This window comes from Dipteris shenzhenensis, chromosome 24 (assembly GCF_047967505.1).
Source record: "Dipteris shenzhenensis isolate YYH24624 ecotype China chromosome 24, Dip_SZ_1.0, whole genome shotgun sequence".
NCBI lineage: Eukaryota > Viridiplantae > Streptophyta > Polypodiopsida > Gleicheniales > Dipteridaceae > Dipteris > Dipteris shenzhenensis.
In genome coordinates, this window is record NC_141619.1 from 29,041,166 (window position 1) to 29,185,344 (window position 144,179).

General features: G+C 43.5%; 1 protein-coding gene across 1 annotated transcript; it reads right to left on the reverse strand.

Annotated features, from left to right (window-relative positions):
- Positions 1-4,290: 4,290 nt before the first annotated feature.
- On the reverse strand, positions 4,291-98,506 carry LOC147886459 (ABC transporter B family member 23, mitochondrial-like). The gene is made up of 18 exons (XM_087395650.1): positions 98,202-98,506; positions 68,428-68,517; positions 44,402-44,530; positions 42,780-42,981; positions 36,111-36,271; positions 35,739-35,810; positions 35,475-35,540; positions 31,320-31,493; positions 31,088-31,158; positions 16,315-16,420; positions 16,029-16,193; positions 15,777-15,818; positions 15,595-15,684; positions 15,387-15,455; positions 14,461-14,511; positions 11,765-11,821; positions 11,563-11,661; positions 4,291-4,574 (listed from the first exon to the last, which is right to left on the reverse strand). Exons 1-18 carry the CDS (start codon positions 98,463-98,465, stop codon positions 4,449-4,451), a joined length of 2,034 nt encoding a protein of 677 aa, XP_087251776.1. The 5' UTR covers positions 98,466-98,506; the 3' UTR covers positions 4,291-4,448.
- Between the last annotated feature and the right edge of the window lie 45,673 nt (positions 98,507-144,179).

Below are 144,179 nucleotides of genomic sequence, written 5' to 3' on the forward strand. Positions count from 1 at the left end.
TCAACAGTCCCACATCATACTCTACTAGGGGCTACCTCCTACAAAACGATTCAATCTTTCAGGTGGTCATCTATCTACAGAGAATCAAAGATTTCTGCACCACGACGTTCAAACGGCACCGATTGCCACGACTAGCCTTGACCTCATCTATTGCACTAGAGGCAATGAGGGATCAAAGGAGTTGGTATGCTTGGACATGCAAATGGTTTGCAAGCTTGGGATTATAGGCTTGGGACTCCATATGGACATGCTGTCGTCACTGTTTTAGTGTAGCCTTGAGGCTCCATCCACTCTGCTCACAATAAACCAGGTCATCAAAAAGGGGTTATTACAGCTCCACATTTACAAGACATAGCTAGCACCTCATGAGCTTTCAGTAAAACTCAACTTTTACAACATGCCAATCTTACAAGAGGGGTTTACCGAGCCACTGGGCTACACTTAGATCCATATCTCACATGCACTAAGGATCTCTAATACATAGTTCAGAGTACCTTCACAAGCTAGGAATTGAGACAAGATGGGCAAAGGGCCATTCCACGCAAGACATATCTACACTTTATGTAATACGCGGGAGACTAAGAATGAGGAGCACCTTATTTAACATGCATGAGACTCATACAAAGGAGCACTTTGCATTCAAATGCCTTGCATACTATGAGACACGTGGTGACACCATTGTCAATTTAGAAGCAGTTTTGCCCCACTCAGTTTTCTTGGCACTTCCTGGTCAGAGATGCATGGTTATTTTTCTCCTCGAGACCCAATGGCATAAAATATCAGCTCATGTGAGCGTAGTTGAGAGCACAAGAGGGACCAGCAAAGCCCAACCAGAGGACAATCATTGCTGACTTTTTCCTCTGGTGACATGAGCCAAGGGCAACAACTACGACTCGACATGCTCAAACCTCGACTGGACTCTCCCTCCCGAGAAAAGAACTATTAATGCTTGAAAAAATCAACCATACAAATCAACAACCCGGAAGGCGCTGATCATTGGGAAAAGAAGAAACAACTTGCTTCAATTAAAAAACACACTGTTTCTAGACCCAGCTCACTGCCTAGGGAATCTCTGGGGGACGAGCATTTTCTGAGCGAAATCTTCCGAGCGTCCGAGCGAAGGAAAAAAAAAGCTTCCAACTATGCATAAATATGGCAAAAATCGATCAGAAGAAAACATAGTTTCACTTAGAAATATGCAAAGTATTATAGCAATGCCTATTTTATACAAAAATCTTTAGGTGAATCTGTAGGAATGGTGAGAGCATAATGGGATGGCTTTTGAAGAAACCCACATGTAGAGTAGACTTCTCTATGAAAATTCCCTTATGATCCTTCTTACAACTTTTACTTAATAGGAGGTGACATTGAAAACCCTCTCTCAACCTATCTTCATGAAAGAGTTTCTTCAAAGAAAACTCATTGAAGCAAGCCATCCAGGTAGTTTCGCCAGCGAAACCCCTTTGAAGCAAGTCTCCCAAGGTAGTTTCGCTGGCGAAACTACCTTGGACAACACTTATAAAAGTGACATAACTTTCATATCCAATGTCCAAATATAGTCATTCAGCCACTCAAATTGATCGGAACACCCTATTTGAGCACATCTATGGAGTTATATTTTGGAAAATCTTTCATATATAGTATTAAATATTACATGTATTTTATGAGAGTGATATATAAGCCTAAGTTAATACTTATTTATAGTAATTTAAACTTCTTTAGAAACATGTCCATAAATATGCTATAAAAACACTAAAAAGATATTGCCATATGATATAAATGTGTTAATAAGTAATTATATATGCATAGTATTATTACATTGAGAGTGATTATGAGGAATGTTTCTTAAAGGAATCAACACTTTTTTAAGGTAATAACAGGGGTACAAAGGGATGTCTCTAAATAAGAAAATTATGTTGTGTAAAAATGAATGAGTGACTAGTCTGTATATTTTTATGATAAAGGGATCTAGTTCTAGTGAAAATAAAAGTGTAAAAATCATGTTTCCTAAAGAAAAACATTTTTAAAAATCTCTCGAAAAACACGCTCGGATAAACCTGCTCATAGGTTTTTGCTCGTAAAATTGACGCATCCGGAATCTCTGGAATAGCGACTAACAACCAAGGTGGAGGTCTATACATCTAGTGAATCCCTCGCTCAATAAAAACAGTATGTAAATCAAGCCTTGTAGAAACACTCTTGCCTTTCAACGGTCACCCTAGATCTTGCAGTCCCGTGCTCCCAAATGGCATGTAGGGTGTGGATGATATCCTACCAGATGCTTACTAGGGTGACTGTCTAGGGAAATTGCCTCAAGTGGACTCTCACATGAGGACTGTAGATATCTCTTCTCCGCTATTTGATGTGGGAAGATAGACCAATGGAGTGTGATAAGACTTGTCAGATGATGAGCTACCTCTCGAAGATTATAGAGGAGGACAAAAGAAACCGACAAACCGATCATGATGAGGCCTAGAAACATTCCATCACTAATTCTTCCTCGACAACCCTCACTAGATCCAGAGCCACTGACCACCGCGACGAGGCCGAGGACGAGCTTATCTTATCTATCCTCAGCCGACCAGTGGAGTTGGTCCCACGAACAACATACACAGGTCGCCTCTTTGTCCTTAGCTTTCGGTTTCTCTCGTGCAAAACAACACAATGTATTTATTGCTCGTCTTGGAGACCAGCCTGGGCATGGATTCCCATTTTTACTGCCCCCACCCCTTGGCTTTCACTATTTCTGTTTTTTCCAATCTCATTGACCCTTCGGTCTTTCGTAGACGTTAAAAAACTCTTTCTTTCTTTCTTGAAAGCATGTCCCAACACTCATGATATGTTGAGGGAGGCTTGTTCCCCCATCTTATTGTTCTACATTCAAGAGGAACAATGAATAGATTAGTGCCGAGGAAAACTGTTATAGGCTTTGTGGAGAATGCAGTAGGCGATGTCTAAATGTGCATTGAGGAGAAGAGTGTCATGGGACATACAAGAAGTTATCCCACATATGATGGCTGGTGGAGAGGCCTTGGGGGAATGGCCATGTATTTCAAAAGGACAGAGAATGTAATTTGTTGGAGCCTTCTATTCATATTTTCTTTCCTTCTTTAATTGTTTCATGCTTAGACATGGGATAGTAATGCTCCCTTGGTCCTATGGTTATTAGATTTTTCTCCAAGAAAGTGGCAATAAATTTCTTAGAGAAAAACTTTGTGAGCACAGAAGGGAAGGAGCATTTATGTGAAAGATGTACAACGTTGTCCAAGTAGACATCCCAAATCAAATTAGATCCCTTCCTCTTTAACCATGTGTCTATTGCGTTTGCAAAGTATCTCATCTGGTTCCTTTTCTACCATCACTCCAATATTGCACTTCAAAAGTCGTGAGGCAAAAGTAAAACCTGCTGTGCGTAATCATTTGAAATGTTTCTGACCCTCTCAAAAGATATCTTAGCATGGTGCTTTTGTTGTCTTCTCCCTTTACTTACCTGCTTGCTATTTTCTCCTAATTACATCTGCATAGATGCAGGTGTTGCCACATTGCAGTGCCGCTGAAGCCTAACCACTCGCCAGACTTTCTTTTGAGTTTCTCAGCATTTGTCTATGGAGGTGCCTCTTCCCATGGACGAGCATTCTCTGTCAGCCAATGCCATTGGTTGCATCAAAGAGAATATGTGCTGCTTGCTGCAGCAGCTTCAGATCTGACTGTAACCAACCATGAACCACCCACAACGTAAGACCAAAATGCTAATGTGTTGCCCATGTCCTACAGTTCTTGTCACTATCTCTCTGCTCAACCTGCTGCCAAAAAGCAATTGACATATGGGAAATAACATTAGTCAGCCCTCCCAACTGGAAAAGGGGAGGCCGATAGGTACTTTCCCAAGTGGAAAGTGCCACCTCATGCCCTTACTCCCATTCATCTATACTTCAGGCTTTCCTGGCTGTGATGAGGCTTTTTTTCTTGCCAGCCTAGAGTAGAAAGTTGCTCTTCAATCAAGGCTATCACATTTTCAGTGTTCATGCTAATCCATGTGCATACTTTTTCCCTCTTATCTTTGCTTGCAGGTTCCTCCTGGTCTATATTTTGCTGTTATGCACTATTATATTCTGAACATAGAATGCAATGTTATGAGACATTACTTCAGCTTGCAAGGCGCTTCCTTAGCACCATCAGAAAGCTCTCAAGAAAGAAAGAAACAAAGGCGAGAGCAAATATGCAAGTAGTAATGCTATAATGATTTAATTAAAAGTCTACAACAATTGCATCTAACTATGTAACAGCCTCTCAGGCTCAGCCTACAAAGAATTGATTGAGTTGATAGTCTACAAAATACTAAATGAATGTTGTAGAATGTCCCTTCTCCACATGGGGATATTCATTTTGGTTTTTCAAAAAAATGAAGCTCTTGTAAGAAATCTACAATTAGACCTGCAGGGCTGCTCTCACAATTGTGCTACTGGCTGATCCCTCTGCGATTCTTGTAAGGACCACATCTTTGCATATATGCCTTTATTCTTTAGAAGATCTTGGTGCGTTCCTTCCTCTACTATCAACCCAGCATCCATAACCTGCAAACATCATGCCATTCACATCTTAACACAAGTAGAACCTCTTCACCTTACTAACTTCCTGTTATGCATAACAGGATACCCTCTCCATCTTCCAAAACAATAAAGTAGGAGGCTGGTATGTACTGGTCAGCTCCATGCTTATAAATCATCTAAACAACACAGGCACTTACATTCAAGAACCACAAATGAAACAAGACCTGTGTACTTTCAAAAAATAAATCCATGTTAAAGTGGGTACAAGATTAAAAGAAGATCTGATTGTAGCATTGATAGATACAAGGCAAGGTTGGTTGCCAAGGGCTATTCTCGGCAGAAGAGACATGTTGTTTCATTGGCTGCTCATTTTGGTTGGAAAGTACATTGGTTGGATATAAAAACGGCCTTTCTCAATGGCGACTTGCACGTAGAACTGTATGCGAGTCAGCCTGTTGGTTTTCAGATGCATGGTCTGGAACATGAAGTATGTAGACTCCTTTATGGGCTGAAACAAGCCCAACAGGCTTGGTATGAGGAAATTCATACAGTTTTGACCAATCAAATAGTCCAACTAAGAGTAACCATTATATCAAGAAAGACAAAAGGGTATGCTGAGTATCATCCTATATGTGGATGACAAGCTTCTCATGGGCACAAATGAAGAGAAAATTGCAGAATTCAAGGACCTTGAAGCTTCATTGAGATGTTTGATCTGGGTTTGTTACACTATTCGGGTATTCGATTCAAGTAATCAAATGAAGGCATTGTGCTCAAACAGTCAAAATACATTCAAGGACAAAGGTTCAATTTTCAGGACTGCAAGCCTATTTCAACTCCTATGGAGCCAGGTTTGAGGCCATCCATGCATGATGCAGGTTAACCTTTTGATGCTGTTGTATATAGTCAGGCTGTAGGATGCCTTATTTATCTCCGCAATACCCATCTAGATATTCAGTTCAGTGTGTCCCAATTGAGCAAGTATATACACACCAAAAGACAACATTGGTGTGCTGTAAAGTGTGTTTTCAGATATTTGCAGGGTACTCAATCTCTTGGTCAGCTCGCCAGCGAAAAGAATGGAAGGGTTTGTGTGTGTGGGGGGCGGGGGGAGGGATTTTGTTTTGCTGGGGACAGGTTGACTCTGACTTTGCATGCTTTCAGTAATACAGATTGGGCTGACTTGCATGGTTTTGTCATGTTAACACCTCTCATGCACTTCATTCTTGCAATCTCATTTCAGCTGAGCTGCAATTTTTTTGAGCTCTCTCCTTCTCCAAACTCTCACAACTCATCCTATGAAAACACAAAACACACAGTAATTTCGATCTCCACTCACAAGGTTGAAACCCATAAACTCCATCAAGCATAGGAGGGACTAGCTACCATGAGATCCTGACCACTGTCATCAGCGCCCAATGGGTGTAGACCATAGTATAAACATGTTCTCTCACACATACATATCCACGCACCAATAAATATTTGAGCATCCATTTATACAAAGGTCTTCATTTTGATTTTCTATCAACACCCTAAAGGTGAAGGACAAACTCAGTTGTGACAAAGGGTAGCACTAAAGGAGAAGGCTAATAAAAAAGCAGTCCACATTCTCTTCATTCAAGCTGCAACTGCTTGTGAAGACTATTCCTTCTCCAAGGGCTTCAAAAATAACCCTTCAGAAAGCAATCTTTCGATGTTACATGAAAATTCAAAGTGTTTGTTGTCCATTTATGTACATGACATCATTTCTTTGGTAATAAAACTAAAAAAATTGACAAAGTGACTTGGCCGACCAGGTTGACCTATTCAGTCCCCCCTACAAACCAGCCCTTGATTGGACTTACAAAAGGTTCATATCTAGCCCAAGAGTAGTTGTTATCCATTAGCCTATGATGCTCCAAAGTGGCCAAATTGGGCCCTCATGTACACTTCCACTCCCACCACTTTCCTACGTGTCATCTGTTGCCCCTCATATGAGGGCTCACAGGCGGGTCCATCATCTCCAACATAGAGGTAGGATCAAGAAATGCTACCACAAACTTTCCATATATGGACAAAGAATATCATTCATCATTTGCTATGATTAAAATTTCATAGTGCAGTATAAGTGGTCAAAATTTCAAAATTGAGAACATCCTCTAATTTAATCCAGATTTGATCATAGCTAGGTTGCAAATTGACCTTAATAAGATCATACCGGTACATACCCACTTTTTCTTTCTTACAAAAATAAGTACCTCTCATGAAGATTTGTGGGAATATGAATAAGCCCATCTTGGGATAGTCTTGGAGTTGTCTAGCTGACTTGGCTTCACTCTGTTTATGAACTTATAATGCTGCTTGAAGATGGGCCGAATCCTTAGCAATAATCCATTCTTATGGTCTAGAGCCCTACAATAGGATAGCCATGAGGTAACTGATAGAAATCCATCAGCATACTTTAATCCTTTTTATAAGTTATTCTTCATAACCAATGGTGAATTTTTATTAGAGAAAGATACTTCAAAATTTGTGAAATCTTGTAATCGTATGAATCCAAAGGTCTATGCTCGGATCCTTACATCTGGTATTGTCTCTTCAATAGTGACAAATATACAGGGCAATTTTCATAATCACCATACAAAAAGATGTACAAGAACTCCTTTCTTGCTACAAATGAAACCTTAACAAGCAAATAGACAAAGCACACTTTAGAAGTTTTGGCTACTACTCCTCGCTCCTCCTTCCTGCACACACCGGCCGCGAGAACCGTCACTTTCTCAAAAGACGAGCTGCAGCAGTTGCAAAAGGACTTGGAGCATGAATGTTCCACGACTCTCTTCGCACACATCCATGGCTCCCACCCCTCCACGTCACAAGCTAGAGAATGGATGCTTGTGGCGCTTCCTCAGGAGCTCGCCCCCCACCTTAAGGATGTTCGTTTGTTGGGACGAGGTTTCTTTGAGGTGTGCCTATATTCCCCGGATGTCACGAGAGACCTGCTACAGGCCGGGTTTCTATTTCTAGGCTACAAGAGGATTTTTTTGTTTCCCTTTCAACTGGGTTTTGACCCAGTTGAAGAGGACAAGCAAGGATCAGGTTCCCTGGTCTCCCCTCAGTTTATCACCAGCTTCTTTCAGTTATTGGCAAGAGGTTTGGTGTGGTAGCAGAGATCCCCCCTCTTCCTGGCGAACCCTCTTCGACTGCTGAGGCGGTCAAAATGGATGGGGTACCCAGGGTTAGGGTCAGTGTCCAAGACCCTAATATTTCAGATGACCACATCATGCTACAGCGACCCGATGGGTCTTTCTTCTGCCAGATATTTGAGGTTGCAGGTTGGCAGGACCAGTGCAGGATTTGCAGATCCTCGGGGCACTTCGCTAGAGATTGCCCAAAGAAGAAAAAGAGGCCCAGAAAGCAACCAGCTCGTACTAGCTTATGGCAGAGAGCAGGAGTAGGACCTACTGCTCCACAAGCACCGCCTCAGACACGGGCTCCCCCCCCTCCTAGGGCTACTCGAGTCCCTCCTACACCCCGCATCACCTCTGGCCCATGGTGGGTTCCGGTTGCTGTTAGGCCCTCTACTTCAAATCACACTTCCACCGCTTCGGAGGCGACCCCCTTGGAGCCTTGGGAGGATACTAGTGTTCAGGAGCCTTGTTCCACTCCACCCCAGGATCAGGATGTACCTTCCTCAGCAGCCCAGGTTGTTGGTACCTCGTCCGCAGCACTTCTTGATCAAGACCTAGTACAGGTGCCTCCTTCTATGGATAGAGGGAAAGGGGTCTTATATTCTCTCCCTGCTTCGGTAGGAATCCTTCATACCCCCTCTCCAGGATTGGCTCAGCAGAACTCCTTTTCCGCTCTGGAGGACCTCTCTGACCTCCCAGATGATGATTTTGTACCTTCCACTTTCGGAGAGCCAATTATCGGCATCCCTTTTGAGAGATCTTTCTCTCTCTCACCTGTGGACTTTCCTCCCCTTGAACCTCCTGTGTATGGCAGGAGGTCAGCTCTGGTGGAGGGTTCTTTTTCCGCCACCAGGTCGGGTAAGGTATTCCAACCCGCTTCCTCCCGCCGATCAGGATAGCTAGTTGGAATATACAGGGATTGGGCGGCATTCCTCATCGCCGTCGCAGACAGTTGATCAGGAATCAGCTCCATCCAGGAGTTTCAGGTGGTTCCCTATACATTCTTTTTCTTCAGGAACACAAAATGGATGTCAGAGATTGCTCCAAGTCATGTAAGCTAGTTTCAAGCCGGACTTTTTGGCTTCCTGCCTTGGAAACCAGAGGAGGTACATGCATATCGATTTCAGATTCTATTCTCCCTCTGATCATTGGACACGGTACCATAACCCTGTCCAAGGCCCAGTGGGTTTTACTTCCGACAAATTTTTGGTAGTTTTGTTCATTTCAGAGCCCCATATGAGAGGACGGTCTCACAGTATCAGGATCCTCGATGCCTTATACACGGATGAGACTCTCACAGAGGCAGTCTTGGAGATCTGGGTTTCTCACATGCAGGGGGGGTGGCCGGTCCTTCACATGTGGCCACAGCACTTGCCAGTATCAGTGACTTTTATCACTCTGGTGCTAGTGCTCGGCGAGGTGAGGTACTCAGGCGGGAGATTGGTATCCGTCGGCAGTTGGCAGCCTTATAGAGAGAAGATCAAAGATGACCATCAGATGCTTGGATACAGGAGCGCCTTGCTGCGGCAAGGGCTCACTTGCAGACATTGCTTGATTAGAGAGCAGAGTATGCCTTCCATGCACAGAGTCCTTTTGGATACAGATGGGAGGGAGAGTCAATAAACACTTTTTCTCTACACTTGGTCCCAGACATAGTAGAAAGAGTGTCAGGCAGCTTATTGACTCTGATGGCGTTTTGCAGTCTCATCCGGAGACCGCCATGCACTTAGCGACAGCTTTCTATGCCTGCCTTCTTTCTGCAGATCCTGACACACAGGCCAGAGATGTGGCTAGAGATGAAATTTGACAGAGTTTACCTGTGTTGGTCACACCAGAGATGATATGCTCACTTGATGCATGCTTTACCAACACAAAGTTCAAGATTGCTCTCTCCGCCCTTACTAAGGGCAAATGCCCTGGTTCCGATGGTCTTACTCCTTTTTTTACAGCCTTTTGGGATATGATAGGTGATCATATTACTTCAGCCTTGCAGGGCATTTGGGACTTAAGTGAGATGCCTGACTCACTGACCGAGGGACTCATTCACCTTATCCCGAAAGGTGGCAACAAGAATTTTGTATTCCATTGGAGACCCATCACTCTTTTAGGCACTCTATACAAAATCCTTGCCAAAGGCGATCAGCATCCGATTGCAGCCCCTTCTTCCAGGCCTAGGAGGATAGTACGAGTGAAGGTAATGCAGAGCAGTAGAACTACTCCTCTCTTTAGCATATGCATGAGAATGTCTCTTGATAGTATACTTGATGAGCATGGCAGACCACTGGGCACTTCCCATTATATGCAGTGGTCTAGATGGGAGAGAGGCCTTGCCTACACAGTAGGCACTTGAAAGGCATTTATCAGGCTACTTTTGAGGATCAGAGGCTACAGTCCATGAGTCACTTCAGAGGGGCAGCACGCAGGATTCAGCAGATAGATGCAGCCATCCCGATGGATTGGACAGTTGAGATGCCTATTACTTCCACCACTTGGATGGGAGCTTTTTCGAGGACAGTAGTTTCTCTACAGGTGATCGCTCTTCGAGGTCTCGGGGAAGATGCTCTGGTCTTTGACGTTGGGGATGGAGGTATACTCTCTAGATCCACAGATGATATTCTTCTAGAGGTTGCCTTTTAGCCTGTCAGGATTGCTGGTTTTGTGGACCATGGAGCGGGCTTGCAGTGGTACTTAGACCCCGACCCTCTGCTCTTGGCTCTATTGGCCGTGGGATCCTGGAGGTTGTGGTTATATGGAGGTGCACCTATCAGGTGCTTGCAGTGGGACCCAGGAGAGTGGGAGTGGATAGATCATAGGCACCGAGAGAGGGGGATTCCCTTCTTTCGTTTCACGATTGGTAATGCCAGGAGATTTCAGCTGAGCAGTAGAGGTTGGATTCCCTCCAGAGACCCCATTGGGATAGCTTCTTCATCACCGCAGATTTGCGTATGAATTTCTAGAGGAGGCTCTAGAAATCCCTCAGAAATAGAAAGATCACTCTTTTCTTTTGGCTTTCTATTCATGGAGGGATTGTAGTGAACCTGTGGAGATCACGATTTGGGGCTGATCCCACTTGCCCTCGATGTCATTTTGCAGAGGAGTCAGTGCGACATTGCCTTTGGGACTGCAATCAAGCGAGGACTATTTGGAAAGGAGTTGCTCAGATACTCAGCATTTTTCATACTTCCCCTTTCTTCATGACTTGGGGCTTGGTCGCATGGTTATTCCTTACTGGGCCCCAAGTGTTTTATGAGGGTGAACCTTCTTCTTAGGCACTCTCGATCCGCAGACAGGTGATAGAGCCCTGCTCTCTTCAGGATGTACCACATATTCCTTTCAGAGCTTCACATGTTTCAGTTGACACCTCTTGGGAGATTTTGGCTAGCATTTCCTCTTGGCACATTTGGAGAGCCAGATGCACAGAGGCCTTGGATGACACCCAGATACACCCATCATAGGTGTTCACGGGTATTTGGAGTGACATGGTTCACACTTTGATAGCCATATGGTCTAGCATGCAGGGCCCTTCACGGGCAGCCTCTTCTAGGAGGATTGTATTTCTTCGAGTTTGGAGGGGTTCTCCCTTTTTCTCGGAGGTTGCTATAGGATTGAGATGGCACTATCAGCCCCAATCCTTTCTTTTTGGCTCTTGAGCTCTTCATGCATTGCATGATGTATCCCGTATTCCCGTATGGATAATACTTTATAGAAGTCTCTTTTTTGCCCTAAAAAAAAAAGCTGTACTAAAAAGGCATCCCTGGAGGTTAGCAACTCAATTTATTTTTAATTGAGTAGAAGGTAATTTCAGAACACACTATAACGACAAAAAATAATATGTGCCATACCAGAATTCTGTCACAGTGCATTATTGTGGACAATCGATGGGCAACAAACACACAAGTTCGGCCTGCAGCTAACTCTTTCAGCGATTTCAGAATCCCTGCCTGTACATTGCAACCGATTGAAGGGAAAAGTTTCGACTGCAACCATCCAATCAGAAAAAAAGATATCATACAGATGAAATGAATGATTTATTTCATTGTTTACCTCTGTGCTTGAGTCGAGTGCACTTGTGGCCTCATCGCATATCAGCAATCTTGGAGCCTGGAAACGAAAAACCTTAGAGCGTGAAATTGGAAATAGACAAGCCATTGCTGTGACAAATTTCTTTAAATCATCACTTAGGGCACTGCTGGACACCAAAACCCCATAATGGAACAACAAGATAAACTGTAGTTAATGCAGGTAATTCAATTAGAAGTGTTCATACTGCATTACTGGATCCACTTTTTGTTGGGTTATTTTGCATTTGTTCTTGTGTGGCGGAGTTTCATAACCATATATTTGTTTTTGAATTCCCTCTTTGAAAACCTAGGACTTTATAGCTTGGGAGGACATTCATTTACATCTTTCTATATGTGTCCATTATGACAAAGATACAAAGATATAGAAGATAGGTACACACTTTTTTTTGTGTGAAAGAAACTTCCATTAAGAAGAATGTACATTCATACCTGACCCAAGGTGGGACAGCTACTAATCAGAACTATAAACCATACAAAAGACCAACAAACCATGTACATTCATAGGTGTTTAAAGTGGAACAGCTCAAAAGTAGAAACAATAATAAAAGACTTCCAGCTCGGCCAGAGTAAGATCTCCAAGGGAATGAGCATCCTGAAGAGACCGAAACAAAGAAGCTCAAAAATAGGGAAAGACATCCACCAAAGAGTGCTCATACAGTCGAATGTTACGAGCACAACACAAGGACCAAAGCAACCAAAAGCGACACCAGGGGAAGAAGTGATCAAAGTCTGGGATAGGAGTATGTCTGCCAAAGAGCCAAAACGACTTGCCAACAAGATACTGGGTAAATGAGCTTGAAATCTGTCATCAATCTGAAAAGAAAAGTACGACGCACCGGACAAGAAGGTAGGTACACACACACACACCTTTTTTTAGTGAAAATTTTGTAGCTTTATATTACAGAATCAATATCCCAAAACAGGATGTGGAAAAATACATCACGAGAAGATCTTAGTATAAGACAGATACACATCATGATCTATGTACTTAGTTTGTAAGCAATCATAGAAAGAGTGCTGCAAAGAGTGCCTAAAGAAAGAAAAAAGCGAAAAAGTAGGATCACCAAAGACTCTATGATTTCTATCCTTCCCTAGAGTCTAGAGTGCCCAGTAGCAAACCCAAACAAAAAATAGATCAAAATCTTGTCTAGGTGGGTGTATCCCAAAAACCCAGAAGAACTTTCCAAAGGTAGCATTTGGAAAGTTCTTTTGGATTTGTAGCATTTGGAAGCAAGCTCACAAACACTGCCCAAGGAAGCTTTAAAAATCAGTCATTTTCAGCCTTTGTCTTTGGAAGAAAGCACATCTTTATATCAGGCTAGACATTGCTTACAAAGCAATGATCACAGAAAAGTTACTAAATGGGAGACAAGAGCATGACAGAGGGCTTTCTTTGACAAAGGTTGCTACACACACACACACACACTTTTTTGGTGAAAATTTTGATGTTTTTATATTACAAGATAGCTTCCCCTGAATGGGGAGCTCAAGAGTACATCAGCTGAAAATTTCAGTATATGACTAGTATACATTGTAGTCTATGTAACGAGTTTGCAAGCAATCAAAGAGAGATTGCTGCAAAGATCATCTGGAAAAAAAAAAAAGTAAGAAAAATAGGATCACCAAAGACTCTATGGTTTCTATCTTTCCAGAGAGTCCAGAGTGCCCAGTAGCAAACGTAGGAAAAGAACAACTGAAATTCCGGCCGGCGAGGATAAATCCCGGAAAGCCAGAAAAACTTACCGAAGGTAGCATGCGGAAATCTCAATCGCAACCGCTGCCGAAGAAGGCCGAAGAAGTCACGGGTGTCGAGGCAATGCCAAAGAATATGAGACACAGACTCCCTCGGAGCCAAACAACGACGACAAATAGCAAGAGCAATATGCGGGCGTACACACACTTTTTTTTTTTGGTGAAAACACACACAAGTAGAGAAGAGAGAGACTTGGCATTCAGTAGGAAATCCAAGACTGTAACACAAAATGGCAAAGGTAGTTTGGTGACTTTCACACAAGTTAAAAATGGTCTCAAGAAGTGAATGCATGTGTATTGTGCACTCATATGGAGAAGCAATTACAAATCTCCTTTGCAAGGACCTTCCCAGCAACTACAATCTTCCATCAATAGTGGGGGGTGTCTTTAAAAGCCTCTAGCTCTAGCGAGCATACCAAAAAGCTCATGAGTTGTCCTTATCAGCAGAAAGTGGAACATACATGATCCCTCACTCATTGTGCATGCCCTCGTATCCCAAGAATAGGCCACCCATAGCAACAAACATCATCTCAATTCAGTGCATACCATGGCCATTTCTCCAAGAAACCCCCATGCAAGATATCCAAGCATCGTAAGACATACGCACATGGTTGTGAAGGAAACATGGGGGGAGAGAGAGAGAGAGAGAGAGAGAGAGAGAGAGAGAGAGGGGGGGGGGAGGGGGGGGGCGGGGGCTAGGGTGAGAGGAAATGATACTCAAATGAAGACATCATGAAAGGCTTTCATTCATTCATCAAGTATCATCAAGTATGAAGTGACAAGTGAAGTACAAGCCTTTATAGACTAGGCACACTTGCCCCAAAATGCTCTATATGTGGTAACCAGAAAATAATCCTTCAATCGGATATCTGCAATGATTAACTTTATACAGGGATGACTACTCACTTTGAGGAATGCTCTCGCTATGGCTACCCTTTGCTTCTCCCCTCCGCTAAGCTGTACACATGCTTTAAATTGTTAACAAAAAATGACTTGAAATTATACAGATAAATGTTTAACTGATAACATACACTGATCCTCTTTACAATGAACTGCATAGGCAATCACAAGGTCAGTTCAACATTAGTAAGAAGATTCACCCAAATCCAAAATATATCCTGGCACATCATGAAGAAACCTCTTTTGAAATTAAGAGATATGCATGGTATGGAGGCATGAGAGTCGCCCAGATAGAAAAACTGACATACAATGTGATGGGAGAGAGTTGCATGAAGGAAACAAAAGTTCAGGAAGATATATTGAGCAAAAGCAAGACATGAATGAAAGAAAAAATCATTTCGTACTAACATTGAAAAAATGGAATCTAATGGATTACCTTCACACATGAATCAAAGAAATAATCAGTTTCTTACTAACATTGAAAAAATGAGAATGAAGTTTAATGGACTATTTTCACACATTTAGAAATCAAAGACTCAATAGCAGCAGAAGAAAATGAATCGTGATAAATTACTGCCAAAGTTTAGGAAATAATTACTAATTAAGAGCACTCTGAATCAAGTCACCTGTGAATATAAGGCCTAGTAGAACATATCCTGTACTCAATTCACAGCCTTTGTAACCAGCAAGACAGATAGATGGGGAATTCCAATGCATCGGGTTTTCAGGTTGTGACATTTTCTTTAGTTTATTTGATTATGGCATAAAATGGCATCAAAAACCACCTCATTGTTGTTAAGGAAAAGATTCCAACAGGGATGCCATGTTTCCAGTAGTTTCAGTCAATGTACGTCTGTTGTTTTAAAGAAGTGAATAATAGCTTACAAAAGAAGTTCTACATATTACAAGGGCTAAAAACGATATTGGGATACCTTTAGTCCTCGCTCACCCACTTTTGTATTATAACCTTCCGGCATACGCATCACTGCATCATGTAGCCGCTGCAATTGTGGACCCAAAAACTCTCATTTTTGACAAGAAGCAGTTCACATCTTTTGAACATTCAACAAGCATTTCCAATACATTGCCCATTCTAAGTAAATCTTGTCTCTACTTCAAATGAGAGATGCTATAACTTACAGCTTGCTTAGCAGCCAACACTACTTGTGCTTCTGTTGCAGTTGGTCGGCTATAGGCTATATTATGAAAAATAGTATCGTTGAAAAGCACCTAAAGGTTTGCCAGCATTTTAGTAAGCTTGCAGTGAGAGAAGTCCGAAATAAAAACCAAACTTTTGCACATCCTAGAGGTTATAAACTTACAGTGTCTTGTGGCACAACAGCCACAACCCTTCGTAAGGAAGCCTGACAAGCATGCATTGCCGCAGTTGGAATATATAGCATGGAGATCCATGTACAAATCCAAAATCATGCCTTGTCAGTTCTACTTTGCCTTCTATCACTGTATTTATTAATATAACAATGGCTGTTATAACTGAAATGTTAGTCACGTGAGTAACCTATTTTGGATGAAAATTTGCACCAAGCATCAAACTTTGAGCTAATATCAATAACCTGAGTCAATGAGCGCAATTCTTGATCATCCATGAACAAAGCACCAGAATCTGGATCATAGAGCCGCAACAAAAGCTTAACAATTGTAGACTTTCCAGACCCAGAAGGTCCTACAATTGCTATACTTTGTCCTGGATCTGCAGCCAGAGATACCCCATTCAACACCTGCACAAAGAAATGTAGAACAAAACACTGGTCATAAAAACTGAACTTCCCCATTTCGATAGAAACAAAATCAACATAAAGCTTTCGGGAAGAGGGAAAGAAGGGGATTGGGGGGGCTCACTTTTCGCGAAGACTGGTAGCGATAATGAAGATTGTGTGCCCGTAATTTAACTCCTGGTCCATCATCCAACAATTCCACGTGGCCATCTTTTAAGCGAGGCTTTGTCCTGTCAAGGAAATTTAAAAGGGATTCAGAAAACACAGTAGACCAAGATCCACATTCACATCTTTAATACATTCTCCCTGCCAGCAGCAATGCATGTAAACTGGAGAAGCTATTGTGAAATCTCAAGTCCCTCTCATGGTAGAGGATAATATCCCAACAAAGGCAAACCAGGGGCAATGTGTGTAAGCAAGGGAAGGCTTAGGGATTTGTAGAATCGTGCCCTCTCCTGAACAAATGCAAGATGATGGGATCCAATTCCCAAGGAAGAAAAACATTAATCGCATAGGAAGAGAGGATCTCCTTAATGCTGGTAGAGGATGGGAGGGTGAGGGACTTGTCTTAGTTCTTAATACCAGCAACTCTATGAGGTATGACAGTAATGGTTTAAAATACCAAATACACAACAATGATCCGTCATCCTTTATTAATGTGAAATTCATATGCACAAGGTTCGAGGCCCAATTCTAACAATAGATAATCTTTCACTTTCAAAATTTTGTTCCTGCTATATTGTTGTAATGCATGGTCAGAGAAAGCAAGACGGATGTGGATGAAACCAGGCAATAGATTGAGGCAAACATGAACAGATCTTGTTGATGTTGATAGATGCAAGTACAACCTCATTTCATAGGCTGAGAGGCCTTCTCCTCTCTCACACTAACACCTCCTACAGGAGGCTACACAGAATCGTATGAAATCTAATCTAAGACACGTTCAGCTTGGACAAGTGGTCGACTTGCACAAGTGGGACAAGGACTGTTTACACTGAAAAAAGTGTAGGGATACTCACTCTAGGACTCTAGGAATCTCACACATAGGCTTCGATATGCACCGTGAGTCAATGATCTCCTCCGTAGACGGGGTAGCTTCTAATCGGTTGGTTGCATTATCTCTTTGAGCTTTTACAGCAATGTGCTGCTGAAGTAATGATGCATTGCGATTTCCTTGAGTCGGTAGCTCATGTTCTACAACTGCATCATCAATTGATGCTATGTTTTCTTCCCAACTAAAGATAAGAACAAGGAGAAAAGATGTGGTGGCACAAGTTACAACAAAGTTATGGCCTTCTAAGAGAGGCAGGACTCAAGCCATTCGAGGAAGATATGAGTTGTAAATGTATCTCCACGGCAGTGCACACAGGACAAGTAGAGAATTTTGCTCTCATCAATAGCTTGAGGACAAATGCACATCTCAAGGAGCATAGCTATACTGTCCGAGCGGCGTCATCTTCCAAGCAGGCCAACATTGAAGTACGTCAACACACACTTTTTTTTTGTGAAACCAGTAACTATAAAATTAACATGAAATCAATGTACATGACATTAGACTCCAAAGGAGAGCCTAATGAAAGAACTCAAAAACAGTGAGAAAACACTTCAAAGCTAGTAGCATCCAAGTCCTTCGCAGCATAACTATCATATAAAGATTGCTTGAGGGACATTCTGAAGAAAGCATATGCCTGAGGAAACTGTTGTCCCATCCTAAAATGCAATCTCTGTGTCCAAATAGTCCATAGTACCCAAAAGCGAGCCCAGTGAAAGAAAAGGAGGAATGGAGACATCTAAGATGAGAAGCATCCAAACATCCAGAAGAGTTTCCCGAATCTGATAGAGGGAAAACGGAGCCGTAGCAAATGAGAGACATGAGTGATCAATATTCGAGAGTGTGGGCAAGACCATAACAAATGGGGAACTGTCTCACGGTGATGAGAGCAATGGGAGCAGAAAGAGGAAGCAATACGACGTGTTTCCAATTTCACCCCAATGGAAAAAGCTCCCACTATACATCTCCAAAGGAAAAGCCTCTGTTTCAATGGCAATTTAGCTTTCCAAAATTTCCTGAGTTTTGATTGCCACCAAGATAAAGGCCTATCCAAATTCCAAAGAGTGTTGGCATGCTTATCAATCCATGGCAGTCGAAGAAGAAATCTGTAGACCATCGAGGATGTCAAATTATGCATTGAAAGTGAACAGGTAGCAGGAGACAAGGAAATCAGATTCCAGTCCAGTAATCTTTCCTGTACAAACAACGGAGGAACAAGAACAAATGGCTGCAACATAGTTGTAAGTATTCTCCAAATGGGCCTATGATGCAAACCCAAGGGGAATGTCCTCCAAGCTTGTGGAAATGAAAGCACATAATCATGTTGATCCACCACATCTCCGACAAATCTTACGTCAACACACACACATCTGAATGCGTATGTTATAATGTGTGTGTGTGCACGCATACATATACATATATACATGGATGTACACACACACACACACACACACCACACACTCTTTTTTTGTGAAATCCATTTATCATTATATTACAAAAAGTAGTCCCAAAGAAAGGAACATCCAATTACTAAAATTAAGAAGTTATATGACAATAAGGCAGGATAGTCAAGTTCCCGCACCTGATTGCCGGAGAGAATCCCGGAAGTAGTGATATATAACAAGGGGGGGATCACCAAAGACCCGATGATTGCTATCCTTCCATAGGGTCCAGAGTGCCCAGTAGCAAGCCCAGTAAAAGAATAAATCATATCCCTGCCTCCGAGGATGAAAGCCAAACAGCCAAAAAAGCTTGTTGAAGCAAGTACTCGGAAAACGAGCTTGAAGCCTTAGCTACGAGAGCAGTAAGAAGTCCCCACTCTCAATCCTAAGCGAGTTGCCTACAAGAGTAACCCTACCTTTCCAGAAGAGAATATGCTTCCAATCAAAAAGCATTCGTGAAACATAAGGGCAACCCTTTACTTTGCCATTAATGTGACCCAAAAGAAAGTCCCAATGTGTAAGGTTGCCAATGACCACAAGCTGTAGAAGAAGTATGATGCATCCTATAAATCCATGGTTGCTGATCCTGCATAAAATGCATCATCATTTTCCCCTTGTGAGCAAGAATATGCATGAATACTGAGAATATTCAGTCCCCCATGCATTCTAGGCAAGCAAAGGTGATCAACTGATATAAGCCTGGTGGTAGCGAGACCTCCAAAACAGCTCCAAAATATGAGACACAAAATAATATATTTCTCGCTTGCCAAACATCATCAAAGGCAAATAGAACCAGTTTTAAAAAGTAAGCCTAAAAAGCTTGGTTTTTTGTAAAAGTAGCTTTTAGAAAGCAGGCCCTAGCTTTTTGCTAGGCTTAGTCTATAAAAGAAAGGCCCTAGGCCTCCCAGATTCATCAAGAGTTGTACTCAACTTCATGCTCTTTTCAGAGCCTTCGGGGTGGTCCAGCCCTTATTGTGTTGAGCGTGCTACGTCTCCTTCTCTTCCTTTGTTCTATTGCGAAGAATCTTTGAGATAAGTGCTGCAATTCTGATTTTCAGATTTTAGTTTGTGTTCTCCAATTTCTATCGCGAAGTTCTTGTGAAATATTGCAAAAATATTGCGTGGAAGTAGCAATCTCTGTTCTCTCTCTCCCTCCCTCAGTTTGTTTTGATTCCCAAAAGAAATTTGCTTCTGCTCATCGTCAAGTGAAGCTATTAGATGCTGTTTTTCCGTGTTATCTATGAAATTCGAAATCTATCTTGGTGATTATCTGCTGCAAATCAAAGATCCAAGCTATGTTTCTACCAGCGGTAATTCGGTTTTAGGATTTCAAAGCTGAATACGGATTTATTTTAGGGTTTTTGGTTCAGTTTCAGTGGTATCAGGGGATAGAATTTTCACTTTCCTTGGTGGACACGGTCCAAGGCTAGCACGCAGCAGTGAATCAAGGTGAAGCGCACCTGTTTTTGTATCAGTTTGAGTGTTGGAGGCTGAGGCGCACCAATTGTGACCTGATTCTTGCTTGAGAAGGTGAAGTGCTCCTGTTTGTGAACTAATACACATCTAGGAAGATGGGACGCTCTTGTTTGTGAACTAATACACATCCAAGAAGCTGGAGGCTAGGAGTTGAGGCGCATCTTTCAGGAGGCACAAATCCGTATTGGCCAAATGTCTCTTCTCTCTCTATCGCCCTTTCTCTTGGGCTGTTTTCTTCTCTTCTCTGTGATCTATCAAGTGGGAAAGCGTTCATCCTATCGTCATCCTTGGTGACGTGCTTTCAATCTCTTGCTCATAATTCTCACAACCAAAAGCACTTGCTTTTCACGAAAAGCATCTACTTCTCCCAAAAAAGTAGCCACTTTTCACAAAAGGCAACCGCTTTTTGTGCACACCCGGCCAAAGTGGCGTTTTAAATTTTTTTTGTAAAAGCGACGAAAAGCAGTTAAAAGCAGCAGTTGCTATTTCCCTTTTCTCATCATAGACGTGGCCACTCAGCCCTCACAAGCACCTAAGCAAGATTGTGAGATAAAGGGGAGAAGGTCCCAGGATGAGGATTCCTCTCGAGAACTATTGGCTGAATTGGCAAAAGCAAGAAAGAACCGCTTCTTAGTGAAAGCTTGTCATTGGACAAAGTGCTTTCAAAGGTGTTATGGGAAATCTAAAGCTAAGTATTTCTTTCACGATTATGAAGTTTGATTTATCTTTATTTAAAGATCTAACCCTTGTATCTTACAAGGAAAGAAATGTCTTGTTTCCTATGTGGTCCTAAAGTATTCCTTGATGGGACAAGCTACTTATTCCAAGTTATATTTTAGTTTTCGAGGATTCCAAGTTATTGTACATGAGTGATATAGTCTCTATAATGGAACCAGTTTTCTGTTACCTATGTGGTCAAGGTTGTGGACTATATTGTTTGACTCATCAAAACTTTGTATACATAGTACCAAGACTCAAAGTTATTATACTGAGTTTATGGGTTTGAGCAGCTTATGCCAAATAGGAGAAAGAGTCAGAGACTCTTTTATGAATTGAAGAGTTAGACCCATGACAGATTCAAGATCAGAGCCTATTTGAGGGTAGTATGTTCAAAGTTGGCAAGTTGATAGTCATGCAACTAATTTTATGATCTTCAATCAGGGAATTGAGTTATGATAACTAGTCATGATAATCAGTTATGTTCTTATGGAGGATGAGATGATCAAGTATCCGATACTTTATGGCGGGATTCCATGTGGTCATTATTGACCAAGAATTTCAATTTCAAGTTATATTATCTCAGTTCCAAGGAGTTTTAGTTATGATACTCAGTTTCATTATTTTCTTGTTATGGAGCATGACATGCTCAAGTATCAGCCCTCAATATGGCAGCATATTATGGTCATTATTGACCCAGTATTTTCTTCAAGATTCTATTATTCAATAGTTTCCATTGGGATTTGTTTTATACAAGAACTAGTATGGTTTCTCATGGATTATTATGGCCAAAGTGACACAGTTTTACAGTTCATCTGTCAGTTATATGTCCTTTTGGAAAGTTTAAGAACCCTCCAAGTTTATGTATGACCAGCACAGTAAGTGTTTGGTAGGAAGATATTTTATGTATAAGGTTATTCTATTGCAATAAAGACCTTGGGGGGGGTCCAGCCCTTATTGTGTTGCGCGAGCTGCATCTACGAAGAATCTTTGAGATAAGTGCTGCAATTCTGATTTCAGATTTCACTTTGTGTTCTCTAGTTTCTATCCCGAAGTTCTTGTGAAATATTGAAAAATATTGCATGGAAGTAGCCATCTCTATTCTCTCTCCCCCTCTCTCAGTTTGTTTTGATTCCCAAAAGAAATCTGCTTCTGCTCATCGTCAAGTAAAGCTATTCGATGCTGTTTTTCCGTGTTATCTATGAAATTCAAAAATCTATCTCAGTGATTATTTGCTGCGAATTGAAGATCCAAGCTGTGTTTGTACCAGCAGTGATCCCTTTTTAGGGTTTCAAAGCTGAATACAGATTTGTCTAAGGGTTTTTGGTCCGGTTTCAGTAACCTAACATGACGTACCAATTGAGTTGGCAAAACAATGTGCCCCGGCCATAAAATGGCACCCAATCTTTCACATGGAGAGGGAGAAGCTTAGATTTCTGAAAATTTACTTGCAGACCAGTTGCAGTTCCATATAAAGATAGGGCATGCATGAGACATGAAAGATCCGTGACTGTTGTTTAGACTATAAAGGCATTCGTTGGTTTGCTCTACCGTGCCATCAATGTAAGCTCCAACCTAGGCACTGGCAAAAAAGAATGAAGCATCTGAGAAAGAGAGTGCCAAAGGGTCGATAATGCATCCCCAAGCCATATTGTCTGGCCTTCAAAAGGAAAAGGCAATAAAGTACAATCATCATGAAGTACATCACCAACAACAATGATGCCTTTAGACGAGACAAAATATGAGTGCCTAGGTTCCCGCAAAGCAAGAGGTTGATCAAACACCTTTGACAGTGCAGGTTCTCCGCAGGCAAGGAATTGCCATCCAGAGAGTCACGACCATTCCATTTGATATGAGAAAGAATCTCCTTCCAGGCCAATCGCATTTTAGAAACAAAAGGACAGCCTTTAACCGTAACCCAGAATGAAGTCCCTAAGAGAGTGCAAAAAGAACCCATGAGTGGGAAGAAATGCACAAAAAGCAGTTCCCACAAGGCCTAAAAGCATGGACAAGCGGGGCACCTCTTAAAAGGAGGGCCCACGAGATAAAAAAGGCACCAAAAGCACCAGATTTAAAAAGAAAGCCTAAAAAGCTTGGTTTTTTCATAAAAGTAGCTTTTAGAAAGCAGGCCCTAGCTTTTTGCTAGGCCTAGTCTATAAAAGAAAAGCCCTAGGCCTCCCAAATTCATTCAAGAGTTGTACTCAACTTCATGCTCTTTTCATAGCCAGTTGTACAAAGTATTATTCTATTGCAATAAAGACCTTCAGGGGGGTCCAGCCCTTACTGTGTTGCGCGAGCTGCGTCTACGAAGAATCTCTGAGATAAGCGCTGCAATTCTGATTTCAGATTTCACTTTGTGTTCTCCAGTTTCTATCACGAAGTTCTTGTGAAATATTGCAAAAATATTGCGTGGAAGTAGCCATCTCTATTCTTTCTCTCCCTCTCTCAGTTTGTTTTGATTCCCAAAAGAAATCTGAATCTGCGCATCGTCAAGTAAAGCTATTAGATGCTGTTTTTCCGTGTTATCTATGAAATTCGAAAATCTATCTCAGTGATTATTTGCTGCGAATCGAAGATCCAAGCTGTGTTTGTACCAGCAGTGATTCCTTTTTAGGGTTTCAAAGCTGAATACAGATTTGTTTGAGGGTTTTTGGTCCGGTTTCAGTAACCTAAGATGACGTACCAGCTGAGTTGGCAAAACAATGTGCCCCGGCCATAAAATGGCACCCAATCTTTCACATGGGGAGGGAGAAGCTTAGATTTCTGAAAATTTACTTGCAGACCAGTTGCAGTTCCATATAAAGATAGGGCATGCATGAGACATGAAAGATCCGTGACTCTTGTTTAGACTATAAAGGCATTCATTGGTTTGCTCTACTGTGCCATCAACGTAAGCTCCAACCTAGGCACTGGCAAAAAAGAATGAAGCATCTGAGAAAGAGAGTGCCAAAGGGTCGAGAATGCATCCCCAAGCCATATTGTCTGGCCGCCAAAAGGAAAAGGCAATAAAGTACAATCATCATGAAGTACATCACCAACAACAATGATGCCTTTAGACGAGACAAAATACGAGTGCCTAGGTTCCCGCAAAGCAAGAGGTTGATCAAACACCTTTGACAGTGCAGGTTCTCCGCAGGCAAGGAATTGCCATCCAGAGAGTCACGACCATTCCATTTGATATGAGAAAGGATCTCCTTCCAAGCCAATCGCATTTTAGAAACAAAAGGACAGCCTTTAACCATAACCCAGAATGAAGTCCCTAAGAGAGTGCAAAAAGAACCCAAGAGTGGGAAGAAATGCACAAAAAGTAGTTCCCACAAGGCCTAAAAGCATGGACAAGCGGGGCACCTCTTTAAAAGGAGGGCCCACGAGATAAAAGCTTGGTTTTTTTGTAAAAGTAGCTTTTAGAAAGCAGGCCCTAGCTTTTTGCTAGGCCTAGTCTATAAAAGAAAGGCCCTAGGCCTCCCAAATTCATTCAATAGTTGTACTCAGCTTCATGCTCTTTTCAGAGCTAGTTGTACAAAGTATTATTTTATTGCAATAAAGACCTTCGGGGGGGTCTGGCCCTTATTGTGTTGCGCGTGCTGCATCTACGAAGAATCTCTGAGATAAGTGCTGCAATTCTGATTTCAGATTTCACTTTGTGTTCTCCAGTTTCTATCGCAAAGTTCTTGTGAAATATTGCAAAAATATTGCGTGGAAGTAGAAATCTCTATTCTTTCTCTCCCTCTCTCAGTTTGTTTTGATTCCCAAAAGAAATCTGCTTCATCTCATCGTCAAGTGAAGCTATTAGATGCTGTTTTTCCGTGTTATCTATGGAATTCGAAAATCTATCTCAGTGATTATTTGCTGTGAATCGAAGATCCAAGCTGTGTTTGTACCAGCACTGATTCCTTTTTAGGGTTTCAAAGCTGAATACAGATTTGTTTGAGGGTTTTTGGTCCGGTTTCAGTAACCTAAGATGACGTACCAGCTGAGTTGGCAAAACAATGTGCCCCCGCCATAAAATGGCACCCAATCTTTCACATGGAGAGGGAGAAGCTTAGATTTCTGAAAATTTACTTGCATACCAGTTGCAGTTCCATATATAGACAGGGCATGCATGAGACATGAAAGATACATGACTGTTGTTTAGACTATAAAGGCATTCATTGGTTTGCTCTACCATGCCATCAACGTAAGCTCCAACCTAGGCACTCGCAAAAAAGAATGAAGCATCTGAGAAAGAGAGTGCCAGAGGGTTGATAATGCATCCCCAAGCCATATTGTCTGGCCGCCAAAAGGAAAAGGCAATAAAGTACAATCATCATGAAGTACATCACCAACAACAATGATGCCTTTTAGACGAGACAAAATACGAGTGCCTAGGTTCCCGCAAAGCAAGAGGTTGATCAAACACCTTTGACAGTGCAGGTTCTCCGCAGGCAAGGAATTGCCATCCAGAGAGTCACGACCATTCCATTTGATATGAGAAAGAATCTCCTTCCAGGCCAATCGCATTTTAGAAACAAAAGGACAGCCTTTAACTGTAACCCAGAATGAAGTCCCATGGAGTGGGATGCCAATGCCCAAAAGCAGGAGTATTCAACTGCAAAAGTAAATGAGACATCATGGCACCCAAGGCTGATCACCCTGTAAAAAATGCAGCATCATTTTTCCCTTTTGAGCCAAGATATGGATATGAATATTCAATATGTTCAAGCCACCATGCATCTTTGGGAAACATAGATTTTCTACATGGAGAGTAATCTGATACTCTTACGGCCATGCTTTCAGCACCAGAAAATCTCCATAATAGTGGACATGAAAGACGAAATGTCTTTTTAATCAAACATGATCAAAGGCAAGAAAAACTGAATATAAGCCACCAAAATTGATTTCACAATTCAAAGCCAAACATGAAGAGGCCAAGTGGCTGATTTCCAATATTCTAGTTTCTTTCGAAGCTTTGCAAGTACCCGATCTGTTTGCTGACAGCAAGTGATGTTCCATCCCAAAAGTATCCAAGATGTTGAACAAGCTGATGGGCCAAGATAACTTCTCCCGCCCACAATAATCTATGCCAATCCTTAGCATGCGTTGGTAGAAGCTTAGACTTTTGAAAATTCACCTACAAACCAGCAGCTATTCCATACAAGGATAAAGCCATCATGAGTTGCGAAAGATCAGATTATGTGTTCATGGGAGTGAAGAACGAATCATCAGCATAAGCTTTCGCAATCATGGGCTTTCTTCCATGTATCTGTAGACCATGCAAGACATTTGTAGCCACAAGATGATCAATATAACAGAGCATCGGGTGAGTAGCTATGGCATATAGCAAAATGCACTAAGAGGGTATCCCTGTCTCACTGATTTATATAAAGTCCATTCATAAGAAACATCTCCTGATAAGATGCATGCGCCTTTACTATCACTCTATAACCAATAGATAACATGCTGCATTCGATGTCCAAAGCCCAATGAGTACATAGTCTGCGAGATAATTCCCACTGCATGGTATCAAATGCTTTAGCAATGTCCACTTGCAGCAAGAGTACATCTTGCTGGGTGTATTTTGCATATTCTATCCCAACATAAGCATTTGCAATATTACCATTGATGTGTTTGCGAGAAACAAAGCCATATTGGGTAGGATGTACATCATCATGCAAGAAATCTTTTAATCTATCAACCACCATTTTGGCAATCATTTTATAGATGACTGGCATGCGTGTAATAGGCCTCCAATCAGCAAAGGATTCACAAAGATGCTTCTTGGGAATCAGTCTAACTAGCCCTTTCTTCCAAGCATGTGGTGTTTGCTGGTTTTGCCAGGCAGTATTAATCATTTGCAACAAAACATGCTTAAGGGCATCCCAGTAGGCTAGAAAGAACTCTACTATAAGGCCATCCCAGCCCAGGGATTTCCATTTACCAGATGACTTCAAAGCATCAAGAAGCTCCTATTCTATAAAAGGTATCTCAAGTTGAAGAGCCTGATCAGGAACAATAATGGGAGAACATGCTCTAGTAGCTAGCTCCGTGCCAACAAAACCTCTTGCAAAGAGGACTCCAGACTCCCAAACTGTCGTGAAAAATGATCAGCACGTGCTTGAGCAAGTTGTGCCCATTCGTCCAATGGCTCTTGGCTCAGTACCTTGTACCAACTGATACGATGAGAAGTGTAAGGCTTTCTGCCAGCAACACTCAAATCATCTTCCGAGTGAGGCAGAGATGAAGAAGCAAGCTTTCATTTGCCGAAACAAGGAGTTAATAAACATTCTATTTAGTAGTAACGTTTGGAGGAAGTTTCTTGACGAGCCCCATCCCCTCTCACAGACACCAAAATCTGGACCACCTATCTTGTTCGACCTCTACATAGATGAGCTTGAGACTTTCATTGGGACACTAGGGGAGACCATTTGCTCTCTCGCTCGCAGATCCTCTTATACCCAGATGATGTGGTCTTGCTCTCATTCATAGCAAAGGGCCTCCAAGGACACTTGGATGCATTGCACACCTTCTGGGAGTCATACGACATGAAGGCCAACCTTGGTAAGACCAAGGTCATGATCTTCAACCCATCTCGAGCAGCCATGCAAAGACAGCAGTTCACTCTAGATGGGTTACTAGTGGAGGTGGTTGCATCATGTACATACTTGGGGATTCTAATCTCTGGCCCGATTTTCATGACGCGACCGGCAATGCAGGCCTGACTGAGCAAGAAGTATGCCGTGCTTACTCAACTCGAGCGGCAGTGCTCATTTCCAGCCTCTTCTCTTTGATTCCTTGGTCCGCCCAACAAACATGTATGGCAACCCTTGTTGGGGCCTGATTTATCAGAGGTATATTGGGCTCGGGTGGAGCGGCTCCAAGTTCTCTTGCTGGCATGAATGACTCGCAGCAAGCCATTGGCCCCACATCAGATAATTCTCGCTGAGTTCGGTGCATCTCCTCTATAGCTTGATGCAGCGTTCCACGTCATCACATACCTTTATCGAGTCAAGGACTAAGACTCTTGCGCTTCAGGATGGCATAATTTACGATGGCTGGCCTGTCTTCATCCCATGGCCCTAGCACCATAGGGTGATTGAAGATGTTGTCTAAGCATACATGGAGGTTGGTTGAGGGTTTGGGACTCATGGATAGATTACCCCCTTTCAGTATAGCATTGAGACTATCTCTGTTCCACTTACATATCACGAGCTCAACCAGGTTATCCGAGAGAAGCTTTTATAGAGCTATACGCATTCAAAATCTTGCATGATTTATCAGAGGCAGATTGGGGAGCCGCTCTAGGTTCTCTAGTTGGCATGGATGATCCGCAGCAAGCCATCGGCCCCACATCAAATAGTTCTGGCTAAGTTCGATGCATCTCCTCTATAGCTTGATGCAGTATTCCAGGTCATCACATACCTTTATACTCAGTCAAGGACTAGGGCTCTTGCACTTCACGATGGTGTAGATTACCATGGCTGGCTCTATCTTCATCCATGACCTTAGCAGCTAAGGGTGATCAGAGATGTTGGCACGAGCATGTTTGAGGGTCTGGGGCTCCACATGGATAGATTACCCCCCCTTTAGTATAGCATTGAGGCTCTCTTACACATCACGAGGTCAACCATCTGAGAGGATCTTTTACAACTACATCTCATTGGCACCCAACGAGCTTTGAGTGAAGCTTAGCTTTTATATGGACCATTGCTTACAGATTTCAAAGGAGGGCTTCATCGATCCACCAAGGTATACCCAAATCCACCTCCCCCGTTCATTTAGAATATCAATCCGGCTTTTGTGTCTCATTGCACCGACTCTGTATTGAGAGTGGATGGGCTAAGCGAAAACCTAGAGAACTACATCTGCACTTTATGTGATCTACTAGAGATTGAGTTTGAGGAGCATTTCACTTTTAGGTGCCCTGTGGTCTATGAGATCTGAGGTCGTTATCACTCTCTCATCAGGGATAGTTTTGGACCCCTCTCCATCTTCCTGTCTTACCCATATCAGCTTTCATTCATGAGGCCGTTAGACACAAAGAGCATTTCCTGAGGATACATGGGCAAGGTCAGGGTACATAGCCAAACTCTAACTAGAGCATGACACGGACCTGCATATCTCGGGTGGTTGACGGGGCCGTGATCCAGAGTTAGCAACACGAGAGACTCGACAACGGGTTGATACATATATCATACTTGGGATCTCCCTTCCATCTTCACCAGACCAAGGACGCGACCAACGGGGGTGACTATGGCACTTGTCCAACACAGAGCCACCCCTAGGAAACCACAATGGACCACACACACAAACCGCCATCAGTGCCTATCACGAGTTTCATGCCTCAAAGAGTTGCATTCATCATTGGGCTCTCCTTGAGCTCACCCCACCGCTAGTCTCCAAAGGATGAGCATAGTGATGCCACATCACAGCTTCCACCCTAGCCACGGGATCATATATTTCTCACGTATTAGATTTGATATGTTTTCTAGGGACAGACACTTGTGCTAGGTTTAAGACAATCCTCAGCCTGGTTGATGTCATTCCAGCTTTCCAACGCAAAGGACAAACTTAGGGCTTTGTGTTCCAACCGCTTATCCATTAGTGATGACATGTTACTAACTGTACAACAATTACTCCTCTTGATGTCCTTAGTGTGTATTTGCCTTATGTTTGCTCAGTCTGCATGCATTAAAGCTCTTGTTTTGACATTACTCGTGTGATGTATAAAGCATTATTATATTGAGTGTAAATGAGATGAGAAAAAGAAGAATTCACATCACCACCCTCTCTTATATCCGTTGGACCACCCCCTTCTACGCCTTTCAGCCTATCATTTCTCTAGCTAATCAAACAGACCTAGGAGGCCTGGATACTAGGTGCCAAAGAACACCTTTACAACAACTTGCCATGAAGTCATTTGCTTGCCAACGTATTTTTCTTCAGCCTGGCTTAATCAGTCTAGCCAGCCACAGTAGATGGTCAGTTTTGAAGTTCCTCTTATGGCATCGATTATTTTAATTCCAATGTCTTGGAGGCCATGTCTTGCCACGATAAGTCACTTGGACACTTGCCTCTTGCATGGCTTTGACGGGGTTTTTGACGCTTCAAGCAATGCCTTATACAACATTCTTTTGTGCTTTCAATGAAGGGCCGCCATTGAGAATGTTTTTGCCAAAAAGCCCATGAGAACTAGCCAGGCAGTGACGTTAATTGAGCCAAGGGAATTTCAATTTCCATAGCATCATCACTCACAGATAACCACAAAGAAGAAGATTGATGTTCCCTTTTGGTTCACTCAATATAGGTCCATGCCACTAAGCAATAAATGCATGCATCATTGTTGTTTCAATAGTTTACTAAGGGAGCAAGTGCAAGGTTTGCAGAAGCAAACAACTACTGAGCACCTCGATTTCCTGGTCTTTATTATAGCACTTGTGTTCTTGTGTTACAAACCAACCAAGACACCCCCACCCAAACTGATATTGTGTGTCATATGGCAGATAACTGTCTCCTTTACTTTTTGGAAAGATAAGATAGGCACACATCATCAATGTACATGTTCTGCCTGTGGAGGACACTCTTGCAGCATTATGCATGGACCTTATTTATAATTATAGAAATATCAAGGATTGCAGCTTTGGCTTCGCTAGAATCATACAATATTGATGCCATAGCCTTCCTAAGCACTTGGAGATTCGAATATCACAGAACAAAATTCTCCACCCGTGTGCATTTTTTGTGTGTTACCTTAGTCTTTGTAGATTAAACTGATTTGCTGAGGATTATATGTCGCATTCTGGGCGTTCGTACTGCTTTTACCAGAATAAACACTTTACTTGTTAGTACTTTTTGACTCAAGAAACAGAAATCAAGGTATGATGTTCGTGTGCTATTTTGGAATGGCAATTAGCTGGATCAAAATTTTCACCTGCTTGATAAGAAGGATCCTATAAGAACGAAACGTGATTATAAAAATTCCAGGCTAAGACTAAGACATTCAAGACTGAATTAATACACGTATAATGCAGTGAGACCACCAAGTACAAAACAACTGCCTTATGCAATAAGCCCTACCAATACAAGCAAAATGAAGCCTAGAATATCAAAATAATTCTTCCAGGCTAGACATTAGCAATTAAAGGCCTGTTAAAATAGAAGGATTTCATATTCAGTTTTGTTGTAGAAATAGCTTAAGAATGATTAAAGAAAGCTTTGTGTTGTGGCTTACTCACATCAGGATATTGAATAAAGAGTCAAGGTCGACCAAAGATTGCCTTAAATCTCGATAGAGGAATCCAAGAAACTGCAAACCCAGAAGTAACATTTCTAAGCTAAGAGACATTTAAGCAGTTTCTAACTTCAAAAACTTCTATCATCCGGTTTATATTTATTCATTTTCCAAGTTAAAAATACATGTGTCCCAAAAACTTCCCCACAAATCATGATGTCAACACTTAAAGCAACCTGCAGAGGTCCTGAAATTTGAAGAATAAGTCCATTAGCAAGGACCAAATCACCGATGGTCATGGTGCCTTGCATAACAGATAGACCAGACAAAGCCATGACGACTGCAATTCCCACCGCCAAAATTGCGGCTTGACCACCATTCAACAGTGCTGACAATCGTTCTGCATCCAGCTGAAGATTCAAAATTAGATATTATTAGCACAAGCAAAGCTGCATACACTCACACCTCCAAAAAACAAGCCAGCACTCAAACCTAGATCTTTCAGATATGTTCTGGGAAAGCATGCCTTCTTTTTACCAGGTACCTCATCCATACAATAAAGAAGAATGTATGCATGATTGCCTGATTTGTACTACAGATACATTAGCATAACAAGATACAATATATAGTACATGGGTCAGAATGAGCCTTAATTTTTTATGACAGGAGTTCAAGAGTGCCATAAGATGACACATGACATTTGGTAGCCATATGCATAAAAGGATCCTCATCGATGCCGCAGTACCAAAAGTGATGCACAACAAAGAGTGCCTGAAAGATGGGTCCATATCATTATATGAATCTAGAACAGTCGATGTGGAGTCCACCTCACGCCATCCTATGTAATAAAGGAAGTCCCACTCCCTGAGGACCTTCTACTCATATTATAACAGCCTCTATAGAAACCGCCAATCTTCATTCTTACTAGCTGCATAGGGTGTCAAAGATCTCCAACCAAAACAGTGATATCATCTCTCTACCCTTGCCGCAATGATACCAATAACACATTTATGTTCCACACCTCTACCTCGACACATTAAAATCACAATAAACCCTCTATTAAACAATTGTTGGATCGTGGTGTTCTGAGCTGGATAATGCTGTAGCAGCAGGAAAGATGCAAATGCATCTGTTGTCTCCTGCATGCAGATTCGTCATATCTGTTGCAGCCACCTTACAGGCCAACATCTAACTCAGCATTGATCTCTATAAATTTCCTCGCCTAGTAGCAGTGCTTGAACTTTTTCTGGTGACAAATTTCGATGGAAGCTGGGAACGAGGTGCTGTGTGACATTTCACTGTCCACAACCTAGTACATAGTTGATGTCTAAGATGACTCCAATGTCTATGCCCCAGTACATGGTCTCTCTTGATCATGCATCTATGATAATGTCCCTAGCGTGTATCTCTAGCAAGCAACATAACACAAAGATGAATTTACCACCTCAAAGCATTCAGAAAGTTTCAACAGCTAAACTTCAAAGAAATCCATTAACAACAGATCCTCCTTAGCAGCTCCCCTAATACTTTCTTTCTTGAACGGTTTATTAAACAGATCGAAACTGTTAATCTCGACAAGAGAGCGTCCTATTTAAAAGTGGCCAGATGCTTCACGTTGATGATAAGCTTGTTGAGTCTACTCTTGGCATTCTTAGACAAGGCTAGCAAGTTGGTTCTTTGAAAGCCAATGGAAAAGTCACGTATTATCCAAGAGCAGAGACGTCACAGGATGATTCTAAGCTTTGCTAGCCTGTTTTTAATGGCTTTGTTAAATGATTAGAATTCAATTGCATTCCTTACATTCTTCTTCTCCTTATGCTTCCACGAAGGCAGAGCCTAACTGAGGAGACAGCCTAGTACATTCTTTTTCTCATCCTATGCATTCTACTCCCCATAACATGATTGTTACAAACAACCCTTTATGAATCCTAGATTCTGTTAATGCAAAGCCTTGTTATCGAATACTAGAAGCGACCAACTAGCTAGTTGTGGTTATGGTTGTGCTTTCGTTAAAATGATTGCATTGTTTTTTTGGTGTAATTGCCAAACTAATTGGAGTCGTGATAAAATTTGTAAGAAATATGCTTCAATGCTGGTGTACGTGTAAGAATAGAAGCTAGCAGTGGTTCTTATTTGGACCAGCCAACTAGTCTACGACAAACAAATAAATCATTTGAATGCAAAGTTTTGTCGACACATACTGTTAGGGGACCAAGAAATATGTTTCCATGCTATATCTATTTAAGAGTCGAAGCCAGTACATATTATCAGGACAAGAAAACTTGTCTAGAAGAGGCACAATAGTGGAATATTTGGTTTGAATTATGTAAAATGTCACTTACAATCTTTACATTCTTCTTTGCCTCCTGCCTCAAAGCACCTGCTAGTAATAATTTCAATGAGAAGATAGTGTAATGTCTGTTGTGAATATGTCAAAAAGCTGTCAAATATCGATTACATTATTTATATTGTTCCTCTACATTGTGTTATAATGTAGTGTTGTGAATGTTACAACATCTATGATTGCAGACTCAATTCTTGTTAACAAACACTATTAGAAGACTAAGAAACGTGATTCACTGCCATGTCCATGTAAAATTAGAAGCAACCACCTAGCCCGTAGTGGTATTAGGATCAATTAGTTGGTCTAGAACAAGTACAGAACTGAAACGTGATAGACCAACAATCTTGTTATATTTAACTACACATAGCTGGCTGACTGATGGAAATAAGAACCAACTAGCTTGTTGCATGTAGAAAGAATGCTGAGTGATTGAAATATTTCAACCAGCGAGCTGGTATTGGAACAAGTGAAAACCATGACAAAATAGCTAGCTTAAACATTAGAGATTTTGAGTTCAAAATAAGAACCACTTGACTGGCTCAGAAAGCAAAAAACATGGCACACTAGCTAAGTTGGTGCACAAAGAAAGACTAGTGAAAATAATCGTAAGTCGGAGAATAATCAAAGTTTGATGAAAAATAAGAACCCGCTTGCTTGTTGCATGAAGAATATTCTAAAAGAACTGGTTACAACTCGCGAGCTGGTGCTCAAAAAGATGAGAAAAATATGATAGGTCACCTAACTTGCTGCATCTGAACGTGAGATGTATACAGCTCATTGTTTCTAAGCGTAGACAAAGAACACCAACATGATACACTAGCTAGTTTGGTGCAAAAAGGAGGCCGGATCTTCCAAGCAATGGAAATACTAACCAGCTAGCTGCAGTTAGACATGAGGGGAGAGGAATAGCATGACAAGTCCATGTGGCTTGTAGCTATTTGCAAGACATAGTGGCTATCTAGTTAGGTTGCAACTTGCTGCATTTATCTATTTATCTTGGTCACATCACCATCGAGCTTTCAGAGCTCATGAAGCAGACAAGATAAATTCAACCCATCGGTCAAAAACTAGGGCCCATTAGCTACATCGTCCCTACTATCCGATCGTCTGAAGCCTGCAAGGTAGAATCAGTTTGAGGGTTGAAAATCCATGCTTTTGATGTTAATTAAAGTTGGTGCAGATTTCGACAGGGTCAGACCGCCAAAAACAGACATTAGGTGAGATCTCGACATTGATGTTCTGATGCTGAAAACCTACCAATGCCTGCCACAGATCCTCCGAAATGGTTCCATGGTTGGCTACACACAAGATCATTTCAGCTTGACAGTGGCTCCTTTCATAATTGTGGCTTTGCACACATAATATCGAGAAATTGGTACTTGTATGCAAAAATAATGAAAGGAGTCCTAAGGATCCTTAAAAAAGGGAACTTATCTCAAAATGCACAAGCTATCTCAAGATAACAGGACCAGGAATCCTTCAACCCAAATTTCTAAAATGAAAAAGCTTCCAACCTTTTACTCCCCATGTAATATTAATTATCAAGTGGGGTGGGATTGAATGAACAACATAGGTAATCTAGTGCCCAAAAAGAGGCATCTATTTTTGTTCCTAGTATTCAAAAGTCTGCACTTTTCTCGTCTTTTCTCCCTTAACAAGGACAAGGTTTCTGAAATGGCTACCCATGCTTAAAGATACATTATATCGTATAGATATCCCAATGGCATTCTTGATATGACTAAGATAGAATTGTCTACATAGCAAATTAGCATAATCAGGCAATGTTTTGAAAACATGAGATTTGCAAAAGCCATGAACTTGATTTTAAAAAGCAAGCTGTGGGTGATGTAAAATATACCTAATAGATGAGTCTATTAAATATGAAATTATCAAACAAAATCCACAAGAAGTGTGAAAGCAACATTCCAATTCAATTCTTTTGCACATACATACATACATTGCTTTTGTACCAAACAAAGTTTTAAAGCAAGAATTTATTCTAACAGTTGTAAAACTGCACAGATCAGGATGGAAACAAGAGAGATACCATGGCAGTTTGATGCCTTTTCAATAACGAATTGTACTGCTGGACTTCCAGCTTTTGGTTATTGGACTGCAGCCCAAATATTCAAAATGATCAGAGGCACAATGGAAAATATGTAAACCAGGATTATCATAGGTTGCTGGATGTAGACCACAATTGAATGTGAAGTAAGTTACGTGCCATCTCAGTACACAAAATCAATACAGAAACTATAAATTATATTTGAGTGAGGTTTTCATAATTCCATTCTTTCAAAACACTGGGTACCTGAACAACCATCTCGTAATTGAGCAGTGCATCAACAACCTTCCCTGTCACAAGTTCTTCAACTTTGTTTGCCTGAGAAATCGTTGCCAAAAATTCATCACTTTCATGTTGCAAAAGAGGACATTTCAAGTTATGACTCCTAAAAAAAGCAACTGTATGCTTTGTGTAACTATCCATACAATTTGCTATTGAGAACAACAGAGTTCTGGCTGCAGCAACTTCTCCACTTATTTTATCTACGACACGGATTGTGATCCATCCTAAAAACATCATAGATATGTTCGATATCATTTCTAGACACAAATCTGCACCAAAGCATTTATGGTGCCTAGAAAAGTTGTTAAATAGTACACATAGAGAAGAACTACCAACCTCTTTGCGGCTTGAAGCAGCAGCTCTGGTGATGTTAATTGTCCACCAAACATATACGCTGAATGTCAAGAGTACAATAGCTGCAACCGTTACACCAACTTGCTGTGCCAAGAGTACACAGACTAAGCCGAGCTCAATAGCAGTGGGGATGAATGTGAAAACTGAAAATGCCATAAATGCACATGATTATGAACAAAATCTGCAGTATTTCAAAATGTCTATTGCGTCATATATGATAGAGTAATCCATAGCCATAAAATTCATGCTTCAACAATCAGAAAAAATGCAGATGTGAAGTACTATAGACTCATTTTGTCCATGCTAATGTGACTCACTAACGAATAGCACGGTGTGTTCATCAAGGTTACATCAACACGCGCACCACACTACCAAGCTGGCAAGAAATGCACTTCAAAGAAAACATTCACAAGAAGCACTCAGTAGATGCACACCAGCTTGGAAATCAGTTAATTCTACATGACAAATCATTTTATATAGTTGCAACAATCCAAAAGAAATCGTTAAGTAAACGCATGCTAGTCACCATAATACTATATAGGCTAGAGGTCTTTACAGTACTACTCTAGAACACACTAAAAGTCACTCAAATTGACTCCATTTCCTAACACCCCCCCATGGAGGAAAGGTGAGGGACTACTGGAATGGAACCAAGAACAAAACATGACGGTCATAAAAAACTGTGCATGCTGGTCTAGAACTAGACATGGCTCCCACACAATCTCAGAGGCAAGTGAGCATGGCTCAGAGGCTAGTGAGCATAACATAGAAATCTCATCTAGCATGGCTCAAAGGCTCATCATCCATGGATGTATGATCAACTCAGAGGTCTAGGAGGCCAATGCACCAACAAATAGACCTATCAAAGCCAAAACATATGGCTCCCACAGTACATCCCCTCCTGGCTCCAAAGACTAATGAGGAACATGGAGCCACACACCAAAAATAGACAAGAAATACATCATTTTAGGAGGACTCTCCGAGGCAGAGTACCTTTATTGACTCAACACACATGATTTATTGCATTCATTTTTGGGAAACACCCCTAGGGTAGAGTACCCAAATATATCATGCTTAGAAAGCAAAATCATGATCTCCATCATCCTCTAGATACTAGAGATAGACAGTAAGAGCATGATCATGTGTCGGCTGGTCATCTTCGTCTGCATCATCACTAGTGGCGGATGCCACCCAACTAACATGATCCTTCGATTGTTATTGAGCAAGCTTATGGCAGCACCTGTCCTCCATATGACCGAGCTTGTTGCAATAAGTGCACTTGAATGGCTTCAATGCCTTTCCTCGTGCTGGTGAAGTCGACGGCCTAGGTCTCCATTTGCTGGTGGAGGCAAGAGCCTATGTAGTATCCGATGAGTAGGATGGAGATTCTTTGTTGCGGCGATCCTTTTCAAGCAGAAGAGACACCATATCTTCGAATGTAGTCAATGCAATGCGAAGTACTTCAAGGGCATTCTCAAAGCGAGAAATCCCTTCCATACTTGTCATGAGGACATCCATTTTGTCCTCGTCATCCAGGCAACACTTCAAGTTAGAGAGTTGTTGAACTAAAGATTGAATTTTTGCTATATGTGCACTCAAGGTATCAGACTCTTCCATTTTCAACTTATAAAATTGCATTTTCAGAAAAACCTTGGAGTTGGTGATCTTGTTACCAAATATATTCTCGAGGCGCGTCCAAATCTCCTTAGCCTTGGACTTGAAGTCGATGTGATGAATCAATGAATCATCTAGGCAAAGCTTGATGATTGCGATGGCCCTCGAATTGTGTTGCTTCCAAATCTTGCGTGTTTGAGGCTCCGTTAATGCCTCAAGTGGTTCATCATCTTCAATGGCATCCCAAACATTCTTCTTCATGAGAAGGAGTTACACTTTTGTTTGCCATGTGGGGAATCCGTCCCCCTTGAATCTGTCCACAAGGAGAGAGTTGGTGGAAATCGAACCCATAAAGTTGGCAGCTAGGAGAGAGAAGAGGGATGGATAGAATGTTAGAAGAGGAAGAGCAAATGTAGGAGAGGAAGAGTAGATGGCAGGCACAAATGGGCAGAGGAAGAGATGGCGGGCACAATGGAGCTGTAGGTGGCGGACAGAACAGCATCGGGCAGAGAAGAGGAGCGGGCAGATCAGAAGCGGGTGTACGGGCAGTCAACAGTCCTGTTGTATGGCACAATAGTCCGTACTATTGTACGGCTGGTACGGGCTGTTTGGACAGCCTTGTTGTATGGTGCAGCAGCAGCATGGGCAAATCCTGAAGCTTGGGCGGAATGGCGAGCTGAGAGGGCTGAAGCACGAGTTGAAGCATGAGCTGAAGCTGAAGTGAAGCACCAGCACGATCTCTTGTTGAAAGCTCTCGAATCATGAGGCTCAAGGTGGAAGAGAGAGGTTGAGCTCAAGATGGAATTGGAGAAGACATTCCTCCAAGGGGAATGAGGGAGAGAGGCTTCAATGTCCTTAGTCTCTTACCTCAACCTCTTGGAAGATAGTCTAGCTCTGATATCATATGAAGATGCAAGACATGGAATGGAATAAAATGGAAAATGAAAGCAAGACTAAACAACCATAATGGAAAAGAAAGAAAGAAATGTATAACCAAAGTAAAGTACTTACATCATCAAGAAAGGCTTGAGGCTTGAGTGATTTGACATGAGAAAGTACAATGCCTTTATAGGATAGGCACACACACTCTAAGTGTCAAATGCATATGGGATAAGTCCCATAGTGACACGTGGCACTCTATGATATAAAGTAGTATAGTACTACTCTAGAATACACTAAAAGTCACTCAAATTGACTCCATTTCCTATGCGCGCGCATGTGTGTGTGTGTAACAAGGAGATAATACATCTAGTTGTACTCATATGTTGGCCTCTAAAAGACATCATCGGTCTCAATTATTGCTTCAGCTCAGTTTGAGCTGATCTTTGGAAGGAATTGCAGCCATGTTTGCCAAGCTACATACTAGGTTATCCTTAAATCAACTTTGCTATGTATAATCAATTCTGCTTGGGAAAATCAACACATGCCGGATTCTTGGAAAAATCCTTGGCCGATTGGAGGCCTATCACTCTCATGCATGTTATTTACAAGATCATCACTAAAATGGTGGTTGATCATATCAAAGGGTATTTGTATAATGTCCTTCATCCCGCACAATATGGGTTTGTTCCTCGCAGGCATATCATAGATAATATTGCAAATGCTTATGTTGGAATAGAATATGCCAAATACACAGAGAATGATGTTCTATTACTGCGGGTTGACATTGCTAAGGCATTTGACACAATCCAATGGGATTTTATATCGCAGATTATGCATGTATTGGGTTTTGGCCAAAAATTGCAGCATGTTATTTATTGGCTCTACAATGACATTAAAGCTGCCTGCATACTATCTGGGGATATTTCTGAAGCATGGACTGTTCGTTGTTCGGTTCGTCACGGCTGTCCACTTAGTGCACTTCTATATGGCATTGCCATGCATCCCATGCTTCAAGACATGGATCATCTAGTGGCGACAGACATGCTACATGGGTTAGAGATTCCCGGAAGCAACACTATGATTACTCAGGCGTATGCTGATGATTCATTTTTTACTCCTTGGAATACTGAGCGGGATCTATCCTCACTGATGCATGCTCTATCTTTATATGGTATGGCCGCTGGTCATCATGCCAATTTCAGAAATCAAAGTTGTTGCCTTTGCATTCCAAAGACTGGCATTCCCTTTTACAACCGAGGGAAATTGTCCAACCCACTCAGCTGGTTCGCCATCTTGGCTACCCTTTAGGTTGGATGATTACACATCGCCAATAGCCTGACTGAATACTTGCAAAGCTGAAGAAAAAGCTTGAATACTCGAAGTTAGCAACTCGGCCATTGCATGTCAGACTACACATTGTTCAATCTATGTTGATGGCATATATTCAGTTCTATTTGCTTTTGATTATGTTCAGCAAGGGAGATCTTACATCTTTCATGTCTAAAGTTATGGAAACCTTCTGACGCTCCAAACGTGGCAAAAAATTTTTGAGATTGCTTTCGGTGCAGCATCTCTGTTCGCCAAAGATGCATGGGGGTCTGAATATTCTTAACATTCATGTGCACATTCTTGCTCAAAAAGAGAAAATGATGCTGCAATTCATGCAGGGTTCTCACAGCCATGGGCTGCAATGATGCGCCATTTGCTTTTACACCTCACCACCCTTGCCTTTGAATACTGGCAGCCCACTCACTCGGATACTTTTTTATCTTACCAATGACCCAGACACATTCAACCAAATGATGGAAAGGAATTTTCATCGACATCGATAATTTGTGGATGCTTTCTTTGATGATATCCTAATATTCAGTTCTAATCTAGCTGGGAATTAGCACCATCTAGAGATTTTTCTTCAAACTCTGAGGGAACATAAATTGTATATGAATGGAAACAAGAGTGAGCTTTTCAAGTCAGAGATTAAATATTTCGGTCATATCATCACTCAAGGTAAGTACAGATGAATCTCGTAAGGTAAAGGGTATCCAAGAATAGCCTAAACTTTAAGGATGTGCATCATGTACAATCTTTTCTTGGATCATGCTGTTATTATCGATGCTGCATCACGCATCTTGCTTGAATTGTCTCTTCGCTACATGACCTCACCAAGAAGATGATCAAGTTTCAATGGATGTGGAAAGAATAGAGAGCTTTTGCTAACTTAAAGAAGCCATGATAAAAAGGCCAATCCAATAGATGCCAAATCTCCCAAAGTCATTTGTAGTTGATGCCAGCTATCAAAGTGTTGGAGCTGTGGCTACTCAGGAAGGCCATCCCATCACCTATAAAGATGTATACTAAAGGAGCCTGAGCTTAAATATGATATATATGAAAAAGAAATGATAGTAGTAGTGTGAGCTCTTAAGATCTAGAGCCATTACCTAATAGGGAATAAGCTTGTTGTCAAAAATGATCATCAAACCTTAAGCCCTAAAGTATTTTCTAACCCAGAATAAAATCTGGGAAAAACATATAAACTGGAATCATTTCCTAGCCATGATCCATTTTCAGAGTACTCCATGGAAGAATAATATTGTTGCAGATGCCTTATCCAGAAGATCACAAATGCATCAAATACTTGTGGTTCACATGATGACCTCACTGCTATGAAGGAAAGTTACTCTATTTGTGATGGATATCTACTAATGGATAACCGTTTACGCCACTATGCCTATTCGATCTGGAGTATCAAGGAAAGTCAGGAGCCTCCATATTTTGGGCAACTCTTGCTGCCCTTGAACAACATTTCTTATGGCCCACACTTTGCCAAGAATTCATCGCTTTGTAGAAGAATGCATGATATGTCACAAAGTTACTTTATACTAGACAAGCCTGCAGGACTTCAATCAGTTCCGCATCCATCTTCTCCTTGAGAATCCATTGCTATAAATTTCATTTCAAAGATTCCTTGAACTCCACATGGCAATGAGCAAATATGCATGGCTCTGTTTGCATATCTTCTGTTCATTTCCGACTTGCTCTTAATATTGCAATACAAAATGAGAGAGAGAGAGAGAGAGAGATAGAGAGGGAGCGATAGAAATCCATTATTTTACTCCTTACAGATTCTTTACATCATCTTAAACATATGCCCATTGCTTCTGCCTTTTCCCTTCCGTCACACCTGTGACCTCTCCTAGGCTGCCATTCAGCTTTGACAATTGTTGCATTATCTATCCAAGGGAGTAAAGTCATGAATGGAACTTTATGCTTTGTCCACTAGACTATATACTTCAAATATTTGATACATTCATGAGCTTGGTAATATCAATATGACATTTTATAAAGACTGCAAGAGAGCTTTATAGACTCTTAGACAGGAATTTACAATGATATGGTAATTGAATTCATCACTCAAATACCCATGCATGGCGCTTACTTGAGAAAAATGTGGTTTGACAGATCTTGTAGACATGGTGTATGCAGATGGTTGGGTGCTTACGTATGAAGCAGTGAACCACTATCTTTGAGGTTCTAATGACAGAAGAGGCTCCTCACAAGGCGTTTGTTGTAGTGAACAGTCATTCTGTGCATGAGGCAGGGACACTACAACTGCTTTCTGCAGACTAGAAGCTAAAAAACTCTATGCGATCTTGATCTCCACGAATCAATCGGATAACAACACAACAGCCCAAGTTGGTCATTCTTCTATTTAAATTTTATGAGTAATTTTTGCTCTTCCTGCAGCAGAAAGGATAGTGTGCGCTGCAGGAAGGATAGTGTGCAAGAGAAGACTTCACCATCTTTTATGCAGTTAATTTTGCTTTGTCTATACTGCTCTATGCAACTCAACAGAAACGCCATCTCAGCAAGACAACATGGCTGTTTCTTGTCTCCTGTTAACCTGATTCTTAATATTATCAGTATCAGGGCCTCTCTAAAAGATGGAAAGGACTGCCGTTTCATGACATGGGATCTTATAAAACCTGTGACGATGGGCTAGTACATTTTTGCCAGTAGCTTGTGCATCCAAAGGTGTAAAAGATAGCTTTAATGTCCAAGAACGATAAGGAAATAATAATGAGATAAAGCAGTGGTGTGTTTTCAAGGAAATGCCAAGACATAGAATTATAATAAGAATCAAAGATTCAGACGTACCCACAGCTCGGAAAATGTGAACAACCGAACGCTGTGCACGATCCATTATACGTGAAAGCACACCAGTGCGCCGTTCAAGATGAAATGCAAGGTCAAGGCCAAGAATATGCTCAAGAAGATGTACTGCCACCCGCCTGCCAGTAGCATGACCCAAAGGTGCAAAGACTACATATCTCAACTCATTCAAGCCTGCACTGATTGCCTGCCAGCAAGGGACACATGATGTTATTAACTTGCCTAACAGATCCATCTGCAAAAAATTCAAGTTATTGACCATGGCCCAAATACCACCTTATAAAGCCTCTATATTGCAACAGCACAAGAAAAGCAATAAAATCCAGAGCAGGATACTATAGTATTCCCTCCTTTTTCTGTCCAATTGACACTGTGAGCTCCCAGATGAACTGGCATAATTTAATGCAAATCTCTCATAAATTTGAATGGGCCCTTGTGAAACTTTGTACATGGAATGTAAGCGTCAGATTATAAAAACCCCAAAAAATTGCTTTGAGTAGCCCGAACGCACAAGAAATATAGATATCTATTTTCTGATATTATGTTTCAAAATAAAAACATGGGGAACCTGCTGGTTAGAGACCCAAACAAAAAACCTCATTAGGAATAAGGGTCGACAACTGTGGGTGACAGCACTTAGCAAAATACAACAAGGGCCACTGAGGGGGAGAATAGATAGATTTTATGCCATACTCCGTGACAAGAAACTTATATCAAAATCCCACATCATAAAAAAACATCTACCGCAGGGTTGCTGTGAACTATCAAGGCTGCATAGTGTATAAGGTCGCAAACCCTCAGTTTGTGATGCCATTTAATAGTTGTTGTGATCAATATTCTCCTTGCACCCAAATTTGGTAATTGGGAGGACTTTATACTTCTTCTAACCGGTGGCAAATGGAGGCTTCCCCATCGGCTTATGGCTGGAGCAGATGAGGGGGATGGATCTTGTCATTGCTATACAACAAGGGGGGTCAAGAGATGATCTCTCACACCTTATGGACCTACCCATCAGCATAGAGGATTTGGTGGGTTGAGTCATATCTGACTTTTTCACTTGAGGGGTTGTAACCTGGCTCACAGACGGGTAACACACTGCACATCAAAATGGTATCCCCTCCTTATTTGGTGGGTGGGAAGACAATCGCACACCATGAGATACACAAGGCCATCCATTGTCTAGGTAGTGCCCATTCAGCTATTTGTAGGATAGTGTCTGGGAGACTGTTGCCAGCATCACGGCCTGGAACATATGGGTAGCATGTTGTAGCCTAGTGATCTCATCAAGATCTGGCTGGACATCATTGATACTTTGCAAGCGATATGGGAGCACGGTACAAAGGGTTCCAGGAAAACCATTGAGTGTCGTGAGCAGTTTGCAAGGCCTGGCTTGCAGATATCTTTTACGATTTTACAATCGAGGAATTTGTTTGGTGTATAGCCCACCATGCTGGTTGTTGGAACCTGCTCCTGAGATACCTGGTTGCTGGAACCTGCTCTTTCTTTGCATATATGAGAATATTCTTTTCTCTTTTGTGGGCAGCGGGGGAAAGGGGGGGGACAAAACTAAAGAAAACAAGATACAACTTTCAGACGATATAACATACTTTGCTGAGAGCCGAAAGAACAAGTGCTCCAATTATCAAGTTTCGTGATGGTTCTTGCAAATAGTTTGGTATAGCTTGCAACCTGTCCATTGCCCATTTCAACAAAAGCGGTCCTCCAAGTCCAGCTGCCTGCACATTCCAGAATCAATTGATCACAAACTACATGAGCTATATTTTGAATAGCACCTTGAGCACAATTTCATGAAGATCAATTTTCCGCTGAAAGCTAAAGAAGGAAAATTAAAGCAAACTATGAACGGATCCATTGTTAGCAAGGCATAATCTGCTTTCACATCTTCACACACTCTGTCAAAATGAAGACTTGTAAGAGCCTAAGAATTTAGGACCCACAATATTAATCCACGACTCACAAGAGGAATGACTTAAGATCTAGCAAAACTCCATGGAATGCAAATTATAGTGGTTAAGTCAGAAAACAACAGAAAGACCCTGCTTGTTGCACTAATGCAATCTTGCCCTTGCTTCATCACTTTTTTTAGCTAAAAAGGACAGAGGTACCAGGGGGGCACCACTCCTCCCCAATGGCTATGCAGTTGACACTTGGCTCTTTTGACATTATGATTTCTTGCCACAGTGAATTGGGTCCCAAAGACATCCTGGCAGATTTTGGCACTCCGCAGCTTGTTTGGTGTGGTAATTTGATCCCTTTAATCCATGCCATAGCGAACCTCTCCTTGCACTCTGACAACTCCTCTTGCTTTGCTGCAGCTCGTTGCTTTTTGCTGGCTGCCACTGCAAGTCCTTTGGATGTGGCCACTGCCATCCTTTCTCTTTGTTTCTTGCAGGTTTCTCATGGTTCCATCTTACAAATACTCAATCCATAGCATTTTTGGCTCTCATTCATGGTTCATGGTTTGGCTTGAGAAGTGGCAGCCTGTAAAGAACAGAAGACCTGGAACGTGAGAAGGGGGATAGAGTGGCAGAAAGGAAGGTACGGAGAGTGAGGAAGAGGGGGAGGGGGAGGGGAAAGAGAAGAGAGAGAGAGAGAGAGAGAGAGAGAGAGAGAGAGAGAGGATATGATATGTTATGATTATATTAAAGTTCTCTTGAGACCCTCCACTATGTATAAATGATGTAGTCTTACTCTCCTCTTTTGCAGAGGGTCTCCATTGACATTTGAACGCACTCCAAACTTCTTATGAGACACATGATTTGAAGGTCAACCTTGCAAAACCAAGGTTATTGTCTAAAACGCATCCCAAAGCAGCACACTAAGACCTTTGATGGGCACAATTCTCCTATGTATAGATGATGTGGTCTTCCTTTCCTCTTTTGTAGAGGGTGTCCAACGACATTTGCATGCACTCGTGAGACACATGATTTGAATGTCAACCTGGGAAAACAAAGGTTAAGATCTTTAACCCATCCCAAAAAGCAACACACTGAGAGTAGTTCACCTTTGATGGGCAACCAATGGAGATTGTCACCGAAGCACAAATCTTGGACATGATATGCCAAATCAATAGGCCCCCAAGATGACTTTTATCCATCAATTTGTATTAGCAGCGGGAGCGGCTACACAATTAACCTAAGCTTTTGGGCTGAATTTGAAGATCCCTCTCGAAGGTTCTCAGGCTCGTTCTCTCCCTCTATATATGCGTTGTCTCTCTGCCTCTTAGCACTACGTCTCTCTCTCTCTCTCTCTCACTCTCTCTGCCATGCTCACTCTCATCCCGCCATGCTCGTCGCTCTCTCCCCGCCATGCAGCTGTTGCTGCCTCTGCTGCTCCCCGCCATGCTCCCCTCCACGCTAGCTAGCTGCTCACACCCGCCACCTTTGCTCTCCGCCTCCACCCGCCTTGCTCTCTGCCTCCACCCGCCTTGCTCGTCGCCTCCACCCGTCTGGTTCGCTGCTCCCTGCCCACCCTCGCACCACCCTTGCTGCATGCGCCTCCACCCCTTGCTGTTGCGGGAGCCTCTGCCTCTCCAGCCCACCCTTGCAGCGTGTGCCTCCACCCCTTGCTGTCACGGGAGCCTTGACTGCCTCTCCAAGCGGTCAAGGGCATCACGGAAGCCCTCCAGCCATCGCAGGGGCCTCTCAGCCCCACCTCCCTATGTGACGCCTGCTGCCGGGGTAGCGGGGACACCTGTGTGAGCCCCGAGGCCCCCAAGCAGCCCCACAGCTGCTGCTCAGTTGCGCCACCAACGCCATCAGGAGCCACTTGGCCCCTAGCAGCTGTGCGCTGCTTGTGAGGCAGCCTCAAGCTGCTAGTCTTCGAGGCTGACCTTGGTGGCCAGCCCCTCAAGACCTCAAGGCCCCCCTCCTCAACTCGCACAATCTGCACAAAATCTGTACCTACAAAAAAACACACTCCAAGAAGATTATAGGATAAAGAAATGCTGCCAATATGGGGACAAAAGAGAGCTCACCCGATCAGAAAACAAGAGGGGAGAAAGACCGGAAGTATAGCCACATTTGGACGAAGGCCGAGAAGATAGAAGACTAGAGTGTCAAGGCTTGCATATCAACACTCATGGAAGTCTGCAAGATACAAGACATTGAAATTGAATGCCTACGCAAGAAGCTGAGAGAGACCAGAGGAGACGAGCTCTCAAACCTCCGAGCCCAAATGCAAGATGAAATGACAAAATGGCAAGAGGAGATGCAAACCAAATGGACATGTGAAAAAAGTAAATGTCAGGACATGAATTGTGCTCTAGGTGAAAAAACCAGTCATTTGGCCTCTCAAATTGAGATATTAGAAGCCCAGGTGGCTGCCCTTAAAGATGAGAATGACAAACCGAAGGCAAGTGCACACTGGGAGGAAGGGGAGTTTCAGCCACCGTTAAGCGAGCACCATTAAAGAACAAATGCACCAACTCAAAAATGCAAAGGGGGTGTCAGAGGAAGGATGCAAGATCATTGATGTGCTGAAATAAAAAAATGAACAGCTGAAAAAGGAAATGGCAGCTTTGCAAACAACAGTACAAGGGAAACATGCTGAGTTCATACAACAAATCACGAAGGGGAAGGCATATATGCTTGCATGGAAAGATGCTCTAAAGAAAGACACAACACCAAAGAAAAGGGAGCTCATCTCTGAAACACTTGAAGAAGAAAAATGACGGGGAAGCAAGACTTTGAATGTGCTGGTCAGAGGTCTACTTGTAGGTGATAGCTCCATGTCAGATGCCAAAACCCTCTTTGACAAGATGGAAATCAACCTCACTTGTGAATCAGTTTGGAGAGTGGGTAAAGCAGATGCACCCATGAGGCCCTTCGTTGTAAAATTACGGACAGCTATAGATAGATCCACCCTCATGAGTACACGGGAAACACTAAAGGGGACCAAGATCTATCTAGACGAAGACCTCACACTCCTACAGCACGAGTATAGAAGGGAAGGAATGGTGCGGGTGATGGCTACAAGCCAAGAGGGAAGTTTACAGAGATGGCAAGGTGATCATTCGAGAGAAGGCAGAAAGAGAAGTACGAGGTGCAGGAGAAGGGGATAGCACATGACGGTGTCTGAACAATGGGACGAGTATGCAGCAAAACACTAGGGAGCCGGGTTATATAGAGCCTCCACATGTACTTGGAGCTCTGGTTCTTAGGAGTTGACTACTATTTTTTCCTACTATATTTTGTACTAGCTTTTTGCACATTTGCATTTTAGCATTTTAGCACTTAGTACTCAGCAAGGGCCTTAGTGAGCCCTTTGCTTCAGCCCACAGTGGTTTGTATGGGTTCCAGATCCAATGCCTTGAGAGAAAAGTTTCCAGAGCCAGTGGTGATAGGAGTGATTTTGAGACCAAGGAGCTAAGAGAAAAGTTAAAAGAACTTGAAAAGGAGCTAGAGGAAAAGACATCTGAAGAGACTCTAGTGATTGTGCAGGTCAAAATTCTCTCTCTCTCTCTCTCCGCTCCATCGCTCAGCCTCTCATTGCTCTTGCCCCCCCCGCTGCCCTCGACGCCCCCCCCGCTGCCCTCTCGCCGCTGCCCCTCGACGCCCCCCCCGCTGCCCTTCTCGCCGCCCTCGACGCCCCCCCCTCGCTGCCCCTCGACGCCCCCCCCGCTGCCCCTCTCGCGGCCCTCGACGCCCCCCCCGCTGCCCCTCTCGCCCCCCCCGCTGCCCTCGACGCCCCCCCCGCTGCCCCTCTCGCTGCCCTCGATGCCCCCCCCGCTGCCCTCTTGCTGCCCCTCGACGCCCCCCCCGCTGCTCCTCTCGCAGCCCTCGACGCCCCCCGCTGCCCCTCTCGCCCCCCCTGCCCTCGACGCCCCCCCTGCTGCCCCTGTCGCTGCCCCTCGACGCCCCCTTTGCCCCTCTCGCTGCCCCTCGACGCCCCCCCCCGCTGCCCCTCTGGCTGCCCCCTCGTCGCTCCGCCTCCCCCTCCCTCGTCGCTCGCCCCCTCCCTCGTCGCTCAGTCCCCCCCCCTCTCGTGTAGCTCTACTCTGCCCCCCTCCCGTAGCTCCACTCTGCCCCCCTCCTCCCGTAGCTCCACTCTACTCCCCCCCCTCCCACAGCCTTTGCACCACCCCCCCCTCCCGTAGCCTCTGCCCCACACCCTCCCGCAGCCTTCCCGTGGTCTGAGGGCCCTTGTCTGCTGCAAGCCTTGGCTTGCCACTGGCCTTGCGCAGGCCTGCGCACCCCTACAACAATGCTGCACAAGATCTGCCTCCCCTAGAAATCGTACACTTGAACAAGTCCTACAATGGCCCACAAACCCAAACAGTCTCCGAAGCCAATCGTGGGAGAGATCACAAAGCGCATCTCCAGGAGTGGATTAGCAATTGACAGCCAACCAGCCCTGAAAACATCGGGTGCAATGGACACCAATGCAGTTCTTTCTCCCGTAGCCATCATCTCTACTCCAATCACTGCCCCCCCCCACCACTGTACCACTCAGCCTGCCCCCCACAAGAGAGGGTCACAGTCCCTCACCCCCCACACAGCTTCCTTCTGTCTCCACCACTCTTATGTCCCCCCTTCCCCTCACCCAGCAGCCTTTCTCCACTCCTCTGCCATATACAGCTAGCCTATCGCCCACGCCTCCACAGCTATATGCCATGTCCCAGTTCGCACCCCCCCGGGTCCCACTTGAGACGATAGATTACATCTTTGCGGAGCTACATCGACTACGGGATCACACCGTAGCACAAGACTAGCTTATTCAGAGCATGCGCCAGGAGATCACTCACCTCCGTCAGGAGGTTGTCTCTCTCACTGCTACAGTCACAGCGGCCCCGCGCATTACACCAGAGGTAGAGGAGCGGATCGCTACTATCCAGACTGCTATTGCGGAGACTACCAGATGGGTGGACGTTGCGAGACGGGCACCCAAAGCAGCAGTCTCAGCCACCATCGCCGAGCAGGAACAGAGGGCCAGTAAGGCTCTCAACATCCGAGTACGGGGTACCCCCGCGCAGATTCACTCACCCCCTTAGCAGACGCGACTGCTTTTGTGACCTCTACCCTCGGCCTCGTCAAGCATGGGATCGAGCATGCATGGCGCACAGGACGGGATCCCACGCGCCCACAGCCACTCATCATCCGATTCAAGGATACTTAGGCTCGACTTGCAGCACTCAGGCAGCGTGCTACACTACGGGACCACCCTACTATCTTCATGGATGAGGATCTCACACCTATGCAGGTGGAAGAGCGGCGCACCCTGCTTCAGCAGCGAGATGTAGCCCGTCAGGAGGGGAAGTGGGCTGTCGTCCGAGATGGCCGCCTGTTAGTTGGCCCCCGCCGCCGAGCCCCACCAGGTACTCCAGACATGGTAGCAGACTCCCCCCCCACATAGGGAGACATTGTCTATGAGACTCAGACTCAGCACATAGTACCCTTGGCATGCACCGTATGGAACTGTAATGGTACCCTCTGGTCTGACCCTGGGAACTTCTCAGAGTCATACACTGGACGCGACATCGCTTTCTATACAGAGACACATGAGAGCCCCGAGCGCCCTCTCCCCTTGGTCAGTGGCTATACCTGGGAGTCAGTATTCCGTGAGGAGACCAGATATACTGGGGGGGTCCGAGGGTCAGGCGGAGTTGCAGTACTCCTTCGCTCAGCGCTCACGAGCTTGACATCCGTGGTTAGACGGGATGCCCATGCCCGTTACCTATGGCTCCGATTCCGACGCCTCTCCACACGCGACCTCTTTATTGCAGTCTGCTATTTTCCTCCTGAGACGTCACATTTCGCACGGATACTTCGCGAGGACACGGGGGTATCCCCCTATCTAGATCTCTACTTAGACATTGTGGGGTTCTCCAGACGTGGAGAGGTCCTCCTAGTTGGGGATTTCAACGCAAGGGCAGGTGCACGTCAGACATCACTCCTGGATTTCCACTCGGATCCGGTCCTATTACCTGAGATGGACACAGAGGACTCGGGCTTCCCTCGCTCCTCGGCTGACAGTCGCGCTCCCGTTACTGGGTATGGGCAGGCTCTTTTGGACCTTGGACATATACATGATCTGGTCATCTACAATGGACTAGATCGGTGGCCTGCCTCCTCTGGTTTCACATGTTTCCCACATGGCGGAGGAGCCAGTGTCGTCGACTATATTCTGGGATCTCCTACTTTAGCCCCACAGATCACTGACTTCCGCACTGCACCCTTACCCCCAGGAGCCAATCACACTTACCTTTTCTTTCATATACTTGCGTCCCGAGCCCCTCCCAGCCACACCCCGCACTATACTACCTATCATGATATACACTTCGATCATAACCTCTCACCTGATTACTCAGCCCACCTAGCCTCCCTCCTCAGACACATAGGCACCATACCCTCTCTAAATCACCGAGCCACCCTTATCACCCACTCCCTTCACAATGCAGCCCGCCACATCTTTCCTTCCACTGCCCGGTCCACCCGCCCTCCACCCGCTGGCTCTACCCCTTCCAACAGATGGTATGATGACGAGTGCAAAGCATTACGCCGCACACTCCGACTCACAACCCAGCGAAACGCTAAGGCCAACCCACGTCTGACCAGGGATTATCGTCGACTAGTCCGTCGCAAGAAGCTAGCCTTCCTGCGCCAGAATGAGGATACGCTATTGAACATTCTGTTTAGTAGCAACTCCAAGGATTTCTGGAGGAAATTCCTAGAACGCCGATCCCCCTCCCCCCTCACAGACACTTCCCTCTGGCACACCTACGCACGCACACTCTATGATATCCCTAATCAGCCCCCCCCCCCGCGACCTCTCAGCCACCCCCCGCCCCGTTTCTTGTATCCTCTTCACAACCCAGGGAGTCACCCACGCAGCACATAAGCTTCATAACGGTCGAGCTAAGGATCATGAGGGCCTATGCACAGAGTTTGTTGCCTACGGCATCAAAACTCTAGCCCCCATCCTGGCAACGCTGTTCAATGAAGCTGTCTGTCACGGGTTCCCCAGAGCCTGGACCCTGAACACTATCACACCCATCCACAAAGCAGGAGATCCCATGGATCCAGGGAATTACAGGACCATCATGGTTGGACATGTTATGTCCAAGATCTATGCATCAGTGTTAGATGGCGAGGTCAGTGCTCGCGCAGAGATACAGGGGCTCAGGGCATCCGGACAGGCCGGCTTCAGGATGGATCACTCAACTTACGATCACATTTTTACACTTAGAGGGATCATTGAGGAGGCCAGACACAAGAGACAGAGAGTATATTGTTGCTTTGTGGATTTTCGCAAGGCATTCGACACCGTTCCCCGCGCCCGACTCATCAGACCTCTGCAGGAGTTAGGCTACGACTCGGCGATTATCTGGGCAGTAGTAGCTCTCTATGAGCGGGTGACGGGGCAGGTCAGGATTGGCACCAGCTGGACCCCAGAGATCACGAGCACTATCGGAGTCAAACAAGGATGTCCCTTGTCACCGACTCTATTTGGCCTCTACATCGACGAGCTCGAGACCACCATCAGGACACTCGGAGGTGCACGCTGCTCTCTTGCGGGGACTGCCATCCAGATTCTCCTATACGCAGACGATGTAGTACTACTATCCTCTTCTGCTACTGGTCTTCAGCGACACTTGGATGGACTTCAGGCCTTTTGTGATACACATGACTTGAAGGTCAACCTTGGGAAAACCAAGGTGATGATCTTCAACACTTCCAGACCCGCTATGCACCGAGAGCAGTTCCTCTTCGCCGGCGACCCTATTGAGATAGTTGACTCCTACACATACTTGGGCGTTGTCTTCTCAGGCCCGATCTTCACGATGCGCCCGGCCATGCAGGCCAGGATCAGCCGGGGATACGCCGCTCTTGCCAGGCTGGAGCGACAGTGCTACCACTCCCACTTCCAGGACCCGCGGACCAAGTCTCTCCTTTTTGATTCTTTGGTCCGCCCAGCAGGCATGTATGGTAGCCCTTGGTGGGGAGTCGACCTTTCAAACACAGAGTGGGCTCGAGTTGAGCGCCTGCAGATACTGATGTTTGCTCGGATGATCCGTAGCAAACCATCGGTACCACACCAGATCATTCTAGCAGAGTTCGACGCCTCACCCCTACAGCTTGATGCGGCTTTTCAGGCTATCACCTACCTCCACAGAGTCAGGGATTTTGGCTCCTCCGCTGACGGTCGCCTCCGCCTACCTTGGTTAGCCCTATCCTCCTCTATGGCCTTATCCGTTGATGGGGACCAGCGATGCTGGTATAGTCGTCTTTCCAGTTGGTTCACCCGACTGGTGGGCCTCGACTTAGACCGGTTGCCTCCTTTTCAGTACAGCCTCGACGCTCCACCATCTCCTCTCTCCCCCACTGACCAGGAGGTCAACCGGCTCATTCGGGCGGATCTGCTCCAGCTCCACACCTGGCGGACATGGTTTCTTCACTCCGAGCTTCCTGTGAAGCTCGACTTCTACTGCCGACACTGCCTCCAGATCTCACAGGAGGGCTTCATCACACCTCCGGGTTACACACAACTTCATCTACCACATGCGCTCCGGATCTCCCTCGGTCAGTTTAGGGTCTCATCACACCGATTACGGATCGAGAGTGGACGCGCAGAGGGTATCCCATGAGAGGACCGCCTTTGCCCACTTTGCGACTTACAGGAGATCGAGTCGGAGGAGCATTTTGCTTTCAGATGTCCTATCTATTATGCCATTCAAGGCCGATACCACTGCCTCTTCCGCAACGGATTCGGCTCCCTCTCACACATGCTACAATTCTTGGATCAGCGATGCCTTGCCGCTTTCTTACATGAGATGACCCGCCACCGAGATACTTCTCTCCGAGCACGGCGACACGAGCAGCACACACAGCGTGAGGATATCCAACGGCCTATCACTGACTTCTTTCAGCCACATGATACCTCTTCTCAGTCTAGCTGACGACGCGGACGTGAGCGAGAGCCAGAGTCACGACAGTTGCGTCAGCGGACAGATTCACACATCCAGGTCCATGACATCTCGTCTCTGCTCTCGGCCCGCCCCACTCGGGTTACGGTTGCCCTCATCCACAGGGCCACCCGCCGCCCTCGACGACCGAGCTCGACTAGGCCGCGTGACGTCAGAGGCCAATCATCTATCGCAGGGTTTTTTCCGACTTCCCATTTGATGGCCCCTCTATGATTGGTCTCTGACGATCACCACCTGTACATGTATACTGTATCTCCCCCCTCTGCCCCACTTTTTTGTGCCCCCCCCCTTCTTCTTCTTTGTATCATCCGGAGGTAGACACATATTTTTTGTATCAGGACTAGACACATAGTCCTTCATAACCTCTTTTTTTTTGTAGAAACGGTTGGTTGGCCCGTTTTGAGACCACCACCGTTATGCTCATTGTATCAGTTATCTTTAGTCTCATAGACTCTCCCGAAGACTTTAATAAACTTTCTTTCTTTCTTTCTCTCTCTATCTCTCTCTCTCTCTCTCTCTCTCTCTCTCTCTCCCCCCCCCTGCCGCCTCCCTCTCTCCCCTTCCTGACTCGCAGCCGCATCATCTACTCTATCTTCCTCACCCACCTCTTCAGCCAATTAATTAAGCAATTTAACTTAGGTTAATCAGCGCGTTGACTAATTGAATTCAGCAGCCGCCTCATCTGACCCTCTTCCCTCCTCACCCAATTCCTTCTATTATGTGGGAATTTTGTTCACAAAATTAACTGCCAATTGCAGTTGATTCGAGCTCGATTGGTGTAGTCTTGCGATAGATATAAGATTGTGAAGTCGATGTCCCCAATAGGCTCTATATCTTACAGGGGTCATGGAATCCCCTGTCTTATGGATTGAAACGATGGTGTTAAGGGAAACATAGCTCATGCTCAAAGTGTGAATATCCAAGTAGATGGTGTGTGTGTGCGAGGTGCCATGTCTAAAGTATGGTATATGAGAGAATGAGAGAGAGAGAGAGAGAGAGAAAGAAAGAAAGAAAGAAAGTGTATTATTGTCCACTAAAGGCCAAAATCAGCCCATGGGACATCAAGAACTCTGCATACAAGATAGCACAAAATCAACGTGCCACAAAGAAGAGGCATCGTCGAATATCATCTAAGTGCTACGCAATACAATGCAAGTGAAAGTACATAATGTCAAATCTGAGCCTAAATACAAAGTAAACTAGATGCAAGGAAACCGCCCCTGGGTGCAAAATGGGGGGATGAGTACAATATGCCAATGCAAAGATACAAGTCCAGGTGTCACGGAGTCTGAGAACCAAAATAATACTGGAAATCCTGTCCATCGACTCTGCCTCCTACTATGAGAGTACAAATCTGAGAAAAGGTGAGGTGAGCGGCTGGTGGGGCGAGATCTCCATGAGTAAGTCTCCTCCGAAAAGCTGCCATCATCCTGGATCGTCTGGAGATGAAGCCACGAGTACGTCCCCTATGTAACAAGATCCTGTGGCGTCTACAAACCATCTCATATGTACATCCACACGGTGGAGGCATGTGTCTTGTGTGAGCTCTGACCTCCTCGTGCTCCTCCTAGTCTCTGTCCTCTGGTATAGCGTGTGCCTGAGCTCTATCAGGCTGGGCTCTATCACGCTCCGGTTTGTGCTGATGGTCTCTGAGGTAGTCTCGTCGAAGCATAGTGGCCTCCCTGACATAAAGAGCTAGGCAATGCTGATCCTCGTAGTCCATCACTCGTGAGAGAGGTCCAAAACCATCCGTGAAGAGACAGTGGAATCTAACCTCTGAGCTCATAATATAGCGGGCATCTGCAAATGAAGTGCTCCTCTGATTCCACCTCTCCCATGGTGCAACAAGGGCAGATCCTAGTCTCTCGGCCTGGTCGCCGTCCATCCTCCATGCGTCGCATCCTACCAGCCTCTATCTTGAGCTGATGCGAAGAGACTCTAAGCTGGCCAAGGGCAATCCTCAGTGAGTGGGACATGTGGATACCTGTATAGCCTGGTGGAATGACAAATCCATCCTCTGAGATCCGAAGGAAGTGGTCACGATATGTGGCCATCTTCGTCGGAAGTTGCGTGGGATAAATCCAAGTGCGATACGTATGAAGCTGCAGCAAGTCTGCTCTCGTGACCTGACTAAGCTCGTGGCGAGTCAACTCGAGATGAGGGGCATCTATGCTGTATCGGAAGGGAGGCAGTCTATCCATGTCTAGTCCAAGAGATGTGAGCCACCTAGTGAGTCTGAAGTACCAGCAGTATCGGGCCCCAGATCGTGCCAACTCCATAGAAGATGCAAGTGCTAACCATGGCAACCGAGCTCTACCTGCTGCTGAGTCTCCAAACTCCCTAACCCTGTGCAAATACATGACCGACTGAAACGCTGCATCCAATGCAAGGGGAGTAGCTCCAAACTCTGCTAGCATGATCTCGTGCGGAACTGTAGCCTTGGCCCTAATGAGCTGAGAGAACATGATGATCTGTAACCTCTCTACTCGTCTCCAATCTGCAGCGCCGAGGTCTCCTACCCAGAAAGGAGCTGCATACATCGCAGCTGGTCTCACCAATGTATCAAAAAGCAAGGATTTCGTATCGGGATGCTGAAAGTGTATTAACATCTTCGGGAGGCCTGGCGGGTCTATGAGTCAAAGTACAATCAAGAAGTTAACCATATAAGCCACTGTGGGCTGAAGCAAAGGGCTTGTTAAGGCCCTTGCTGAATCTCCAAAACTCAAACACTCAAAGCTAGTGCTTCAAATATATATCAAGACGCCACGGTGGCTCTCCGGTGAGCTCCAAAGATGTCTCATTGTGTCTATCAAGGGGTCTCTCGTGGTGGCAAAGGACATCGTCTCGGGCTGGACCTCTATCGTGTGTGCTCTCGTCAAACTCTGCACCATGTGTGGTCTCTCTGTCTCTGGCTCCACTGGTCCATGCTGTCACTTCCCATTGATCGATGCTGCCCTCATGTCGGCTTTCTCCTCCTCCTCTACTCCATTATGTCCCAAGGCACTTAAATGCATAGAAGTTAGTGATGTGTTGCTGTGCACAATCTATCTCCTGTGGCACTGTCGCCTCCTACTATTTGATTTGCTACAATAGAGCGTCTATGTCATCTCATCTCCATCAAATAGAGGCCAACACAAACCTGTTTATAGAAGTCAATCAACCGATAGAGAGGCCCAAAACCTTACTCTTGCTGAAAGAGACAATGGTACCATCATCGAATCTCATAGTAGAGGGGGCCATGTGCATAGAAAGTGCTTCTCCGTCTCCATGTGCATAGCTTGAAGATCCATTGCTCTCTAGGTATGCCTGTAGCTCTCCCTACCTCGATCCTCAACCGATGGGATGAGACCTGCATCTGTCCGAATGGCAATCCTCAATGCGTACGAAACCCCTCTATCCTCAACATACTGGGGTCTGATAATCATTCCATCCTCTGATACTCTCATGAAGTGAACCTAGTAGAATTGGATCTTGGAGAAAAACCCACGGTTCTCCCCCAAAGTCCATGATGTATAGAGCTAGAGTAGATCCAACCGTACAATACAGTTGAGCTAATCTCGTGGTATCTAGAGGGGTTAGGCATCCAAGATATACTGGAAGGGCGGGGAGATGATCCATCTAAATACCCTAACTTGCAAACCATTTGGATATACGTGCGTACAAGGTCGGCTAGTCGTCTGGATGACTCTAATGCCAACCTCGATAGTCTCTAGCCAGGCAAGACCCAGACCTTGTAAAGATATGCCAGTGTTTGAAAGATGGCATCGACCTAGAGTGGTCTCATAGCAAACTCTGCCTGTATGATTTGATGAGGGACTGAGGGCTTGTAGCATCTCGATCTCCACCAATCGGTTGTCAATAGGTCACTCCCCCAGAAGGGTGTTGCATACACGGTTGTCAGTCTCATAAGTATATCAAAAAGCCATCCATTTGTCGAAGGGTCCTAGAAGTGTGTCTGAAGGAATAGTACTCTGTCTTGTCCTCCTAGCAGCTGCTCTATGCCTGACAAGTGCACCTCTTGGCAGCTATCTATGCATGTCGTGTCCTCCTAGCAGCCGCTCTTTCTCTCTGTGTGTGTGTGTGTGTGTGTGATAAAGAGGGAGAGACAAATTAGTTGGAGACATCATTGTTCATAGATCTTTGAACCCACAACTCTTGCTTCTCCAAGTGCGGTCCCATGCAAGATTATTTTTTCTTTTTTTTTTCAAAGAAAAGAACCTTCTATTAATGCTTGAAAACTTCATACAAAAAGCAGCCCCGAAGGTGCTGAGTATGGGAAAAACCGGGAAAAGCCTGAAAGAAAAACCGGCCTGTTCCAGAGAGACCCAGTTCACTGCCTAGGGGATCTCTGGTACTAGGGCTAACAGTTAGGGGGGGGGGAATATACAACCAGCAAATCCCTCGCGGAGTCAAAATGTAAAAACACCTGCAGACCAAGCCTTGCAGAAACGAGCACGCCTCGCGACAGTCGCCCTGGAGCCTGAGGTCCCACGCTCCCAAGTGGAGCGGAGGGTGTAGATGATATCTTGCTAGATGGTGACCAGGGTAGCCGAGGGTGGAACCGGATTCTCACCCATCACCAGACTACAGCGAGCAACCCAAATGTTCCATGCAATGATACTGGCTACTACCTCCCATACGCTGTCCTCCGGAGGAAAAGGAGGAATCAGGCTATCATGAGGGACCACCTCATGGAGCTCAATCCTCTGAATGCTCTGACCCTATATCCAGTAAGCTGGGGAGATCTCATCAATCTAGAATGCCTATCCTCCCTCAGTCAACCAGGCCACCATCCCCCAAGTGTAGTCTCTCTAAAGACTCCGCATACAGGTCATGATCCTGAGGGCTCCCATCCAGATCCTCGCAGCGCTACGGCAACTCCAGAGGCAGTGCAGGATCGTCTCCAAAAAACCAATAGAGCAACAATGACACTGCCCCTCCACCCGCATTTGCTCCAACCACAGGCCGATGGGCAAGCCTCCATGGGCAGCCAGCCAAAAGAAGTAGTATATCTTCCTTGGTCACAAACTAGACCATAACCGCGTCTAAAACCTGGAACGGACGTCCCAAGGCACTCTTTGGGACACCCAATGCCTATCCCTGAAAGGAGTCCACATCGAAGAGTCCATGTGAAGCCTCTTGCCAATCCGTGTGGTGTAGGAAAAGAAGGTCACCTCATCCACCTGCTCAGTGGGGCCGCCCTTGGAGGGCTAGAACCACTCTCCTGGATCCCATTGGACCTCGTGCAAGGGCCTACCCTCCCAAAGCCAGAGGCGCCATCTAGGGACATCCTGCTCTGAAATACTAGGAGGGTCAATGTGCCACTCCTTTCCCAAACGTCCCACCACTCTGATCAGGATGTGCCCCCTCCTGGTATTTCAGAGCAGAATGCCCCCCAGATGTGCCACTCTGGGGGCATCTTGCTCTGAAATCCATCTGGGGGCATCTTGCTTTGAAATACTAGGAGGGTCAATGTGCCACTCCTTCCCCAAACGTCCCACCACTCTGATCATCTGTAGTGAATCCCATCAAGACTCCCATCCATCTTTGGGTCTCTCTTAGTGAGCGCTTGGAGTAGGCCTCCAGGTCCTAAACGAAAAAAAAACGGTTGCGTGCTGCCTCACTACATCATCATCCTCAAGGGGACACCAGTCCTAGAAAACTGGCCCAACCATCTGATGTCCATCCACGCACTAAGTCCCTTCCTCTAGGACTCAAGGATGGCTAGGTCAATCTCTCTCATCCTCTGCCCTGCCCCTCGCAGATGCACTACGGCGCTAAGCCTCGCCTCTGCCTCCACTGCCTCCATGGGTAATCTTCTCCCTCTGCCAAAGGAATTGGCTGGTCCACTATCCCACTGTGCCCAACCAATGTGAGTCCGTTGTCCGAGCATACACCCTTCCTGATCCCGGATCTCAGGGTGCCAAACAAGGGGCTAACGCTCGAACTCCTCTCTGCATCTGGGCTGAGCACGAATGAGGCCCCTTGCTAATCTCTGCCAAACCCTATGGAGGCTCCTCAGCAAGGGGACACCCTTCCCTGTAAGGGGAGCCTCTGAGAAGATCCATTTGTGTGAAAGCTGCCATTGCCCCCAAGTGCGTGGGGTCTTCTTAAGAAGCCCTCACTGTAAGAGGAGCTTCCAAGGCTCTGCACCTAGAGTGAGGCCGCGAACAACCAACTTTCCCAAGAGGGCTCTGCTCTGCATCTCCGGATCAATGATACCCAAGCCTCCCAGTGCCTGCGGCATGATCACCGTCTGCCAAGCGACCCGGGCTCTAGTATTCTGCGTGCCGTCCGAACTTGCCCATAGAAAGTTCCGAACAATCATCAGAGCTGCCCAATGCACCCTCTGTGAAAACACCAACAGAGGCGATATACCAAGCCGTGGCAAGAAGGACCTGGTTTGCCACTAAGGCATGACCTGCTATGGAGAGTTTGGCCAAGCTTCAGTAGAGAAGCTTGTGCCGTACACTCTCAAGCTATTTGCTACTCTGCTGTAATGTCAATACCGACCTGGCATCCGAGATATCTCGCTGTCTAGCCCCGCGGTATCCATCTAAAGCCAAAGTCGCTCCCCCACTCATAGATCTCCTGTGTCTCCTCAGAGTCTATGAAGAAACCTATGGACTTTGTCCAGTTGATCCGCACACCCGAGGCATAGCCAGGGCTCCCCTGACTCTCTCCAAACTCGTTGTGGTGCCCTCTACATACAAGGCCGTGTCATTTGCAAACTCAGAGTCAGGCAGCTCCTTCTCCTGCTTGATTGGGAGCCTCAACCCTGTGAGACTTGCCACCTATGATCTCAAGTAGTAGCCCAGAGCCTCCGCCACAAACAAGAAGAGGAAGGGAGCGAGGGGGCAGCCCTAGAGGCGAACTGAGCAATAAAGAGGAAAGGCCTCCCCCGTGTGTCCTCCAATAAGCATCTGGCTAGAGCTCCCCGCATAAAGCGCAGGAACTCCTCTGACCCATCTGTCTAAGAAACCCAATCTCTGCATAGTACCCTCCAGAAAGGACCGCGTCGTAGGCCTTCTCAAAATCCAAGAGGAGGATGGCCAACCACTGTGACTCCTCCCTGGACCAATCCACTGCCTCCCCGAACGTGAAAATGTTGTCCAGGATGCTGCGCTCTTGGATGAACCCGGTCTGTGTCATGAATGATGTCAATAAGATGAGGCCGTAACCGCAAACTCAATACCTTGGCGAGGATCTTGTATGTGATGTCAAGCAAGGTGATCGGTCTCCACTGCCAGATGTCTGACCTATCTCCCCCTTTCGGGATCAAACAAATCCACCCTTGCTTAGGGACTGAGGGATGGAGCATGTGTCAAAAATCTCCTGGCAAGCTAGTTGGAAAGGGGTGGAGATGATCTCCCAGAAGTTCCAAAGAAGGCCGGAGTCAAGCCATCCTTGCCAGGACACTTCTAGGTCGGGAGAGCCTTGAGGGCTTCCTAGAGCTCCTCATTCATGAAAGGCTCCTCTAGACTGCTGCACAAATCTTGTGAGACTACTCTCAGAACGTGATCCCAAACTACCTTCCGGGCCACAAGACCAGCTGCAGTCATCCTCTCTGTCTGAAAGAGCTGGCTGTAAAAACCTGTGGTTAGGTCTAAAATCTCTTGCGGGTCAATGTGCATGATGCCCTGCGGATCTCGGAGATGCTGCGGCTGCATGCCTACCGATCGTCGCGGCCCAATGGTCTGAAAAAACTGCTTCGTCATCATGTCCCCCTGTTGTACCCATCGGGCCCGAGAAGAGTGATAGGAGAACTCAGCCCGCCGAATCTCCGTGTCCTGAAGCTCAAGGCAAGCGCTCTCAAACCTGTCCCTAAGCCACTGAGATCTTGAGTCCTGCTCCCTAAGCCGCTCTATGGAGGCGAGGTCTCTCCTCAATGCCCGCTCGCGCTTATGAAGAACCCTAAGGGCATAAGCCTACAACTCCTCACTGCTCCTCTCCCCCTTTTGGAAGAGAACCTTGCGGGGCTGCTCTAAGTGAATACTATGGTGAGTGATCTAACATCGTGGTACCTGCCAGAATCCAAGTAGAGCAGCCTTTGTGTAGTGCCCAGTCCCCAACGTAGAAGCGGTCTAGCCTCTCAAGCAGTCCATCTTGTCTCCTCTATCCAAAAGAGAAGAGGAGGCTGTCTGAAAGAGAAGAGGAGGCTGCTAGGTATCCTGCTGAAATCTGGCTCACGCCACGGGTCTCTGCCACTGATCATGAAAATGAACTGCTCCAAGGTGCTCCGCTCTGCTGCTGGCATCTCAGAGAAGGAGGTGCCGTCTTGCTTGTCCTCCCCAAACTCCAGGTTGTCAAAGTCCCCTCCAACAATCCAGGAATCTACATGCGGAAGACACTCTGAAAGCCTCCTCCAAAAAGCCAGACGGTGTTGTCTGCACGCTGGGGCATACACGTTCAGCATCCCAATTCTGGACTCTACCATCCTAACTCACATCCAAACTGCCCATCTTGGGATAAGCTCACCATGATCATAGACCTCAGGAACCACTGTCTATGAGATCGAGATGCAGTCCCCTCCGCTCTGTCCGACTGTAGGGGACCACACCTCCGGACCTCTACCTAGGAGGAGGTGGTGTCACCGTCTGATGTCTGATGCTGAGAACATGTGCTCCTAAAGTCCATTGTCCGCCCTACCACTGCCCTCTGCAACTCCTGCCAAAGGATCAGGTACTGCGGTTGACTACGAGCATGGTCGTGGAGCCCGTGCACATTCTAACTCACTATGGTCCAGCTCATGAGGACGGGGATGAAGAAAACAAGGCTCTCCTGTGAGTGAGTGCCTGTTTAAGAAATATTGTCTTATGTGACTTTGCTGGGGGTTTGGAGGGCGAGTAGTCCGTGTCTATACAACGACGTACTAAAGTGGACACTGGCTCAATACCAGTCTTCCATGCCCACTTCATCATGAAGGAGACTTCCACCCCAAACAACTCCGCACACATCTGGAGTGGCCAGTAGTATGCCTGATCAACCTTTGCCTCAAGTGGCAATCTGATAACTCCTACCGCCAAACCACACATCGGCTCCTCTCACATGAAGCTCAGCTGAAAACTCACCTCCGCACCATGGACGTGCCAAAGGTCCAATCCCTGTGGCCCCATCCACTCGTCCATCATGCGTGAAATCTGATCTCCCATAATAGCATCAAACACCACTGGGGACCACTTCTCCGACCCTGTGGATGCGAACTGAAATCTGCAAATTGGGTGTGTCTAGGAGCCCACTACGCTGATCGAACCCCCTTTCCGGGGCTACAAGACCACTAGTGTTACCTCAAAGGGTAAAGGGTAAGAGTTCAGAATCTCCAAATAGTTTCAAGGTCCCAATCTCCAGAAGTCCCGCGATAAGGGACGCCCAGGCTGACCATTGGTTGCTGCTGACCGCGAGAGGGCCCCTTCCCTTTGGCTTCTTCCCGGACTGATCGTCTTACCCTTGCCTTCTGGCAGGAGTGTCAAGGCAGGGAAGGGGTGGGAGGAGGGGTGAGGGGAGGGGGGTGGGGGAAACCAGGAGGAAGGGGGGGTAGTGGAGAGGGAGCAGGATCTAGAGGGGGAGGGGGGCGGGGGGGAGTAGGGGCAGCCATAGGCCCCCCTTGCTAATCAGGCTCGCCGGGGCTCTCGACTCACTCCTCCTCAACCCCTGATGGGCTAACGTCCGAAGCTTCCACCGCATCAGGAGCTCTTGGGACTCGCTGCTGATGCAAGGGTGGGTGCGGGCACTGAACCTCCATAACGGGAGGATCCTCTATTGGGGCAGTGGCCCCTTCCACTGGGGGAGGTGGATCTCCATGTAAGGGCTCCTGTTGCTACTGCTGCTGCTCCTCAGGTGCCTCTCGAAAAGCCCTGTCTCTCTCTCTGTGTCTAGCCCGCTACTGCGATGCTTGCGGGCCTATATGCTTGGTTTCTTTTTCTTTTTAACCTGGGTCTAGTCCCCTTCTGAGGGGGTCACCTAGGGGGTCTGAGACTCCTGTTGCTCCTGTCTGGGGGGGTGCTGGGCTCTGGCCTGCTGACTCTGTCTGCTCTGCAGGGGTGGGGGAGGAGGGGCTCGGCCTTGGCTGCGAGGGCAATTTCTGGCTAGGTGACCCATCTGTCTGCAACGAAGACACTGGCCTGGTAACCCAGAAATCTCCACTCGCTGGCAAAGTGTGCCTCCTTCGAGGGTCTCTAGGAGGATCAACTCTAGGAGGGACTCTGGCCTCTCAACCACCAGTCTGATCCTAGGGATCCCGTCATCTGCAGCAGCTGAGACAGCCGCCTCTGACGGAGACTCATCACGATGCCAAATGCCCGATCAATGGAGGGGAGGATGGCTCGATACTCCTTGGGGAGTCCTGGGAAGCGGAGCGTAACCGAAAAACGGGGAACATAGTGTGTCGTGTCCATGTCCTCCATTGTAAATCCATGGTACCAAGGAAAGAGGTACACTAGATGCGAGCCAAGGAGGATGGGGCTCTGCTCCACGAGTGTCGAGGCAGTGTCGGGGGGGCTCAGCTGGATGAGGAATACCCCTCTCCCATAGATGGTAATTATCCTCATCATCCTCAAGGGCTTCACATCTAGGTCTTTGAGGAGCAGCTCTTGATAGCAACTTTGTCAATGGCTTCTCTAGGTGTGGTACTGGTGCAAGTGGTGTGGGGTGGCTATTATGAAGTGCTCAGTGTGTTAGTGGAATCATTAGGAGGTGAAGGAGATGATGGATATGGTAGGGAAGGGGCATCAAGAGGGTTAGTTGGGGATAGAAGTGGGGAGGATCTTAATTATAGGGGGGATGTGTATCAAATTAAAGAATGCAGTTTCCACTTCAATCCACTCTTCCTCTGTAAGTTTATTAAGACATGTAATGTGATCCATTGTAAAAAAATTGACACCAATTGAGTAGGCTTGGTAAAGGTTGGTAACAACTCTATTATATAGCATGTATATCCCATTTAGATGATATTGTTGTATGTTATATCATACCAACATCTATGTGTGCCAATTACTTTATAGCTCGATTCATACATCATCCTATTAGTCAAGTCCTCCATGATGACACTTCCTATACTATAGGAGCAAAAAATTAATATAATCACTCAAGCAAGGATGAAGATTCCTTTGTAGTTATAAGATCAAAAGTAAGAAGTATTCTCCCAATTCCTTGATACCTTCAACTAATCTGACAAAACCCATCGATTGGGATGAGCAACAAGATGTTTGATCTAAATCCCTCCAAGCTATTTTAAAAAGCAATGTAGCAAAGACAAGGTGAGGCGGAGGGCGGACGAGAACCGGCTGGGTGAAGGAAGAAGAGGGGAGGCGGGGGACGGGGGAGAAAAGGCAAAGAGACAGGGGAGAGGTGGAGAGGGCGGGAGGGGAGGCAAGAAAGGCGCAGGGGGGGATGATGGAAGGCGGAAGAGGAGGGGATGAGAAGGTGAGGAGGTGGAAGAAGTGGCGGGGCGGCGGAAGAGGAGGGAGCGGAGGAGATGGCGAAGGAGAGGAGGGAGGAGAGAAGGAGGGAGCGGAGGAGATGGTGAAGGAGCGGAGAGGAGGCGGGGGAGGAGAGCCAACGAAGGAAAGGAGGAGGGAGCGGAGCAGAAGGCGGAAGGGGCCAAGGAGGCTGAGGGGCGGAGATGACAGGGGGGAGTCGAGATGGTGGGGGGCGGAGCTGACGGAGGGGGAGGCAGGTAAGGCGGAGTGTGGAGGGGAGGCGATGGGGCTGCGGAGGGGGCAGAAGGGGTGGGGCAGAGGGGTAGCCAGAGAGCAGCGGCAGCAGCTCCTTAGCTCTGAAAGTTGAACGTTCCAAGAGAATGCCTTCGAGAGAGATTCTATTATCGTCCGTTGGAGACCAAAATATGGTCTATGGGATCATGAGTACAAAGCAAAACCAAAATCATGAAAAGTACAAGTACCCAAGTTTGTTGTAATGGTCTACCAATACACTTGAGTCATGTGCCTATGCGGTAGGACTCTAGCTAAGAAGCTGATCCCAATGGGTGAACCGGTGCAAAGAAAGTATTAAGTGCTGCCACAGCTAGAGGGATATGGAGTTGGTCTAACAGGTGTATCTACATAAGATGTGTTTGTACCTTTGTCTAACATACACCTGAGGTGAGATTGGTGTCTGTACATGCAGCTGTACTCGCCCCTCTATGTAAGTTTGCCAACACCAGGGACTGATGTGTGCACAAAATACTCAAACTTCACTATTTGAGGGCCACGTTCCATTGCCTGTGTACAGTATCCTGTAGATAGAGACCAATGATTTTCATCTTCATTCCTTCAGGATGTAAGCCCAGCATCCACTCAGTCTCCCATCTTTGAAACCATGTGTGTCTTGCTTTTGACCATCATCTGAATCTAGCTCCAATCTCCCATGCTATCTTAGGTAGTCTGTCACCAGACATCTCCCTTACATTGGTGACATATCGGTATACTCTTGCCAAAGCAGCCAATTCCAGTGGCCTATTCCCTATTTCCAACAAAAGAACATAGTAAGGAGTTGTGAGCTTAATCCCCATGTATCTCCTCAGAAACATTTTTTGAATTTTCTCAATGTCATTACATTTGTCCAAGAGCTGATGGATTGTCTATGTCAACAATCATACATTCAGCAACATACCACGTAGATGATAGGAGCAAGTAGGACCAAAATCAAGAGCAGTGCTTTGTGTGACAGCAAAGCACTACTCTAGTCTTCAAACCTACGTATCTACAGGTAAAGCCTTTAGAAATCCAAGTAAAGAGATCCTCCTGCCACCAAATGGGCGTACCCTCTTCCCTCTCGTTAAAACCCCCAGCATTTGTTCCATTGATGTTTAAGCGAAACAAGATGATACAAATCTCACTCAAGAAGCTCCTCATTGGGTATATAGGGAGAGAAAACCAAGCATACCTAGGCTCCTCGTGTGGAGAAAGAATCCTTCAGAGATGGAGCTAGACTGCAGTTCTGTCTCAGTAATCTGGAGATATCAAAGGGCTTACTTGCGTCTCTACCAACCAAAAAAGTCTGCTCAATCCTATCTAAAGGCTGAAAACCTGGTTTGGGTAGACTCCAGGAACATGTCAACACTGAAGACATGACAACAATAATTTGATAAAATCCACAAAGCTGCAGGGTCACAGCAATGCTGATTTGAAGTGTACATGAGAAGACTGCACCTCAGAGTTGTGTGGGGTGCTCTTGAAGTAATGCTTCAAATATTCTATATTATGTTAGCATGTCACTGACAGATGTTGGAGTCAAAATGCAGACTACAAAATTACAGTATTTTTGTTTTCCCTTGCATGTGGTCTAATGCATACTACTACTACAAGAACCACTCCACTTTTTAGCAACAATCAGCCGTTGTACACATTGAGAAATAAATAGCTATGTTAAATCAACCGACTCTTTGAGGGCCTTTGTTCTAGACATGGTGTTCGAAATTCTCTAACAAAGTATAGTCCACAAATAAGAATATTTCCCTGAAGCAGTGTTCTAGCAACATAACAAATTTCCATAATCAGCCCCAAAAAATTGGCATCAATAAACAATTTTACGAATTGTGAAGCTTCAACAATTGTCAAACAAACAATCCATGACATTAAATTTGATATAATCAAACCTGGTAAATCAAGGGAGGGCTAGATATGATGGGTAGAATGATGATATTGTGTGGCTACCCCTAGTAAGTCCAGAGGGGACAGTTAGATCTCATGGCCATAGGAACTGATGAAATCCAAGATGACGTCACTGAGGAACATATTGCTAACATCAATGCCTTCTGTCAAAATATGTACCACATCATACACAACGCAGTAACAAAAGTAGCAAGGTTGCACTTTGGTGGTTCGATGCACTCAGACTTGCATCTTAGTAACATACTATTCTACTACAACCACCGTGCTGGTTCCTGACGCAAAACATGTGGCATTGTCTAGGTGTGCTACTTGAAGCACTTCAATTTCTTTGTCCTCCATCTTGCACATTGCTAGAGTCAAGCTCTTGCGAGCTGTACATTTCATGGTTGGGCTTGAATGAACCATTATGGAAGGAACTTTTCGTGATCATAAAATTTTTAGAACAAAGCCCGTCTTATTTTGGGTAATACATGTATCCCTGGTGGGAGTAAACACCATTTGGAAGCTTGATCCTACCCTATAGATAGGTACCCTATAGATAGCTTGGCATATTGGAAAATTAGGTGGTGCTGTGTCCCCCAACATTGTCATATCTTAGCTTCCAATATTTTTAATCCGTCTTGTCTAATCTTATCCACATTAAATAGGATTTGTGATCGACAAGTGGCATAGGATCAACAAAAGGCCTCCTTGTGGACACGGCTGTCTTCCCCTCTTTAAGCAATGCAGGTTTGACTGTCATTGGAACCTTCTCCCAGTTTGCTTAGGCCATTTTTAGCTCCTTAGGATTGTATGGGGTATATGACTGATATTTGTGCAACCAAGAAATGTTTGTAGCTATGGTTTCAGTCTGTTTGCATTAGAGTTTTGACATCCTGCTTGAAAATTGAGCAATTCCGACCCCCAAAAAAAATTACCCTGCTTAAAATGGCTTAAAAACAATAAATGGCGACTTTTTTGGGGGAGGGATAAACAACAAGTGACGTTGTTTTCTCATTTTTGTATATTACACAATACAAAATGGAAAACCAAAAACGCACTTTACAGATCTTCATATAAGAAACAATGATATCCAAACCTTCCCTCCAATGAGAAGTAGAAGGGCAACAAATAAACGCCATCCCAATGTTGGCTCCCCTGCTGCCAACTTCCAAATATAAGGTAAGACCTGATAAATAGATCAATTTCACCCATTTAGCCTCTCTCTCTCTCTCTCTCTCTCTCTCTCTCTCTCATAGGCGACCTCTATATCAAAAGATGCCTGACCACCATGAGAGAAGTATGCAAAATGAAGGATATGGACATTGAGCACCTAGAAAAGAAACTTATGGAGAAGAAGGATATTGATGACCTTATGCATAGGATGCATGCCTCAAAGAAGGAGAGATTCAGCCGCCCTTCAGTGATGAGCTAAATACACTTCAAGAGTAGATGAACATTCTCCAGGAGCAAGAGAAGAAAAAGGCAAATGAGGCAACCACACGGGCTGAGATGATTAAGAAGACACATAAACAAATGGAAGAAATGAAGGTAGCACCGGAATTGGCATGCAAGGCAATGGAAGAGCTTAAATTAAAAAAAGAAAAGATCAAGATGGAAATGGCTGCCATGCAGACTGCTATGCAAGTGGAAGCATGCTGAATTCTCTGAACAGATAACTAGAGGGAAGGAAGAGATGTTAGAATGGAAAGAGGTAGTCAAGAAGGGTACATCAGCCCCAAAGAAAGAGTTCATATATGATGCCCTAGAGGAGGATAAGTGACAGAAAAACAAGGCCATGGGTGCCAATCTCAATTTTGAGGCAGCTTGAAGAGTGGGTAAGGCCGATGCACCAACAAGGCCAATGGTAGTGCGATTCTGAACAGCAATGACCATATCCACCTTCATGACTATGAGGACAACACTAAAGGGGACCAGGACATACTTCGATGATGACCTCATGCTCCTGCATCAAGAGCATTGGAGGGAGGGGATGGTTTGAGTCATGGAAGCAGGAAGGGAAATGGGCTGCCTACAGAGATGGTAAGGTAATTATACGAGAAAAAGGAGAAAGAGAAGAGAGAGATACAGCCAGCACATGACAATGTTGGGCCCACGGGATGGGGATACAAAGCAGATAGAGCATGGTTGTGTGGTACTGTTGGTTTGATCTAAGGGGGTTCTCAAAGACTTAACTGATGGATATGTTGTCTTCTACACTAAGACACATGAGAGTCCACAGAGAGGGCTACTCACAATGACACGATACACCTAGAAGACAGCGGCTGACAAAAAGGAGATGAGGAGATACGATGGGACACAAGGCTTTGTGAGTGTAGCAGTTCTTTAAGATCACATCTAAGATCGCTCATATCTGTGATGTGGAAGGAGAAGCATGCACAACACATGTGGATACGAGTGCACTCTTGACGCACGGCCAACTTTCATTGCAGTGTGCTACTTCCCCCCAGATACATCATCCTATGCACATGACATGAAGTTCTCTAGACAAGGGAGACCCTCCTTCTAGGTGACTTCAATGCACGTACGGGGAGCAGACAAGTGGGCTTACTAGACTTTGGATCAGACCCCCTCAAAGTACCAAAGATGGATCCAACAGAGCTTGGGATAGTGAGGCACTCAGAGAATGCACCACATATAATTGGAGATGGGGCGACATTTACTGGAGATGGGAGTAGTACACGATTTAGTCATATATAACAATCTTCAGAGATGGCATCATCTAGAGGGCTCACTTATTTCCCACATGGAGGAGGGACAACTACAGTGGACTATCTAATGGGTTCCCCAACCTTTGTGTCATGAGTGCATGAATTTATAGTTTGTCCCTTGCCCAGTTGGTGCTTATCATTTCTAGCTGGCATTCAGCATCTCAACTGCTCTATGTGAGCCACATGTCTCATGAGCTACCGTCCTCAGACCTGGGGACGAGCATTTTCTGAGCGAAATCTTCCGAGCGTCCGAGCGAAGGAAAAAAAAAGCTTCTAACTATGCATAAATATGGCAAAAATCGATCAGAAGAAAACATAGTTTCACTTAGAAATATGCAAAGTATTATAGCAATGCCTATTTTATACAAAAATCTTTAGGTGAATCTGTAGGAATGGTGAGAGCATAATGGGATGGCTTTTGAAGAAACCCACATGTAGAGTAGACTTCTCTATGAAAATTCCCTTATGATCCTTCTTACAACTTTTACTTAATAGGGGGTGACATTGAAAACCCTCTCTCAACCTATCTTCATGAAAGAGTTTCTTTAAAGAAAACTCATTGAAGAAAGCCATCCAGGTAGTTTCGCCAGCGAAACCCCTTTGAAGCAAGTCTCCCAAGGTAGTTTCGCTGGCGAAACTACCTTGGACAGCACTTTTAAAAGTGACATAACTTTCATATCCAATGTCCAAATATAGTCATTCAACCACTCAAATTGATCGGAACACCCTATTTGAGCACATCTATGGAGTTATATTTTGGAAATTATTTCATATATAGTATTAAATATTACATGTATTTTATGAGAGTGATATATAAGCCCAAGTTAATACTTATTTATAGTCATTTAAACTTCTTTAGAAACATGTCCATAAATATGCTATAAAAACACTAAAAAGATATTGCCATATGATATAAATGTGTTAATAAGTAATTATATATGCATAGTATTATTACATTGAGAGTGATTATGAGGAATGTTTCTTAAAGGAATCAACACTTTTTTAAGGTAATAACAGGGGTACAAAGGGATGTCTCTAAATAAGAAAATTATGTTGTGTAAAAATGAATGAGTGACTAGTCTGTATATTTTTATGATAAAGGGATCTAGTTCTAGTGAAAATAAAAGTATAAAAACCATGTTTCCTAAAGAAAAACATTTTTAAAAATCTCTTGAAAAACATGCTCGGATAAACCTGCTCATAGGTTTTTGCTCGTAAAATTGACGCATCCCTCAGACCTCGCCCATGCCTCAGACACTCTTGTAGCAGTGGTTCAAGATGCCACCATATCATTTCCCACGACTCGGTCCGTAGCAGCCCCCAATTGGGAAGATGCCCCCAAAAGTCATGGTTTGATGCTGAGTGCTGAGAGATGAGATCTCACCTCATATGCGAGCAAGCTTTGGGAAAATTGACAATGTTCAAGGCACACTGGATCTCACGCCATAAGAGCCAGGATTTCCTCTCGCATGATCCACTCTTTTCAAGGAGGCGACTTCACTATTGCACAGAGGCTTCTCTCATAGGGAAAGCCATCTATGCCCATCACAAATCCGGTAATCTGGCACACATTAGCAACATCGCTCTATGATGTCCCAGTCCATGCACCACCTCATATGTCATCGCTGCTGCCAGCCCACAACATACACCTTCTTCACCGCATTCAACGTTCAGGCTGCATTGCTTAGACTCCATAACCTAGGAGCTTAAGACCACAACAGTTTGTAGATTGATCAATTTGCACACGGACAAGAGGTCCTGTCCACGACCTTAGTGCAGATGTTCAACCATGTTGTGTTTCCCTCCTACTTACCACCACCGTAGTGTCGAAACACAAACTAGGAGACCCCATGGACACTAGGAACCACTGCATTCTTATGATCGGTCACACATTGGCCAAGATTTATGGGTCAGTACTAGAGAGAGATGTCAATACCTACACACAGGCACAAAGGCAATGGGAGGTTGGGTTCCAGAGACAACACTCTACTTGAGACCACATCTTCTCTCTATGCGCCATCATCGATCCCGAAAGTCTATGCTTACTTTGTAGACTTTCGCAAGGACTTTGACATAGTCCTACAATCTCGTATGATTAGGAGACTTCTAGAGATGCAAATCCCATGAGTCATGATTTAGGGTATGATGAGTCTATATGAGTCAATCAGAGGGAGAGTACGTGCCCCAAGAGGTCTTTAGAGGGGACCGATAGAGTCGAGGTGTCAACCTCGATATGGACCGTTGGATAATAGCACGAAGATCTAGATGATAGTTGATCATCATCTACTATCTCTAGATTTCTACATTTTGGGTTTTAAATACCAATTCTTGAGTTGAATTTTTTAGTGTAGCACTTAACAAGGGCCCTAGCGTGCCCATAGTGGCTTGTATGAGTTAATATTTTGATTGTATTTTGTCTCATAGGCCCGTGATGCCTCCCGAAGACGTTATATTCTCTCTCTCTCATATCCACATGGCTTGCTAGGCACGGTATTCAAATGAACAGGCTTCCCCCTTTTCAGTATAGCATGGACGTGCCACCTGAGTTGATCCCACAAAACGTATCATATGGCTAGGATCTCCTCCAGCTCCATACATCTCAAACTTGGGGAGGGGACAAGGAATTCCCCACCAAGATCCAATTCTATCGCGACCACTTCCTAAGAGTATTGGAGGAGACCCCCGTACCTCAAGGACACAGGGGTCTCACATGCGTTGAGGATCGTCATTGGACAGATGCAAGTCTCGTCCCATCAGCTGAGGATTGAGGCGGGGCGAGCCGTAGGTATACCCAGAGAGTAGTGGATCTGCATGCGATGCACGTTGGGGGTGGTTGAGACAAAGGAGTATTTTCTATGTGCCTGCCTACTATTAGATCCAAGGACGATACCATTGTCTCTACCGTGAGGGGACCGGCCTCAGTCCGGTCTACATTGGGCTCTACCTGATTGAGGTGCACCAACATAGGGAGACACTATTGCAACAGATCAAAGAGCAACGGGAGGCGATCAGCCACAGGATACAGAGGCAGACTAGCACAGCGACGCATCACAGATTTCTATGCATTCGAGTCAGCTCCAAGACATAGCAGGGTGGAGAAGGAGGAGCTAGCTGATATGAGGACAAGGACGCAGAGACCCACACATATAGCATGTAGAGCACACACTATTGAGGTCTGGCCTATCTCAGCTTTCCTCAAAGGAGACAGCTAGAGACGCACTCTAAACATTAGCTCAATGAGTTCAGAGATCGAGGAGACCACATCCCCCGCCAGAGCATGAGACAGCATGACAGACGCAAATCGGAGATATTATTCACAGCTTACCACCACGGTGTCAAGGTTTAGCTTTTGAGTCCCAGCTCTCAATTTGCTTCAGTTTGTATTTGATTTTGCTTGACCTCTTGAGCTCTTTAACTTAGCATAGCTTGGCTTAATACTCAGCAAGGGACCTAGCGTGCCCTTTGCTTCAGCCCACTGAGGCTTGTATGAGTTTTGTTCTTGGTATACTTTGTCCCATAGGCCCACGAGGCCTCCCGAGGACATTAATCTCTCTCTCTCTCTCTCTCTCTCATTTTTGGCCCCCTCGAGGATGATAATAAATTCTAATTCTCTCCCTCTTTGCAGTTGATTGGAAAAACTGACAGCCTAGAAATGGGTGAGAAGACGCATGTAGACCAAGCCCTGGCTGAAATGAAGAAGCATAAGAGAGAAGAATGGGAAAAGGGGAAGGCTGAGTAGGAGCTGGACAGAGAAGCATAAGAGAGAAAAATGGGAAAAGGAGAAGGCTGAGCGGGAGCTTGAAAGGTCCAGCACCAAGGGGGAAATGCAGGCCAAGAAAGGAAATGGCAGCCATGCAGGCTGATATGTAGGGGAACCATGAGCAAATCATGAAAAGAATGGCCGACAGACATGCTGAATTCTCACAGTAAATAACTAGGGGAAGGCAGAGATGCTATAATGGGTGGAAGTGGTCAAGAAAGGTACATCATGTTGGAGTTATGTAGGTCACCTCCCCATCTATGAGCCCCCAAATGAGGAGAGCATGGGGGAGGTGCACCAAGAAGGACCCATTTCACATTCCTAAACTGATTCACTTATCTCGTAATTTCTATCACGGGCGATGGCACTAGTTTTTCCTCCCAGCCTTCTCTCGTGGATCGCAGGTTTTCAACAGATACGTCATTCGTTTTTTTCCCATGCCTATCCACAAGACCCACAACTCCCTAGATGGTTCCCCTTGCCACATGTCATCATTTTAGCCCTTTTCACTTGGTGCACCATTTACCCCTCTCTTGGGGCACATTAAAACCATTTGCCCCTTGGCATTATTGCACATTTAGGTGCACCAGGCCTTAGCACACAAAACCACCTAGTCAATGCCATTTCACCCTCACCTAGGACCTTGGCAGTTACTTCTCTTAACCATTTTATTTAAGCACATTAAATATTACAAAAGTCGGTCATCTAAGAGAAAATGCCCACCGATCTTTCCGAGGTCATGCTATCTCGGCTAGAGCATAACATTCCTTCCCTCTTCAAGCATCAGCGTCCTCGATGATGAAATCTAGGAATACTCTCCGTAAATGGTATACGGATTCCCAGGTAGCTTCCGATAGAGGCTGACCATGCCATGCAACCAACACCGTGGGTATCTTCCGATTTCGTATTTGCATTGTTTCTCGGTCCAGGATTCTTGCTGGTTTGCGTCTTGCATTATCCTCTATCTCCTAAAACAAAACCACACCTTCGATTAGTGAGTCACCAATATGCAAAAATTTCTTTAAACGAGAAACATGAAACACTGGGTGCACCTTACACCCCTGTGGTAATTCTAATTTATAGGCTACCTTGCCTATTCTTTTTAGAATTAACCACGGCCCACAGTATCGAGGTGATAACTTAGCACACTCTCCTGAAGTCAACGACTTCGAGTGCGAAGGAACTCTGAGAAAAACTTTTTCTCCTTCCTTAAATACTCTTATAGACCGGTTTTCATCCGCATACACCTAGGCTCTATCCATAGCCTGGCGGATATTAGCTCTCGCAAGTGCTAGCATCTCCCGCATCTGAACTACAAAGTTCGCGGCACTAGGTACTTTCTGAGGTACTCCAACTATAGTTCGATTTGCTGGTCTATAACCATAGTTCAGCTCAAACGGACTGAACCCTGTAGAGGAATGTTTTCTATCATTGTAGGCAAACTCCAACGATGGCAACCACTTGTCCCATGTATGTTGCCTCAATGACACATATGCTCTCAACATATCCTCTAAAGTCTGGTTGACTCTCTCCGTCTGACCATCCATCTCAGGATGATCCCCACTACTCATTCCCAACTCAGTCCTTAGTGTCTCAAATACCGCTGTCCAAAAATGACCGGTAAATCTGACATCTTTGTCTGACACTATGGATCTAGGCAATCCATGCAGATGAAATATATGTCTAATGAATAAATCCACCACTTGCGGGGCACTAACAGACTCTCTAGTCAGAATGAAGTAAGCCATCTTGGTTAGACGATCAACCACCACAAGGATAGAATCATACCCTCCTTGTGTCGTAGGCAGCCCTACAATAAAGTCCATGGAAATGCTCTCCCACTTACTTAGTGGTACTTCCAAGGGCTGTAAAAGTCCGGGTGGCTTCACCTGCTCGGCCTTGCTTACCTGACACGAAAAACACCGTGTCACATATTCATGAATATGTCTTTTCATCTTTGGCCAAAAGAAATCTCGCTTTACGACATCGTATGTCTTCTCGACTCCTGGATGTCCCGCACACGGGCTATCATGGCACTGTCGAATGACTCTCTGCCTGAGATCATTCTGACTAGGTACTACGACCTTGCCATTTCTATCTAGCATACCATCCCTTATGGTATATCTTGCATAAGTTTGGCCTTTTCTGGATGCCAGGTCATCCTTTCCATTTTCCTCGGGTTTTAACACATGAGCCTTGGGCCATAAGCTCTGGACAAACTCGTCCACCTTTTGAGTTTCTCTAATCTCGGTCATTAGAGCACTCTCTAATACCGTGAAACTCAGGTTGTGCATAATGCGAGACAACGCATCAGCAATCTTATTATCTTTTCCTCTTCGGTACCGAATCGTTAGATTAAACTCATGCATGAGCTCTGCCCACCTAGCTTGGCGGCCCCTCAAGTCAGGCTGTTTACAAAAATGTTTCAGAGTATCATGATCTACATCCACATAAAACTCTGAACCATACAAATAATGCCTCCATGTTTTCAAAGCATGGATAACAGCATACAACTCCAATTCATGAGTTGGCCAATTCCTTTGAGAGGGAGAAAGCTTCTTGCTTTCAAAGGCTACTGGCCTTCCCTCTTGAAGGAGGACTGCTCCTACCGCAATGCCACTTGCATCGGTTTCCAGGAACAACGGTTTCTGGGGATCAACTATTTTTAACACCGGTCCTGTGACCACAGCTTGTTTTATGGTGTTAAAATTTTCTTGTTGATTCTGTCCCCAAATAAAAGGTACTTTATCTAGAGGTCAGATCAGTCAATGGCGATACTATTCCGGAATATCCTTTGATATGCCTTCTATAAAACTAGACAAATCCTAAGAATGATCGAAACGCGGTCAGACTCTGAGGGATTGGCCAAGTTAGTATCGTAGCCACTTTCTTCGGATCCATTTCTACCCCCCGGTCCTGTGACCACAGCTTGTTTTATGGTGTTAAAACTTTCTTGTTGATTCTATCCCCAAATAAAAGGTACTTTATCTGAGGTCAGATCAGTCAATGGCGATACTATTCCGGAATATCCTTTGATATGCCTTCTATAAAACTGGACAAATCCCAAGAATGATCGCAATGTGGTCAGACTCTGAGGGATTGGCCAAGTTAGTATCGCAGCCACTTTCTTCGGATCCATTTCTACCCCCTGTGGAGTAATTATGAATCCTAAGTATTCAAGCCTAACCATACATAGTATAGTTTTCTTTTTATTTACATAAAGACTGGCTTTCCTCAAAGTACTGAACACTACTCTTAAGTGTTCACGATGCTCCGTAATACTTTTACTGAATATCAGGATATCGTCAATAAAATGTACTACGAACTTTCCGATATACGGACGTAGCAAATCGTTCATAAGCATGACGAATGTCGCTGGAGCATTGGTAAGTCCAAAGGGCATTACCAAAAACTCATAATGACCAAACCTGCTTCTGAAAGCGGTTTTATGCACATCCTCGGCTCCTAATCCGGATCTGATGGTAGCCACACTTAAGATCTATCTTGCTGAAAATCACGGCTCCATGTAATGCATCTAGCAAATCATCAATCCGAGCCATCGGATACATGTGCTTAACAGTGATATTATTCAATGCTCTGTAATCTATACAGAGGCGAAACGTATCATCCTTTTTCTTAGTTAATATCACTAGCGAAGCAAAAGGTGAGAAACTTGGTTGAATCTGCCCCAACTTGAGGTATTCTTCCAATTGTCTACGCACCTCCACCTCTTTAGTAAAGCTCATTCTATAGGACAGCCTATTTACAGGTTCTGCCCCGGGGATCAGTTCAATCTTATGCTGAACTTTCCGCTCTGGAGGTAAGCCATAAGGTAGTTCATCGCTAAAACATTCAGAGAACTTCTCTGATATCTCTTTAGCCAACTCGGCCATCTTCCCATTTTGGGTAGCCTCAGTGCTAGTCGATGCATTATCAATCGACTCTACCAATGCTCTATACACAGACACAAAAACTCTTTCGGAGTCCTCCGAATTTCCATGGCTGAAATCAGTGGTCCTCGAGGTAAATCCTTCTCACCTCGCAAAACATATTCTACCCTGTTCATCTTGAACTGGTAAATATGCTTCTTCCAATCAATGGCCGGATTTTTCCGAAAATGCCAAGCCATGCCTAGGGCTATATCTGCGTGAGCAAGTTTGGTCAATTCAAAGTCTAGCTTCTCAACATAGTCATGAATTCGAAGTTCCAACTGGGTAACCCTTTGGTCCCGTACTTCAGTTGAACTTCCGTCCGCCATTCTGACTGTATAAGCATAGTCAGACGGACTAGTTTTCAACTTGAGCCTCTTAATAAGCTTCGAGTTGATTACATTGTGTGTTGACGCTGAGTCAAACAACACAATCACATCATGATTGGCTACTTGCCCTTTCATGTTAATCAACTCAAGCTCATCGAAAACCGTATACCCTGTTGCTGCGGGCTTGGAAAGGATGTTATCAGGTGCACCGCTTACTAACTTAGTAACAGACACACTTAACAACACAGGTACTAACCTTTGAGAAGGTCCCGCCAATTGCATCCGCATATGTTCCGCATTGGGACTCTCTTGCATCTCCACGTCGCATTCAGATATTATCATATTAGCCGTGCGATGGTCTTTATTCAGTGGACAATCTTTCCACTGATGTCGCTGAAGGCAGCCGAAGCACAATCCTTCTTTTCTAGCTTTCTCTTTCTGTTCAGGGGTCAACGAGAACTTTGACCAAGCCCGGGCTGCCATTAGAGTTATTTTCCTTTTCACCCCAACGGTGGTACTTGTTTTTGCTGGTCCCTCAACCGGCTTCACCTGCTTGGTTTGGCCACTTGGCTACGAGACACTTGTCTTTAAAGTCCATTTCCTCTGAAATCCCCCTTTTCTCGGCTACTCATACTGAGTCCCTGCCTGCACAAATCCACTAGATCTGCCTCTGGCATCCTCATAGTTCAGGGCTACTGCAATAGATTCATCTAATGTAGTCACATATTTAGCCCGAACTTCCATTTTAATCTTCTCGTTCAGTCCATAGATATAGTCTTTTAACTGAACCGACATAAGGAGAGGGTCTGTTATTTTCATGACACATTCTCTGAATTTGTCAGTGTACTCTGCCACCGACAGACTTCTCTGACGAAGATTTCTATAAGCATCCCAAGCTCGGGATTCTTCATCAGGTGGAAGAAAGTGTTTCTTAAATTCAGCTTTAAACCCTTCCCAGGTGGTAGGAGCAACTTGATCTTTCTGTTGCTTTATCCACCATCTATCCGCTGCCTCAATAAACAGGTAAGTGGCCTCACAAATTTTCTTTAGATCAGATCTGATTTCACAAATGGCGAAGGCTTCTTCCCACTTGTGTAACCAAACCTCGATCACATCAGAACTGCGCTCGGTCATCCGACCAGCGTACTTCTCCGGTCTATAGTTAGCGTACTTCTCTGATGAATGTATACTGGGCTCTGGCTCTGCTGGAGCTTTGCCCTTATCAATTCTAGATGGCCTAGCCCTGACGTGACGCCTTTACGCTACGTAGACTATCATCCCGCTCCAGAATCATATATTGCCAACTGCGCTCAGAATTAACTTGCAAATATATGGCTTGGTTTTGTCAACGGCGCGCAGCTTGTTCCAATTCTCTGTGATCAGCTGTTATGTGCGAAATCCTGCACCAGTCGCTACGTCACGTGTGCCACCATTGAAGGCTCTCGCCCAAATCGCTCCTGTGCGCAGCGTTTCAGGTCGCCAAAATCTCTTTTTTGTTGCATCGCCATGGCTGCTCCGTCGTCACGGCAACTATGATACGCAGGTCTTCAACACGGCCAACGATCCTCCTTCCACGCCTGCTGTCCGTTCTGAATCACGGCCAGCTGCTCGTCGAATAACGCTCCACCCTGCGTCACCTCTGATCGTCTCTCTTCACTTGCGCTCTGATACCAATTTTAACATTCCTAAACTGATTCACTTATCTCGTAATTTCTATCACGGGCGATGGCACTAGTTTTTCCTCCCAGCCTTCTCTCGTGGATCGCAGGTTTTCAACAGATACGTCATTCGTTTTTTTCCCATGCCTATCCACAAGACCCACAACTCCCTAGATGGTTCCCCTTGCCACATGTCATCATTTTATCCCTTTTCACTTGGTGCACCATTTACCCCTCTCTTGGGGCACATTAAAACCATTTGCCCCTTGGCATTATTGCACATTTAGGTGCACCCAGGCCTTAGCACACAAAACCACCTAGTCAATGCCATTTCACCCTCACCTAGGACCTTGGCAGTTACTTCTCTTGACCATTTTATTTACACACATTAAATATTACAAAAGTCAGTCATCTAAGAGAAAATGCCCACCGATCTTTCCGAGGTCATGCTATCTCGGCTAGAGCATAACAACCCACACTAGGGCCAAACTCTTGGACACGGACTAGCGACATGCAGGTCGAGGCAGTGAAAGTGCCTAGAGCAGCTGCAATTGTTTGCAGAAGGAAGGCGCCTGGAGCAAAAAGGACACACAACTATTTGGAGCAATTTTTGGGGCCATTTATAGGCCAGATAAAGGTTGGTTGGCTGCAGGAGATCTACGGACTAGGTCGGTCCAGTCTGTAGGAAACTTGACCAAGTTTGGGTTGCTGCAGCCCTATAAAAGAGCTCCCAAATGGGGTATTCCATATTCCACATTGCCAAGCCACTGCTGCCTCAACTAGGTGCGTTTGTGGGGGGGCCATTATGAAGCCCACATGAGCTCTAGGAGAGCAATGCAGAGTGTTTTGAAGGTGCCACGGGGAGGTAGGAGAATAATTTTTGGGAGCCACAGGGGTCCACATCTAGTCAGCACCTTGGTGATAGAGGGTGGCGCACTGTGCCCATATTTTGTATATGATTTGGTCCATTCTTGGACAATAATCTCTCTCTCTCTCTCTCTCTCTCTCTCTCTCTCTCTCTCTCTCTCTCTACATAGATGAGCTTGAGACCTTAACGGAACTGTAGGAGGGACTGGTTGCTCTCTAGCTGGATCCTTGCTCCAAATATTGCTATATGTGGATGATGTGGTCCTACTATCTCCCTGCAAAGGGGCTTCAGCGACATCTTGACGTAGTACATACCTTCTGTGAGACACACGACTTGAAGGTCAACCTTGGTAAAACCAAGGTTATGATCTTCAACACATCCTGGGCAGCCATGTATAGGGAGCATTTCACTTTGGATGGGTTGCCAGTGGAGGTAGGGGTACGCTGCGCTAGCCAGACTCGAGTGACAATGCTTTCACTCTCACTTTCAGGACCCTCAGACCAAGTCTCTCCTCTTTGACTCTCTGGTTCGATCCGCAGGTATGTATGGCAGCCCTTGTTGAGGGCCTCATCTTTCAGAGATGGAGTGGGCTCGAGTTGAGAGACTTCAGGTTCTCATGCTTCCTACCCGAGTTCGTGGCATCCCCACTATAGCTAGATGCGGCACTCCACGTCATCACATATTTGTTCCGCATTTGACAGTATGGATCTTGCACCACAGCGCGACGTAGGCTTCCATTGCTAGCTTTATTGTCCTCCATGACACTGGCAGCAGAGGAGGATCAGAGGTGCTAGTATGCGGGTACTCGCAAATGGTTTGAGAGCCTTGGGCTTGACATAGACAGATTACCCCCTTCCAATATAGCGTTGAGGCCCCCTCCATCCCGCTCACCTATCACAAGGTGAACCAAGTGATACGAGAGGATCTCCTACAGCTACACACATTCAGGACTTAGTTAGCACCACGAGAGCTCCCTATAAAGCTTAGCTTCTAGAGAGAACATTGCCTAAGGATTTCGGAGGAGGGTTTCATCGACCCACCAGGATACATGCAAATCCAACTCCCCACTCTATGAGGATCTCAATTGGGCAGTTTAGGGTCTCATCACACCGCCTCCGTATAGAGAGTGGTCGAGCGAAGGGCATACCCAAAGAGGACCGCACCTGTACTCTGTGCCATTCTCAGGAGATTGAGTCAAAGAAGCATTTCACTTTCAAGTGCCCGGTGTACTACGAGACCAAGGTAGGAACCACTGCCTCTTCATAGACAGTTTCGGCTCCCTACCCAACCTCCTATCCCACCTAGAATAGCAGTGCTTGGCAGCTTTCATACATGAGGCCGTTCGGCACAGGTAGTATCGCGTGGAACAGACCAGAGCACACATCTAGACCCTGCTCAGAGTATGATCACCGAGTTTTTCCAACCAAACAATTTTGATTGGGAGGGCTCATAGATGCGAAGACCATAGGGACCCAAGCAACAGCTAGAGACACGCCAAGCCTGCCAGCATACTGAGGCACGGATCATGCTAGGGGATCTTACCTCAATGTTTACTCAGGAGACCTCAGCGGGTTGTACATGCCGACAACCGCCATTGCCTTATCACAGGATTTGTGCCCATGCACCACCCTAACACACCGACGCCCCCCTTCTAGAGTTGACACTCTTGTCGGATTCCACCCAGAGAGTTTTATGCTTTTATATACCCACGCCTCTATGGGCAACACTATGGATTTTTTTGATTATGTATGCATCCTAAGTATTGATACCCGTTTAGCAGCTCCACCCATCAACTTATTGTATTAGCTTCTTTTAGCCTCATAGACCCATTTTGGTATTCAGAGCTCGGTATAGTGAGACACTTAGATGATGCACCACATATGATAGGATATGGTAGACACCTACTAGAGATGGGAGCAGTACACGATTTGAAGTGGGGGTAAAGGTTTAACATAATCTATGCCTTTTTGCTCTACATAGCCGTTTGCCACGAGATGAGCTTTGTAGCTGTCTATGGAACAATCTGATTTTCTTTTGAGCTTGTACACCCACTTCGTGCCAATTGCCTTCTTGCCGGTAGGCAAGTCCACCAACTCCCAAGTGTGGTTTTTCTTAATGGAGTCAATCTCCGCTTGCATTGCCTGCATCCAACGCACATTGTCTCGTGCATCATCAAAACTATAAGGCTCATCTGCCTCAAGTATGTTGCTGACCCACACAAACTCACAGTAATGGGCATCCTCACTATCTCTAGTGCCACTCCATGTACGGCAAGGAGGTGGTGCTGAAGCTTGTTGTCCTCGAGAGTGCAAAGCAACCAACAAGGTATTGATCTTGCTTCCTCCACTGCTGTACTTTCACGTGCTACGGCATCATCAATTTCTTCGTGAGAAATAGGTTCAGCCATAGGCTGAACTGAGACATCGCCCACTAGAGTATCTTGCTGCAAATTCTGATTTTCCACCGGCATAACTGGTGCAGCATCAAAGGAAATGGGTGGCAGCCTATCAAAAGGTTCAAAAAAAACCTAATTCCTATCAAAACCAGCAAAGGACAGATCTGCATTTTCAGCAAATATAACATCCAAACTAGTGATAACCTTCTTGGTCACGAGATTATAAAGTCTATACCCTTTGCTTTCACTACTATAGCCAATAAAGATGCACTTTTTTGCCTTGTCATCAAGTTTGCCACGCAAATTCTTGAGGCACATGTGCATATGCTACACAACCAAATGTACGGAAATAGCCCACATCGGGCTTACAACCAAACCATGCTTCATGACCTAAGAGCCTTCATGGGACACCTGTTCAAAATATGATTTGAGCACATAATGGCTTCCATCCAAAATTTGTGGCAACCCTTTGCCTTTTAGTATGCATCTCCCCATCTCTAAAAGTGACCGATTTGCAATGTCTTGGATAGATATTCCCCTCTCGATTTGAACATAGGGTTTACAACCGGCATTAAAATTGATTTTCAACCAAGGCCACAAAATGTCTGACCACATTGCAAACTTTGAACTTCTGCTTAAGAGCAAAGATCCAAGTAAAACATGTGAAGTCATCTATGAATGTAACACAATAAAGATGACCGCCAAGAGACGGAGTGCACATCGGTCCACAAACATCAGTACATGTAGCCCAGACTGCACCATCCTCGGGAAAGGAAAAATGATGCATTTTACCCAAAATACAGCCCTCACATAGTTTGTTTGGAGGGGTATCCAAACGAGGCAAGGCATCAACCATATTAAGCTTCTGCAATAACATAAGGCTGCCATAATTTACATGCCCAAACCTGGCATGCCATAACTTTGCATCCTGCATGGTAGAGGCAGAAGCCACAAACCTGAACATGCTCTTTTCTCATATGCATCGAGCTGAAATAAGCCATGACAATATATAACAGTGAAAACCAAGGGCATCATCTCTCTCCCTGTCACAGACTGTACATCTATCATCCTAAAAAATGACCTGGTAACCTCTTCGAGAGAAAGAAGAGATAGAAAGTTTATTCTTCTTAATCCCAGGGACAAACAAAACATCCTGGAGGCAAAAATCTGAACCATCTAGAGCAGTGAGTGAAAGTTCTCCAATCCCTTTAACTGGATAAGACGAATCGTCAGCACAAGAAACTGACTTGCCAATTGGCGCATTGGATAACTTATCAAAGAAAGATTTATGTGAGGTGATATGGCGAGAAGCACCGCTATCAAAGTACCATGTCTCAGCCGTCTCATTCATACTGAAAATGTGTGACTCCCAAGAAACATCATAACTACACGTAAAGAAGGCCCAATCATGCTCAACAAAATGAGTTGAAGTATCATCGGAACCTACATGATGAGCTGAGCCTGAAACTACCATACCAGAGTCTTTTTTCTTCTCTTTTGCAAGCCTCTATGGGCATTTATTGAGCTGAGCCTGAAATTTCCATACCAAACTCTTTTTTCTTCTCTTTTGCAAGCCCCTTTGGGTATTCACTGATGCGACGATGACCAAGCTTTTTGCAATAATGGAACTTGCTTTTCTTGAAAGGCTTTGAGGAATCCTTTTCATCTTTCTGACCTGCATGTCCAGAACCATTGCTAGAGGCCTGACTTGGCTGAACTCTCTTTTTCCCCCTATCCTTTGCATGATCCCCACTACGAGAACATGAAGCCATAATCTTTCACTCGACCGAAAAGAAAGAGAAAACTCCGGCAATGAGTTCAAAATAATGGTAACAAGGTGTGAGTATGGAATGACCTCATCAAAGGCTCTAGCAAATCTTGAATCCTAGTGACATGATCCTGCACACAGTCATCCTCATCCATGTGCACACTATCAAGCTCTCTGCGCAAATATGAGACTCACCTCATTACAAGCTTGATACATATTCTCCGAAATGTCCCATGCATCTAGTAGAACCTGATATGAGGAACAATGAACCTCTCGATATTCAGTGAAATCAAAGATAACACTTGAGGATTACGTGTTTCCCACCTCCTTCGCTCAGGAGTAATACCTGCAGGTGCTTGCCCAACCGGGGCAGCTTGTCTCTATCCACAACCTTCACCACCACCACGACCTCCCTCTTTTTGTGGAGGAGTACCTGGCGCTATAGGACTAGGACATGCCTCATCACCTGTTCATAATCACAAACGCCCTTGGCAACCAACAGATTGCAAATCAAAAAGCTCCAAAGAGGATAGTTCATGCCATCCAAACAATTCTCCTGGGCAAGCAGCTGAAAGGCATCATTCGGATTTTGCTATGCCATTTGAGCAAACAAAAAATAAGCTGATCAGCAGGGTGAAGACTGTTCTCAACGCAAGAGAAGCTCCCCCAATGCTGATTTTTATCACTGTTAAAAAACAGCAAGTTCCAAGTTCCTTAATTGAGTGGACTGAAAATGCACCAAGAAGTGCAACATATGGGCTGTCCTTGCACAATACTAATAGAGACAGGTTCAAAACAGCAAGGAGACATCTCCAAAAGCCCCAAAACAGCCCCGAGTGTTATGTCAACCATAATCGGGGAAATGTGTAGCTTAGTTATAACAAGGCAGGAAACTAGAGGGCTTGATAGCACCTACAGTTAGTGGGGCTTCAAGTGTTTGGGTCTACATTTATTTCTAGGCCTAGGCATTAAAGGCACATCAGGAAGCCTAGGAAAGGACTTCAGTGGCAAGGTCCTTTGTGGGATACATGGCACCAAGAGAGGAAGTCATTTGGCAAGTGTTGGGCTAGGCGGAGAGTTCTAGAGAGAACTCCAAGGTGGAAGGAGACAAGAATTGGAAAGGAAAAGAGGATGACTCTCTCACAGAAGAAGCTGGTTCTCTTGAGAACTCGTGGTTGGGTGGTCCTGGAGCTTAGAGCCCTCTCTGCTTGTTTGATGTTGCACTGGTATGAAAGCCATTTCCCCCTACTGTGAGCTATTGGTTTGCTACTGTCCTACGTCGGATCGTCTAGTTGAAGCCATTGTTCTCTACTGTAGTCTTGGATTGTTGCGCAATTGCAACAATTGTCTTTTTTGCAACCCCACCAGTAAAGGCAACTTGTTTTCAGCCACTCTTTGTAGATCCAAATCATTACCTAGAGCCCTGTCATCCTTGTTAAGCCGGCTCATCCTTCTTCGTGGTGGATATACTTCTTATAGCGACAATTATTCCTATGTTTCATTCACTACCAAGTTTGTTTACCGGTTTGAGATGGGGGTTGCTTCTGCTGTCCATACATCTCCTAGTTGCGCAGCTTTTGGAGAGCACTTGTTCACTGTATACTTTGAGTTAGGTGTTTTCTGGTTATATGAATCCGTTCTGGAGAGCAATCACCCACTATATCATCCAAGTTCTTAGTCTATGAATCTTAAACAAAAGCTCTATCTTTTGGCAGAATTCCACGCTTAATACTCTTTAGAACCACAATTGAGGCAAAATATGTGCTGAGGTTGAAGCAACCTACACAAAGAAGAGAGCACGGATTGTTTTTTTAGAAATCTCAGGAGAAATTAGATCTTAAGGGCAGCTTGTGAGATTTTATGTTCGTGCCGTGGCAACTATGATTTTGAGGCGCCGCAGAAGAGCGCCTGAGCCATCACTCTATGCTGCAACAAGCGAAAATCGTTTGTATATATTGTTATAAGCTTTGAAGGCAAGGAGAGTTACTCCATGCAGGAGAGAAGTTCAAACAACTTGCTGATGCAACGAGAAGAGGCTGGGAGACGTGATCGACATGCGCAAGCAATCAAATCTTTAACAAGCAAAAGGCCATGTCATCCAAAGTTAAGCAACCTTACAAAAAAGCCATGTCATCAGAGTATCTTTTTACCCCTCTCATTTCTTAAGGTTATTTTTTTCCCACCTCCAAAGAGCCACCTTAGCTTCCCTAAAGGCCCCTAACCCATCCAACCATTGGCCAAATTCAAAGAAGAGGATTGAAGATCAGATCGAGGAGATCCAGACTAGCAGATTTGCACGTAAAGTCGCGAAGCAAGAATAAGGCGCATTGATTTCGAACACGAAGGCAAGGCCTCAACCAAAATAAGGAAGTGGACATCCCATTTTTCTCTCGATATAGCTTTTTGCTTTATGCTTTCTAAAAATTTCTCATTTTTAAAATGACGAGTCCAGAGAAAGAAAGAAAGATAGATAGAAAGTTTATTAAAGTCTTCGGAAGACAGATGGGTCTATGAGACTGTGAAAAACCTGATACAATGAGCTGTGGTAGTGGAGCTACTAAACAAGCATCCACACCAATGCAGAATGCCAAAAATGCAAAATGGCAATACTAATTCCTAAGTACAACATAGTCATGTCGATAGTCAACTATATATATCAATCTCAGCATCATCATCGACATCATCATAATCACCATCATCATCATCATCATCATCATCACCAAGACATCAGGATGGATGAGGCAGTGAAAGTGGAGGCATGAGGTCAGCAAGATAGTCTACTATATATATCAATCTTAGCATCATCATCGACATCATCATAATCATCATCATCATCATCATCATCAGCAAGACATCAAGATGGATGAGGTAGTAAAAGTGGAGGCATGAGGTCAACAATAGAGCGTTGTCGGCCCCTCAAGGGTGCATTCCTGGCACATCTCCTGGTCGTAGCTCTGCGTCTAACCACGGCCACTGTGACCCCCGTCGGTCGGGCTCGACCCTGAACAAGGAGGGGATGTCCCCAAGTATGATTTGTGTGTCAACCCTCTGTCTGAGCTGTCGGGTCACAGGCTCCGGGTCACGGTCATGCCGAGGTCTCGTCTCGTGGGGGTCTATGTGATCTGGCTGAAAGAAGTCTATGATAGAGCTCTGAGAAGTATCAGTCGAGGAAGAAGTCTGCTCTTGTCTCCATGCTCGAAGTATCCTCTCGCGGTGTCTAAGCACCTCATGAATGAAACCAGCCAAACACTGTTGGTCTAGGTAGAAGAGAAAATGGGCCAAAACCCCATAACTATCTCTGAAGAGGCAGTAGAAACACCGTCGGATCTCATAGTAAACAGGACACCCGAAGATGAAATGCTCCTCTGTCTCAACCTCCTTCATGTCACACAGTGTGCATATGCGCCTCTCCCTGGGTAACCACTCTGCTCTGCCGCTCTCGATACGAAGTCTATGTGAAGAGACCTCAGAACTGCCCAAGAGAGATCCTCAGCGAGTGGGGTAGGTGAATCTACGTGTATCCTGGTGGATCAATGAAACCCTCCGCTCTCACATCTTGGTTAACCATAGTTAACCCTCTTGGCAATAAACCAAGTCTCGTTGACCGAAGTCAACACTCTCTGACCGTAGTTAGCAGCTTTGTGGTTCTCTGGTTAACCGCAGTTAACGCTCTTGGTAATGAACCAAGTCTCCCTGACCGAAGTCAGGTTTACTTGACCAGAGTCAAGTATCTTTAACCATAGTCAATTCTTTGACCATTAAAAGAACTCTTTGACCATAATCAACCCAGATGGAAAACTCTTTAATTATGATCAAATAAATGTCAACTATACTTTGACTTAGGTTATTTACATTGTGGTGACATCCCCTCGGCTTCTATTCAGTTGACCTCAACTGAAAAGCTTCCTTGTAAACATCCAAAAGCTGTGGATGATCGGATAACATGTTTTCATCCATCCACTTGGCATCTAATGCCGTATAATTCTTGAATTTTACAAGATACCTGTAAAACTCCTTACCCTGAAAGCCTTTGCATACAATATGGTACACAATTTGCTCTGGTTAAAGGATCTCTTCCAGCTCATCCACTTTTGGTGGATCCTCTGATACTGGCTCTATAGGCTCTGGCCCCTGAAATTTCTTTAGAAGACTCACATGGAATGCATTGTGAATCCTCCAATGCTCTGGCAATGCCAACCTGTATGTAACCTCATTTATTCTTTTTGTAACCCTGAAAGGGCCATAGTATCTAGGAGATAGGAGATAACTTTGCATACACTTTCTGTTTGCCTTTAAACTTGCGGAGCCTAGCTTTCTCAAACTTCAAAAGTACCCAATCCCCTTCCTTGAGATCTAACTGTCTCCTATGCTTATCTGCAGCTCTTTTATGTGCCTCTTGAGACCTTTCAATTGTGTAAGCTGTCCGGAGGTCTCTCACAAACTGATCAGCTGCAAATATTTCATCCTTGGTCCTCAGGATAGGAGGCAGAATCACCTTCCCATAAATGACCTCAAAGGGGGCTTTCCCTGTAGAGCTGTGTACTGTATTATTGTAAGCAAACTCTACCAATGGTAGGTACTTTTCCCAGTCAAAACCTTGGTCACCCACGTAGCATTTCAGCATATCCAATGCTGTAGAATTTGCTACTTCACTTTGACCATCTGTCTGGGGATGGAAAGAAGAAGAAAATTTCAGATTCGTCCCCATATTATCAAATAAAGCTCTCCAGAATAGACTGGTCATTCTGGGATCTCGATCACTAACAATGGACTTAGGCATACCATGGTACTTAAAAATCTGTGCCATGAAAAGCTTAGCCATATGATCTGCCTTTATGGTTTTACGAACCGGAATGAAATGAGCTTGCTTGCTGAATCTATCAATGATAGTCCAAATCCCATCATTCCCTGACTTTGATCTTGGCAAATCAAAAATGAAATCCATTGTAATCCTTTCCTATGGTGCCTGAGGCACGGAAAGAGGCATAAGTAGGCCAGGTGCCTTCCGTCTATCATACTTCACTTTCGGACACGTAAGACATTCAGTAACAAACTGATGTATATCTTTCCGCATCCCTGGCCAAAAGAAATACATCTCTAGTGCTAGAGTTGTTGCTGTAATTCCTCTATGTCCAGCATAAGGAGGTGCATGGCATTCCTCCAAAATCTTTTTCCTCATCTCCTGGGTGATGCATAGGCAGTCATTTTTCATTAGATACCCATCTTTCAAGGAATAGTGACTGGTGGACTGCCCCTCTTGCATTTGCTGTAAAGTCTCGCCAAAATCTGCATCATTAGCATATTGCTCCCTCATGCCTTCCAGGTCCTGATGATAAGCAATAGTCACATTATTGACCTGGGGTCTTCGCGACAAGGCATCTGCCACTCTGTTCCGAATTCCTGGGGTATGGACAATCTGAAAATGACACATTGACAGCATATTTGCTAATTTCATATGCTTCTCAAAAAGTTTTGTCTGAGTTAGAAAATATCTCAGACTTTGGTGATATGTTTTAACAGTAAAATCTGCACCCAAAAGATAGTGCTTCCATGTATGGATGGCATGGATTACAGCCAATAACTCTTTCTCATAGATTCCCAGATATCTCTCTGCATCCTGGAGTCTCCTACTCTCATAGGCCACTACATGACCATTCTGATGCAATGCAGCCCCAACACATTCCCCACAAGCGTCACAATCGACATCAAATGGCTGATACAAATCTGGATCTATTAAGATTGGCTCTATAGTCAGCCTCTCTTTGAGTGTGATGAAGGCTGTCTTTTGAGGAATTCCCCATCTGAAAGCTGCATTTTTCTTAGTAAGATCGTGGAGTGGAGCGGCTATATAAATCTTATGTAGTAAGAACACAGGCCTACGAAACTTCGAACTTCATGCACAGTTTTCAGCTCTGACCATTCGTGAATGGCACGAATCTTTGCTGGATCTATCCGTATCCGATCTTTGGATATTATATGCCCCAAGTAATGGATTTCTTCCAAGAAGAATTCACTTTTCTTGCTGTTTGCATAGAGCTGATGATTTCTCAGCTCTTGAAACACTATAGCAAGATGTTCCTTGTGCTCTTCTTTGAACTTAGAAAAGACAATTATGTCATCGAAGAAGGTACCAGTGAACTCTCTGTAGGGTCGGAAGATACGATCCATCATCCTATTGAAAGTAGCTGGGACATTTGTCAATCCAAAAGGCATCACCAGATATTCATACAACCCAAAAGTAGTGCGGAACGCTGTCTTGTGCACATCCTAAGATTGTATCCTCACTTGGTGATAGCTATCCTACTGAAAACTGAAGCTCCATTTAACTAATCCAGCACATCATCAATGCGTGGAATAGGGAATCTATTCTTGATGGTCATTTTGTTCAGTGAGCGGTAATCGACGCACATACGGAATGAGCCATCTTTCTTTTGTACTAGCAGTACAGAGAAAACAAAAAGGAGAAGAACTGGGCTGAATCAACCCCTTGGACAACGAGTCCTGCACCTGAGTCATAATCTCTTCTCGCTGAGTTGCACTAACTCTGTATGGGGGCCTATTGAGTGGCCCAATAGGCTCACTACCAGGAATGAGTTCTATGCCATGATCTTCAGGTCTCTCAGGGGGTAGCTCCCCTAGCAAAGCGTTAGAAAAGCGATCTTTAAAATTTTCAAGAAACTGAAATTTATTCTGATCTGCCTCACTTATTTCAGCATGCATTTCCACATCTCTCTCTTTTACAAAAATCATGTAAGCTGAAACTGCAGACTTTATTTCTTTTCCAACAGAACTATTTGATACAATGGGAATAGTTTCCCCTCTATTCCTAGCAACCACACGATATACTTTGCTCCTATGTACAAACTCCAGCACTCTTTCAGGAAGAGTCAACTTCACTGCCTTGCAATGGAACCAAGGCATATCCAAGACTACATCATGGTGTTTCAGTGGAGAAATGAAGAAGTCTTCCTAATCCACATAACTTTGTACATGAAAACAGAGCTTCCCTATCAAGGGAGTGACTGAGGTCCTCTGATATGAAATTATCAGTAGCCCCTGGATCAAATAAAATCAGTGCTTGCTGGTCTCTGACTTTGCCCCATGATAGCAACAATTCTCGTTCTTCTGGGTTTGAAACATGACCCAGTATGTCAGGAATTCCTCTTGCGATTGGATTTTGCAGTCCCCGTGGCTTCTTTGTCTCTTTTCCCTTCGAAGTTGAAGGCTTTTCTCGGCACTGGGCAGCCACATGCCCCTCTTTGCCACACTTAAAGCATTTCCCATCTCTACGAAACTCAGCTATCTGTTCAGGAGTGAATGGGGATTTGCCATTATATGTCTTTGAAAACTGAGTACCCCTCGGCTTCTGAGGCATTATAGGTCATAAACTTGACAGATTTACCTCCCTCTTTGAATTCCTTGGTTTCTCTAGAAGACTTACTCTTCCTAGACTTCTTGTGTTTCCTTCTTTTCCTGGATGGTTTATCTGATAAAGAAGAAGATACAGAAGTCGAGCTCGAGGTAGACGGTGAAGGACTGGCAGATCGGTGATGATGCCTCGATCTCTTCCTGCTATGAGACCATCCCCTATGAGATCTCTCTCTCTCTGGCTGTACACGAGAGTGGGCATTGGCACATCATAAGCTGCATTAGGCATAGTTTCTGCTTGAAACAAATGCTGAGTTCTTGGATCCCTTCTGAGATTTTCCATCTCCTGCATACGAGTGTGTACCATCTGCTCAAATTCTTGCTAAGTTTGTTGCACACTTCTCTGTCTTGGATGTGCATCCCTATCTTGTGAATCCCTCTGGATAGGTGATTGAGCCATTTTCTTACAACTCGTTTGAGATCTGCAAGTTTGTCACACACACTGTGTATGCAACTGATGCACGCAACCTTTGCTTTTCAAAGAGAAAAATTACCTCAACAAGAGGTGTCTTGCATTCACAACTTATGCCAGTGCTCGGCTGTCAACTCAAGGCATATACCCACAAGGTTACCAAGGCATCAACAACTATATTGCCCCTTTTCTGGCTGCTGCAAAAAGCACTGAGTATGCATTTGATTCCCTTTTCCTGAGCACAAAGGCATGCATCCCTTTACTTGTGCAAATCTCTGATTTTTCTCTGATTTCTACTTTTCTCGACAGCAAATACTCTCTCAGATAGGTGAAAACTGCTAGCAAAAACAGTCTCTGTAACTGTCATGTCAGCTCGCATGTGTGGCCGCCACGTCACTGTGTGCCACGTGCACCCTGGCCACGTCAACAAAAACCACATATGCCTAAGGTTTCAAACCTTGGCTGGCTGGGCAATGTTGGGCGTCGCGCCAGCGCCGTGTTTTCTTCTGCAACATCTAGTGCGGGATTTCATCGATGGGATTTCATTGACAGTCTTTGCTGCCTGGCTGGACATCGCTCCATCCTCAATCCTCTTGATCACTAGAGTAATACTCCGCTCCATACATGGGTTCTCCGTCAGACACCTCTGCAATCCATGGCACCCTACGTTACCTGTCCATATCGTGAGTCAAGGATTATAGTCGCAGCCCGTGCGCTCCCTCAAAGCCTATGGCTACGTGAGCCTTCTCCATAGCTTCACCTTCGTCAACGTCTCGTCAAGACTTTGTCCGTTGCGCACAGCAAACTCTCTTTCCTTCCTTGCACATTCTTGCCTAGGCTATTACTTGGATCGTCAAAGGCTTGAGAAAGCCTTTAATCCGGCTCTGATACCGATGTAATCTACCCGTAGAGGATAGCCAAAACCTTCCACATAAAATACAGCAAAGACACTTTCATTTCTCTCCCTCTCTCCCTCTCTCAATAGATACACTTGGGCCCAGGACAATCGTCTTGCGGGACCCCCCCCGAAGGTTTTTATTACTTGAGAGAAAACTGAGTACATGAGTTCAGCGTAGAAGCTGTACATACATAATTCAAACATAAATAATTCATTACATGAGCTCTCAGGCTCCCCTTCTTGGCAACAAGCCACTTGTCAATTTCTACTTTACTTTCCTAATTACATGCCACTAAGGGCAACTCTCGAGTCTTCAAAGCACTTGGTCACGCGAACCGCCTCCTAGACTCTTGGTAGGCTCCCATAGCGCTTAGGAGAATAACTCTTCTTAATACCTGCAACAATTAATTAAAGCGCACCACCATGGCACCCATTAATTGTTAGCGCTTTGCATGCAAATAATACACTGTGGACTAATTCTAGTCACGGTGGGCGTCCCCACTGAACACATGCACACATAACAAATATAAAAATATATTTATTTTTTGGTTGACCGAAGTCAACGCTTTTGATCATAATTAAGGGGCTTTGACCAAGGGTCGAGGCGCCTTAATTATAGTCAAGTCTCTCCAACCGAAGTTGGCACATCTTGGTTAACCATACTTAACCCTCTTGGCAATAAACCAAGTCTCGTTGACCGAAGTCAACACTCTCTGACCGTAGTCAGCTCTATGGTTCTCTGGTTAACCGTAGTTAACCCTCTTGGTAATGAACCAAGTCTCCCTGACCGAAGTCAGTTTTACTTGACCAGAGTCAAGTATCTTTGACCGTAGTCAATTCTTTGACCATTAAAAGAACTCTTTGACCATAATTAACCCAGATGGAAAACTCTTTGATTATGATCAAATAAATGGTCAACTATACTTTGACTTAGGATATTTACATTATGGTGACATGCATATATAAATAAACGGCAAACCAATTGAAAATAGTAATTGCCTGTATTAAAATTTGCATATAACAGTGCCAAGCATTCAATTGCAAGGATGTATATACCTAGATGAATCCAGGAACATTCCCAAATTCATCCTCTAAAAACACAACCTAGTGGAGTTTCAATCTCACGATAGTTACTCATAAGAATGAAAACCATGAACTCCATCACGCATAGCAGGGACTAGCTACTATGACATCCCCACTGACGTCATCAGCGCCCAACAGTGGGTGTAGACCATAGTATGAAAATATGCTCTCACACATACAAATTCACACACCCACACATACTTGAGCATCCTTTTATACAAAGTCTTCGTAATGAGTTTTTGTCGGCACTTCGGAGGTGAAGGGCAAACTCAGCCATGACGAAGGCTAGCACTAAAGGAGAAGGCTAATCAAAAAGTAGTCCAAAATCTCTTCATTCAAGCTACAACTGCTTGTGAAGTCTAAGAGATTTCATTTTAGTCTCTCCCAAACGAGCATTCAACTGCGATGATGTATGGATTTCAACCTAGAGCTCATGTTGTAATAGGACTTGTTCAAGTCGAGGATATGAATCAAATGCTTAGATTAGCTAAAGATAGCATCAAAAGGGCTCAAGATAGAGTGCAAACCCCTACCGTAGAAGGTTGGAGTTTGAAGAAAATGAGAAAGTCTATCTCAAGGTACCTAAATCTCCAAAATTCCTAAAGACAGGTAAATGTCCAAGGTATTGTGGACCATTCATAACACTTGAGAGAATTGGAGAGCTTGCTTACAAATTAGATTTACCAAAGGGATGTAGAGTACATGCAGTTTTTCACGTAAGTAGGCCAAAAAAAAAGTTAGGAGATGATGACAATCTCATTGCAGATGAGTCCTAGTTGAGCTCATTGACACTGCATCTTTACCACCTAGACCAAAAAGAATTTTAGAAAAAGAACAAGACATAGCGTATATCAAGAATATCTGGTTAAGTGGAAGGTAGACCTAAAAAGAGTTCAATGTGGGAAAGGGTGAGCAATCTCTAAAAGAGGTTATTTTCAAGGATGTAAACAATTCTTAAGGGGAAGGGAATGCTATGTCAGCCACAATCACGGAAGCGTGTAGCTTGGTTATGGCAAGGCGAGAAACCACAGGGCTCGACAACACTTGCAGTTAGTGGGGGTCAAGGGTTTGGATCTAGGTTTATTCCTAGGCCTAGGCATTAACGAAGAGGTGCATCAGGAAGCCCATGAGAGGACTTCAGTGGCATGGTCCCTTGTGGGATACATGGCACCAAGAGAGGAAGCCATGGGGCAAGTGCCGGGCTAGGAGAAGAGTTCTAGAAATAACTCCAAGGTAAAAGGAGAGAGAAATTGAAAAGGAAGAGGACGACTCTCTCACGAAAGAAGTGGGTTCTCTAGAGAACTCGTGGCTGGGTGGTTCTGGAGCTTAGAGCTCTCTCTCATGTCTAATGTTACATCGAGAGTAATGGAACAGCTTCAAAACAACAAAATGATCTTGGAAAACACCAAAATGTGTGTTCTAGCTCACAACCAAGCTGCTGCTCGCAAAAACCTGTCAAGAAATACTCAAAAAACAGGTTGAGATGCCTGTAGCTTGCCCCAAATGCATGAGATTGTAGTCGCCCTATCTGCAAATGCCTTCCAGGAGCACGTGGGGGTCACCAGGAGGTGGAAAACAGGTGGGAACAGCTCCAAAATGTGGCGAAATGCTGGAAGGCAGCTGTTGCTCCAAAATTCTCACTAGAAACAAATTCACCAAACTATAGGAAGGCTCCAAAGGCCCAGAAACAGGTCAAAATTGCTGCAACAAGTGGCAAACAGCTCCAAAATGCACCACAACAGCTGCAAATTCACCAAAACAAGTCCGAGGAATCACCCTTGTCGGTGCTTCTCCCAAGAAATAAAGAGGAATCTTTATTAGATTGACTTCGATCAAAGAAAGTTGACTTAGGTTAACAAGAATAAGTTTTATTTACTTTACTTTGCATTGGTAAAAGAAAACTGTGGGGACTCCCACAAGGCGACTAGGATTAGTCCAAGAACTAGAAATTATGCATTTGACTAACCTCTAATGGGTTAAAGTGTTGGATAATGTTTATTGAGTACATAGGACCAAGAAGAGTGCAAAAAGGCCCAAAATTCAAGGGGCAAGTGCCAAAAAGCAGGTCCCACAATAGCAAAAGCCCAAGAATCAGTGGCGCCCCACTTTATGGTGGGCCCACGAGAATCAAAAGACCATAAAATGGAAGGGAAATGCTTTCTCTATGGAGAAAAGCAGTAAAAGCCAGCTTTTGTAAAAAGTAGAGAAAAGCACGAGCTAGGTCTAGATTATAAAGAAGAGCCCCTGAGCGCTAAGTTTTATTGAGAATTGTACTCAGCATCATGCTCCTCTGCGAGCCAATGGTACAAAGCTATTCTATTGCAATAAAGTCCTTCAGGGGAATTCAGCCCTTATTTCTTGGCCCTAATTATGTGTCTTCTCTCTCTTCATCTCCCACACCCTTCCTTCATTACGAATTGTGTTTCTGCTTCATCGTTTAGTTCTCCGGAGTTTCCACTTTCAATAATTATGCTGAAGTGTCAACTGACTACCAGTGCTGCGAATCGATTCCTCTTGTTGCGATCAGCGAAACCTTAACCAGGCTCCAAGATTGATAAGGGGAACTTTGAGGAGAGCACGAAGCTACTAAAAAGTTCTTAACTGGGAACTGGGCCAAGATTGATAAGGGGAACTTTGAGGAGAGCATGCAGTTACTCAAAACTTTGGGGGCAAATACAGGAGAAACACGCCCTATCTCTTCTTGATCCGGGAGCCAAGGAAATTTAATTTCTGTTCTTGATCCGGGAGCCAAGGAAATTGTCTTTTGCTAAAGATTTGAATCTCTAAGACAATTTGATGAAAGCACCCATCGAGATAGATCACGTAATGCAACCTCTAGATGGGGAGAAAAGGAGAACCGTGGTTCCATTGGCAAATTGAAGATTCATCTTTCAGGTTATACTGATCTGATTGGAGATTACAAGGAGTTGACATAATTTTGGGCATGCCGTGGCTATATTGGAAAAATGCTGCAATCCACATTCGACAGAAGAAGTCAGCACCGAGGACAACCGTTCTCTATCATTGCAGAAGTACTGGAGCTACCATTCCCTTTGTGTGTCATTTACAAATTCTCGTTCCGTAAGGAAAAGTGTTTGTTCAAGCATTCTTGGTTCATATTCAAAATGAGAAAGAGGAAAGTTCCATGTAAATAGACGATGCACACTCGACTTCATACTCTTTGTACTCAAACCGATGAGGAAGAATAAAAAGATAGTCTTGCCAAGATCAGTACTCTTGTGAAGCTCCGAATCTCCTAATATAGATTTTTTACAGAAACAAGCAATTAGCAAAGTACTCCAAATTTCCACCAGCAACTTCATAGGACGACTCGAGTGAACTGAAATGTTCACCGTGCAAATCTAACAGCTCAACCCTTGAATTGTCCCAGTGCTTCTGCAAACGTATAGGCTCAACACCTGTATGGTCGGAGTGCTTGAGATAACAAAGTACACTAGGACATGGATTGCTAAAAAATGATGTTAATTCGATTCGAGGTTATCGTTATATGAGACAAACGGATTACTAAAGAGGCTCCCAACATGGAGTCGCTAAATTTGCTTTTGAACTTGACACAGCTCTCTCTCTCTCTCTCTCTCTCTCTCATACGTACTGAAGGGAGAGAGGAATCGTTTGGAGGCGATGGCAAAGAAACGACGGTCGGAAATTCCGAATGGGTACCGTTAACGCCAAAGCGAAGGTGTCCGTGCGGGGAGATAACGGCAAAGCAACGGGGCAAGCAGAGGGAGCGGCAAGACAAGGAAGGATGGGTGAGGCGAAGGAAGTGTGTGAAATGCAAGCGAGGGGGGGATTGGGATGGAATATAGAGCGTGGGCGTGAGGGGTTTGAGAGACGCCATAGCTGCCATGGTCTCCATAGCCTTCTTCACTCTGGAGAGAAGCTAGAATATATATATTCACTCCACGTTGAACGTTGAAACTTTCATCCTTTCCACCCAATCCAACTACTGGTAGCCTTCCCACACGTTGGGTTTTGGCAAAGCAGATATTCTGGGTTTTTTTTTGTTGTACAAAAATGGGCATTTGTATATTCCACTTGTCACGCTTTGATTCCGTGCAGTTGGATGAATCGCTCTGGATTTCGCAAGATTTGCAGGTTTTTGATGCCATGCATTTGCGTGCGAGTGTCGTCGTCTTCTCCGCGTTAATTGCTTTGAATTCTTGCAATTTGATTGCGAATCAGCTTCAGTGCGAGCTTGGAGAGTTTTAAGCTTGATGGCGCCTTTTTGTTTTGTGGACTTCATTGTTGGACGAAATTTGTGTTGGTATGGCTCTTGCTTCTCGTCTGTGCATGCTATGGATTGGGAATGAATGAGAGCGCGCGTTAAAGAAGCTTAACTATTAATGTGTGCTGCCCTTCGTCTTCACTCTCTCTATAAAAGAGGAATCGTGCTTGACGAAACGTATTGTTGAGACTCGTGTTTTCCTGAAGCTTGATTGTGTTTGCTATCGAGGCTTCTGCAGAGCACATGGACACCGATAGCGATGCCTTCGTGAAGGGTACATCTAGTTTTCTTGCCTCCTCCGAAAAGCTTGTGTTGTCTTCTGCGTTTTTCTTCATTTTTTATTGATCTTCTGTAATGCTTCGTTTTGTTGGCAGGTCTTGCCAAAGTTTGCCCTCAGATCATTGATTCTCCTGTCACCCCGCCTTCGAATAAGGTTGTTGCGAAAGATATGGAGAACGTAATTATTAAAGATACCAGCGTCGATCAAGGCGAAACGGAAGACGCATCTATATTCCGTCGTTCACTCTTTTGCATCCTGCTATCATCGACCTTGGTTTTGGTAGCGGTTTATCTTTGCTGTCATCGTCTTTCTTCTGCGTACTGGATTTCCTTGACAGCTTGTGCGACTCTAGATTCTTCCTCGTACAGTTCCACTTCTGAACAATTGTTTGGCTTTGAAATTTATTGAAATAGCGTTGCTCCTTGCGCCCCCCTGATTGCTTGTCTTCCTGCTTCGCAAACTGTTCGTTTCGCTTCTTCAACTAATAAATATACGACCGTCTGAATTGTTCGCCAACGAGTCATCATTTGTTGCTTGTTTTGCACTGTGGATGGGAAGTCCTAGGATCTTCAGTGGACTGTTGCAACTCGCGAAACGAAGGCACAGCGCTTCTGTGCCAGGCAAAAAATAGAAATTAGTATCATTCCCACACAATTCCCTGCCTTGAACGCTCCCGCACCGTCCCGGCTCTGATTTCCCAGAATACCCATTTCGTGTCAGACCTGTATTGAGACTCTTCTTACCTCTCTCACTGCTCCCTCAAGCGTTTGCTTCCTGTTCACACAATGTGCATAAGTGATTGTTGTAGTAGATAGCTATAGCGTTGTGATCCGCAGAGTATCCCCATCGATGTTTTCTCAATTCATTTGTGTGCCACATTAATCAACCCATTTTGGTGAAATATGGTTAAGCATTTAAATTCATGAAGAACACTCTCTTACTCTAGAATATATGTTGTTTTAAAGGTGCTAATACTATTTCTGCATGCTCGTATGTTGAGAGACCAGCATCCCCACTTTCTCCAAAACCAAATTTGGTGCTTGCTTCTCCAAGTAGACCTCCAAAAGAAAACCTCTTCAAAAAATCACCAATACAACAAGTCCACGTAGATCTTTGAAGAATTCATTTTAAGAGATTTCTCAAGAGGCATATGCACGAGGTAAATATTTCATTGTGGTTTTTTAATGTCAATGTGTTCTTATTTATTTTAATTGGTTTTTCTCTTTGTTGAATTCAGTGAAGAAGCTCATACGGCAAAATCTGGAGTATGGTAGTTTTAAATCAACAATTACCTCCCATGTTCAACGCTCTTCTAAAACTAAGAATTTGCAATCAGTGGAGCAAAGTAACGAGCTACCAAAAAGAGGCACAATTGAAATAATCAATAAAAACAAATCCTATGCATCCATGATGTTAACCTTTGGAGGACCACACCTTAGGTGATGCTACATGAAGAAAGCATGGTCACCAGCCTAAGGCTCACAGAAAGCAAAGGTACCAGAACTTTTGCCCCATATAGCTACTCTCCATGTCATAATAAAAGTCTTGGATGTGATATAAGAGGACAATATAAAAGCTTCTATCCAATCCATCCTCGCAATGTGACACAACCCCACAAGCAATGCTAACACGATTCCTCTCTACAAGCTAAGGTCTCATACGAAAAGAAGTCTACCCACATGTTGTAACCATGACCCCACTAGAATGCCCCTACGATTGGTAAGCAAAAGAAAGTATGAAACTTTCTTAGCTCTATTGATCCTCCAAAAATGGGTAAGAACCTCACCAAGAAAGTATGAATCTTTCTTAGCTCCATTGATCCCCTATGATTGGTAAGCCAAGAAAGTATGAAACTTTATTAGCTCTATTAATTCCCCAAAAATGGGTCAAGAATCTTTCCAAAAGCTGCTTAGTAATCCCCTACGACTAAAACTCTAATTAAACTCTACTAAAGGTTTCCCATGAAATATCCAGAATCTCCATGTAGGCTCCTCTCTAAAAGTCAATCAGAAGGGATGTAGTGATGAGTGCTTCCCCATGCAACCAATAACCCTAATCCTTTGCTATAGTAAAGGTACTACTAGTCTATCGACTGTTTATGCATAAGTCGATGAGAAGTATCCATAGAATAATAGAAGAAAGGTTGTATCCCCACTCTCACATCTACACGTATGCCAAGCTCATTGAAGCATCCATACCAACTAAAAATAGATTAATATCCTCCTAGTGCTCAATGTGTTGCCCTCTCCATGGTTGAGGGATGGCTCTCATAATATGGAGTGTAGTGGTAGCCACCTATGGAAGAGGTTCATAAGTATGCATAATAATATCCTTTGTGATCTCCTAACCTCTCTTGAACCAGTCTCCAATACTAGTCAAAGCCTAGGCACGCCATCTTGCTAATCTAGATCTGAGCTCACTACCAAGAGTAACACCTTGATACTGTACGAAGGTGTTATGGAAAAGTGGTTGTCAAGCTATCTCCTCTCTAGTGGAAGGAACTACACCAATGAGTGTCAGGGAAAAATAATCCCAAGTCTAAATGAGCCTTCTCACTAATGGAGCAATAGGCTGATTACAATGATCCACAAAGAAAATCTAGTTGACAATCTTTAACCACTGATCAACTATCCTAGGAGTACACTATAGAATACATGTAGCAAAAATTGCTTCCAAGGTTGATCATGAATTCAAGCCTTTCATTAGAAGCTTGATCGGAAGTGCACTGCTTTGAAGATTAGGATCTAGGATCCCCAAACCTCCTTGTGCTATGGAAAGGGTGATAGTGTCCCAAGATCTAGTGTTCATTGAACCATCCACCCCATTTAAGGATTTGTTTGTGTGAAACCTCTTAGGGACGATGGAAAATGCCAAGGTCAATGGAGGGGTGGGTGAAAAGTAAGTGCCATGTGGCATAACTATATGCAAAGGTCTACACAGTTCCATTAGGTGGTGTCGACCACCTTGCACAGATTTCTTTGTGCATGAAAGGGTTGGGACCCCAATTCTCATGTAAGGATGAAGACTCTTGGAGTTCATATGGGGCTAGAAGAGTCAAACCACCTCATGTTATTGATCATAACTACTGGCAATCCTCCTCGGCTCTCCATGACCTTGAGAAACTTTTCCTCGCCCTCTTTATATATGCGACTAGTTTTAGAGCCATGAGATTGTATGTGGCATTGAGTGGCTTATATTCTCTAATTTGAGTGTTTGGAGTGAATATATTTTGTGGTGATCCTTTGAGGCTTGAGTGCTAGGCTCTTTTGTAAGCGGATGCGACAAGCACCATAGGGATGAGCATCTGCTAGATAGAGGTGCAAGAGTTTGATGTTTGTAAGCTTTTTGGTTGAATATTGTGTAGTCCTGGCTATGACTCATGTGTTGTGGGGAAGTTCACCAATATACCAAGGGAAATCCCTCAACTCCCATGGTGAGGAGAAATGCATGGCTTATCATCCACTTGTGTCACACAAGCATCTTTTAGATTATTGCAGTGTGACTCCATGAGAGGAAGAAGGGACGGGGAGAAGGGAGAAGAGAGGAGGAAAGAGAAGGAAAGATTGGAGTGAAGAAGGGGAGAAGGGGGAGCGGGAGTGGCAATCACGAAGGTGCTATGATTGGAAACAAGAGAATACTCAAGACAACTCATGGAATAGATAAAGAGAGCTTGTATTCCCAAATGTTTGCAAAAAACAATGAAGACCATAGTATTACTACCTTTGGTTTTTTATAGATCCCACCTTTTGAAGGGAGGGCCAACCCTATTCTTTCTTACCTCTCTCTCTATTTCTTATTTTTACAAGGCACTTTGGCCCATATGGCTCCAAGGTAGATTTCTTACTTTCATTATCCCCCTGTTTGTTGTGTTATCTTGCAAAATATATCACTGTTACCATGACGGTTGACATGCTTCCTATTCACAATCCATCCATGGATCAGACTCAGTGGATGATGTTAAACTTGAGGGAATTGTTCATTATTTGATGGCAGTCAAATATTCTTTGGGAGATGCAACAAAATGGATGAATAGGCAATTGAAAGTGTGTGTCATACATGCCTTCAAAGGTCCAGATGTGGTGACCATGAAGATGACAGACACATAAGTTTATACTCATAACTTGGGGGAATGGAGGGCCGGTATTGAGGTCAAAGACAATCTTCTAATGGAGCTTCTATAGATTTTATTCCGTTGTGGGCTCATGGGTAGGGGTGTCCTATAGAAAAATAATCAGTAGTAGTAGAAAAAAAAGCATTATTGCTGCAACTTCTAGATTGGGGACTGCCGAGGGACTGCTGCAAAAGTTGTGTTAAATTCCTCCATTTGCACGGTGAGAGCGTAGGAGGTAGCCACCTTTGGAAATTTTAGCCAAGGGAAGTTGTATACTATATTGGGATCCGATGCCTTCATTACTTCAAAATCCTTTCACATCTAGTGTCTTCTGAGAGGCATATAAATGGGGTTGACCCATTGGTCTTGCCCTGCTAAGTAGTATGTATGCCAAAACCCCTCGTGCTTCAAAAATGGGAGCTGCCTATTGAGGTTAGATCCCTGCTTCACTATCGGTAGTTGGCACTTTAGTAATATTTGGATGGATGTATCCCCTAAATGTCTGCTGAGGGTGGTCCCTACAACATTATGGAAGCTTTTTTGGAGGAGCTCTATGATTAGTTGAAAACTCTGCAGCTTTTCCCGCCACCGCTTGAGGTCAGAGATGTCCTCAAATGCCTTGAAAGATGTTATTGTATGGTACCAGGTGTTGTGGTCAAGTGGGGGATCTTGCAGTATAGAGTCCTATTCTTTGACTAGATTCTAGTTCACCCCCTTGGAATGTTCTTTATTGTTTGGACCATTCAAGTCCGCAAAGAGCATGGGCTTCAAGATTTGGTAGCATGCTGTTGTACCTAGATCTTTGTGACCCTCCAGACCAGTAGACTCCTGCAGTGTTGTGCCATGTGACTACGTGGTGGGGGCATGCTGTGAAGTGGAGGGTTGTGAAGTCGGGCCAGGAGCAGTGGTAGTGGAGGGAGGTGGACCGACGGGTGGGGTGGGGCCTTGTGTAGGAATATTGAGGGTAGGGTGGGTAGAAATTAAAATCGCCCAAGCTTATCCGCATCTACTTCTTGGATGTGAGTTGGGTGAGCCACATGTGAATCATGAAACTAGCTGAAGCTAGTTTTAAGCATTTTTTGTAGGGCTTCCATAACTCTACTAAATAGTACTATTATGATGGTAGGCTAATACTATGTACTATTGGAGGATGCAAGGGATTGAGATGCATATTTAGCTTATTTCCAGCCATATCACTACATCCACCCAAGACCTTCGGTCAAGGACTGTGGATTGTAGGGTATGTTTTGCAAGTCTTTGGGATTCAAAATTTCTAATATAGACTTATTAGTTGGAAAAAGGGTGATCCCGTAGGATGTGACACCAAGCCATAAAATTGAAAACTATTGGGTGGGTGTCAACTATAAGGATGTTTGAGTCATCCTCCAAAACAAGATTATTAAGTAGGCCATAGCTAGGATAGGGTATGCATAGATGGAAGTACAATGGAGGAGGTGCAATGTGACAGAGGAGAGGGGAATGGAAAAGATGATGTGGTGTTGTGTGGCTCCAGTGGTGAATCTATGGAAATAATAGATGAAGGTGTCTTCAACTATGCATGGTGCTAGTGAGGGTGAGGTGGCAGGTGTGGCTGCTAATGGGAGTTACTGGTAGAGCTCATCGAGGTCTTCCTGAGGGGATGGTACCATGCCTTGCCTACTCTAGAGCTACTCTTCGAGCCGAAGGTTTTGTTCATTTCTCTGGCTTAGGAGGGCATGGAGCTTTCGTTTGGAGTCATGATTAGTATACCATCAACTGTGTGATGTGGATAACTCCGTGTTGGAGGAAGTCTGGTGCTTTGTGCTAGAGGCTTACCCGTATACTGACGAGAGTGTCTACCCATGAGAACATGCTAGGAGAGCTATCACTGGGGTCTTATGCTCGAGGTGCCGTTGGGGGCTTACGCTAAGCAATCAAAACCAAGTCATGTGAGAACTAATGTGTGCTAAGGATCAAGCCTGTGTGTGTCAGGAGTAGCCAAGAGGCTTTACAAGGCTGATGTGTATGTCTATGATGTGAAGAGAGTGGGAGAGAAGGAAGGAGTCTCACTTGCAGCTTTCTCACATACACAATGGGGGAATATACACAAAGGTGGAGGCTGAAAACAATTTTCCTCTTCTTAGTTGTGAGAGCCAAAAGAACTCTAAGTACAAAAGAATAGGTGAACCCTATATGTGGATCTCAAACCAAACTCAGCTAACTAAGGTGGCATACTAACTGAGCCACTAATTAGAGTACATAAAAATAGCTATCATCTAGCTATTATTCATGGGCGGTGTACCAACCGCATCTACAGCTAACAAGTCGGTGACATAAATGCACAACGGTCACCCTGGCATATCACGAGTGGTGCTCGATATCTCAACACTCCCCCTCGAGCTCAATCCCAATTCCTGCACACCAAGCAGGTCTCTGAACTTGCACAGCTTCTCTGCGCCCAATGCCTTCGTCAATATGTCAGCTACCTGATCCTCTATGCTGACATAAACTAGATCAATAAAACCTACTCAAACCTTCTCCCGCACATAGTGATAATGCACCTCAATATGCTTTGTTCTAGCATGATAGACTGGGTTATTTGCCAAGTGTATACTTCTCATGTTGTCACAATAAATGACAACTGGCCCATCTGTAGACTGATGCATATCATAAAGTAGCTTATGCAACCAAGCTACCTCACATGCAACCATTGTTGCACCCCTGTACTCAGCCTCTGTGCTCGATAAGGCAACTGTAGGCTGTTTCTTGCTACTCCAAGTGACTGCAACACTCCCAAAAGAGAACACATATCCACTGTATATCATCTATCAGAAATACTACCAACCCAATCAGCATCAGTGTATCCATGCAACGGTATATGAACCCTAGTCTCATAAAATAGTCCATACTACAATGTGGACTTCACATACCTTAGTATGCATCTAGCCGCATCCAAATGCGATTTCCTTGGAGCCTACATGAAGTGACTTACCAACCCAACATCATAGCTCAAATCTGGCCTAGTAATAGTCATATAAATCAAACTTCCTACTATGCATCTGTACATAGTAGGGTCTTTCAGAAGCTCACCTGCATCTGCACTCTTCACATTCTGCTCCAAAGGAACTAAAATAGGCTTACAGCCTGTCATCCCATATTTGGACAGCATGTCCAATCCATACTGCCTCTGATATATACTGCCTCTGCAAGAGCCATATCCAACTTGTGGATCTAATCACCTCAATGCCCAAGAAGTAATGCAGCTTGCCTAAATCCTTCATCTCAAACTTCTGCTTCAATAGCATTTTCACATGAAGGATATCTTCATCACTATCACTTGTGATGATCAAATCATCAACATAAATGACAAGCAGCATAATGCCTTTCTCTATTTTTCTCACCTAAAGTGAGAAATCTGCCTTGGAATTTTGAAAGCCAATAGTGACAAGATACTATCCTATCTTGTCAGACCATGCTCTGGGTGCTTGCTTCAAGCCATACAAGGCTTTCTTCAACCTGCAATGGACAGCATGAACATAACTTGGTGGCTGCTCCATATAGAGTTCTTCTTGCAAATCACTATGTAAGAAAGCATTCTTTACATCCATCTGATGTAAAGACCATCCCTTTGATGCAGCCATAGCAATGACTGCTCTTACGGTTATCATCCTTGCAATCGGACTGAATGTTTCTTCATAATCAATGCCATATGTTTGTGCATACCCCTTGACACCTCATCTTGCCTTATATCTGTTCATAGAACCATCTACATTGTGCTTCACCTTATAAACCCACTTGTAGCCAATTGCATTCTTGTCTTTAGGCAAAGGCACCGATTCCCATGTAGCATTTGCTTCCAAGGCATCCATTTCTTCATCCATGGCTTTCTCCCATTTTTCTTTTCCCATGGCTTGCTCAAAAGAAGTGGGTTCTGGTTCATGTATCACTTTGACCATATAGGCATAGTGAATGGCTATAAATTTATCATATTTCAGCCTATCCACAGGATACCTAGCTCTAGTAGACCTATGCAAAATAGGCTCACTACCAGGTGCTCTCAAAACATCCCTTGTCTTCCTTACTCCAGGTGTAACAATAGAAGGAATACCCAACTCATCATCAAGGCTCTGTTCTGAGCCACTGGATTCACCATCCACATAAGAGTGACCTGCATTCACATCAACCATGGGCTGATCTACTTTCTCTTTTCCTTTTCATCATACTTGCATATCACTATCGGCATTACTTTGAGGAGATCCTCCTGATCTCAATTTGCCTGTCCATGGTGAAGTATGTGAACCACTGCTAGAGGACACTACAGGTCCACTAATATTTAGTGATTGCTGCCATGAATTCTGTGCAGCATTACCATTTTGTGCATCTACATCATCAATCACATTTACTGGTTTATACCAGCTGCTCATCTCATCAAAAACATCTCTGCTCACTGTAAACTTACAAGTAGACGAGTTATAGCATCTATGCTCTTTCTGCTACAGAGAATAACCAATAAAGATGCACTTCTCAGCTTTTGGGTCCAACTTGGATCTCAACTCATTTGGCACATGAACATAGGCAATGCAACCAAAAACTTTAAAATGAGAAATATCTAGTTTCTTACCGATATACCTCTCCTTTGGCGTCATGCCATGTATTGCTGCAGTGGGAGTCCTATTCATTATGTAGACTGCTGTAGCAACTGCTTCAGCCCAATAATAATCTGGCAGGTCTTTTTCATTGAGCATGGCACGAGATACCTCTCCAATATGCCTCTTTTTCCTTTTTGCAAGTCCATTTTGCTGTGGGGTATGACTGCATGAATATTGCTGCTTTATGCCATGCTCCTACAGGAAACTTGCAAACTCATTTCAGAGGTACTCTCCATGTCCATCTGACCTAAGGCATTTTATTTGCAGGCCTATTTCTTTTTTAACCATAACTTTAAAGGCTTTGAAATGCCCAAACACTTCACTTTTCTTTTTCATAAAATACACCCAAACTTTTCTGCTATAGTCATCAATAAAAGTGATAAAATAATGACAACCTTCAATAGATGCAGCTTTAGTAGTCCACACATCAGAGTGGATTAATTCCAATGGCCTCTTACTCTCTTGAACATGTCTTGGAAATGGTTACCTTGCCTGTTTTCCAAATTGACAAGCTTCACATACCTTATGCATTTCTACAACCTTGAACTTAGGCAATCCTTTTGGGCCTTCATTAATTTAAGTCGCTATACATTAACATGACCAATGTGTTTATGCCAGATATCAATATCTGCAACTACACCGATCCCATGTGCAAACATTGTTGTACTCAATTTAGGCATGTCTGCATCTAACGTAAACATCCTGCCCTTCTTCTTCCCTTTTGACAAAGCATCGATGAGGATTAAATGTGACTTGCAAGCCCTACTCAACCATTCGACCAATAGAAACTAGGCTCTTGGTGATATTCGGGACATGAAATACATCAGATAGGTATTTCTTTTCTCCATCCTGCATAGACAAAGGAATTTTACCAATCTGCACAATAGGATGTGCAATATCATCACCAGTCTCCACAAATCCTGGTCTTTCCATTTTCCTTGCATCCTGCATCCATTCTGCATGACCTGTCATGTGGTTTGATGCACCTGAGTCAAAATACCACACATGATTTCTTTCTTTTGCACTTGTCATAGAATTGGTCATGTGCTGCACCATAAACAGATTCTCATTTCTGTCATCACCTTGTCTACTAGAGGATGCATAATTGCCTTGCTGCAAATTTTTAGTCATGATGTCATTCTGCTTTTTATAGCAGTCTTTAACCATATGACCCATTTTACCACAGTAGTAGCATTCAACATTGTTGTTTGCATTTTGGCCTCTCTGCCATCCACCACGACCTCTTTGGCTCCTCGTGCCTCTAAAGTTACCATGTCCTCCATAGGACTAGTTTTCTTGAATTTGCTGCATATTTTGATTTCTGCCACGGCCTCCAATTCGGCCTGCTCTACCTCTGCCTCTACCTCTTCCAGCATTTGAGTAGAAGATAGCTTCTTTTGAAGTTTCTCCTGAAGAAGATGCACCACCATTTCTTTGCTCCATAAGCTTCTTTTAATGCCCCCTTCCCAGTGATGAATATCTCTATCACTCAGTTCGGAAGTGAAGAGGTACGTGAAGTTTATTACCCATATAACACTCCACAGGACTGGGAGGGTGCCCTAAAAGGAAGTGAAGAGGTACGTGAAGTTTATTACCCGTATAACTCCACAGGATTGGGAGGGTGCCCTAAAAGGTTATATAAGTCCCTAAAAATAGACTCCCAAAGATCAGGTGAGCCTGAAGAGCTTCCTAGCCACATGATGAACTGGAAAAAAGAAAAAAAGACGATTACTGATGAGCTGAGAACAAAGGGGAAGGGAAGAAGAGATTACTGTCGGAAAAGATTATTGTTGGAGCGCATCTATAGACGCATCTGAGAAGCGCGTCTATTTTCACGTATAATAGTGCATCTATAGACACGGTGAGCGTCTATTTTCACGTATAATAGTGCATCTAAAAGGTTATATAAGTCCCTAAAAATAGACTCCCAGAGATCAGGTGAGCCCGAAGAGCTTCCTAGCCACATGATGAACTGGAAAAAAGAAAAAAAGACGATTACTGATGAGCTGAGAACAAAGGGGAAGGGAAGAAGAGATTACTGTCGGAAAAGATTATTGTTGGAGCGCATCTATAGACGCATCTGAGAAGCGCGTCTATTTTCACATATAATAGTGCATCTATAGACACGGTTGTCTGTGCGTGCTTGCATCCTTAATATGCACAATCAAAAAATCTAAAATACTGATAAACAGCTAGTTTGGCTCTCTCATGCCAGCCTTTAAATGCCTGCAACTCCTATTGATTGGGAACATTAGGAATAACTGGTTCTTGTTCAGCTCTAGTAATGAACTCCCAATAGCCTTTTCCCTTAAGGAAATTCATCATTCTAAACTTCCATGCTTGGAAGTTGTTCTTGTCAAGCTTTTCAGTAATAATCCATGAAAGAGCATCAGACGCCATTACAAAACACTACAAAATATTCTATCACTGCAAAAAAACACTACTTCTGCCTCACAAGGGAAAATCTGCAAAATTGACGAGAGTGGTATTTGACCACACAGTCACTTCCTAGTGACGATTATGCATCAACAGGCAATAATAAACTAAATCATCATCTTCCACTGGTGACCCAATAGAAGCAAGTGCATCTGCAATCTTCTTCACCTTCATGTGGTAGTCATTGATGCTCATATTTTCTCTCTGCACATTATGCAACTCCTACTTGAGCTGCATTTTCCTGGCTTTCGTATTTGTGCTATACATTTTTGTCAAAGTATCCCATGCCTCCTTCGGCATGCTTGCATCCTGAATATGCACAATCATAGAGTCTAAAATACTGATAGACAGCCAGTACATAACTTTTCTGGCTCTCTCATGCCATCCTTTAAATGCATGCAACTCCTATTGATTGGGAACATTAGGAATAACTAGTTCTTGTTTAGCTCCAGTAATGAACTCCCAATAGCCTTTTCCCTTAAGGAAATTCGTCATTCTAAACTTCCATGCTTGGAAGTTGTTCTTGTCAAGCTTTTCAGTGACAACAAGTGAAAGAGCATCAGACGCCATTACAGAACACTGCAAAATATTCTGTTAGTGCAAAAAAGCACAACTTCTACCTCACAAGGGCAAATCTACAAAAGTGACGAGAGTGGTATTTGACCACACAGTCACTTCCTAGTAATGCTTATGTATCAATAGGAAATAAGAATGATTTTGTCACTCCCAATATCTTTGCGCACAGGCATACGATGTAATTTTTGTGATAACTTTTCACTGACTTGTAGAACAGTGGTCACACAACAAAAACAGGGCAGTTTCCTGAGTGCTTGCAGAAAACTTCCGCCACCAAAACGGGCCCCGAAATGGCCTCAAAACAAAAAAATAATTTCACTAAGGACTTTGCCTTCTCTTGTAGCATATACTGCCCTCTCGCCACACCACGAAGGGTGTCCCAATCTGAGACAATGCACTCTTGCACTTTTCAACTGTGCTACCTGTAGAGATTTGCTCCTAAACTCGAAAAAAAAGGAAAGCAACACTGATCCTCCTACTAGGACACCACGAACTTGGTTTGATTTCTTGAGCTCCTTACCATAAACCGAGCTCTGATACCATGTGAAGAGAGTGGGAGAGAAGGAAGGAGTTTCACTTGCAGCTTTCTCACATACACAATGGATTATGGGGGAATATACACAAAGGTGGAGGCTGAAAACAGTTTTCCTCTTCTTAGTTGTGAAAGCTAAAAGAACTCTAAGTACAAAAGAATAGGTGAACCCTATATGTGGGTCTCAAACCAAACTCAGCTAACTAAGTTGGCATACTAACTGAGCCACTAACTAGAGTACATAAAGATAGTTGTCATCCAGCTATTATTCATGGGCGGTGTACCAACCGCATTTGCAGCTAACAAGTCGGTGACATAAATGCACAATGGTCACCCTGGCATATCATGAGTGGAGCTCGATATCTCAACATATGATGGCATAATAGGATAGGCATCTGATTTAACTATTGTAGCTGTCAATATAATAGTCTTGCCATGTACATGATGAAGTTGCTTCTTGATTGCTTTTTTCCTTATCCTAAGGTTGTGGATGTTCTCCTATATCTCCTCCACTCTTTGCTCACTACATGCAAATACTTCATCTGATTCCCTCAGCATCTCTTAAAGTTGCTTAAATTTTTTAAAAACATCAACATGGGCCATTTCCAAGACTTCCACTCTAGTTTGGAAATCTCTCATGATGATGGACTTCTTTTCAAAGCTTTCAAAAGCCACAAAATTTTTTTGATTGCATGGGAAGAGTAGGTGAACTATTTCTTTTGAAAATGTAAGCATTTCAGACTCTTCTTGTGTTAGTTCTCTTATTGTAATCTTAATTTGGTGTAGGTCTTGAATTGTCTCGATCCACAATTAAGGGATGTTTGGAAAACAAAACTCTTTTCATTGAATTTTGAGGGAGTAGAGAGGGTGATCACACTAGAAAAAAATATAAGTGTATTGCCCTCGCACCCTAAGAGTAGAAAAAAATTTCAATATTTGTCATTGTTGGAGGTGAGTTCCATCATGTATTCAATGCCTGCTTTTGGCATTCCCTACAGAGGATGAGTTTATATAACCAACATATTTCATCTTTCATTTTCATGCTTGGAATATTAGTTTATGTTTATTTCTTGGTTTGTTTTAAAAATAAGATAGGTGGCTTGAGAGGTCTTTTTGAATAAGATCAAGAATCATGAAATAGCACTGCTTAGGGAATTAAAGACTATGGCAAACATTGGCTGTCTTTTTGCCCTGCCTCAAGAATATCCTCTAAGCTAGTATTACGATGACATTAAAATAGATGGAAGGAAACACATGTTCACTTCCCTTAAGATAAGGGAGTCTAGTGAGTTGAGGGGTGTTTCGAAGATTGCTCAAATCTTGTTTTAAAAAAATAGAGCTTGACCAAGCAACACATAGGGTAGCCTTAAAGTATATAACAATTTCACTAAATTGAATTGCTATTCTCCTTTGCAAATTACTGAATATATACTTCTTACTTATATAGTTATTTCTCTTATAAATGTTTTAGATATCTCACGCATCTAAAGTCTGAGGGAAAGATAGAAGATCTCCCATGCCATTGCAGTGGTTGACAAAGATTTCCAACCCTGCCACCTCTATGTATCCTACCACAATGCATGACCATTCACAATGAGAATTGGCAAACTTTCCATGGTGGCTAGACTTTTCTAGTGGTAATGTCCTCACAAGCGAGCTCAAGCTTTATATTAGGTATTCAACAACCAATAAGACAAAAGAGCCCCAATGGGTAAAGATATTGCAAGTAGACCAAGGATGCAAATGAACGAAAAGAAAGATGGTAAAGAAGGTGCTTTTTTGTTTTGTGTTGCAAGAGAATTTGAGGAAGAGTAGTGCTGTAAAATAATGGACGACATTAATGCATTAATGATAACTTTGTTGTATCCTGAAAAATATGAAGAGAGGAGAGGAGAAGAGTGGAGATGAGGAGAGAGGGCACAGCTAGAGAGCACACCACAAATGACTAAACGTACACTAGATTTAGTTGAAAATGTAGAATATATACAAACCAATTTAGGGTTAGGGTTAGGGCATCTAACCCTTTCCTTTATAGCACTCTATTGGGTTAGTGCTATGCACATATGATCACATGATGGTGCTATGCACATATGATCACATGATGTTGAGCATGAACTCTCAACACCTTCCCTCAAGATCAACATCATGAAGTAGGCCTTCCCTCAAGATGATGATTCTGGGGAATCAAAGAAGGATTGAGCATTACATTCCGTCACACCTCTTTAATGGGAATGTCCTTCCTCTACGTCAAACCAAGAGCTAGTCGGTGTTTCTCAAAAAGCTCTTTATTGAGTGGTTTGGTAAAGATGTCTGTAACATTCTCTTTGCTATCACAATGTTGAAGTGTGATGTCACCAAGTAACACTCTTTCTTTGATGAAGTGCTCTCTGACATCAATGTGCTTTGTCCTAGAGTGGTATTTATCACAGTATATTGTTGTTGGCTTTGACTCATCAAAGTAATCTGTTTCTGACAATAGTCTTCTAAGCCATATATAGCCTCACATGCACTTGTAGTGAGTGCTCTATATTCTGCTTCAAGACAAAGAAGCAGTTGGCTGTTTGTTTGACAACCATGATACAGCACCTTGACTAAGGAAAAATGCATATCCTTGTGTGGATCTCCTGGTCTCATGATCTCTGGCATAATCTTTGTCACAGTATCCATGCAACCATGGATGACTTCCTTTGTATTCTATCCCAAACTACCTTGTACTTCTGATGTATCTCAAGACTCTTTTGGTTGAATTCTAGTGAGACTGTTTTGGGATTTGCCATAAACTGTGCTAGTGAACTTACCATTGCATAACAAATATTTGGCCATGTGATAGTCAGATATATAAGAGATCCGATGAGCTGCATGTAGTACCTGTCATTGATTGTAGGATTTTTTGAATCTTTAGTAAGTTTAAAACTCTGTTCCATGGGAGTCGCTGCAATCTCGCAATCTACCATATGAAACTTCTTCAGGAGACTGTCAACATACTTGAGTTGACTCATAAAAGTGTTGTCTGAATCTCTCCAGAACTTAATACCAAGACAATAGTGCATAAGTCCAAGATCTTTCATGTCGAACTCTGTAGATAAGTCTTGTTTTAGCTTTCTGATGAAGCTATCCTTGCTTTCGGTCACAATCAGATCATCTACCTACAAAAGTGCAATAGTCATGTCTTCCCCTTGAATTTTATAGTAGAGAGTATGATTTGCATTGGATTTCACATATCCTAGATCAGCAAAATACTTGTCGATTTTGCTGTACCAACTTCTGGGTGCTTGTTTTAAACATAGAGACTTTTCTTAAGATGGCAGACCTTATTCTCCTTTCATGGTTCAACATAACCTGCTGGTTGTTGCATGTAGACTTCCTCATCTAGGTAACCATTGAGAAATACATTGTTGACGTCAATTTGATACACATTCCATCTGTTGAGTGTCGCTAGGGATATCAAGAAACATATGAAATCCATCTTTGTTACTGGAGCATAAGTCTCATCATAATCTTGACCATATTGCTGTGCAAATCCTTTTGCAACTAGTCTCACTTTGTATCTTTGAATAGTTCCATCTACATTGTACTTAACCTTGTATACCCATTTGTTTGCTAGGCCTTCTTTCCTAGTGGAAGGTCGCATAATTCCCAAGTATTATTCTTATACAAAGCATCCATTTCTTCATTCATAGCAGTTTGCCATTCTGGCTTGTCTTACTGCATCTTCGAAGTACACTGGCTCTTCTGTAGCCATGATGGTAGTCATAAGAGCATAGTTGGTGGTTTCAACCTAAATTGCTTTGCCTTTCTGAGCACATGTAAATCTGGCTAGAAGTCTGCTTTCCCTAGTAGACCATCTGAGCTGTTGTGGCTCTGCTTGGGGTGTTTCTGACAATTCTAGCTCTTCTTTCATCAACCTTTTCTGTAGATGATTGTGTAATGGGTGTGTCTATCTCTTCTGTATTTGACGTTTTCCATTGTGATTCCTCATCAAAGATTACATCTCTAAAGATAATGACCTTGTAGTTGATGGGATCATACAACTTGTATGCTTTGCTTTCTTCATTGTAGCCAACCATGATGCATTTGCATGACTTCACATCCAACTTTCTGCGATGATTGTCATGTATGTGGGCATATGCTATGCAACCAAATATGTGGAGATGCCCAATGCATGTCTAGTGAATGCTTCATAAGGTGTCATACCCTGAATTGGTTTGGTAGGAAGCCGATTAAGTAAATAGTTTGTAGTGGCTATCGCTTCTGCCTAATACTGTTCAGAAGATGCTTCTCACTAAGCATTGCTCTAGCACTCTCTGCTAAAGCACCATTCTTCCTTTTAGCTCTTGCATTCTACTAAGGAGTATCTGCACAAGTGAATTGTCTTCGAATGCCGTGGCTTATGCAAAAGTTCATGAATGCTGAAGACATGTATTCACCTCCTCTATCTAATCTCATGACTTTGATCTTTCTACCTGTCTGGTTTTCTACCATGGCTTTAAATTCTTGAAATCTGGAAAACACTTCAGATTTCTCTTTCAAAAAGTAGACCTAACAATATCTATTGTAGTTGTCAATGAAATTCTAGGAAAGTGAATCATTGATGCTGCGGGTTTGGCCATAACCCCATACATCTATATGTATCAAATCAAGAATACCTCATGCACGAGAGGTACTTTTGCTGAAGCTGGTTCGCTTTTGTTTGCCAAAACAGCATGCTTTGCAAACTTTTTTAAGAAACTGTAGCTTAGGAATCTCAATTGCCATATTTTGATTCTTGAGATCTAATAAGTACTTGAAATTAACATGACCATATCTTTTGTGCGATTTTGTGAATAGTGGCATCTATTGCGATTGAGCTGACATGGCATGCTTCTCTAATACTAGCTAGCATTTTGTATAAGCGTCCTTCTTTGACACCTTTTCCTACTAGTTGAAATCTTCTAGATTTGTCTCTGATAGTGCATTCATCTCCGTCAAAGATGACTCAGTAGTTGTGTTCTGCCATTTGACCTATTGATAAAAGGTTCTTAGTGAGCTTCGAAATGTAGAGTACATTTTTTTGACCTTCTAATGGTTTTATCTCTGTGAACCATTCCTGATGATTTGTCATGTGAGATGATGCACCGCTATCGATGTACTAAGGATCCTATTCTACTTGGTCGACTTGATAGCTAAAGTCATCTTTTGGATTGCAATCAATGTCTAGGTACACTGTATCAATCTTTTGCATTTCCTCATTTGCAAGAAACATATTCCCATGTTCATTTGCAAAATGATTGTGACTAGAATGTCCATCACGATGATTTTCTCTGTCGTGGCAGAAATTCCCTCGATTATTGTTGGATTGATCGCCTTGGTCATACTACTTCTTGCCACAATCTCTTTCATAGTGTCCAAACTTATGATAGTAGTTGCACCGGATGTTTGACATGTTCATGGATGCATTCCCTCATCCTTGGAATCTTCCTCGGTGGGAATGATTTCCTCTATGTTGCTGAGGATGATGTGAGTCTGACTTTGATGCTGATTTTGTTGCTAATAATGACCACTTCTTTGGAGAAATCTCCTTTGCCTCTACCTTTGCTTTTGTCTAAAGCTGTGAATGCTTGATCATTAGAATGACCTTTGCGTGCATGAATGGCTTGCGTCCTAAGTTCTTCACCAAGTAAGATTGATTGAAGTTCTTCCAGTGTTGAAATTTGCTGTTGAATGGCAATACTCTGGACTAGATTCTTGTATCCCTCTCCTAGTCCATTTAGAATGACTTAAACCATTTTTGATGGATTCATGGTCTCTCTCCTACTACTGCAAGTTGATTGTTGTAGTCTTTTATTCTGAGCATGTAGGCATGACCGGCTTCGGTGCTGTTGTTTGCAAAAAATTTGGTTGATTTCGTTTCTTTGTGTGAGAATCTTGGAAGTGTTCTTGGACTCATAGAGAGCTGTGAACATATCCCATGCTTCTTTCGATGTCTTGACTATGTTGAGTTGTCCTAGCATAACATCTTGCACATTTTGTTTGATCAAATTTATCTTTCTTATCCCATTCTACCTGTGCTCGGGCAATGGTAGGATCTGCTATAGGTGCAAAAACTATTCTTGTAGCTATAGATCTTACTATAGATCCCACTGCTAGTGCTATGAACAAGTGGAGTAGAGCTACTATTGGCTGGATCATCCAATGGTCTAGGTGTAGATCCATTGACATACTCCCATTTGTCCTGAAGTACAAGAATGGTCTCCATTCGATATTTCCATGTGCCATAATTGGAGTTGTCTAGCTTAGTAGATGCCTCCAGATTGAGGTTGCTAGTTGTAGACATGGTGCAAGAAATGTACTCAAAGTGTTGTGAAAATCTCTATATGAATCAACTGCAAAACGCTGACTATAGGAAGTGAAATTTGAAAGGTCACGGTGAAGATAGAACTATAATATATAAAATCTGATCTGAATTACAAGGCTTGTGGCAAATGATGTTGGGAATAGCCAAGAGGCTTTACAAGGTTGAAATGATGTGCACAATGCCATGAAATAGCATGATGGCATGTGCGTGTGAAATCAAATCATGTGCTATCTGCCCACTGATCAATCAAACAATGCCTCTGAACACTCTGAAGTCTGCTCTCACTAAACTGATGAACGTTAGGTTTCAGGTTTTGTGATGATGTGAAACCATATGTGAGCATAGGGACTACTCTGAGTAGGTACTAGTCGAGAATTTCAGGCATGGCTTAGATTGACAACTTCGGGAAATTCAAAGCATCCCCTCTATGGTGATCTAGTCTACTCTGATCTAGATCTATACCAACCGTCGATCAATGAAAGTGACAACAAATAATTTCTTTTCTTTGGTTCTTTTTATGTGATGGGTCAGATGCATCGATGTAGAGGCTGATGTGTGTGTTGAAATTGGATATGTCGAAGAAGCTCAAAAGTGAGTGATACTTGCACCAAAATGTGCACTGATATGACGAGCGCATAGAGCATGTATTTTCCGTTTTGGAGTGCCCTCAAATTCTTCCTGGATCAAGAGATACAACTTGATCTAGGTGGAGGGGCCAAAGGAGTGCAAATGTGCTCAATGATGATGTGGCAATAGTCAGGGAGTCACATGCAGTGATTGTGTCTAGCAAGGATTGTGCCTATGGAGCCCTATGCTGAGGTGGTAGGAGTGGTCACATGTAGTGACTGTGTGTGCCTATAGAGGGATAACTGTGCCTAGTAGGGGGTCAGAGTGCCATGTGGCACTGATGAGGTGACAATTGATTGGGCATTGATGATGTGGCATATGATGACTCACCTTTGACTAGTCAACTATTGATTGGTCAACTATTGACTGGGCAGGTGAAGATAAGAGTGACATGTGTTAGCTGAGGTGGTAGATGAGGCGACATGGCAATCGGCTCATCTTGTGTCACAATATTGACCAACCTTATCTACTAGTATTGACCCAGGGTTGACAATACTTGGGTTAGGTTAATCACTCTCAAACCCAAGGTTAAAGAACCTAATCCTTGGTAAAATTCTATCTACCACATGTCTTGTTCTAAGGTCTCTGAACCTTTGTGAAGCAAAAAAAAAAGATGATCACGATGGAGCTTTACATTGGTGCAGGGAGGCCCGTCGATCGTTGTTGCTAGACGAAGATGCGTAGAGTTGTGGAGGAGGAGCCGAGTGCTCATGTTGCAGAGTTCATGGCTGTTGAAGGGTCTTCATTGAAGAAGACTTGGTACTGGAGAGGGAGCCTTTGGTGGGCTTGCAGAAGGTTGTTTGGAGCCTTTAGGTTGTAGTGGAGCTTCTAGCTTATAGCTACGTGTGGGGCTTCGCACTGCATATCAGAGTGGTCAGCTTGTAGCATACGTTTGATAGGTGCACTGAAGGCTTCGATGGTCAACGGGCTATGGAGTTGGCCGTGAGGACTTTGTGGCTTTGACTATGATAAGGTTGAAATGCTTCAAGGGCCTTATGTCAGCTGGCATTGGTAGATTGTTGGTGGTTGACAGTCACAACTATTGGCCCATGAGCAAAAGATAGTCAGTCGTTCAAGCACACCGTAGCTGTAGAGTCCCGTGGCCTATTCTTGGACTTCCTTGGAGGTTGCTCATTAGAGGTGTAGCCGATTGGAGGTCTAGAGGAGCTGTCAAAGGAGCTGCATGCTATGGTTGTTGAGAGTCCGACTCACCGTTGTAGATCTATTAGGTCGTTGAAGCTTTTGTAGGTGGTTAAAGCGAGGGCGTTGAGCTGCTTAGTTGTAGAGCAGCTTTGTTGAAGGAGGCTCTGGTAGGCTGTGTGTCGAGCGTATGGAGGCTTACACAATAAAACTGATCTTTCTCACACAAGATCAAGAGAGCCTCAAAATTAAACTTACAGAGAACTCCTGAAATTCTCTCACCTTTCTCTCACATAGGCAGAATCCTCTCTTTCTATCAGAAAACTGATCTCTCGCTTTGGAAGAATGACGAAAATTTCTCAAGAACAACTTGGATGGAAATCTCTTCCTCCTCTCAGTAGAAATCTCTCTCTCTCTCTTAGAATGAACAAGAGATCTCAAGGAAACCTTTCTCTCTCACTCAATGGATGGAAATTCCTTTCAATGTGGAAGTTCTATCAATGAAAGAGAATCCTCACGATCACTCAAGAATGCTCTCAATCTCTCGATCACTCTACCACTCTCAAGGAGTGCAATGCCTCAGCAGAATGTAAGGGAGCTCTGATACCATGATAAAATATGAAGAGGAGAGAGGAGAAGAGTGGAGATGAGGAGAGAGGGCACAGCTAGAGAGCACACCATAAATGACTAACTGTACACTAGATTTAGTTGAAAATGTAGAATATATACAAACCCATTTAGGGTTAGGGTTAGGGCATCTAACCCTTTCCTTTATAGCACTCTATTGGGTTAGTGCTATGCACATACGATCACATGATGGTGCTATGCACATATGATCACATGATGTTGAGCATGAACTCTCAACATCTCCATCTTTGTAGTGGTGGATGTAGAGCACACACCATCACCACCACACAAGGAATTAGATCTTGGTTTTGGAGAGGGCAGTAATGGTAAAAACTTTACAATTTTTGTCAATTGATATGGACTTGCTTCTATAAATTTTAAATGGATGTTTTAGGTACTCTATTGAATTATTTTTTTGTTTCTAAGTAGATAAGAAAATGTTACAAACTATTACACCCTATATCTTTATGCAACGAGACTGAGCCTAATGCGGTGACTTCCAAGTCATTGCTTTAAGGCTAATGCAATGACTTGTTGCTTTAATCCCAGACTTACATAATTGATTGGAATTGATTGTATAGAAACCTATGATGGTGATCTTCAACACATGCACCTAAGGTCTAGTAGAGTGCATGCATGTGAACTGGAGCCAAAGTATAGCACTTTTAATAACATTATATCCAGCCAAGTACCCACCTTAGCATTAGTCCCATCTAGAATCTCAACTCTAAGCTCACACTCATCGCACGGGCTTGCACATGTTGAAAACCCAAATCTTAGGGCCTCTATGGCTCCCAAGTCCAATTCAATTAGACCCCATCCCCCACATCTTCAACCATAGCCTCATGGCGCTGGGAATCAATCTCCAACATTATGGGAAGGTTTGGTTGGTCTAACCCCAACATGGTAAATCCATTTGCAAGGCAAACTATAGTGCTTGAAGAGTCAGAGGGCCCTCCAATATCCTTTGCACCAGGAACCACATAGAGGATTCCTATTCCCACCACATTAGCAAATCCCATGGGACTACATGTGCAATTCTATGAGGGAGAGCAATCCTTTGGTGGCACTTTCAAGCCAAGATTACCAACTAGCTATCACTATGACATTGATAAATGAACAGATGGACTTTGGAAGAAACACATTACTGTGAAAGATGGCTCCTCACCCCCCTCTATACCCAACTGGGGGAGGTAACCCAAAAGGCATGCCCTACCCCACGGCTGCACCCTACAGACCAATGCCCAACTTGAGTGTGCCTATGCCTAGGCCATCATTGGTGTAGCCAATAAGGCCAAGCTCACCTTGAATGTCAACCCCAGTGTAGCCAATAAGGCCAAGCTTGCCTTGAATGCAAGTCCCAGGGCCTAGTGAATCAGGATCCACCAATCCCACTTTGGCACTTCCAATGACCTTCTATAATCTACCTCTAGTGTTGCCTACCTATGGTACAGTTCCCTCCCCATAAGTAAATCTTCCTACATTGTAAACGGTGTTCGCTGATGAAGCCATGAGGATCCTAGTGCAAGCACTAGGAAGGGGGGCCACACCACCTACCTTCACTGTAAGGGATACCAACTCCGTCACCATTTCCAAACTTATTACTAAATTCTAAAGGAGATCCAGTGTCCCATGTTGAAAGGTTTGAGAAAATTTATGAGACCTGTGGGGACATAGGTGACTTCGACAAGGTCAATGCATTTGGATTAAGCCTTGAGGGCAAGGCAAGATAGTTGTATAGGGCATTGAGCCTGGAGGAAAACATCAATTGGGATATGCTAAGGAAATCATCCATAAAGGTGTTTGCCCACAGTGGTCCCAAATGGAGCCCTATTAGCCCATTGTATGAAGTTGAGTAGAAGGAGATGGAGTCTATTTGTGACTACATTGCCTAGAGTAAGCACTTGAATTCATGATGCGAGCCATACAAAAGGATGAGCGATGCACAACTCTTGCCACACTTCCTCATAGGGCTATCAGACTTTAAGCTCCAAGACCATCTCTTTGTCATGAATCCCACATCCTTCAAGCAATGTAGCAAGAGGGCTCTACACCTAGGGCATAACATGAAGGAGAAGGCCCAAGTAGAGAAGACACAAGTGGCATCATCTGATGTGTCTTAAAGTAGTAAAACCATTAGTGCATATTAAGCCAAGGAGACAACTCTTCCCACCCAGGGCATAACCATGGAGGAGTTGGCCACCAACCTTTTGAATTAGTGAAGCCAAAAACTCAAGGGGGGATTGAAAAAGGAAGTCCCAAGCAATCCTCACCTATTTCCAAGACCAAACATTGCGTGTTGTGGCATTTGTGCATAGGTAACCATCCTATCAACGAGTGCCCCCACATTAGGGCTAGGCCAACACTCTACTATGCCCATTGTGCTTGATGGGGAAACCATGATACCTCCTAGTGTCACTACCTAAAGGTTATTCCCTAGCCAATGTACCAACAAATGCCACCTCTGACCTTGCCCACACCACCGAATCCTTCCAATCAGGGATGCTTGACCATTAAAGGAGCCCCTCCTGCCAATCAAGGGAAATATAGGGCTCAAAACCTTCCATTACCTCCACCAATCTTGGGTTCTCAAACCCCACCATCTTGGATTACTCCCATGAACCAGGTGATAATTGAGGAGCCACCCAGTGAGTGGGAGGAACTAGACCATGCCCTTTTGGCAAGTGACTCCTCGCAATACAAGAGTCTTCCATACCAGTCTAGCTACATAATTCATTATATTATGCAGACAAACAATATGTCATGGTCTAGCAAATGGATCCCACCACTCAAAAGTCCAAGGATATGAACACTTTGATCGGTAGACCACCTATGCATTGCTATACATGTCAAGGCCCCCACCGAGCTAGTGAGTGTCCTTATAAGACGCCAACCAATCAAATAGTGGCTTGTTTTAAATACCAAGGAACTCACCTACTAAGGGATTGCCCTCATAAAGATGATCAATCCCTACCCACAATAGGGACTACCACTAATATGGGTGCGTTGTTGTGCTTTGGACATGGGGTGGACCATCTTTACAAGGATTGTCAAATGTGTTGGACCCCTAGAATGGCACAAATTCTAAGACTAGCATTAAATTTTTTTTTTACTGAAAAGGGCCAAGTCTCTTCGGTGTCCTTAAACATAATAACTAGGGCCCAGGCCAGAGCTCTGAGTAAAGAATTCCATAATAAGTAAGCTAAGAGGGACAAAATGGGTATAGCCCAGCCCAAGGATATGAGCCGTATGGGTATGTTCAGGTAGAAAGATGATTGGATAGAGTAATCATTTAGAGTGGGTCTCATGAGGACACATCCACCGTATCCACTTCATCATCTTCAAGACATACTCCATTTGTTTAGAATCCAATCAACCTACTACATAGAGGCATGGATAGTGCAAGGGAAATGCTGACTCATAAGAAACACCTGGTATGGGATTTCCAATAGAAATAATTTGAGTAGCGGCTCCAGGCTGACAAGGGCATGGATACAATCCATTCAAACTATTAGAATTCAATAGAGCCCCTAAACCCTCTCCCATACTGGGGGAAAAGGTGGAAGAGAAAGGATCAAGTGGCTCCTTAGTGGGCCGTTCTCCCCTAAGGCATAAAATGTTTGAGGAGGACCCCACATGGCATCAGGCCATAAAAGAGGACAACCTCTCCTTTTATGGCTTCAAAGAGTCACATTTGGTAGGTCAAGAGCCAGTTACACAATTTGGAGATGTGGTCAGCTTAGTTGCATTCTTGTCCACGGAGGTTGAAATGCCCATTGCTACACTATTAAGAGGGAACCCTACCCTTAAGAGGGATCTTTTTGATTAGATGAATGGGTAGATGGTCATCCATGAGGAGGTGCCCCCTAGGGTAGTAGAACTCCCCACTAAGGAGCCAAATCTTCTCAAGGTCTTGATCAACAAGATAGGCCAATAATTTGAAAGTGATGATACCAATGATATACTCCCTATCACATACCAAAATAAGGATGCCACTACAATCCTCGATGGAGGGGTAGAGATGAACATAGTCACTAAACAATGCTGGGCCAAGTGGGGATAGCCCAAGATGGAGAGCACAAATCTTGTGGTTAAGTTGGCTGACATAGTGACATCCCAACTGGTAGGAGTGCTTAGAGATATTTCAATCAATACTTGTGGGCTCACCTAGCATGTAGCATTTGTGGTTATGGATTTCTATGACCAACTAGATGGTTACAGTATTATACTAGAAGACCCTTCTTGCACACAACAATATTGGTCCATGACTGGTCCTTAAACCAAATATACCTTTTATTGGTCCATGATTTGGTCCTCAAACCAAATATACCTCTGAGGGTGATCTTCAAACTTGGAAAGCCCATCTCATATCTGAACACTTATTCATAGCCAAGTTCAACACTAAAGGGCAGGACAGAGGGCCAGGAAAGTACGGAGCAGAAGCAAGACAGTTTGGGACAGATTGTGCAGGATCTAGGACATATCGAAAAGAGAGAAGATTAGATGGCCACTTAGGATTCCAAGGTGCTAGGGACAATAGTCCCCTTGAATATGATTAATATATTAAGGCACTCGAGGAAGGAATGGGGGTGAGGAAGGTTAAGTTTGACCTCCACTGGCAAAGATATGTCGATGCTATTTTGATGCACCACAAGCTCTCCTCCAATTGGGGATCTAGGTTAGATAGGATAAAGGACCTTTTAGAGTCTATGAAGGCAAAAGAAGTATCTCCATAGAAGGCTAAGTCCCCATTAGGAGCTAAGCCTCTACTCATGCACTTTAAGTACTACACCATCCAAGACTGCAAAATACTGCTAGAGCAAGCTAAGACAATGGTTGAGAAGGGAAACCAACACGGTTATGATGGCGTGAAAGAAGTAAATCTTGCATTCAAGGATGAAGACCCTAACCCAATCTACATAGCCTATGGCCTCACAATCAAATAGAAAGTAGCCTTGATTGTGCTCCTCTGAGAATATGAACATTTTGGGATGAAGACCCTAAACCGGTCTACATAGCTGATGAACTCACAATAAAATTGGAAGTGGCCCTAATTGCCCTCCTTTGAGAATAGGAATATTTCTTTGCTTGGAAGTACACGGATATGAAGGGTGTGCCTCTTGAGGTCATTCAACACACCATCCCTATGTTGGATGATATTAGACTAGGCAAGAAGAGGCCCTATCTTATGAATCCCAAATACATGATGATCATAAGGGAAGAAGTAGAAAATCTCATCGAAGTGGGATTCATATATGAGACCAAACATATAGACTTGGTATCCCCCATAGTCATCATGCAGAATGACAAAAATTAGTGTATGTTTCAATCTCAAAAAGGTAAATTTTGCCATGCATATGGACCATTGTCTACTACCATTCATGTAGCATGTATTAGAGAGAGTTGTAGGAAAAGAATCCTATAGCTTTCTTGATGGATACATGGGTACAGCCAAGTATTTATAGCTCTAGCATATCAGCTTCAAATGACATTTTCCATGGAATGGGGAGACTATGCTTCCAGAGTGATGCCTTTTGAGCTCACCAATGCTCCCTGACATTCAAGAGGCTGATGATCATGGCCTTTAAAGAATATTTGAGAGATTTCGTAGAGGTATTCCTCAATGACCTATGCGTATAGCTCTTTGCCAAGTGGTTTGGTAAAGATATCTGCAACATTCTCTTTGCCATCACAATGCTGTAGTGTGATGTTACCAAGTAAAACTATTTCTATGATGAAGTGCTCTCTGACATCAATGTGCTTGGTCTTAGAGTGGTGTACTTAATTCTTGGCCAATGCTTGAGCCAATTGATTATCACATTATATTATTGTTGGCTTTGGTTCATCAAAGTAATCTATTTTGAACAATAGTTTTCTGAGCCATATAGCCTCACATGCACCTATATGAGTGCTCTATATTCTACTTCAATTGTTTATTTGACAACCATGATATAGCACCTTAACCAAGGAAAATGGCATATCCATGTGTTGATCTCCTAGTCTCATGATCTCCAGCATAGTCATCACTATCACAGTATCCATGCAACCTTGGATGATTTCCTTTGTATTCTATTCCAAACCGTCTTGTACCTCTGATGTATCTCAAGACTCTTTTGGTTGCATTTCAGTGAGATTGTTTTGGATTTGCCAAAAATTATGCTAGTGGACTTGCTGCAAAACAAATATCTAGCCATGTGTGAGTCAGATATATAAGAGATCCCATGAGCTACCGATAGTACCTATCATTGATGGTAGGCTTTTCTAAATCTTTGTTAAGTTTCAAACTCTATTCCATGGGAGTGGCTGCGATCTTGCAATCTACCATATGAAACTTTTTCATGAGTCTTTCAATATATTTTACCTGACTCATAAAGGTGCTTTTTGAATCTCTCTAGAACTCAATTCCAAGACAATAGTGCATAAGTCCAATATATTTCATGTCAAGCTCTGTAGGCAGATAAGTCTTGTTTCAGCTTCTTAAAGAAGCTATCATTGTTTCCGGTCACAATTAGATCACCTATGTACAAAAGTGCAATAATCACCTACGTACAAAAGTGCAATAGTAATGTCTTCCCCTTGAACTTTGTAATAGAGAGTATGATCTACATTGGACTTCATGTATCCCAGATTAGCAAAATACTTGTTGATTCTATTGTACCAACTTTTGGGCACTTGCTTTAAGCCGTAGAGACTTTTCTTGAGGTGGCAAACCTAATTCTCTTTTCTTGGTTCAACATAATCTACTGGTTGTTGCATGAAGATTTCCTCGTCTAGGTAGCCATTGAGAAAAACATTCTTGACATCGAGCTGGTACACATTCGATCTGCTGAGTGTTGCTAGTAATATCAAGAACCATATGGAATCAATCTTTGCTACTGGAGCATAAGTCTCTTCATAATCTTGACCATATTGTTGTACAAATACTTTTGCAACTAGTTCGACTTTGTATCTTTCAATGCTTCCATCTGGGTTGTACTTCACTTTGTAAACCCATTTTTTTGCTATGCCCTTCTTTCTTGGTGAAAGGTCGCATAATTCCCAAGTGTTGTTTTTGTACAAAGATTCCATTTCTTCATAGTTTGCCATTCTGGCTTGTCAACTGTGTCTTTGAAGTACACTGGCTCTTCTATAGCCATGATGGTAGTCATAAGAGAATAATTGGTGGTTGCAACTTGAATTGCTTTTCCTTTTTGAGCATATGTCAATCTGGCTAGTGGTCTGCTTTCCCTGGTAGACCGTTTGAGTTACAATTGCTCTTCTTGGGGTGTCTTTGGCAATTCTTGCTCTTCTTCATCAACCTTTTCTGTAGGTGATTGAGTAATTGGTGTGTGTATCTTTTGTGAAGAGAGTGGGAGAGAAGGAAGAAGTCTCACTTGCAGCTTTCTCACATATACAATGGGGGAATATACACAAAGGTGGAGGCTGAAAACAGTTTTCCTCTTCTTAATTGTGAAAGCCAAAAGAACTCTAAGTACAAAAGAATAGGTGAACCCTATATGTGGGTCTCAAACCAAACTCAGCTAACTAAGGTGGCAGACTAACTGAGCCACTAACTAGAGTACATAAAGATAGCTGTCATCCAGCTATTATTCATGGGTGGTGTACCAACTGCATTTGCAACTAACAAGTCGGTGACATAAATGCACAATAGTCACCCTAGCATATCACGAGTGGAGCTCGATATCTCAACACTCCCCCTCGAGCTCAATCTCAATTCCTACACACCAAGCATGTCTCTGAACTTGCATAGCTTCTCTATACCCAATGCCTTCATGAATATGTCAGCTACTTGATCCTTTGTGCTGACATAAACTAGATTAATAAAACCTACTAGAACCTTCTCCCACACATAGTGATAATGCATCTCAATGTACTTTGTTCTAGCATGATAGACTGGGTTATTTGCCAAGTGTATACTGCTCATGTTGTCACAATAAATGACAACTGGCCCATCTGTAGATTGATGCATATCATAAAGTAGCTTATGCAACCAAGCTACCTTACATGTAGCCATTGCTGCACCCTTGTACTCAGCTTATGTGCTTGATAAGACAACTATCAGCTATTTCTTGCTGCTCCAAGTGACTGTAGCACTCCCAAAACAGAACATATATCCACTTGTAGATCATCTATTAGAAATACTACCAGCCCAATCAGCATTAGTGTATCCATGCAATTGTATCTGAGCCCCAGTCTCATCAAATAGTCCATACTGCAATGTGGACTCACATACCTCAATATGCATCTAGCCACATCCAAATGCGGTTTCCTTGGAGCCTGCATAAACTGACTTACCAACCCAACATCATAGCTCAAATCTGGCCTGGTAATAGTCATATAAATCAAACTTCCTACTATGCGTCTGTACATAGTAGGGTCTTTCAGAACCTCACCTACATCTATGCTCAACTTCACATTCTGCTCCAAAGGAACTGAAATAGGCTTACAGCCTATCATCTCATATTTGGACAGCATGTCCAATCCATATTGCCTCTGCAAGAGCCATATCCTACTTGTGGTTTAATCACCTCAATGCCTAAGAAGTAATGCAGCTCTCCCAAATCCTTCATCTCAAACTTTTGCTTTAATAGCATTTTCACATGAAGGATATCTCCATCACTATCACCTATGATGATCAAATAATCAACATAAATGACAAGTATAAAGTGAGAAATCTGCCTTGGAAATCTGAAAGCCAATAGCGACAAGATACTATCCTATCTTGTCAGACCATGCTCTGGGTGCTTGCTCCAAGCCACACAAGGCTTTCTTCAACCTGTAAACAAGCTCACGATGAACAGCATGAACATAACCTGGTGGCTGCTCCATATAGACCTCTTCTTGCAAATCACCATGCAAGAAAGCATTCTTTACATCCATTTGTTGATGTAAAGACCGTCCCTTTGATGTAGCCATAGCAATGACTGCCATCCTTGCAACTGGACTAAATGTTTCTTCATACTCAATGCCATATGTCTGTGCATACCCCTTCACAACTAATCTTGCCTTGTATCTATTCACAAAACCATCTGCATTGTGCTTCACCTTATAAACCCACTTGTAGCCAATTGCATTCTTCCCTTTAGCCAAAGGCACCAATTCCCATGTAGCATTTACTTCCAAGGCATCCATTTCTTCATCCATGGCTTTCTCCCATTTTTGTTTTCCCATGAGTTGCTCAAAAGAAGTGGGTTCTGGTTCATGTATCACTTTGACCATATAGGCATAGTGAATGGCTGTAAATCCATCATATTTCAACCTATCCATAGGATACCTAGCTCTGGTAAATCTGCACAAAATAGGCTCACTACTAGGTGCTCTCACAACATCCCTTGTCTTCCTTACTCTAGGTGTAACAATAGAAGGAATACCTAACTCATCATCAAGGCTCTGTTCTGAGCCACTGGATTCACCATCCACATAAGAGTGACCTGCATTCACATCAACCATGGGCTGATCTACTTTCTCTTTTCCTTTTCGTCATACTTGCATACCACTATCGGCATTGCTTTGAGGAGATCTTCCTTATTTCAATTTGCCTGTCCATGGTGAAGTATGTGAACCACTGCTAGAGGACACTATAGGTCCACTAATATTTTGTGATTGCTGCCGTGAATTCTGTGTAGCATTACCATTTTGTGCATCTACATCATCAATCACATTTACTGGTTTATACTAGCTGCTCATCTCATCAAAAACAATATCTCTGCTCATTGTAAACTTACAAGTAGACAGGTTATAGCATCTATGCCCTTTTTGCTACAGAGAATAACCAATAAAGATGCACTTCTCAGCTTTTGGATCCAACTTGGATCCAACATAGGCAATAAAACCAAAAACTTTCAAATGAGAAATATCTGGTTTCCTACCAGTATACCTCTCCTCTGGCGTCATGCCATGTATTGCTGCAGTGGGAGTCCTATTCATTATGTAGACTATTGTAGCAACTGCTTCAGCCCAATAATAATATGGCAGGTCTTTTTCGTTAAGCATGGCACGAGATACCTCTCCAATATGCCTCTTTTTCCTTTCTGCAAGTCCATTTTAACTGTGGGGTATGACTGCATGAATATTGCTGCTTTATGCCATGCTCCTGCAGGAAACTTGCAAACTCATTTCAGAGGTACTCTCCATGTCCATTTGACCTAAGGCATTTTGATTGCAGGCCTGTTTCTTTTTCAACCATAGCTTTAAAAGCTTTGAAATACCCAAACACTTCACTTTTCTTTTTCATAAAATACACCCAAACTTTTCTACTGTAGTCATCAATAAAAGTGACAAAATAATGACAACCTTCAATAGATGCAGCTTTAGTAGTCCACACATCAGAGTGGATTAATTCCAATGGCCTCTTACTCTCTTGAACATGTCTTGGAAATGGTTTCCTTGCCTGTTTTCCAAATTGACAAGCTTCACATACCTTATGCATTTCTGCAACCTTGAACTTAGGCAATCCTACAACAATATTTTGGGCCTGCATTAATTTAAGTCGCTATAAATTAACATGACCAATGCGTTTATGCTAGATATCAATATCTGCAACTACACTGATCCCATGTGCAAACATTGTTGCACTCAATTCAAGCATGTCTACATCCAACGTAAACATCCTACCCTTCTTCTTCCCTTTTGCTATCAAGAGACCTTTATTTTTCATATTCTCAACAAAGCATCGATGAGGATTAAATGTGACTTGCAAGCCCTACTCAACCATTTGACCAATAGAAACTAGGCTCTTGGTGATATTCGGGACATGAAATACATCAGATGGGTATTTCTTTTCTCCATCCTGCATAGACAAAGGAATTTTACCAATCTGCACAATAGGATGTGCAATATCATCACCAGTCTCCACAAATCCTGGTCTTTCCATTTTGCTTGCATCCTGCATCCATTCTGCATGACCTGTCATGTGGTTTGATGCACCTGAGTCAACATACCACACATCATTGCTTTCTTCTACACTTGTCACAGAATTGGTCATGTGCTGCACCATAAACAGATTCTCATTTCTGTCATCACCCTGTCTATTAGAGGATGCATAATTGCCTTGCTACAAATTTTCAGTCATGATGTCATTCTACTTTTTATAGCAGTCTTTAACCATATGACCCATTTTACCACAGTAGTAGCATTCAACATTGTTGTTTGCATTTTGCCCTCTCTGCCATCCACCACGACCACTTTGGCTCCCCCTGCCTCTAAAGTTACCATGTCCTCCTCCATAGGACTGGTTTTCTTGAATTTGCTGCATATTCTGAATTCTGCCACAGCCTCCAAATCGGCTTGCTCTACCTCTGCCTCTACCTCTTCCAGCATTTGAGTAGAAGATAGCTTCTTTTGAAGTTCCTCCTGAAGAAGATGCACCACCATTTCTCTGCTCTTCAAAAATTAGAAGAGCAATCAACTCCTCAAAATCAGGAAAATTCTCACGGACGGCAATGCATGTCTGGAATTGTGCATAATCCTTTCCTAGACCATTCAAGGTCACAAAAACTAAATCATCATCTTCCACTGGCGATCCAATAGAAGCAAGTGCATCTGCAATCTTCTTCACCTTCATGTGGTAGTCATTGATGCTCATATTTTCTCTCTGCACATTATGCAACTCCTGCTTGAGCTGCATTTTCCTCGCTTGCATATTTGTGCTATACATTTTTGTCAAAGTATCCCATGCCTCCTTCGGCATGCTTGCATCCTGAATATGCACAATCATAGAATCTAAAATACTGATAGACAGCCAGTACATAACTTTTCTGGCTCTCTCATGCCAGCCTTTAAATGCTTGCAACTCTTATTGATTGGGAACATTAGGAATAACTAGTTCTTGTTCAGCTCTAGTAATGAACTCCCAATAGCCTTTTCCCTTAAGGAAATTCGTCATTCTAAACTTCCATGCTTGGAAGTTGTTCTTGTCAAGCTTTTTAGTGAATCTGTGAAAGAGCATCAGACGCCATTACAGAACATTGCAAAATATTCTGTCAGTGCAAAAAAACACAACTTCTACCTCACAAGGGCAAATCTACAAAACTGACGAGAGTGGTATTTGACCACACAGTCACTTCCTAGTGATGCTTATGTATCAACAGGAAATAAGAATGATTTTTTCACTCCTAATATCTCTGCGCACAGGCATACGATGTAATTTTTGTGATAACTTTTCACCGACTTGTAGAACAGTGGTCACACAACAAAAACAAGGCACTTTCCTGAGTGCTTGCGGAAAACTTCCACCACCAAAAAGGGCCCCGAAATGGCCTCGAAACAAAAAAATAATTTCACCAAGGGCTTTGCCTTCTCCCATAGCATATATTGCCCTCTCGCCACACTGTGAAGGGCGTTCCAATATGAGATAGTGCACTCTTGCACTTTTCGGCTGTGCTACCTGCAGAGATTTGCTCCCAAACTTGAAAAAAAAGGAAAGCAACACTAATCCTCTTACTAGGACACCGTGAACTTGGTTTGCTTTCTTGAGCTCCTTACCACGAACCGAGCTCTGATACCATGTGAAGAGAGTGGGAGAGAAGACTCACTTGCAGCTTTCTCACATACACAATGGGGGAATATACACAAAGGTGGAGGATGAAAACAATTTTCCTCTTCTTAGTTGTGAAAGCCAAAAGAACTCTAAGTACAAAAGAATAGGTGAACCCTATATGTGGGTCTCAAACCAAACTCAGCTAACTAAGGTGGCATACTAACTGAGCCACTAACTAGAGTAGATAAAGATAGCTGTCATCCAACTATTATTCATGGGTGGTGTACCAACTACATTTGTAGCTAACAAGTCGGTGTTATAAATGCACAATGGTCACCTTGGCATATCATGAGTGGAGCTCGATATCTCAACATCTTTTGTGTATTTGAGGTTTTCCATTTTGATTTATCATCAAAGATCACATCTTTGGAGATAATGCCCTTGCAGTCGATGGGATCATACAACTTGTATGCTTTGCTTTCTTCATTGTAGCCAACCATGATGCATTTGCATGACTTCGCATCCGATTTCCCGCGATGGTCATCATGTATGTGGGCATATGCTATGCAACCAAATATGCGGAGATGCCCAATGCATGACTTGTGTCCAGTGAATGCTTCATGAGGTGTCATACCCTGAATCAGTTAGGTTGAAAGTAAGTAGTTTGCAGTGACAATTGCTTCTACTCAATACTGGTTCAGAAGATGCTTTCACCAAGCATTGCTCTATCATTGTCTACTAAAGTACCGCTCTTCCTTTTAGCTCTTGCATTTTGCTTAGAAGTATCTACACATGTGAATTGTCTATTAATGCCATTCCTTCGGCAAAAGTTCATGAATGCTAAAGACATGTATTCACCTCCTCTATTTGATCTCATGACTTTGATCTTTCTACCTATCTGGTTTTGTACCATGGCTTTGAACTCTTGAAATCTAGAAAAGACTTCAGGTTTCTCTTTCAAAAAGTAAACCCCACAATATTTGTCAATGAAAGTCAAATAGTAAAGTGAACCATTGATGATGCGGGTCTGGGCATAACTCCATACATCTGTATGAATCAAATCAAGAATAGCACGTGCTCAGGAGGTGCTTCTGCCTAAATTGGTTTGCTTTTGTTTACCGAAGCAACATGCTTCACAAACTTTTCCAAGAAACTGTAGTTTCAGAATTCCAATTGCCACATTCTACTTTTTGAGTTGTATGAAACTTTTGAAATTAACATGTCCATATCTCTTGTGCCATACTGTGAAAAGTGGCATCTGTTGCGATTGAGCTTACATGGCATCCAAATATGGTACTAAAGCTAGCATTATGAAGAAGCATCCTTCCTTGACTACTTTTCCTACTAGTTCATATCCTCTAGATTTGTCTCTGATAATGCATTCATCTCCATAAAAGATGACTTGGTAATTGTGTTCCATCATTTGACCAATTGACAAGAGGGTTTTGTTGAGCTTTGGAACATAGAGTACATCTTTCACCAATCCTTTTGTACCAATGAGATTGTTCATAGGGACAATGCATTTCCCTTGAATGGGATTCGGTGTTTTATCTGTAGTGCAAATAACGTTCTTCTATCCTTATAATGGTTTCATCTCTGTGAACCATTCCTGATGCTTTGTCATATGAGATTATGCTCCGTTGTCAATGTAGCAAGGATCTTGATCTGGTTGGTTGATTGGATAACTGCACTCCCCTTTCGAATTGCCAGCTATGTCAATATACACTATTTCAATCTTTTGCATATCCTCACTTGCAAGAAACATATTCTTAGGTTCATTAGCATAATGACTGTGACTTGAATGTTCACCACAATGATTTCATCTTCCTTGAAAATTCCCTTGATTGTTGCTAGATTGAATCGCCTTGGTTGTATTGCTTCTTGCGGCAATTTCTTTCACAGTGTCCAAAATTATGACAGTAGTTGCACTGAATGTTTGACACATTAGTGGATGCATTCCCTCTTCCTTGTAATCTTCCTCTGTTGGAATGATTTCCTCTTGGTTGTTGATGTTGATGCTGCTGAGGATGATGTTGATGCTGATTTTGCTGTGATGACTTTATTGCTGATGATGACCACTTCACTGAAATAATCTACCTCTACCTCTGCTTCTATTTGAAGCTGTGAATGCTTGATTATTGGAATGACCTTTGCGTGCATGAATGGCTTGCATCTAGAGTTCTTCACCAAGTAAAACTAACTGTAGCTTTTCTAGTGTTGGAATTGGCCGTTGAATGGCAATACTCTGGACTAGATTCTCGTATCCCTCTCCTAGTCCATTTAGGATAACTTGAACTATTTCTATGGGATTCATGGTCTTGCTTGTTGCTCACGAGTTGATTGTTGTAATCCTTGATTCTAAGTACGTACGCTTGATCGGTTTCACTACTGTTGCAAAATCCCTAGTTGATTTGGTTTTAGTGTGAGAATCCCAAAAGTGTTCTTGGACTCATGAAGAGCTTCAAACATATCCCATGCTTCTTTTGATGTCTCCACTGTTTTGAGCTATCCTAGCATGAGACCTTGCACATTCTACTTGATCAAATGATATGCATATTTGTCTTTCTTGTCCTATTCTGCCTGAGCTCAAGCAATGGTAGGATCTACTATAGGTGCACTAGTGGTGGTGCAGTTGTAGATCTCATTGCTCATGCTACGGCAATGGTGGGAGTGGAGCTATTGCTGGCTAGATTGTCCAATGGTCTAGATGTAGACCCATCAATGTACTCCCATTTGTCTTGAAGTACGAGAATAGTCTCCATTTGGTATTTCTATGTGTCATAATTGGAATTGTCTAGCTTAGCATATGCCTCCAATTTGAGGTTCCTAGTGATAGACATGGTGCAAGAAATGTACTCAAAGTGTCTGTGAAATCATTGTCTGAATCAATTGCAATACACTATCTGTATCGAGTGCAATCTGAACTATCGAAATGCAATATATAATCCAATCTATTATGAGTCTCAAAAGTGTGTGATACTTGCATTGAAATGTGCACATGATGTGACACATGCGTAGAGCATAAAAAATTGAGCATTTTTTGTTTTTGGAGTGTCCTCAAATTCTTCCTGGATCAAGAGATATGGCATGATCTAGGTGGAGAGGCAAAAAGGTGAGAAATAATGATGTTCGCCACTGTGCTACATGTAGAGGTGTGCCTGCCAAGGGGTGTGCCAGTGGAACCCTGTGATGATGTGGTAGCTAGAGCAGTGCCTGTGTGTGCATGTCAAGGGGTACCTTTTCTTGACAAGGGATTGCCATGTGGTAGTGCTGAGCCGACAAATGCGGTGGCCAATCCACATGGTAGTTTGCTAAGGTGGCAGATGTAGTGGCCAATCCATGTGGTAGTTTGACTGGTCAAAGGATGACATGGCATAGTGATGTGGCCTATTGACATGGCAGATGATTGTGTAGGTTGATGTGGTAGATGAGGTGCCATGTGGAGGATAAGCCTTTGTGAGAGTGCCACATGTAAGCTCTCTATTGCACCACATGTCACAAAATAGACCAACCCAGGGTAAAGCTAACTTGGGGTTTTAGTGACCAACCCTATCCTCAAGAGATGATGCCACATGTTAGAAGGAGATGCGTCGAAATCTGTATAATGTCATTAAAGATTTTGTCGCTCGATTGGACTTCTTGGCTGGAAACAGTCTGCTGGCCGGCTTTGTGGAGAGGCACTGCGAGAGTGTTGTGTGTTGTTGTAATGCTTCGTGGTGTTGTTTGAATGCATTGGCTGATAGTCGTTGATGGAAAAAATGTTGGCTAGGCATTTGGAGCTAGTACTAGACGAGCCTTTGTATAAGCTATGGATGGCTATTGGAGCTATGGTCATCCCCGATGATCGATGGCGCTCATGGGAGATAGCTACTATGGACAGATTGTAAGGAGCACCCATGCTGTAGTTCTGTTTGGTGAGTTGCATAGGTGGTCAATCACGTGAGATAATCATTGCAGAGACATTTGTAGGAGCCGTTTCAAAGTCGTGAAGCCTTGTATCATGAGCGTGGCTTTTTGGCATCTCTGCAGTGGAGTTGGCCACCTTAGCCACTGTAAGCCTCACTGGCAAAGCGTCAGTCGCTTAGGTTGTCAAAGTCATTTTGCTGAGAGTTGGAGAAGGTCATTGGTGTGCTATTTGCTATTGCTAGAAAGCTAAATTGTGGTAGTCAGGGGGTGGTTGGTGTTGCAGGAGACTTAGGTGAAAGAGAAGTTTGCTAGGAGTCTATGGGTAACAAAGGCGTTGGTTGGGAGCCTTTAGATATTGTGTGTTGCAGCCTTGGAGTCCCCTGAGATGGTCAAGGTCCTTGAGGCCTTGGAGATTGGTTGGATCGTTGCTGTAGTTCAGTTTCTCATTGTCTTGCTACTATGATGTAGGAGCCTTGCTTGTCGATGGTTGTAGAGATTGGCATGGAGAGTTATAGGTAATAGAAGCCGAAGAAGTCTATTTTACTCCCTCTCTCTCCTTCAAAGCAGGATAGGAGAGTAGAGATCTCTCCTTAGATCTCTCTCACAAAGGTTGTAGAAGAGTAGAGATCTCTCCTTAGATCTCTCTCACAGAGATTTATTTCTCACAAATCTCAAAGAATAAGAAGAAGAATGCACGTATATCTCTCTCTTTCAGAATACAATACTGTCTCACTCGAAACTATCATAAACACTCAAGCAATGAATGTAAATTTATTTCAAAGAAATCGATAGAAATTTTATCAATGGATGGGAATTCTATCACTCAACAAAATTGAAAGAATAAACACAATATCGCTCACGAACTCTTGATCTCTTGATCTCTCAATGATTGCAATGTCTCAGCAAAAGGTAGGGATGCTTTGATACGATGAATAAATGAGAGGGCATAACTAGAGAGCACACCACAAATGACTAACTGTACACTAGATTTAGTTGAAAATGTAGAATATATACAAAACCCTTTAGGGTTAGGGCATCTAACCCTTTACTTTATAGCACTCTATGTGTTAGTGCTATGCACAATATTGAACACATGATGTTGAGATGGGTTCTCAACAATGTTGTATCCGAAAATGGAGTTTCCACTAACTACAACAAAATCACGCTCATCTTGGATCTACCATCCCCTACAAACGTGAAGGGTGAATAGTGATTCATCAGGCATACAAGCTATTATAGAAGATTTATTTATAGCTATGCCAAGATTGCTTACCCCTTATATAAACTTTTGATTGTATTCAACTATAGTCCTGCCAAACCTCCTTTAAAACCCTTAAACTCATCCTGGTTTCTGCTCCTATTTTGCGAGAGTGAGACTGGAATCTAATATTCCATGTACATATTGATGCTTCAAAGTTTGCAATAGGGTGTGTGTTGGTGCAGCCAAGAGAGTATAACCTAGACTACCCCATATATTTTGCAACTTGCCAACTAAATGATGCAGAGATGAACTTACAACCATAGAAAGGGAAGGCCTCACAATGGTCTATGCCTTTAAGAAAATTTGCCACTAATTGTTGGCAAACAAACTTGTATTATTTGTGGACCATTAGGTGCTTCTCTATCAAGTGGAAAAGCCTTGCATGATCGGATGCATCATGCGTTGGACACTTATACTACTTGAGTTTAACTTCATCATTGTAGTTTGCAAGGGATGAACACAATGGTGGAACACATGTCTTAGATTCCCAACAGAGAGCCTACAACTGGAGTTGATGATGATCTTCCACATGACCCACTATTTCTTGTCAATCTATTACTGGAATGGGCTCAGAAGGTTGATCATTTTTTGACCAATGGGTTTCCATAGGACAGGGCCCTTAATGGATAGGGCCTGAAGACTTATTAAGGATGTAGCACCTTATCGACTAATATTCAGCCAATTATACCGAATGGGTAAGAAAAGCATAATGCATCATTGCGTTTGCAATGATGCACTTGTCAAGGTATTGGAAGAAGCCCACTTGGCTATTGTAAGAGAGCTTATGGCCTGCAAGGTACTGCAAGCTGAATTATGGTGGCCTACTCTCTTTGTAGACACACTTGAATTCACTAAGCGCTACAACCCCAGCCAAAGAGCTTCCATGCCCCAAAAGAAATATTATATGCCACTTACAGGAGTCCTTACGGACCAACCTTTGAGAAGTGGGGCATTGATTTTATTGGACCTATTAGTCCAACAGCCAGAAGGACACAAGCACTATATATTATTGTGGCAACCGACCATTTTACCAAATGGGAAGAAGCTAAGGCAAGAAAGAAATCCAACGCTCAAGAAATGCCCATATTCATGTATGAAAATTTCATAACACACTCCGGCCTCCCACTTGAAATGGTCAGCGACCGAGGGACTCACTTCATGAACGAGACTATTCAAATTCTTATGAGTGAGTTTGTAATAGTTCATATTATATCCACTCCTTACTACCCTAGAGCAAATGGCCAAGCTGAAGGCTCTAATAAAACATTATCTTTAACTATGACATCCATGGTAGAGGCCAAATGGAGTGATTGGGAGCATAAGCTCACTGCTACATTATTGGCATACCACACCGCATACAAGTTTGCAACTAATTGCACCCCTTTAGCCTCACCTTCAGGGTAGAGGTGGTGATGCCCATGGAATTCTTAGTAACAAGCCTAAGGGTGGAAATTCACAAGAGGATGTCTGAAGAAGCCATCTCAAAGAGGCTAATTGAACTTGACAAGATTGAATGAGGCATGGCTTAGTGTGGCATATGGCATAAAGGTTGAGAAACTTTGCCGAAAACATTGGTTTGATAGCAACCTTAAAAATAAAGACCTTAGCAAAGGTGACCTTTACTTTTATATAGTGTAAGGAATACCAAGTGAAAGCTAAAATACTATGGTATGGGTCAGTATCAGGTTGTAGAATCATGCCACAAGGGTTATGTTGCATTGTGACCCTCAATGGAGTAGAAATGTAGGGCTTTGTCAATGAGTGTAAACTTAAGCATTAATATGGCCCCTTGACCCTCCAAACCCTTCAATCCATCCATCAATAAAAAGATTTTAAAAAAAGAGGTCACCCGCATGAAGAGGCTGCCAATAGAAGAGGCCCGCCATGCTAAAATGAATCAACTAGGGTTAACAACTAGGGCTAATAATGATTTGTAAGATACTTGTAGAAGGGATGGACCCTCTTGAAGACCTAACCATTGCCCATGCTAGTTTTCTAGTTGAATTTCAAGTTTAGAGAGAAATGATTCACTCCACTGAAGCTTTTGTGGACTAGAGAAAGGCATAACCTTATCTTAGAGGAAGTATGTGGCCAATTAATATCAAAGGTAATATTTGAACTCGATCCTATACTCGTACAAGCTGTGAATGGTCGAGCCACATGGAAATTTAATTGGATATATGGAGATGCAAGTCTCGGTAAATAACCATAGTGTGGCAAGCCACTTTTATGTGATGCCATACAGGTGCTGTAGACAAACAAGTGATACTTGACAGGACATGATGTTGGGATGTCAATTGTCAAATTGACTGCCGAGAAAGAACATCAACATTGAAGAGCAGCAGTTGCACGTCTGCGACTCCACTTTGTTTGGGACTCATGGATTCAAAGATCTCCCTAGCATATAAGGCTAACACATCACCCACCCAGATCTGCAAGAAGATTAAAAGGCCACCCAGCAAGGTTGAGGATTCACCATCCGCCTCTACTTCTTTTGTCCATGTCACAACCCTTACTCTAAGTGATAGAGCTTGCATCACAATAGTGCTTCCATCCTCCAAGGATGACATCAACAAGGCTACTAAGGCTTCAGAAATAAATAAAGATTCTCCATTTTGGCTACAATGTCAACTTAGATGAGATCCTCAAAACGGATCAAAAGATTGTGAATGTGATACTAGCGGAGTTCAAAAACATGTTCCAAAGCGATGAGGCAAGAAAGAAAAAGGAGTTGCCCATTACAATCGAACGTGTGGCTGCGATTGGTTACTTTGAATTTTGCAAAAGAGGCATATGGTAAACATTTTGAAAATTTCCCAACTCCACTGAAGACCACTGTAGTGCCACAACCTATAGGTACATTATTCACTTCTAAGCTTACAATACATATAAAGTTCAATTTTAGGCACACATGAAAACACTCATAGTACTTCATTGTCCTGTTTCACATAGGAAATGGTGAAGAAGACAAAGAAGAAGGCACAAAAGGCCTATATTATGTATATTGCATTCAATGCATTACTACAAGAAAACAATATATTGGAGAAACTAGTAATCTTGAAAAATGGCTCGCATAACACAAAACTAATCCCCCTTAAAAAATGAAACATGATGTCAATAGGTACAAACCGTCCACACGAACTTAAAAGTTGGTTAAAGTCCTAGACACTATAGACCAAAAGTACAAGGCAAAAAAATGCAAGGAAAATTTCATAGAAGATCTCAATACAATTGCCTTGACCTATGGCTACAATAACCTTGGTGTAATTCCATCGTCGTCTATAAGAAAATATTACTTTCTCAAAAACAGGGGCATAGCCTAGTGTTCTTACATAGAAGTCCATTTTCGATACATATAAAGGACTTCCAATTTTGAACTATTGATAAGTCATACTTTAGGAGTCCTAATTTTTAGCACATATAAGCCCACTTTTGGCTAGTCAAAGCAGTACTACTTTTTAGTACACATGAAAGGATTGTAAGTATGAACTACTGTTAAGTCATACTTTTGCAAGAGTCCTAATTTTGGGCACATAGAAGTCCATTACTGTTTGAGTATTGTTCAATTATTGTTATTGTTATCGTTTACTTCTCAATTTCATAATTAATACTTCTCAAGTTGCAAGTCATCGTTCTTACTTAACGACACCCTCAAACATGAACTCATCATTTGCTTTACACTCTAACAGTTGCCTGCCCAGATCTAGTTTAATCTTTTAAAATGTTGATTTCTTTGTGGAAAAGTGTCATCGTAAATTATTATAATGCGTTATAGTATCTATTCATGGTGATATATTTGAATAGTGGTTCCTAGATTTATTAGAAATAAACTAATATATTTTATTGTCTAATATTTAATTACCTAAATTCTATTAAATATCATATTGAATTTTAAGAGTGTTTAAAAGAGTCCAAAGGTAACTATATAAAGGCCCTAGGGCTAAACCTAGCCCTTATTGTGCTTATCTCTTTGACAACCCCTTCAACCCCAACTCATACTAGCTTCCACAAACCTCTAATGGGCACACCCCACAAGGCATACCCTTTGTGACTGAGTAGAGAGGTAGAGTTATATGAGATTTTTGATTGCAAGATAGATGTGAAGGCGATAGTCAAAAAGTACATGGATATTTCTAAGAGGTTATAGAGTAATCAATGAAAGAGTTAGAGCCTACATGATCCATTTAGACATAGATAGAGTAGAACGGGTTCTTGCCAAATCTCCTTATAGAAAGTTGCAACACTGATGTTGGTTTTAGACATAGGTTGTAAAGATTATGTAAATTTCTAAGCCTAAAAAATTTGAGAAAAATATAAAAGGAGGAGGAGTTAGACCTATAAATGCATCCCGTAGGAACCTGTTTTGTGTCCTTAGGAATAGCAGACTATGTAGTAATTCTAGAAATGGAGGACACCCTTTTACCTCCATTCATACAGGAAGTGCCAGTAAGGATTACCAAAAAGCAAGCGAAAAGAACCAAGCAAAGTAATTAAACCGAGCAACAAAAAACGAGCAAACCATCCATTATAAAGACATTATCAATTCATAAATTTAATTGAAGCTCAATTAATCTAACCAAAAAGTCTAACTTTCCTTCTCCTTTGCTCAAACATATCAAATATTTATTGAAAGTTGTTGGCACCTCTCTTGCCTCCTGGCCTCCTATTGCCCATTGTAGCTACCTTTCTTTATCACCTCTTGAGATATCTCAACAACTGAAGCAAAACAAAAGAAAGATGAGAGAGAGGAAGAGCCAAAAGAGAGAGCCACACAAGTTTTAGTGGGTGCAGAACACCCTAATATTCTATGTCATCCATATATATATGTGTTTGAATATTGTACATAACTAGGGTTAAGGTACAATGGCCTTTAATCCACAACCTCCCACTTAAAGGCCAATGTGCCTTTATGGGAGAACAACCAATGGACATACTATCCAATGCCCATCAATACACGACAATACTCAAGCCACTGACTAGGTAGACTCTTCATCAGCATATCTATAGGGTTATCATCTGTATGAACATTGACAAGCTCTATGCGCTTGTCCTCAAGTACCTCCCTGATAAAATGGTACCTGATCTCAATGTCTTTAGTCTTTGCATGAAAGAACGGATTTCGTGCTAGCTGAATAGCACTCATGGAATCACTATGCAATGTTGGCACACCTGTATGAACCCACTAGCTGATCAAGCGATATAGCCTCCTTGCAACCCTCTGTGGCTGCAAGGTAGACAAAGCAGTGCACTTCAGTGTGCAAGACATCCACGACACTGCACCACCTGCAAAGGTGAACACACAACCAGAAGTGGATCTCTTGCTATCCACATGCCTTGCATAGTCTGAATCTGTGTACCCAAGTACACACATATCTCCTTTGCCAAAGCCAATGCACATCTCCTTGGTACCCTTCATGTACCTCATGATGCACTTCAATACCTCCCAATGCCTCTTTCCTGGATTAGCCATATATCGACTAACAACTCCCACTACAAATGCAATGTTCGGTCTAGTAGCTATCATAGCATACATAAGACTCCCAACTATTGCCGCTGATGCATAAGGAACCTTGGCCCCCATATGAGGAGAAGGCATTTGAGTAGCTCGGTTATCCGTTAGGTCTTGGTTTGGACACCAGATGGGGGCCATGTCATCTGATTTGGAAATATCTGCCTGACTCGGTTTCACATATGGAGGCAATGGAGTACTTACTGCCCTCCCCCCCTCCATATTGAAATGCTGCAACACTTTTGTAACATACTCCTTTTATGAAAGCCAAAGGAGTTTCCTACTCTGGTCATGCATGATGTGCATACCAAGAATATGACCTGTAGGTCCCAAATCCTTCATGTCAAAGGCCTTATGTAACTTGGCCCTCAATGCATCTAGCTCATAAGTGTTATTACTAGCCAATAGCATATCATCCACACTGAAGTGCCATGAGCATCAAGCTATTATCCTTAGCCCTTTTAGTGTAGAGGCAATGATCAATCTCACTTCTTTTGAAATCTTGGGACTAAATGAAAGCATCAAACTTCTGATACCATTCTCTAGGCACTTGCTTAAGGCCATAGAGACTCTTTTTCAGCTTGCAAACCAAATGTTCTTTGCCCTTTTCTTCAAAGCCTTCCGGTTGTACCATGTAAATTTCCTCATGCAGATCCCCATGCAAGAAAGTTGTCTCAACATCCATCTGCATAAGCTCCATATCCTCTGCTGCCACAAGTACAAGTACGCATCCAAGTGTGGTCATCTTCACAACTAGAGAGAAGATCTCATCAAATTCCACATGCTTCTCTTGCTTGAACCCTTTCGCAACAACCAAATGGGCCTTTTACTTAAGCACATCATCACCTATGATGTTCAATGCTTTCTTTCCATGTGGCAAAGAGACCAAGTCCCAATTCT

What these genes read in the sequence shown, in the direction of transcription:
- LOC147886459 (XM_087395650.1), bottom strand. Translation starts at nt 98,465, where the DNA reads ATGGAGACCATGGCAGCTATGGCGTCTCTCAAACCCCTCACGCCCACG. An exon ending in TTCTTTCGGCTCTCAGCAAA is followed by an intron (nt 42,982 to 44,401) that starts GTATGTTATATC and finishes CCTTGCTGGCAG; the next exon opens with GCAATCAGTGCAGGCTTGAA. An exon ending in AAATTTCAGGACCTCTGCAG is followed by an intron (nt 31,159 to 31,319) that starts GTTGCTTTAAGT and finishes CTGGGTTTGCAG; the next exon opens with TTTCTTGGATTCCTCTATCG.